Source organism: Peromyscus maniculatus, chromosome 2 (assembly GCF_049852395.1).
Source record: "Peromyscus maniculatus bairdii isolate BWxNUB_F1_BW_parent chromosome 2, HU_Pman_BW_mat_3.1, whole genome shotgun sequence".
Taxonomy (NCBI): domain Eukaryota; kingdom Metazoa; phylum Chordata; class Mammalia; order Rodentia; family Cricetidae; genus Peromyscus; species Peromyscus maniculatus.
In genome coordinates this window covers 126,111,935-126,256,113 of record NC_134853.1, presented here as the reverse complement: position 1 = coordinate 126,256,113, position 144,179 = coordinate 126,111,935, and the positions used below count along the sequence as shown (strand labels likewise).

Sequence of the window (144,179 nt, the reverse complement as noted above, 5' to 3'; positions counted from 1 at the left end):
GAGGTAGGAAGGAAGGAAGGAAGGAAGGAAGGAAGGAAGGAAGGAAGGAAGGAAGGAAGGAAGGAAGGAAGGAAAGAAGGAAGGAAAGGGAAGGAAAGGAAAAGAAAGGGAAGGAAGGAAGGAAAAGGAAGGGAAAAGAAAGGGAAGGAAGGAAGGAGGGGAGGAAGGAAGGAGGGAGGGAGGGAAGGAAGGAAGGAAGGAAGGAAGGAAGGAAGGAAGGAAGGAAGGAAGGAAGGGAAGGATAAGAGGTTATTTTAGCCACAACAAAGTTGACCCTTTTTTTTTTAAATTCTGAAACTGCTCCCCAGATGCTTCCTCAAGTCACAGTGACATCCACAGGGACAAGTTTGTCATAATTCTTATGTTGCTATTTACTAGCCCACTGTGACTCAGAGGAAAACATACATTGGGCGCCACAGCAAAGTCAGGACCCAACAGCAGAAGACAGGCGTGGGGAGATGCTGGGTATGAGTCAACTCCTAGAGCGAGATCCAGCCCATGTTGTTTTCTTCCCACCAGACTCCCTGGCTTTCTATCCTTCCCAGGGCAGTCACAATGCATCCTGAACTTCGGTGGCTGATACATACAGAGCATTGAAATCCAAGGAAGCTTCTGTTCAAATCAGGAACTCTAGCTGATGTCTTTACTCTCTCAGTGCATTTTCTTGGGGAATTATCTAGACTTTCTGGCTGCATCACCTTGTTCCCCACTCATTTCAACCTGTTGTATCCTGACCCTCTTCTTACTGCCAGCTCCACTCACAGCAGTGGGTGCTGTGCCCACCACCCACGGGCTTCTGACTAGGCTTTGACTAGTCAAAAGTTGTTTTTTCCCTGACGTACAGGTATTGAGTCAAAATTGTATTTTTCCCATGAAACCCATTTCTTATATTTTACTCTATAGCTTTACAAATGGTACCATCAATTACCTATTTAAGTACTAAAGTTGGGAGATCTTTAAGAGTCCACTTTTACTCCCCATTTTTCATCCAACCAGTTTCCTAGCCTTGAGAGGGCCTCCTCTTAAATATCTCTCTTTGCCATGCCTTTATTTTCAGTACCCTTAAATGCTCAAATCAGATGCTATTTAACTCTGTTATCCCTCCCAATACAGAGTGAACTTTCTAACACACAATACGGAAAATGTTACTATCTTCCTCAGAACTCTTCAATGGTTTCCTCCCGGTTAGTAAAGGCAAACGTGTTTACCAGCTATCGGGGGCTTTACCAGTCTAGACCTTCCATATGGCTTGATGCTGGAGCCAAACCACAGTTCTTGGAGTTATTAGAATGGGTGGTGTTTCATGCCTTCCTAATACCGCAAAAGTGCTTACCCCCTGCTGAAATAGCATACTGCTCCTTATCTTCTCGTAGACTGGCTTATTATACTTTTTCTCCCCAGCTCTTTCACTTAAAACTCCCCTTAGCCCACAAGGCATAATCAATTTCTTTCTTATAATACCTTGTACATATCTAGTGTGTAGCAACTATCACATTTTTTAAACCACTTACTGTTTTTTTTCTTCAAAGTCATATAGTCTCTATATATTATTTATTCCCTTTTCTGCAAACAGTGTGTACTGCAAAGTTGATATAAAAAAAAAGTATATAATAAGCCCTAGAAACCTTGTTTTCTTTTCCTGAATTTGAATTTGTCATAAAAATTCCATGGGCCGTTTTGTCCTATCAATCATCTGGAGAGCAGTGTCCTTGGAATAACTTCTGGATAAGTGATTTTGCAAACCTTCCCCCCACAATAAACTACACACCCACTGGGTTCACAGGGAGATGACCGAGCAGAAGCAAGCAAGACGGAGGCACACAAGCTTTACCTGACAAGGACAAATGGGGATAGGACGGCAAAAGTGGGGGTGGGCACATTTGCTGCCCATTTGACCTTTCAACCAACTTTCCACACTTGCTGTGTGTGCTGTGCCTCTGGGTGCCGACATCAAAGGCTCCCAAGTTCAAAGGCTTCCTATCTGGAGGGTGGGAGGAGGCCCAGTGGGCATTACTCTTCAGACTTTTTCTGAGGTAGATCACCACAGACAGTCTGTGTCCTTCATTCAAGGTCATATGTCCTGCCAGGTGCTTTCGCCTAAGAACACCCTCTCTGGGTTTGGGAACCCACTCCCTCTCCTTAACCCCTTAATCCTGCAGACACTTCCTGTTGTTACCAGCCACAGGGAACATCGCCATCCTTTAATCCCCCGACCCAAGAACATACTGCTCCTGTGAATTGTTCTGTTTGAACCTCTCCGGCAGCCATCCAGTCTGGGGGAGCCATTCGCTTCTACCTGAGATGTTGCCTGGTAGAGCTGGTGCCCCTTGCATCTTAGAAAATTGGTTTGATTGCCTTCAAGTCTTAAAACGACTGCGGTTACAAATTTACACTCCACTGAAGATCCTAGATTTTTTGACACAATGATTCTTGGGGAGAATTATTTTGTTTTTGATGAAACTGTTAATAGGGCCTATTATCACCCTTTTCTAAAGCAAAGGACATGCTAGGATATAGTAGATTGAAATCTGGAGGTGTTAAATTTGTTGTAATAGTGAATTCCATCACTGTGGGCAACAGACAAAGATGCCATCATGACTGACAAGAGCTGTCCCTGGCTGACTTGGAAAGGCAGGGTTGCTGCAGCAGGCCAGCCAGACAGGGCAGGCTGGGTGTTCTCTTCTCAGACCACTAAGAGCATGTCCAAGTCAGTGCCCCACACCATATTAACCAAGAAAATGCACTCACCTGTAAACTAAAGTAAGGGAGAGAGCAGGGAACTATGTAAAAGGAACACAGGTCGAGAACTAAACCTATTTACTCCGGGCCCTCCACAAACCTCCTCCGATCCCAATAGGAATGAAAAATGATATCAGATGTCAGATTCAGACTCATTAGAAAACAGCCTGGAGTGGATGTAGATAGAGAAAAGTAATGATAGACATGGAAAAGAGATTTCTTAAGTAGACTTCCACATGACAGAAAAACTGTCATGACTGTGGGCTAGTATAGGGTATTTGAGAAAAGAAGATTTATCCATTAAATGGTGCTATGATCCAAGTGAACAAATTATGTTGGAGCCTTCATACATATTATTAAAGCTAGAGATGACAAAAGTTTTAAATGTATATAGCAGTTTATATAGGAAACTATGTGATAATGTTGTAAAGCTATTTCTTAAGTAAGAAATAAAAACAACATAAAAAGTGATCAAGAATATATAATGAGCTCCAAAAATTCAGCAATAACAACAAAAAAACCTATCCCAAATACAATCCAATTAAAAATGTGCAAATGATCTGAATAGACGCTTTTTCAAGAAGAAATACAACTGGCCAACAAACATGGAGACTGTTTGATATCATTATTTACCGGAGGGATGCAAATCAGACTGCTGTGAGATACCATCTTACCCCAGTTGGAATGGCTATTGCCCCAAACCAAAAGCATTGTCAAGGATGTAGAGAAAGAGGAGCTCTTCTACATTGTTGGCAGAATGTAAACTACTTTAGCCATACCTGAACCAAAGCACCTCCAAAACAAAACAAAAACAAAAACAAAAACCTAAAAAAACTAAGTCTACCATGCAATCGAACTATCTCAAGTCCTGCTAGCACATCTGTGTTCATGGTGATACTACCCACAATCACTAGGGGATGGCATATCGTAAGTGCCCACCAACAGATGAATGGCTAAAGATATAGTATTCAGGAATCAAGAGTAGTAATGTGCTCTCCTGTGTGAAAGCTAAAGAGTAAACCTAGCCACTCACAGTTAGGCCATGGGCCCTAGAGGAGGTCCTCCTGTTTCCATTTTCCCAAACCAACATAGTTTTCACTTGTCTTATAAATACTTTATCCTTATACTCACAGAGAAGTAGCACTTTCACACACACACACACACACACCCATCAGAAAAGCTTCTTTTTGTAACAGTTGAAGATTACCTCAGAGCTCTATTACTGGTCAAAATGAAGAGAATTGTGACGGGGGTGCTCCTCTCCAGTTGACACATCTATAATGCAACCCCCACACTTACGGCTCAGGAAAAATCAGGGAAGAAGGGATGGAAAGGTAGTATGGGGGAAAATGATGGAGACAAAACTCTGGAGGACTTGTACCTCTAAGCAGCAGGCATGTTCTGAGGACAGCGGGTAGCACAGGGATGCCCTGCATGGGGAGAGTGGGGCTGGTCACTGGGGATGCCCTGTGGGGGGAAGTGTGGAGCTGGCACTGGAGATGCTGTAAGGGTGGGGGCTGTGGAGCTGGACATTGAGACTGCCTTGTCTGGGGAGTGTGGGGCTGGGCACTGTGGAGGGGGGAGTGACTTGTTGGGCAGGGGGAGGCAGGGAACTCGGGGCATTGGGGATGCCCCCTGGCACTGGGGGAATCACGGGGCTTGGCGTTAGGGATGTCCTGCTTTTTCAGTGTGTTACCAGCTGCCTAGACTTCCACATTATCGTTTTTCCTTCATGGCTTAACTACATATTCTCTGTGTGTTGTAGATGCTTGGAGGTCTTGTAACTTTTTTCTTGTGGTTCTAACTGACTGTTCCCTCTAAACTGGTTCTGGGATCCACTGAATTCTCTCTTCACTGCACTCTGCTCTTGGACTGATTTCGGGAACTAAATTGTTAACGTCATCAACTTGACTTTTAAAAATCCTTTCTGTTTTCTCTCTGAGAACCATGAATTCATTTAATGTCAAGTTTATTCACTTTTATCTCCTGGAGAATGGTTCTAAAACTTAAGTTGAGGTCTGCTCATTTCGTTATCTGGGTTATCTCAGGTTGATACCTAGTGCCTTTTCAAAAATAAGGGCAGTTTCCCTGACCCTTGAATGTAAAGTTGTTGCAAATTATATCCTGGGCATCTGGATATCCTGCTGTGAGGCTGGATCTTAAGGTTCTCTGCCATCTCTCTGATGCATCGTGGTCCTGTTTTAGCAAATGATCCACTCAGGCCCCTACTGCGGACAGCATTACCGTTTCTGTGGGTGATGGCCAAGTGTGGCTCAGTTTTCAAAGCCTGGGCAGTATATCCCTTGACCTCTGCTCTACACTGGTGCATTTCAGGGGCAAGTTAAGAGACATGGGTTGATTCCGAATCAAACTTAAGGATTCCCTTTCCCAGAATTCTTCAAAGATTTTCCTCCCTCTTTGTTTCCCGTAACAACTAGAGAATCACTCCCTAAGACATCTGGCTAGAAAGTTGGGGTTCTCAGAATCTTACCCACTGACGAGAAGTGCCATGGAAATCAGCCTACCCTTTAAACAGAATACTTTGAGAAAATAAAAAAAAATAAATAAACAAATAGAGATTTCCCCTACATTTTTTAAAGACCAACAAGGTCATCTTCCCAATTCATCTGTCCAGAGAAAACAAGACATTTCTTGGAGACTTAGATACCCACACCACAACTAATGCCATTGCCACCAATTTCCCAAATGGCGTTGACCCCAAGGAAGAGCCAGGAGAGAAATGTAACAACAGAGCCCAGTGGATTTCCCATAATGCCTTGTCTTCCAGATAGCAAATATGTATGTGAGGGGATGAGAGTTGGTATCTTCCAGAGTTTTTTTTTTTTTTTTTACCTGCCTGCAGTTCTGGGATTCTCAATATTCTGTTTTAAAGACAGAGAAAAATAAAGATGGGAAAATGTGAAACCCGCTCTTGTTGTGAGTATTCGTCAGGAGTGGCCTTCTTCTGCAATTCGTCTGCTGTTAAATTCAGATGTCCTTAAGTATTTATTTTTCATATTTGGAGGGAAAGTTTTGCAACCAGTGGAAGAGCAATAAAATCTGAAGAGAGTTTCCTCCATCCTGACTAGGGCAAAGTCTGCTACTTCGAGTTTTACTGTGTTTATGTTTTCTTATGCATCTAATACTATATAACACAACAGCAGTCCACCCTCAGAGGATTTCAGCCTCCACTAGGGGAGACACATTAGATACATTAGTTGAGGCTATTTGGCTCTAACAAGAAGAAAAGAAATACAGCCAGAGATGAAAAGGTGCAAACAGTAAGAGCAAATGGGGAATTGCTTTTATTGAGACGTAGTCAAGCTGGGTTCCTAGCATTCCTATCATTTCATATTTCTTCCTGCCCTACTACCTGGATAGTAAGCTGGAGGGAAGCAGGTCCATATCTGTATTACGTCACCCGTAAGTCATCCCACACAGCCGCTGGTCAAGCTACCTTTGCTGACAGATTCCATCTGACTTGGCTGTGCTAGACTTGCCGGGGCTCCCCCACACCCGCTTGCCCATTCCTTCAGCACACACCAATCCAAGCTTCCTCTGCAAACTCTGGAATATCTCTGCCCGAGGCAATTGTTTCCCCAACCTGGGTGGCAGAGTGTAAGTGCCAGAAAATTAATTTCTGCTGGAACGAGACCTCAACCAATGAGTGACAGGTGGTTTGTAAATCCTCTAGCCCCCTGTCCCTGGGGAGAGGGCTGTTTCCTCAGCGGGGTGAGCTTTAGTTGTCTGTACTGGTCATAGGATTGAGCGCTAAAGTACAACTCATGGGCTACCTTCCACTGTTTGGCCAATGTATGTCTCTTGTGGAGTGTCATTATTCTCTAAGTCAACTGCTGTCACTGGAATCATTCTACCAAGGTCTACTTCCAGGGCAACCCAATGGGAAGAGGTGCATAGGCATCAATGAGACTTACTTAGTAGGGTTTTTTTGGCTGCCTAGATGGCTCAGTGTTTAAGAGTATTTACAGCACAATCACAAGAAGCAGAGTTCAGATCCTTGCATGCATGTCACAAACCAAGTGTCCCTTAAACGTAAGCAACTCCAGCTCCCAGGCATTCTACACCCTCTCCTAACCATGATCACATACAGCGCACATGTCCCTATTATACACCCGTGAACACCACACACACACACAAAAAAAATAAAAATAAAAATAAAAATAAAAATCTTTTAAGCAAAAAGTTTCATTACAGCTGCTTCTGAACTTCAAGCAAGGGGTTGTGATTTATCCCCCGACGGGCAAGGCAGTCTCGGGAAAGCCTTGATTTCTCTGACTCTCAGATCTCCTCATTTGGAACACGGAGTTAATAAAATCTACCTTAAATAAAGTTCAATAATATATGTGAAGATGCCTCTTAAAGAGGCTAGCACGGAGCAAACATTCATGTGTGAGCGTGTGCTAGGTGAATAAAGTGTAACAAATTGTCACTCTGGGTCATGACAGTGACTTCTCTTTGTTTTTTCCCAAGGGTTTGCATTAATCCGCCCAGTCACCATGAGGAATTGCTAATGGTGGGGAATCACTGGGGGATTTTGTTGTTCCATCTTGAGGGGCATGCTTCTAATTAGAAGAGCCTGTTTTACTTCAGCATAAACCATACATACTTCAGCAGCTGGCCCGGCTATTCCTGAGTCCCAGTGTGCGCCACAGGAAATGGACAACAAACACTTCAGAGCCAGCACATTGTCTCTTAATTTATAGAGGGTTTGCTTTTATTTGAGAATTGTCCCATGAAGTTTTCATGGCTTGGGAGAATTTTAGGTCACAAAGAACCTAGTGATCGGCAGAGATCACAGCCTGCTGTTTTGTAGGTGGTATATCAGGGCCCCCAAAACCTCTCCTCCCTGGAGGGCTTTACAGATGTGGGAGTGCCAGCTTTTAGGGGAATAAATGATAACAATAGCTAACATTTCATTGCTTTATTGTATGCATTACTCACTATTATGAGGCCATTTACTAAGTAGCCGCTGAGGGCCATAATTCTGGGAGTGCCTGCTGATCAGCGTCTTCATTTGGTTGTGGACAATGTTGACAACGGTCAAGGCTGCAACCAACCATTTAGGGTGTATGCGGGGTGGAGGGTCTCCATCCAAGATTGTTCTTTATACCAAACCTGTAGAAATTATTTCTCCATTTTTTAGACGCTGGAAGAAAATCTAGAGTGACTACTGCCTTCCCGTAGCTGCCCAGGGATGCACGGTAGAGCCAGAGCAAGGCTTCATTTGTTAAGCATAGTGTTTTCTCCTACATCTCTGCTCTTGCCACTGAAGCAGAGGACTGGCTGGTGCTTCAGAGTCTCTGGCTAGTGAGGAAGGTGACTGAAATCAGGCAGAGGGCCTGCTCTTTAGGTGTGAGGTGGAGGAGGCCTGCACTATGGATAGAGAAGGAGTTGGGCTTTTCCCTGGTGTTTCCTGGGATACCCATAGAGAAAAGCGCATGGCGCAACTACCACCCTGCTAAATTTTCATATTGAACTGAACAAATGGAGCAAGCATCCCCTTCACCCCCAAACCCACTCTGCTTCTCCCTACTGTCATTACAGAAACAACTACGATGAATTCTAGAAGCATCAGTTAATTCTGCTGACTCTGTGAGTTGTATAAATGGAATCTAAGACTTTGTGTACCTGGCTTCTTTCACTCGATGTTGTATTTGTAAGACTCCCCTGCACGGCTGTGTACACATGTATACTCACCATTGCATACCATTCCACTGTTTGGATGTGTACTTGGTCTGTCCATTGCCCTTAGACTCAGCATGCAACAGCCATTGGGTCTAATTTCACTCCTCCTATTTTTGAACTTTAAGAATGTTTTGCATATTAAATATTTTTTAAAAATCAGAAGAAGAATATCTCATGGCATATGAAAATGATATAAAATTTAAATGTCAGTGTCCATAAATAACGTTTTATTGGAGCACAGAACATTCCGTTTTGTATTATGTGTGGTTGCTATCACATCACAGTGGCAGAGAAAAGCAGTTTCCACAGAGACTACAGACACCATTTCGCTGCTTTGCACTCCTGGGCAGGGTAGAAAGAGCAGGGCTTTTGCCTTTTGGCTTGCAGAGTCTATGCAAATACCTGGTGTTTTACAGAAAATGCTGGCTGGCCTCTGCTATTGATGCACGTTTAGGAGGCTTCCAGTTGTGTGCTATGCTATTATGAGAGTGCAGCTTTGAAAGTCTAGTTCATGTCTTTGGTAAGCACGTGCAAGCAGTTATTCTGGGTGTATACTTAGGAGTGGGGTTGCTAAATAGGAAGGTGTATTCACTGCAGGAGGGACCAGCAAGTAGGCTGCACAGATTTCTTAACTCCAGCCAGCAGTGCCCACAGCCTTACCAACAAGCAGGCTTCTGTCTCTTCTATTTCATTCTCCTGTCTGGAGAATGTGCGGTGAAAATTCGAAAATGACTTTGCTGATAATTGCGTCAAGCTCTGCTAATGGCACATCAACATTAGCCTGTATAGACGAGCCCATTTTTCAGGTGTAGGAATAGTGTTCATTGAGATTAAGAAATGTTGAGCTTGGTTAGATGTCTTAGTTAGGTTACTACTGCTGTGACGAAACATCATGGCCGAAAGCAACTTTGTGGAGGAAAGGGTTTATTTGGCTTATGCTTCCACATCACAACGTTGGTTCATCAAAGAAAGTCAGGACAAGAACTCAAGCAGGGCAGGATCCTGGAGACAGGGGCTGATGCACAGTACGCTACGGAGAAGTGCTGCTTACTAGCTTGCTCATCATGGCTTGCTCAGCCTGCTTTCTCATAGCACCTAGGAGCACCTGTGTGTCCCCACCCACAACGGGCTAGGCCCTCACTAATCATCACTAATGAAGAAAATGCCCTACAGGCTTGTATGCTGATAGCCTGACCTCATGGAGGCGTTTTCTCAACAGAGGCTCCCTCCTCTCAGATGACTGTAGCTTGTGTCAAGTTCACATGAAACTAGCCAGCACACATGGCCATTACTTGGCAAAATGAAGTCTCAAATTCACATGACCGACCCCATGTTCTCTGCGTACCTCCCACTACCGCACTGAGTAGCCTCTCATGCGTCAGCTTAGTCTGTCCCTGTACCCTTGGACAATCAGTGATAGAAACATCTTTAGTCAGCATCTAAGTATTCACTAGGCAGAGGGGAACGATGGGGTATGAAAAATAAGTATGGGTGAAGGGTAGGCAAACATCCCCTCCTTCTGCTGCCTCCTGCCATGGTGGTGTGCATGTCCCCTGCCTCTCTCCAGCCCCGTGGTGTGTTGTGTTTATTGCACATTCTGACAGTGGAGCCCTGTGGTGAAAAATGACAACAGATTTCTAGTCTCAAGATCGTCTCCAGATGCTGGCCAGAAGCACCTCTGGATTCATGAGATATTTGTCTTTAGTATTTCTTGAAGATGGATGGTGGAGGAAAAATGTTCTAGGAACATTTTGGTATAAATCATAGGGAATTCCTTTCTTTGGCAATCTGGAATGCATTTCTCTATTTCTTTAAGAAGAATAATGTGTGTGTGTGTTAATAACTTGGTTGGAATGGGTCTGGGCCAAGATGAGATGATCACGGAAATAGTTATTGATGGTTTCTCATAGCCAGGCAATCTGTTGCCGCAGACCTGGAGTTTGTCATCTGAGGTAAATGACTGTTGAAAGGACACATCTGAGTCACTTGTAGAGTCCCCACCTCTCCGTTCATAGCCAACCACTACTTCCTCTGCCTGGTTATTTTATTGGCCTAATTTATAAAAGCCTTACAGGAGTTTTTAAGTTTCTCTCCTACCTCCTTACAAACATTCACATTTGTACCAGACTTATCCTGGTACTCCATTTATGATATCACCTTGATATCATAAAGAGGTTCACCATTGCCTAGAGCACCCGCTACAACCTGCTTGATTCTGTATTCTGAATGGCTACACCATGAAAACTTTATATATATATATATATACAATTATATATAATTGTAATATATATTATACAATTATAAATTATAATACAATTATAATGTATTCATCTCATATAGAGAGAGGATTACTAGCTTCTTTTATGGAAATTGTGAAAAGTTATCTGTTTCAAAAGATGAGGTAATATATCCCCCAGATCAGCACCCTGTCCCTTGAAAAGGGGTCAGATAGTAAATATTTTAGCTTTCGCAGGGTCTAAGGTCTCTGTAACAACTACTCAGCCCTCCTACTCAGCACAGTGGTGGTCTCATCCCCAATGTGAATGGCTTCTGGGGCTCAGTGCATTGGGTTTTCATCTACACCATGACTGGATTTGGTCTATGGTGCATAGTGTTCAGATGGCCACTCCACTTGCTAGACATCCTTGCTGACTTTCAGTGTAGCCAAGGTCAAAGTCATTTCTTGTTTTCTTCTTCTATCCCACTGGGTGTGTACTTTGGGCTCCTGTTTAACTGTAGGCTGGCCTCTGCTCTGAAATCTGCTACCTGGCAAATCTGAGGAGCATCAAGTCCTGGCTATAGACAGTTTTACCCAACAGTAGTAAACACTGATTGTTCTGTGTGTATTTAATGTAGTCTAGACTAAGTCATAGTGCACCTCCTATAGTAGGTATATTAAATGCAGTTTCAACTCCTGTTATTTTCAATTTAAGATGTGTTTGTTGAGATGTGACCCCATACATCAGTATGTATATTAAGAACTCATTCTCCCTTTCTGTATTTGCATTTTAACTTCCCAACAGTCTTTTGTTTTGTTTTGTTTTTTGAGATAGGGTTTCTCTGTGAAGTTTTGGTGCCTGTCCTGGATCTCGCTCTATAGACCAGGCTGGCCTCAAACTCACAGAGATCCACCTGGTTCTGCCTCCCGGGTGCTGGGATTAAAGGTGCACGCCACAGCTGCCCAGCTCCTAACAGTCTTAAAAAACAAATGTTATTAATTTCTATAGCATGAGTTTTGTCACCTTTTTCTTCTGAGGTTTATATTTTTGTATACTACATAAAATAATTTATTGAAGTTTGTGAGGTTTTCTTCTAGAAGTTTCATAGTTTTATTTTAAAATCAGGTCTATGAGCCATGCCAGTTGCTTTTGTCTGTGTATGAGATGAGAATCAACATTCACTCCTTTCCCACTTGGATGATCAGTTTCTCTGGCATTATTTTTTTTTTAAGACAAGTTTTCTCTGTATAACACCTCTGCTGTCCTGGAACTTGATCTGTAGACCAGGTTGACCTTGAACTCACAGAGACCCATCTGCCTCTGCCTCCCCAGTGCTGGTATGAAGAATGTGTGTCACTACTGCTGGACAGTACTTTTAAGACTCTGCCATCTTTATTGAATTATTGTGACACCTTGTCTTTGAAAAACTAGTTTTGAAGTTTCTAAGGCTTGTTTTTGAATTTCTTGATTGGATTATTCATTCACATACACCACACTCTCTTGACTGTTTTGTTCTAGGTAGGGCTATCTAAAGAAATAAATTCAATAAGATACACATAGAAAATTTAAAAAGGGTTCTGTTAAGGGTGTTAACTCACTTGCTATTGGTAGCTGAAAAGTCCCAGGATGGCAGGATGGTCATATGAAAGCTGGGAAGCTGCAGTGTGTCTCAAGCCCAAAGCTCAAGGCTTCAGGACTCAGAAAGCCACTTGCAGTCTGAGGACTGAGAGCCCAGGGTTACCCTTAGAGCCCCAAAGTCAAAGTACTAGGAATTTTTGAAATCTAAGGGCCTCTGCTCTCCAGAAGAGAGAGCAAGAATTCACCCTTCTACCAATTTCCTTTCCCTTCAAGGCCCCCGCAAATGATTGTATGGTACTCCTCCACCCAATTCCTGGGCAAGATCCTCTCTCACTTCTGACTCATCTCTAGTTCCCGTGGAAACACATATTTCAGATTCACTGGGCCAGCTCCGTCATTCTGATTAAATCAAAGCCAGCCAGACACAAGTCTTTCATATTAGCACTCATGGGGCAGAGGCAGGTGGATGTCGGTGAGTTTGAGATCAATGTGGTCTACATAAAGTCCAGCCCTGTAGGGGATACATAGTGAGACTAGTAAAGCCTCTTGTGTTCCCCTTAGAGCAGAGGAGGGACAGACAACCCCAGGGCCTCACTCAACATTAAGGATAGATAATGCTTTACCACCCATCTTGGTATTGCTCAATCCAGTGAAATTAATGCCCATGTCAAGGTCACCTTGTGATTTAATAGGATTGCTGCAAAGCAGGTAGTGTAATGCCTCTGACATTGTTCTTTCTATTCTATAACCTATGTTGACTATTTTAGGTCATTTGAACTTACTATGAACTTTAGAATCAGCCCATATATTGCTGGGTTTTTTTAAGGTTCATTGAAAATGTTATTGGGAAAATTCATGCACATCAAAGTCCCCCATTTGAAGTGTAAGATGCAACAATCTTTGGTATGGTGTGTTCACACCTATGCAAACCATTCTATAACACTATCATCACTTTAAAAAACAGACTTTGTACATATTACTAGTCATTTCTCATTTCTCCTGAGCTCACAACAACCATTACTCTGCTTTGTCTGTATATATGTGCTTGACTTAGCAAAAAGGGAATCATATAGCATGTGCTCTCAGGTTCGCCCATGCCGTGGCAGGCATCATACCCCATCCACTTCTGTTGCTGAATAATGTCCCATTGTCTGGATGTATCACATTTTCTTTAGATGTCCATTTATTTTATTTACTAGTGGACTCATAAGACATTTTCCCATTTTGGTTATTATGGGGGGAATGTTGCTATGAACATTTGCATATCTTGTATGGCCTTGCTGCATTTTCTACATTTAATATACTTTGCCAAGCCACGTGGCACCTCCACGTTTAACCTTTAAAGAGCTATCAAATGGTTCTTCAAAACTGTTGCTCTGCTTTGTCATCCCAATCAGCTGTGTACAACAGTCGCATTTTGTCCATCTTTTTGCAACGCACATTATTATATCAGTCATTCTTATTACAGCCAGCCTAGAAGACAGCCTTCTATTTCTGTCTGCCTGTGCAGAGAAAACCCATTGTGGTTTGGCTTTCTGGGGGGCTAGTGATAGCATATTTTCCCATCCTTATTGACCATAAGCATGTTTTCTTTGGAGAAAGGTTTATTGGAATCCTTAGTCCATTAATTGGATTATTTACCCTTCTACTACTGAGCTGTCAGAACTCTTAGGAAATTACAAAGTGAGTCCTGTAATGCCTTGCCAACCCATTCTGCAGATGTTCATTTTACTCTCTTCACACTCTCTTTTGAAACACAAATGCTTTTACTTGTTATCAACTTTCTCTGGTTTTGTTGCTGTTGTTGACACTTCCGTATTTTGTGTCGATCAAAGAAGTATTTGCCTGACTCAAGGTTGTGAGTGTCAATTACAATATTTTCTTAGTCATATAATGTTAGTCCTTACACTCAGGCCTAGAACCTTTAAAGATAATTTTTATAAATTGAGTATACATGTCCAGCTTAAGAAAATGCTGCCATCAGATTAGCCTGTAGGCATGTATGTGGGGCATTTTGTTGATTGCTGATTATGTGGGAGGGCCCGGACTACTGTGGGAAGTGTCATAGGAGGGGCAGGTGGACTTGAGATGTCAAGAACACGGGCTGAAAAAGCCAGGGGGAAGCTAGCCAGTCAACAGCGTTCCTGCATGGGTTCTGCTTCAGTTCCTCCCCTTAGGCTCCTACCTTTAGTTCCTGCCCTGTCTTCCCTCCAGGATGGACTGTAACAGTCAAGAAAATAAACCCTTTCCTGCCCTAACTGCTGTTGCTCATGGCGTTTATCAGTGAAACAAGTAAACTATGATGGGGAAGAAAAAGATTTCTCTAAGTGTTCTAGCCATGGGTACCAGGTGGTGACTGTGATGCCCTCAAAGAAAAGCTCCCAAAGCCAGAGGACTCCCTCCATTGGTTCCCTGATCCCCTCTAAAGTCTACTGCTTCTGTTTGGGCTCCAGAACTTTCATAGAGTTCATCTTTTTTGTTTTCTTCGGAGTTCTGTTCCTTGCTAAAGTGATTCACTCCTACGTGCTGCAGATAAAATACTAGCTCCATTTTTCGTATAGTATATGGTCAAGTTTAAAGTTGCAAGAAGATATTAACTGAGGCAAATAAAACTCTTTTGCAAAACATCCGAAGTCTGAAATTAAAGTTATGATTCCCAGGAGGCCATCTTATTTCACTGTCAGCATTCAATTTGCTTCTTTATTCTGTTTTGCTTGCAAAGTATTGAGAGATCATGATTTATATGAGGATAGAGTTGCAAGAGATTTTTAATAATACAATTTATCTTGGGATATCAGTCAATAAATAGAAGCTTTATTTGGAGGATTTTAAAGAGGAGGTATATAAAGAGGAATCAAATTGGCAACATGATCCCCTAATCCAAGTATCTTACAGACATTCCATGAGGAACAGACATCTGTTGTCAAAATTTGCCTGGTACATTCCACTAGAGAATCACAGCATATTCTAGGCTCCAAGATATCTTTTTAATGTAATTTAACCCCAGTGTCTCCCAATACTATTTACTACACAATCTTTATTTCAAACAACATTCAGTAGCAATTTATAGAATCGGTCATCTGTTGTTGAATATCTATGCTAGTTCTGTATCTTAGCTCTCATAAACAGAGCATCAATAAATGAAAATGTGCAAATACCTTGTTTGTAGGATATGTATATGCCCAGGGGTGGTATAATGGATAATGAAATTGTGGTACACATATACAATGGAATACTATTCAGAAAAATGAAATTGTGAAATTTGCAAGAAAATGGATGGACCTGGAAAATATAATATTAAGCCAGGTGGCCCAAACTTAGAAAAACATCTCTTGTTCTCCTTCACACCAGAATCCTAGGCTGTGATGTAGTCATTTATTCATGATGTGTGTGTGTGTGTGTGTGTGTGTGTGTGTGTGTGTGTGTGTGTGTGTGTGTGTAAACTGGGGTAAATGGGGAATAGCCTAAAAGAAAAGGAGACCAAGAGAGTGTGACATTGGGTGATGGGAAAAGAGGAGTGTAGGAAGAAGAGCCCATAAGTCATGAAACAGGACAAAATTATTTTTCCTACTTTTATCACCGTCATTGATCTTCCCACAAATGGTGGATATGTATTGAAGTAGCAAGAACCATTTTTTACATTGCAAAAGAATACACCACATGTTCTTCCTTTGAGGAAGTGATTTCAATACCCAGGCTTGCTTTTGGATTCCATCAACTGTTAGTGCAATAGGAATTGGACGTGATGAGTCACTGGATACATTTGTTGCATTGATTCATTTAGAAATAGTGTTTCTCAGTTGTGCTTAAAATTTTATCAAATCGTTCTATCATTGTGGAATCTAGTATGGAAATTGTATTGTTGTACATAAAATGAAATATGGTTTTTAAAAAACAAAATAACAGGCTGTTATGGGCGGTGGTGCCGCATGCCTTTAATCCCAGCACTTGGGAGGCAGAGGCAGGTGGATCTCTGTAAGTTCGAGGCCAACCTTGCCTACAGAGTGAGTTCCAGGAAAAGTGCAAAGCTACACAGAGAAACCCTGTCTCGAAAAACAAAACAAAACAACAACAAAAAATAACAAACAATTTATAGAATCAGTATTCCAAGTTTGAGCTAAACAAAAACAAACAGATGGCCAGTCCTGGGAGAAAGGGGAATGGGTGGCATCAGGCAGGCTGCACTAGGTGGCGGGGATGAGGCATGACTGGACATTAACACACATAACTTGATTTAGTCTTTACAACAACCCAATTTGGAAGATTTTACTTTCACATCTAGATAAGAAAACTGGGACACAAGAAGGTATTCTAAAAGCATATGAAAAACGTCTTTCTTCCCCAGGGCTGGCAGTGTCCTCGCTGAACCAAAGCCTGTTGTTGCTTCAGCTCCCCCGGGCATGCAGGAGGACTTGGATGGATGGTGCTAAGCAGGGGTCAGGAGTCCAAGGATACTTGGCAGAGTAGCCAGGAAAGGCAACCAGCCCTGTTTTGGAGAAAAACCACAGTATTGGCCAAGAGAATGGTCTGAGCTATAGAGATAAAAGAGTGGAAAGAAAGAGAGAAGTCTACCAGTGCATGAGTATCTGAGGAGGAAAACAATTAGAGAGACTTAGGTCAAAGGTGGGAGAAACAGTCACACAAAACGAGAGGCGTCTCACAAGATTAAGGTCTTCTATAGTGATATGTATAACTGTTTCAGTGGTTAATAAAAGAGATAAGGAACTTGCAAATGAGTTTAAAAATGCTAGTAGATGTGCGAGAGGGAATAAAGTGACAAGTAAGAGACGTTATTTTCCTGATGAAACGGGTTATTAGTCAACCCTTGAACTCAAGATAGGAATCACCTAGCCATGGGGAAAAGGAGGGAAACACTTATATACTTAGTAATAACTTGTCCATTACCTGACATGTGGAACAATAGAAGAAGGTGATATAAAAAATTATAGTAAAGGAGCCAGGGAGATGGTTCAGGGTGCAAAGGCACGTGCTGTAGAAGGGTGAATTTGATCCCCAGAATCCACATAAAGATGACAGGAGAGAGCTAGATCCATAACACTGTTCTCTGGTTTACACACATACAGCACACATCAACACACACACAGCATACATCAACACACACACACAAAACACATCAACCCCCCCACACACAGCACACACCAACACACACACAGCACACACCAACATGCACACAGCACACACACAGCACACACCAACACACACACAGCACACACACACAGCACACACCAACACACATACAGCATACATCAACACACACAGCACACACCAACACACAGCACACATCAACACATACACAACACACACACACACACAGCACACATTCCCACCCCACCCTCATACGCATTATATGAACATACATACACATATATGATAAACATTTATTTTTAAAAAAAATCTGAGAAAAGAATTTATAAATTTTAAGTATTTTCAAGTATCTACTTTGTAGAAATTATCAAAGAAATGTCATTGGTACTTGTATATTTTAAAGTATAATGATTAATTTTGCTTTCCTAATCCAAGTAATATTTTTTCATACTTCTATTTCATATTCAGTTCTTTAAGGTGTGTGTGTGTGTGTGTGTGTGTGTGTGTGTGTGTGTGTGTGTGTGTGTTGTATTAGAATATATGGAGTGGAAAAGAATCACACATTTTATGTACTGCTGTATGTGACTTCCTGGCTCCAGAGTATTTTCCATTCTATAATTATCTATGTGAAACAAGTGACAATTTATTGCAATATAATTCTTTAAAAATGGAAACTTGGTTTTTCCAACATTCTCCAACCTGTAATAAAACCCTGCCCAGGCTGGACTTCTATCCCCGTGGCCCACTCTATGCTCATGGGTCTTTCTAAGCTTCCTGGGGAGGATGGTATCCTTATATCCACCCATAAAAAGAACCCATTTTGCATTATGAAAATGACCAAGTTGAAACAAAATTAGACCAAATGTAATACAGTCATAGTGAAATCTGTGATGAGTTTGTATTTCTTTTCTTCTCTTTTTTTTTTTTTTTTTTGTTTTGGAGGCAGGGGGAGGGTGTTGGTTTTGGTTTTGAGACACAGTTTCTATAGCCACAAGTTTTCCTGTGTCCCATACAGCGCACAGCCACTTATAAAAAAAATCACTCAGAGGCTTAATATTAATTACAAACTGGTCTATAGCTCAGACTTCTTTCTTGCTAACTCTTTCATCTTAAATTAACCCACTTCTGTTAATCTATGTCTTGCCACGTGGCCAGTGGCTTACTGGTACTTTCACATCTTGCTTCTTGGGCAACGGACTGGCATCTGCTCTGACTCTACCCTCTTTTTCCTGTATCTCTCTTGGATTTCCTGCCTAGCTCTTATCCTGCCTTGCCATAGGCCAAAACAGCTTCTTTATTAACCAATAGTAGCAATACATATTCACAGTGTACAGAAAGACCATCCCACAACAAGTTTTTCTGTGTAACAGTCCTGGCTGTTCTGGAATTCACTTTGTAGATCAGGTTGGTCATAGATTCACATGCCTCTGCCTCCCTCCTGAGTGCTGGGATTAAAAGTATGTGCCACCATTCCTGGCTAATATTTATTTTAAAAATGATTTTGTATTTCTTTTTTGCAATCTGTTTCTGCTATATAAATGTTTCATACTATTGTAATCAGGTATTATAAATAAATATTCAGAGCTTAAAAATATTATATTTTGGGGGACTTGAAAAATTGCTCAGTAGTTATGACCATTTGTTGCTCTTCCAGAGGACTGGATTCAATTCCCAGCACCCACAAAGACTCACGACCTTCTGGAACTCCGGTTCCGGGAGATCTGAGGATTTCTTCTGACCTCCATGAGCACCAGTCAAACATGTGGTGTGGTGTACAGACATGCATGCAGGAAAAACACTCATACACCTTAAGTAAAAATAAAATATCTAAAAAATTACATTTTCAGATTATTATGTTATTCCAGGATAGTATTAGGTAGCTTAGGATTTTGAAGAGTATAAAAAGAAAGCATAATGACATGAAATCCGTCCAGAATTCATTTTGGTATTTCTTAGAGTATTTTTTAAAACTTTTTATTGATTCTTTGTGAATTTCACACCATGCACCCCAATCTAACTCATCTCCCTGTCCCTCCATCTCTGCCCTCTGCCCTTGCAACCTCCCCCATAAAAGAAAGCAAAAAAAAAAAAAACCCAAATATTTTAAAAATTAAAATTGGAAAAACAAAACAGAATCATCCAGCTGTGGAAGCTGTGGTGTGTCATGGTGGTCACACAGTCTACCCTTTTGCCCAAACAGCAAATGTTCCCTGCAATGAGTCATTGGTCTGGGTTAAGACCTCTGGCTTCTGTGGCACCACTACACTACCGGAACATTTTTAATTCTTAAAAGTTTATTTTATGTTGTACAAATTTTATAAATATAATAAATTAAGAGATACAAGAAAGGCCCAGAATGTATGATTGTTTAAAAAGGGACTTGGGGACTGGTTTCAAATCTAAGCTACTGTGACGGTTTTCATTACAGAAAAGTACTTTAAAATGGTCCCAATGGAACTAAGATGCTTATGTTTATATACATCAACACTAAACCATTTCATCGTCCTTGTTTATATGCGAGAGGGACTTTTCTTTCCTCTAGTAATTTGTGTATCTCAAGGTGTATCTAACATGCAATAATTTGTTGGATAGGCAGGAAATGCAGAGATGCTGGTTCTAGGTGACATGGGGACTCCCCTTGTGGCTGAGTGTTGGTAAAGCATGTTATATGGGGGAAAAACATTGTTAATACTATGGAATTACAACAGCAATAGCAGTATGGTCATGTTCGCTGCCTCTGTGGTGTTTGCCGTTTGCCAGGCACTCTGTTAATTACATCCACCATGTAGACTCACCCATGCATTTGATGTATGCAGGGGTGAGTGTCAATTGACAGGGATACAATAACAAGAGAAGAAACCCACCTGAGAAGGATGTTGATTTGCTTTCCCGCCACTTAATGAAAGGCAGACTTCACCAAATGATTACACTAACAACTGAATAGTTACACACCAAAGACTTCAGAAGCATATCCCACTGTCTTGGAATGCCAATAGCTGATAAACTTTCTTACACGTAAGGATGTATGGGTTGTTCCCTGAGGAATCAGACTTACTAGGTCTTCACATTGACAAGCAAACACTGCCAAGGAGAGAACATGGTTGGAAAAAAGCATTATGTACACGCAGTGATTATAAATCAAGTGAAGAGGTACTTTTGCCTTTATCATGGATGCAATGTGAGTTCACAGAGCTGCTCTCAAACATGTAGGGAGTGAGTACAGAGCCACATGCTTCAAGCTTGCCACACAGCATGTGGGCAAGTCCGGAAAAGACTGAGTATGTGCAGCAAGCCTGAGCTGGGCCGACAGCAGCAGAGATTGAGGGCACTATGTGCTCTCAGGGGAGTCCAGGGCATAAACGGGGGGAGTTGGGATCTGTGCTGGGTCAGATCCTGGAGGTGTGGCAAGCAGGTACAGAAGTCCAGCCCCACTTCTGGGCTTTTGGATTATATCTCTCCCTTTTTGTTTAATCAAAGATGAAAGTCTCCTTGATCTGAATTTGACATGGAGTTCTTATCATTTACCTCCAAAGGCGAGAGAGAGAGAGAAAGAGAGAGAGGGGGGCGGAGAGAGGGAGAGGGAGAGGGAGAGGGAGAGGGAGAGGGAGAGAGAGAGAGAGAGAGAGAGAGAGAGAGAGAGAGAGAGAGAGAGAGAGAGAGAGAGGTTTTCCACATCTTTCACTTACTGTGAGGGCATTAAGCTCCTCTGGTGCAGATGGGCAAGTAGTTAATTCAGGGTAAAAAAAAAAAAATATTGGCCAAGTGGCCCTGAAAGCAGAAGATAGAAGGGGATGTTTGAGGGCACTAACGGGAGCATCATAGATACAATGGACTGTCTAGGGCAAACTAGATAAGGAGAGAAGGAAAATAAACAAATAGACACAATGACTGAGAGGGATCCCATTAGTCCACTGGAAGGAAGTTTCAGTGAAGTCAAAGAATGTTTGCACAGTTGTTTAGTTAACACCAGTAACAAAACTGAAGGGTCACGTGGTGATGGTAAGAGCATGGGGTGACCGAACGATTGTTTTGGAGTTAAGGATATGTGATAGGATCACGTGATGCAGAATAAGACTGATAGAATGGGTAGTTGAAATGGAGTGTAGGATAAAGGTGTGGCTCTAAATGAGAGGTCTTGTCTAGTACCGACTGTTTCCTCCAGGGGAATTAGCAGAAATGGGATGTTGAAAGGTTCCCCAATTCAGTCTGAGATTGTCAGTGAGACTCAAGGCAGGAGATGCTGGTGCCAGGATCAGGGTTGGGGTGAGGATGTTGCAAGCAGGCACGGTGAGAAGAGAGGGTTTTCAAGGTGGTAAGGACAGTAGGAAATGGAGCAGAAATGGAGCATGAGGCTCAGCCAACTCCACTCCGGTACTGAGCTTCACCATTGAGAATAAAGGGCCCCTGCTTGAAAGGGCTACCCAGGAACTAAAAGGGAGAAAGGGATAGCCAGGTCTCCATGAAGGGAAGGAGTGAGCCAGGCATCTGAGACTAAGTTGCATCAGAGGATGCTGCCTGTGGGGTGCAATTCCTCGGGACAGAAGGTGGGCCTTGGTTGAGGGGGCCAAGAATGTACTGAGTACTGCCAGTGCTGAGACATGAGTGCAGGTGGGTGCTGGCTCCTGCTACTGGTATTTTTGTTAATGGTGTTGCTATCATCAATGAAGATCCCTTCCTGCAAGTGTGAAACTCAGAAAGTTTTGAAGCGCTGTGCAAGGGTTATTCTGTTTTGTTCTTTTGCTTGTAACTCTATGGAATATCCATTTGGCAGCAAAGCCCACTCTGTTTACGAGGCAACCTTTTTACTTTATACATACCACTTACTGTGGCAAGTCCAACATTTGCTTCAGAAAAATAAAGAATTTGTTTCATTATGGAGTTTTCCCTAGGCCCTGTTTGTGGTATTTTATAATGCAGTATTGTAATCCCAAAGTATCTGAACTCTGGAGCACATGTGGTCCTAAGGGTTTGCAGATGCCCGTGATAATTGTCAGCTTGCTGTGGAGTTTCCCTGATGATAGTGGGGTTGGTTCTATTGTTCCTCTTCACATATTACAAATAAAAATTATCACAAATGGTATTATCTTTGTTCTATCAAAACTAACATTTAGAACTGTAATATGTGTATATTTGACTCGGTTCTGCTCACGCTGGGCACCGGTGAGGGAGTTTATTAGCCACAAGACCTTTTTCTTTCAGGTGCTGGTGAGGTTGCCTTACGACCACTCCTGCAGATCACTCCCAGCTCTCAAACCACACAATTTAAGAAAGTTGAAATGTGGCCTCTTCTTCCTCCTAGGCTGTGGTTCTGGAACCACAGACACAGAACTGGGAGACTGTGAACTCGTAGGAGACACAGTCTTGAGGCTCCTCTGACTCTCTGCATTCTGGGAGGAGGCAGTGTCCTGCCAGCAGTCAGCCATTTGGCTCCTTCCCTGCCACCACTGTAGGAGTCTCAAAGACAAGTAGAGGAGACAGTCTCCTGGGGCTCTAAGCTGGTGTGTTTCCAGATTTCTGGTCCAAAGTTTGGTGATCTTGACATTGAACTCCTGCGACTTTGTGCCTTTTTCTATATCTCCTTGATTATTCTGTCACGAGATAGCAAGGGAAGGTGGGTCTGTGGCTAGGCAGATGTAGTTTTAAAGCAATAACCATGTCCCACATCTTCTGGTACATTCCTTCTCCCAAGAGGCTTAGCACAGTGTCTGGTTTAGAATATCCTGAGTTGGTGCTCATCAATTATTTGTCAAGGATCAGACTTTTCTGAAAGAGCCCTAAGCCCTGCTTGCAATTTTCTTCAGCCTATACATTCATGAATTCATGTAAAAGTGAAACTGAAAACAAAACAAAGCAAACCAACCACTAACCAGAATTTTCCCAGGACAGCTTTCATTCTGCAGAAATGTGAATGCTTGTGTGTCTGAAGAAGGGGATCATGGGAGACAAAGAGCTTATTGACAGACAGAAGTTGAAATGGGAGGGCAGATGGTTGAGTGTTGACCCTGGAGTCCACCCAACAGCTCAGTTCCATCAAGCGTTGTGACCATAATAGACAGATTATCTGAACTTTGAATTGTTTGAACTTGGCTTCCTTCGTAACAATATGGCAGCAAGAGCGTTACCTTTCTTGTTGGGTTTAGGATTACACTGAGCTAATGTACATAAAGCCCCAAGCTAGCACCAGGCCTAGCACATTGTAAGCCTTCTATATGAATTGACTTCACCATTCCCATTACACTGTAATACTGATTTATCACTTACAGTACTTTTATGCATTTAGAGAAGTGTTTTAAATTTTCCTAAGCCATAGGTTACTAATCTATGAAGTAAGAATAATAACAATCACTTTTAAGGAGGTTCTCTCCCTGTTGCCAATGACTTCAAGCATACTTTCATGGCAGTGTTGTAACTTCCCATGGCCATTTCATTTCTAGTCATATTTGGCTCTTGACTGTACAAAGGCAAGAGTGTGGCCCTAAGTGAGAGGAGGTTGGGGAGAGGTGAGGCAGCTTATCACCAGAGTAGCCCTAGCTAGTCCAGATCTTCTTATGTAAGCCAGGCTGTCCTTAAACTTGTGATCTTTCTGCATCAGTCACCCTCCAGAGTACTAGGATTACAGTCATGTGTGCCACCATGCCTGGCCCTGAATCTTTCTACCCTTAGCCAAAGTTTCTGACATGGAGGGGAGTGATAAAAATATCTGTCTCATAGGACGATGTTAAAGATTAAATCCTGTAACTCAACCCAATGGCCACCCATGTTAGGTGCCAGGTCACTTTTGCCCTTACTTGTGTATGTCTGAAGGAATTGGAGTTGCCAGTCTCTTAGGTCCTTCCCAGATGGGAATGTCTAAGATTCTGTGGGCATGGAAGGTAAACATTCAGTGATGGATCACATTCCCACTCCAACTTGGAAATACCCACAGCCCTCGAGGTTCAGATGTGTTCAGCAATCCCTTTGCTCTTGTTCCTGGCTTCATAGTGACAGTGCTCTGTATGTACTCAGAGGTTAAATACCGTATCTGCTCAACCAAATATGCTGCCGTCACATATTAATTATGTGACTCACATAAAACAGGATAGAGTTTCTCTGCAATTAAAGATATGGCATCTGCAGAGTATAAGGACTTTTTTTCATGCTCTGCATGCAGCAAGGCATCTGTTATATTGCCATGCTGGCCATTCTGTATCCCTCCTGCTCATATTAAGCCCCCTATTTTAAGAGCCTCGAGAGACCTGCACACCACTCCAGATCCCTCCTTCTAGTTCTCAGAGTTAAAAAGAGTTTTGCCTTTCAACCAAACAATGTTTGCATTTGCCTTTTAGAAGTGAAAAAAGTTCCTCTTTAAAAATTATGGTGAAAGTTCATTGGTTCTTCTTTTTTCTAACTCTAAGATGATGGGAGGTCTATGAAAGAAAGGAGAACGTTTCACCAATTCCCCTTGAGTTTTCCAGTGGTGCTGGAGATTAAGCCTAAGACATAGGCAAAGCATTTTTAATAGCTAACATTCTAGCTATATATTTAAATGATTTTCTCTGTTAGTGACAAGATGGCTTTTTTCGTGTCCTTTAAACACACACACACACACACACACACACACACACACACACATACACACACACACACACACACACACACACACACACACATGATGGATGAGTACCACACTGACACAGGTTCCAAATCTGGCCTTGACATCCCACAATCCCCTCTGCTTCCTTGGCATCCCACAATCCCCTCTGCTTCCTTGACATCCCACAATCCCCTATGCTTCCTTGGCATCCCACAATCCCCTATGCTTCCTTGACATCCAACGATGTGTTTACCAATCAAGTGCTCTCACAAAGTGGTACACTGTGGAGATATGATTAATAGACTTTATTTTTCCAAAATTTAGTATAAATCATGATCTCTAAAAAATATCTGCCAAAGAAAAAGTGAAAGGTCTGTTTCTTAACAAGAGTTTTCACAAATAGCATTTTAATGAACACATTAGTTCTTAAACACCACGGTACAACCCTCTCAGTGGAGATGAAGGGACAAAACACCGAGAGCTAAGCAATGGCATCACAGTCCTACAGCCAGCCAGAAGTAGCGAAGCAGGTTCTTCCCAGTTGAGCCATATCAAATTGAAAGCATAGCTGGGCCTTAAGATATTGGTAAGTATCTTAGCCTACATTTCCGGGAGGGATACAGAAATTCCCCCTGCACAAGTGACAGTGCACAGAGACTCTGAGAAGCCAAAAGATCTGCAGAGTCCTGATTCAAATAGCCTCAATGTCCCGAGACATAATGAACAGAGCAATAAGAACACAGTCATGGATTCCTGCAGTGACATCTGAATGATTCACTAAACAGGAGGAGGAACAAGTTGCACCCAAGTGACCAGCACTGCAAAGACAAGCCAGCCCACTAAACCACAGGGACAGCTGACTGTCCTTTCCCAGGCTCCAGTGGGAAGCAGGGGCCACCTGTTTACTGAGAGTGCAGCCATCATTTCATCATCCGAGAGAAGGAGGGGAGCAGCAGCCTGAAGGACTGAATGTCATGAGAAAGGGAACAAATCACTCAAAAGAGCAGAAACGAACAGCAGCATTTCCACCGCTGAGATAAACTTCTCCTTCCCTCTCTCACCTCCAACAAGAAGCATGAGGTTTGTAAGCAAGATTATGGAAAAAGTCAGCTGCATTTATCCCATCAGAGTCACCCTGCTGAAAGTGAGCATCTTCTAAAGCTCATCTAGAACTTGAACTTAATTAAGTTCTGGTTCCTGTACATTGGAAAAGCAGAAAGGCAGTTATTACTTATATCTGTATATTTGTTTATGGCCAAGTATCACCTACCCATTCAAATAATACCTCTTTCTAAAATTGATGCCTCTCTCTCTCTCTCTCTCTCTCTCTCTCTCTCTCTCTCTCTCTCTCTCTCTCTCTCACACACACACACACACACACACACACACACACACATACACACAGAGAGTGTGTGTGTGTGTGTGTGTGTGTGTGTGTGTGTGTGTATCATATGTTCCTCATGAACCCCTGTGTGTGTGGTTGTGCATGCCTATGCATGGGCATGTACAGGGGCCAGAGGAGAACCTAGGGTGTCCTGCTCTGGCACTCTCTCTTTATGCCCCTGAGACAACACTGACTGACTCTCAAGCCCCAGCCATCCCCCTGATTCTGCCCACTGCAGGGCTGGCATCACAGGCATGCTCAGCCTGATTGGGCTTTTTCCATGGGTGCTGGGGATTTGAACTTAGTTCTCCATGCTTGCACAGCTGTGCTCTTACCAACTGAGCCATCCCTCCATCCCTTCAAAAAATAATTTTTATTGCCTATTGTAGGTGAGGGAAAAGAGCAGTGAATGTTGTGTATAAGGTGAAGTTGAAAAGTTTGATAGCTGGTCCATCTTTAATTAGCATCTGAACTATAGAACCAGGATTGAGCTTGGATTACATCTTATTCCAAGCTCATACCTTTCCCATCTCACCATACTAGCTAGATATAAGTTTTAAAACTATAACATTCTACACTTATCGATGGACTACACTCATTTTTAAAGACCAGATATACCACTTTTCCCGTTAAACCCTTCTTTGGTCTTCATTAAGGAAGAGATGGCTCAATGGGAAAAGACACTTGCCTCACAGCCTTATAACCTACATTCAGTTCCTGGAACCCAGGTCAAGAAGGAGTTGAAGCAACTCCACACAGTTGTCCTCTGACCTCTACCCATGCACCATGGAACATGACTACCACCACCACCAGCCTCCCACCGCCACCGCCACAGACACACCCATGCTGACACAATCACACACTATAACAATTAACTAATTAACAAAAAGAAGTCTGGTGCCTAAGCGTTTATGTCAACTGGCTAGTCATGAGGCTGACATTGTTTCAAGTAAACCATACCCAGTTCTAAGAAATTAAGCACCACAGCAGTGGTTCTAGGGATGGCCCCAGAATTATAACATCCAATAAACCTGGGCATCTGCCACATCAGACCCAGCAATACGTGCTTTAATAAGCTCCTTAGATTGACAGAACTGACAATATAGTTTAAGGGTGAGGGGATGATGTTAATTCTCCCGAATGTCAACAGAACCTCAGAGACCTTAACACAGAAGACTTGGAGATACTGCTGGGATGCCAAATTGCTGCTTACAAAGATACCTATTTGTCAGTTACAAGCAGCTCAACAAGATGATTCCATAGATGAGAGAATGAACTCTAGAAAAGTGATACAGACAAGCTCACAAAACAAAATAGCACTAGAAATAAAGCTGTAGATTTATAGAATCCACAAGCACCACGATGGCCGGCCTGGAGCAGTGTTTCCTGTTGAACTAGAAAGTGGGGGAGCGGAAGGAGTTAATAACTTTTATAGGCCGTGATGTGGGATCTGGTTTAGGAACCAGCACACAACCAGGAGTTGAGGTGGAATCTGACACCCAGGTTGGGACCAGGATAGGCCAGCACACAGCAAGGGAAGGAAGGGGGAAATCTGAGAGGGAACTGGAAGGGCATCTCTCCCCCTTGCCCTGTTTGGGAGGCCTCCATCTCCCCTGACCCTACCTCTGCTATGCCATTTGGATGAATTAGTTCACTCTGTGCCTGCTTCCTGGACCCTCCTCTCCCCACAGCTGCTGGATATGATCTCCATCCATCTTCACCCAGGCCAAGAGCCCTAGAGGGCTCAGTAGGAGATCCAGCCCACAGCAGTAATGAAAAGCAGGACTTCCAGGAGCCTGCTGCTGCTGAGAGAGCCAGGGAACCTGATCACTAATCACTGGGAAATTACCAGGTGTGACTGGGCAGGTAAGTAATGTTTTGCTTGTGGGTAGGGAACCTCCATGACCCCAAATCTCTCAACACTCCTAGGGAGCCACTGTTGTCATGGTTTTTTGTTTGTTTGTTTGTTTGTTTGTTTGTCAAACCAAGTCTACCTAGAACATCACTTTCTAGATAACACTAGAATGTCTCTGCTGATGGTAATATAACTGAGTTTCTTTCACCTTTGGTCCTGATGCTAGTAAGTTTATCCCAGTTGGAATTTCTATTGCTTCACCAACCCGTTAAGATTCTCACTATCGAGATGTCTCCATCAAATCCCCCCCCCACTCCCCCCCCCCTGAGTTCAGGGAACCCTGGGGAAGAAGAGACTGAAGGAGTCATGGAGATGGAGGAGATGGAGGACCCAGAACAAAGTCCTCTAAAACAACTGAGCAAAGCTCATATAAACTCACAGAGACTGAGCAGCAATCATGGGGCCTACAGGGGGCTGTTCCAGGTTCTCTGCATATACACTATAGCCTTCAGTTTAATACTTCTTTGGGACTCCTGAATCTGTAAACAAGCAGGTCTGCAATTCTTTTATCTTTTCTTGGGGCTCTTTTATTTTTCTGTTGGCTTGGCTTGTCCAACTTTGATATGATGGTTTTGTTTTATCTTATTGTATTTTATTTTGTTACATTTTGTTGTTATCTCTTTGAAGCCTGTTCTTTTCTAATGAGAGACAGAAAGGAGTAGATTCCAATGGGAGAGGAGGTGGAGAGGAAATGGTAGGAGTAGAAGGAGGGGAAACTCTATTCAGATTACATTGTACAAGAAAAAACTCTGTTTAATGAAGGGGGAAATATTCTAAGTATCCTCAAGCTACCATTGTCTTGAGTAAATGAAGATAATAGTTGAGATAATTCCTGTACTATCTCCATCGTAGGCTGTGGTAATGTGTGTGGTAACACACACACACACACACACACACACACACACACACACACACACACACACTGTGTCCTATTTATTCTTACTCCAAATTCCCTTGGACATCGTCTATAGCTCCAATGTAATAATACATTTTATGGCTAGAGCATGGAGCTTATTGTCCCACCCAGGTACTTTAAATTCGAATAGACAGTTCCCTGACCCCAACCGCCTATCAGCTCAGTTTTCTTCTCATATCTACCACACACATTTTCTCATCTAATCAAGACCCGCAAGCTCCTTGATCTCTCCCCACCACACCCTCCGCTTCGCTTCCTTCATTATCCACTGAACTATGTGGTCCATCACTTGAGGCATTTGTTGCCAGTGCCCTCTTCCTTCAAGCTCTGTGTTCTCTCTTTCTACCTCACCTTGGATCACGCAACTCTCTCATGTCTTTTTCTTCGCTGGGCACTGCTGAAAGGAACGCCACCATTGCTTGGATTGTTGCCATTACGAATGCATGATCTCCAAGCTCATTGGAACCCATAGTCAGAGCAATGCTCAGGTCATCTTCGTCATTTCTCCTCCCTCTTTTCTCAGCACACAAACTTGGCTGAAGCTGCAAAGAGGAGAGCAATGCTGTCAGATAAGTGCCTGAAAACTCTGCTTGCAAAATCACACACTTTAACCTTGATATGAGCACCAGGTCTTCCCTCCTGAAATCTTGGACCAGGCCAGTAGACTCCTACTCCTGTTCAAGGCAAATCCCTTTGAACTTTCCCATTCACTTATCATCTAACTCCTCTGGAAGGTCCATTTTCCCTAAGCGTTTCATCTCTGCCAGGTTATGGGGGGAAGGGCAAGCCCCCCTCACATCTTCCACCAGCATCTCTTCTCTGTTTCCTCTTTCCTCCTATTGAATTCTCAGGAATATTATAATCATTGTCTTCACTTTGATTCCTAGCTGATCAGTATCTAACTGTGCCCATTGTGCTATTGAGCCCGCCTTGATTATATACCATTCTTGACTACTTTGCGCATCTCACTGATGCTCCAAATTCATCTTCTAGTAACTTTCTTACTATTATGTGAAATGTGTGTTTGCTTCCTCCCAGCTCATGCTGACATCACTAGATAGCTCCCACACTGGAGTATTTTTGACTATTCTTTGTCCTTCATGCTAGCCCTCCAATACTGTCCACCTCTCTTCTCTCCATCTCCTCCATCCTGCCTATGTTCAGCCTCCATGATGCCTTAATTTCCGGGTTGGTTAACCTGTCTTGAATATTAGACCCCTCATACATCTATCAGATCAGAGTAAGCTGTCTAAACCAGAATCTTCATTTATTAAGCCCTTGCTGGATGCCAGTAACATGCTAAATTCTTCACATTTGTTGTGTTGCTTGAGCCTCGCAACAACCCTGGGAAGGAAATACTGATTTAACATATTTAGGAGGAAGACAAATGCTTAGAAATATCATGTTATTCACCTAATACCACAAAAGGACTAAGTGTGCTAATCCACAATAAAGGCTTAGGCTGTGTGCTCTGCCCATCCTCTCAGATGGTTCTCTGGATTTAAGGCTTTGAATGTCTTGGCATGCCAGCTTGCCTGATACTCACCTCACAGCACAGCTTCTTGCCTCCTCCCCAAGAGGCCTTTCCCTCCTCACCTTTTCATACTTGAAGAAACTCCTGGCCTTTCTTCTATGACCCTTTTGGACTCTGTGGAGACTTCCTTCAGAGTACTAGGACAAACTCATCTTATTTGGCAATTGCTTTATCATGCATTTGTTTGTGAATTTCTTGAGATCATCTTGTTTTCGGAACCAAATACTGTAAGATGTCTTTCTGTACACTGTGAATATGTGTTGTTCTGATTGGTTGATAAATAAAATGCTGATTGGCCAGTAGCCAGACAGGAAGTATAGGCGGGGCAAGCAGATGAGGAGAATTCTGGGAGGAGGAAGGGCTGAGTCAGGAGTCACTAGCCAGACACAGAGGAGGCCAGATGTCAAGGCAAAACTGAGAAAAGGTACCAAGCCATGTAGCTAAACATAGAATTATGGGTTAATTTAAGTGTAAGACAGTATTAAGCCTGAGCTAATGGCCAAGCAGTTATAATTAATATAAGCTTCTGAGTGATTATTTTATAAGTGACTGTGAGACTGTGGACCAGGCAGGACCAGAGAAATCACCTGACTTCAACCAAACACTATTCTTATGTCACATAGGACATGAGTTGGTGAACTACAGCTCATGGATTAATGTTTTGTAAATAAAGTTTTATTGAGATAGTGCTTCTCCTGTTCATTTGTATGTCATTTACAGCCAGTTTTGCACTACAATGGCAAATTTGTACAGCTTACAATTCCACAATATTTAGCATCTTGCCTTTTTATAGAAAATGTTTGTTGACCCCTGGTATAGCAAATGCTAAGCTAATGTTGAGTAAATGAGCAATTTTCTGCAGGACTGTCTAGATAAAACTATGAATGGAGGAATCATTATTAAGTATAAAACCTTTTCCCAGTAGGAAATAAGAATTTTTAAAATCACATTTATTTGTACAGTGAGCAATCATCAAGCTGTTAACTCTTTGAAGCCAAGTTTTCTCATGTTTAAATAGATGCAATAACTCGCACTAGTAAAGTACAGATGAATCTGAAAGCCAACGAGTAACAGATGTGATAGAATGTATTTAAGGACGGGCTTTGGAACGGCACCCAAAGTTCAAAGCCCCCCTCTGCATCTTCCGTTTATTGACTATGTAGCGTTGTAAAGAACACTTGACCTCTCAGCTCATGATTACCTTCCAGGTGTAAGTTAGGCACAGCACATCAGCCATAAAGACTGTTGGAGTGATCAGAGATAATATTTTAAAAATTAGATCGTGTAGGTTGGAATCTCAGTACAGAAGCTTACTGACTATGTGCTCTTAGGCAAGTTATTAACTTCAGTACATTATTTTTAAAATTTGCAAAATTGGGATAATTCCAAACTCACATACTTCTTGTAGGCACTAAATGAAATAACACATAAGAGTGTTTAACACCAACTGTGATATAGAGATAATATTTGTGATTGGTTGAAGGTTTGCAATTTTTCCAACTGGTATATAGAAACTCTAATCCAGTATAGACGTGTTTGGAGGTGGGGGAACCCAAGGAAGTAATTAATGTCAAATAAGCTCTTGAAGATGGACCCCTAATCAGAGAAGAGATTCCAGAGAAAACCTTCCTCCCCTCCCTTCCTCCTCTCCTTCCTCCCTCCCTTTCTACTTCCTACCTCTGGACCTATTCCATACCTCCTTTGGAGGTATATACTAGGAAAAGGGCCTATGATGATATAGCCAGGAGATGCCATCTGCAGCCTGTGGGAAGAGACTCACCTTACTGCAACATGATCTCAGATTTCACAATTTACAGTTGTGAGATGGTAAACTGCTTTTGTTTAAACCAGTGTGTGTGTGTGTGTGTGTGTGTGTGTGTGTGTGTGTGTAGTGTTTTGTTTTGTTCTGGCAGCCCAAATGGACTAATGTAACACTCAAAGAATGTTACACTCTGTCATGGCCACCATGACACTTTGTCATGACATCATCACTGTTGTCACTACTGTCACCAATGGGTCATCATTGTTATGACTGGTGAAGTAAATTTCTTGACATTAGAGACATATTACTTTTATTTATTTTATTACAATTGGTAATATATTTAGACATTATCTGGACAACTTAAGCCAAAAAAATTTTCCAAGTTTTAGGCAGTCAGCTGTAGAGTTTAGATAGCTATGATCTTATATTAATCAGAGTTGCCAGAGGTAAATAAAATAAGTGGTATTTTGGACCCTAACCCTGCACTTTCTTCCAAAACAATAACCAAAGGACTGTGGAGATAAATCTATCTTCCTGACTAGCTCATGTGGATGTGAGGACTTGAATTCCATTATTTAAATCTCAGGCTAATTAAGGGTTCAAATGCCAACACTGAGTCTCAAAGCTGACATGGAAGCTGATCTCACAAGACCCAGACTTGAAAACAAACAGCCAGTGACTAAGCTCATGACACTGACCAAGGTCTTTCACTTGCTCTGCCTGATCCCTCAGGAGCCATTGGGAATTGTGGTAATGAGGTCCCGGTGATGATACATCAGAAAACGGATGGACAGACTTCTACAAGGTTGTGAGCCAGTGAAAGGCAGGCTGACACTGAGGCATCAAGGATGGAGGCAGCTCACACCAACAGCGATCCAGGACCTTCCAAGTTCATGGGGCTGGTAGTTGTTCCTGGGGAGCTCTATCTGGAACCTGACAGACAGGACTTCTGGAAGAACTGTGCTCAGTAGAGGGAGTTCAATCAGCTCATAGCCCAGGAGCATGGAAAGCAAAAAAAGAAATGCCTAGGCCCCATTCCCCCTTCTCCTTTGACTATCTAATGGTGTCTGCATCCACATTAGCTAAACAATTGTAAACCCAGAAAGCACAGTTGTCAGTTGCTGACTTAGAGTTCCCTCTCTTGCAGCACAGAGCTGGGCGCAAATGGCAGAAGAAAGGCAAGTAAGTAGACATCCACTATCAACAGTCATAATAAGTAGACAACCACTATCAATGGTCATAATAAGTAGACATCCACGATCAATGGTCATAATAAGTAGACATCCACGATCAATGGTCATAATAAGTAGACATCCACGATCAATGGTCATAAGTAGACATCTACTATCAGTGGTCATAATAAGTAGACATCCACTATCAACAATCATAATAGACATCCACTAACAACGGTCATAATAAGAAGATATCCACTATCAATTGTCATAATAAGTAGACATCCACTGACAACAATCATAATAAGTGGGCATTCACTATCAATGGTCACTTCTCCATTTACTACCCGCTCAGAGTGGTGATGGGCGTTATCACATAGTTACCATTGCAAGTGTTCTGGGCATGATCCAAGACTTTTCTCCTTTAGCTCTTGTTATCTTTTCAACCTGTAAGATGGAAACGTCCATCCTCTGTTTTGTCAAAATAATAATAATAAAGCTCAGCAAGGTGAAATTTGAACCAACCAACTCACTTTTAAATGTTATCTCTACAGCCCAGGCCACCCCTCTCCACCCATGAACACATAGCTCAAAGGTCACTCTTACATTATACATCCATCTTTTTGCATCCTGCTCTCCCCTCCAATTTGAGCCTATACACAAACAACTTTATGTAGGGCTCTTTGATGAGCTTCAATTATTTTATTTACCCCTGCCACATTCAGCAAATGTTGAATTCATTTTTTATGAAGCAGTCCCAGTGACTAGAGCTAGCCTGTCTGTTTGGATAAGGGGCGTGGAGGCTGCCCTGGCCACATCACAACATCTAGATAAGGGAGACAGGATACCACATAACCTTCTGACATTCGCTCCAGCACAGCAGCGGAGTGGGGGAATGGAGCATGTGGGTGTGCCTGGTTAATCGGGCAGAGCAGACTAAACAAGCCCACACATTCTGACCGTTTCCTTCCTTTGGCTTTTTAATGAAAGTCCTTTCTCCCAGAGAGTGAAAACAGTCATTTGTTCTTTCATTTAGCGTGCACTGAGTACCCACCCTAAGATGGGCCTTCCACTGGTCCAGGGGTGAGGAGACAAATATAGCACAGTTCCTCAAGGAGTTCAGGGCTGATGGGCAAGACAGAGACATAGACAGTAGGAAGACAAGGTGATGGACACAGTTCCACACCAACTCTGAATAAGAGACATGGAAGAGCCTCTCGGAGAAGTCCTCGCTGGCTCTGGCTTTTACAGGAGAAACAAGAATTTAGCAAAAGGATAAGACACTAGTATGTTGTTGACCATCTTTCATGACTCTAATCTTACCTTTCCTAGAACTTTGTACTCTTCATTATAAATTAGTACTTCAGTCTCACGTCAAAACTAGAACCAGAGTTCAGTGAATCGGTGCATGCCCAAGTCCACGAAGGTGGTGAAGGCCAGACTTGAAGAGTGGAGGCAGGGCTATTTGAATAGTAGAAGCACACTACCACAGGACGAACATGTGAGAGCCATGCTGGAAGATGACATGGGCTCAGGTCATTGAAAGGCTGGGCATGTGCTGCCCATTTAGATGGTTTCCCTTGTCATTTCTGGGAAGCTAAAATCAGACTCCTGCTTCAGAAACGGGATTCTGGCAGAAGTGAGGAGAAAAATGGGAAGCAGATGGAAGGCAAGGAGATGAACCAAGAGGCGGTTGCCTTCATCGAGGCAAGAGGCACTAGAGAAAGGAATGAAGAGGTTATTTAACAGTCAGAGATTGCAAAATCTGAGTGAGCTGGGGCAGCATTCTGGGATGGCTCCCTGGATAAAGGACCGTTTCATTCAAGTGCACACTGAGATTATCTGAACTTTGCAGCTGGAAAGTTGAAATCCAGGGGAATGAAGAAGGTCAGAAAGAGTGTCAACCCTACAGCTGTTCCCACCCTTGACCCAGAGGGAGGTGGAGGTCCTCTGTTCTCTTCCTGACAACTTCTCTCAGTTCAATGAACACATGACTAGACGCCCATCCTGTAGTACAGCCATGACTGCTTTCCAGCAAGTCATTGTGGAATATCTCCCAGTGCATGGACAAGATCCAGCCATGTGGAAAGGCTGATGGTGGAGGAAGCCCCTAACAATGAGCAAATGTTCAGGGAAAACCCCCCGTGCTTCCCCGAAGGAGCTCAGGCAAAGCAAGCCTTCCCTGAGCGCATGCTTCACTGAGCAGCCTGACTGAGCAGAGAGATGATGAAAAGCAGGATGCGGCAGCCTGCAATGCCAGAGATGAGCTTTAAAGGGGAAACCCAAGTGCAGCCACTATAATAAGGCCTACCTTCCTCTGTGTGCCAGTCGGTAAGAAGAATTTCCTGTGGCCTTTCAAATTATCTTCTCCACGAGATGGAATGAAGAAAAAGACAACTCATTTTGTGGAAGGTGGAGATACTGGCAACAGGAAGGACCAGATAAATAGACAGATGAACTAAGGTGTTGCCCATGGTATTTTTGTAATCTGGTCAGTTAATAAACAGTCACAGCTTGGCAAACTGAAAAAAAAAAAAAAGAAGAAGAAGAAGAACAAAGGGATGCTGTGCAGAGATGCCCCCTAACTGGACACCTGTGGCTTGTTAAAGGTCTCATTCTGTGTTAATAACCACAGCAGCTCCCACATCCTGCACAGGCTCCTGCTGACCTCCTGTGGCCACCCGTCTGGCATCCCAGGAGGCTCTGCTCTTTAGCTTGCATTTCCTCCCAGTCAGCTTGTTGACTCTGCACCTCAGCAGACAGAGAGGGTTGATCTTGTCTTTAGACCCATTTATTTGGGGGAAAGCCAGCAACAGGGAGGGCAGGTAGGACAGGCCACAGGGCCCAAGGCTGCAGTGCCCTCAGCTGGCACAACCTCTATCCCTGGGACCTTCCTCAGTCTTCAGGCAAGCATGGCTTAAAGGCAATGTCACAGCCCTGACCCTTAGCATGTATGGACCTGACTGACAATAGTCACTATCCCAAGCACCTTATACTTCTCACAAGAAGAACAAAGTCTGTACTTGGTGGTCAAGCAAGCAGAAAGTGATCAAAAAAGAACAGAATACTCAGTAAGAAAATGGTAGGAACCGAAAGGAGCCCAGGAGTTTGAAGGCAGGTGATAAATGGGGTAGTGAGCGACCCTCAGACTCCAGGTGCAAAGGCCCTGTAACAGCATTACATGTGTATGGGTGCCAGTTTATTCAGAACCAAACAAGGAAACAAGACTTCCTTTCTGGTGGTCTCCCTTGGAGTTGGTATCTAGAACTTCCCATGAATATTAGCCTACTACATCACCCCTTGAAAATGTCCCAGCCGGTCCTACCTCCATGTCTTGGGTCATTACTTTTTTCTGCTTGACATGACCTCTGACCTTTTCCTTAACTCTCAGCTGTAGCTAATGTTCCAGCTCATTACACATCTCCTTTCCCACAAACTTGGAGTCTGAGTTTGAGGTGCCCAGAAAACAAAAGACTGAGTCAGGGACTTGGATACTGGTTGTTTGGTTGAAACCAATCCCAGGAAACAGAAGTGAGAGAGTGTGATGAGTTAAGGGAGGAAAAGAAAGCTGATGTAAGGTGCATCAGACGGACTGCCATGCAGGAATCTCCTGAGATGTGAGATGCGCAGCGCATACCTCTTGGAATTATCTACCAGACAGATGAAGACCAGGCATTAATCTACAGACTTCTATCACCCCTGGTCCTTGCCCCACTCCCTGATGAAGACTGCCCTGGGGCCCTGTCTTAGCTTAGCCTGGACTTCTAAGCTTAAGACAGGATAAAAGTCCTATAAGAGGAAATACAACGAAATGTGTTCCCCAAAGCAGAGACTCGATCCTGGGAGAATGAAGCCAAGTGAATGTATGTTAGCAGATAAGTCACCACTCTAGTCCCTGCCAGGGCTTACCCATCCTGAGACACTGAGGGAGACTGTGTAGACAGGAGCCTCAGAGCTGTTCCTCAAGGAAAACAAGTGCCAGAAAGTCTGACACACTGATTCCATCAGTCATCCTTGGAGTTTGAAGTCTGGCCCTAGATTTGAGGTTGGGAGTTTCGTTCTCTGGTCCTTCCAACATCCCCAACATACAGCACACAATAAGAATAGGGTTTAACTGGTGGGAAAAGCCAAAGGACATGGAATTACATCTACCGGTTTTCATAAATTGTAGGTGACTAAGTATGGCCCCCCTAGACTCGTGCATTTGAATGCTTGACCCATAGGGAGTGGCCCTATTGGTAGGTATGGCCTTGTTGGAGGAAGTATGTTACTGTGGAGGTGGGATTTGAGGTCTCATATGCTCAAGATACACCCAATGTGGTACTTCTTACCATGACAATAATGGACTAAACCTCTGAAACTATAAGCCAGCCCCAATTAAATGTTTTCCTTTATTAGAGTTGCTATGGTCATGGTGTCTCATCACAGCAATAGAAACCCTAACTAAGACAGCAATCAAGGCTGAATAAGCAAAAGGAGCATGGATACAACACTACCCCAGAGTGTGCTTGCCTTCTAGGAACTAGACTAACAAGAAGCTGGGAAAATGGCGGGGGGGACGACCTCTGGCTAACACAGGTAACTCGGAGCTGTCCATCAGAGCTGTGGTTAAAGTTAGAGCTGAATGGTGGTGGGGGTGGGTAGATGTCAAATGGAAGACATGGGGTGTGTCCAACACCAGTGCTCACTCTGCCAGGCCCACTGACCTCTCCTTTCTCTGAGTGCTTTCTTCTTAGAGATCTCTAGATGCAGAGGCTGCCCTGCGCGTGTGTAGAAGAGCTGTACTTGAAAGCAGACTGCAAACTCTCATGGGCAGGCAGTTCTGAAGCTTTGATTTTCAGCACAAATCTTTGTATCTAGCTCTCTCTCTCTCTCTCTCTCTCTGTGTGTGTGTGTGTGTGTGTGTGTGTGTGTGTGTGTGTGTGTGTGTTAGTTTTAGAAAAAATAGAAGCATTCTTGCATGATCTTCTTCCCTTACTCATCTATAAGGTCATCTCCACCCCCCATCTATCAATCATTTATGTATTTTTGTATCTATTTGGCCATATGTATATCCATCCGTCTCAGATCTTAAATCTCCTATGTATATCTCAGAAATCACAAGAATGCCATCTCTCCTTTCTCTAAGTTAATCCCTTCAGTTTGAGATGCAACTGCCTCCCCTAGTCTCTCGGGAATCTCCCGTCATCAGTATCCTTTTCTGTCAAGGTATCTGCATACCAGATATTTGGGTCAGCTAGTATTCTGCAACTTGGGCCATTCTTCTCCATTTTTGCTGTTTGGAGCCACCGTACACCTAGCAGGAGCCTTGGGATACAGTGCAGCATCTGGGGTGAGCATTCAGTTCTAGCTTAAGCAGGGCAGCCAATGGGCCTGCCTCCAGTCTGACTTGGCAAGGGACGCCATTTTTGCATGATCAATTGTGTAACATTAGCCTGGGAAATGGGACATCTGCTCTTTCCTTCTCCTCAGTCGTGACAGGATGAGGACAAACAGGAGGGGGTTGCCAGCCTGGAATGAGGTGTAGAAATGCCCTAGTCATGCATGCTTCCTCTGCAGCTTCTCCCTCCAATTCCAAGGGCTGTTGTTTCCCTGGGCCTTCAGAAAACAAATTGTTTCTTGTCAAAACAGTTTGGATTATTTCACAATAAGGAACATTTTTTTGTGGCCTCCATAAACTCTCATAAATAAAGTGGCTTAAAGAGGTGGAACTGGACTGGGCTGTACAGTGATTTTTCTACCACTTTTTCTACCTCACCAAATGTTTTCAAGGACAATGTTGGATATTAATAAACAGCCAGACATTGTTTTAAAACAATTTATTCAAGCACGCCACTTGAATTTTTTTGCCCTACTCTATTTCTTCTCCCAATAAAATTCCTAGTCTCCTTCTTGCCACATGCTAATGAGTTTGAAATGAGTCCTTAATTATGAATGTATATGTGTAAAATATATCATGTCAGATCACAGGTGTGTGCACATCTTTGTAGAAATTACCTGGTATTACAAAGTTCATTCTGTATTTTACTTTTGTTAACAAAACTGAGATTTTGGTGTAGTAGAAAGGGGTATTATTTGCTTGGTTTAATCATGTTTTTTTTTTTCATTTAAAATAATTACATATATATGGCTGCATATACAATAGCATATTTCTAATAGTCTATCCCTCTCTTCTCTAGAGAAATCATCTAAACTAGACTTAAATAAATCACTTTCACCTTTATTGCTTTATTTCTGCACATTTATTGTCTCTTGCTTGTCTTTATGTAAAGTATTCACACATGATACATACCTTGGTGGTTTGTTCCTTTAACTCAACATTACTGGTTTTGTTCAGATTTGCCTATGTGAATGGTGAGGCTATGGTTGAGTTGTCGCCATTGTTGGAGGGTGTGTTGCTGTAGACTAGTCTGTAATTAACGGGTGGACATTTGCATCTGTTGCTGTTATTGGCATTCCAAGCTGCTCTATGATGAACACTGTGGCCCCGCTTCCACGAGTCACAGGGCAGGAGATCATCTAAGGAAGCACTGAAGACTCTGAGTGGCTGAGTCATATATACTTCTGTTCTAAGCAATGCCAAACCAAGGCTGATGTGTTCATTCATACTCTCCCAGTGGCTCTGAGAACTTCTTTGCCACATCCTTGGTAACACTAACACTGCCAAAGTTTTTATTGTTGTTAATCTGGTAGCCGTGAGAAAGCATTCTTTGAGATTTCAGTGTCCAGAAATTAACTCAACTGCCAAAAGCCTGAGTCACCTTTTCATACAGACATTCATATCTTTTCTCTTTGAAAATTTTTGTTTGCATTTTTTATCATTTACCCACCAAGATTTGGCCTCTTAACATTCCCTCATGGAAGGGGTTGGGTGGGGTAGAATCGTTGGCTCCTCATTGGCAATTCTGGTCACTCTTGTCCTCCTGTGTACACCCCACAGTTGCAGGTTTGAACTCAAGAGGTATAGGAGGACCAGAAGCTGAAGGTCATCCTCAGTTCATATATACATTACATAGTAAGATAAAGCCAGTTCATGTATACATAAGTCATTAAAATAAAGCCAGGCATAGGAGGTTCATATCTATTCTCCAAGCACTCTAGAGGTTGGAGTAAGAGGGTTCTCTGAGTTAGAAGCCAGATTAGGCTATATCGTGAGTTCCAGGCTAGGCTGGGCTAGAATAAGACCCTCTCTGTGTCTCTCTCTGTATCCTTCCCTGCCCCCCCATAAATCAAATGGTAAAATGTCATCTAATGGCACTACTTATGTTATTTATCTTCTCTGAAACTTAGTTTGTGAAATAGTGTATCTTAGAGGATTCATGACAAATGTATGTGGTGAATGTGTGAGAGCCTAAAAAATATTTCACATGACTGGCCCTTGGTAAGTGTTGATTGGTTCATCCACTGGTGTATAGTCTAGGTTCTCTGTTCCAAGGTTGTTAGATTTTTACAAGTTAGTTCATTGAACGTTCAGTTTGTAATAGTTACATCCTGGACATTTTGTTGAATGTTTTATTGTTTGCCATGGCCCTATAAAGTACACGATATTAACACTGTACAAATAAAGTAATTTGAGGCTCAGAAGAATTAATGATTAGCCTTTGGGTACACAGCTGCTAACTGGCTGTATTTGCGTTCCATGTTCTCTTTTCTGGGAAGTGGTTTATGGGAAGATTGGTATCCTTGGTGTCCAGGGAATGGCATGAGCCCAGTGGGAAATCAGTTATATCTATGGGCATGCGGTGTGTATCAGGGGCTGCGGCAGCAGGAAGAAGGTGCAGGCGAGTTTCATGTTTCATTTTAATGACACGACATGATTTGCTCTGGTCTGCATCCCCTACTTCCCCAAACCTGACTCAGAATTTCGTAAAAGCAGCCCCTCACCTCTGAAACTGTCTGATCCAACAGCCCTCCTGGTTTACATCCTTAAAAAGATGCCCACAATTTAATCAACCACATTGCTCCTCTCAGAGGAATTCCACATCAAGAGGAACATTGCCCCAGCCAGGTAACGGGACCCCAGTGATTATCTTCCTGTCAGAACCTTGAGTCACCTAGGATACATGTGCCAACAGAATTTAAAGCTCTGTTTATTTGCTTCTCCAGACAGAGGTAGAAAAGGGATCTCCCACAGCCAGTCAGCTGCCCAGACAGCCATGCTACTCAGTAACCACTTGCTAAAGCTAACAGTCTCTTGGCATGTGGTTCCCACCAGATGAATTACAGCACTGCGTACACTGGGTTCATTCAAAGCACTGGTGTTAGATCAGGAGGGACACCTCCCATACTACAGTGGGCAGGGAACAGAATCCAAAGCCGGGGTATACGGGTGTAAATCCCTTAACTGTGCATCACACTGGAGGCAATTATATTGTTGGGTCTCCACCTACAAAAGGAAGACTTAAAACAGTGCCTATTCTTCCTACACTTTAGCGTTTAGTGAGAAATTAGCAACATATGATAATTCTCCCTCAACCCAAATATAAAACTGTATGTGAAAGAGAAGAAAATGAAATGGAGACATTCCCTGGTAAGTCAGGGATTTTGAATAATCCTTTCCTTTGAAATACATAACGTAGGACTGAGAGTACAGCTCCGTGGTAGAGCAATATGCTTAGCAGACAGGAGGCTCTAGGTTCACTCGGACATTTTCTTTACTTGTACACAAATGAATACTATGAGGCGAGTACACAAGGCTTGCAGCAGCCCTTAAGGAAGGAAGGAAAAAGAAGAAAGGAAGGAGAGAATGTAAAAAGCATTAGTCTACACTATCCAGGCCTATGGAAGATCCTGCTGGTCACTAACAGTTCTTTTCCCACACAAATATCCACCTGGATCTAAGGAATCTCTTTCAATATAATATTCCAAGAAGTCATCAATAATTATTTCTTTAAAATTTTTAATATTGTTGAAAAACAGTGGATTCAAGATTATACTCTGTGTTAAATTCCTATTAAAAAAATAATAAAGTCTCAGTTCTCTTTTGCAGTTATGCTTAGGATCCCAAACAAGAGCTACTCACTCTGCAGCTGGCTCAGCAGTCCCTTTGACAACTTAGCCTGGAATTACTGTTCAGATTCATTCAGCTAGAGCCCTGGCTATAACGACAAGAGGGTTCCATTCACAGGTCTGACGGCTGGTATTGCTTATCAGCGGGGTGCCTCAGTTCTCCACATGGTCTGGCATCTTGTAGAAGACAACACTAACTTTCCTTCAATGGCACCACAGGGCAGCATTTCACGTGGGCAAGGACTTGGAAGGCTGACCTTCAGAAGTCACAGTGCTCTGCTTGCACCATTTGTATTGGTAAGAATGAGTCCCTGAGAGTCCCTGGTTTGAGAGCATACAAAAATATTCCATATCTGGATGGGAGGAACAACAATGGCTCATGGTAAATGGGTGTGCACATGGGTATGGAAGCAGCTTGTGACCATGAAATGATCTATTAGTGCCTCTCTTCTTACTATGGTTTACTGATATTCCTTCAATATGTGAAGGGCATCTGTTCCAAACTCACATATGCAAACTCACACCCCAAGAGTTTCAGTAACCATTGATATATAACAGAATATTCTAAACCCTAGCTACCTGAGACAGTGGTAAACATTTCTTATCTCACACAGTTCTATGAGTCACAATTCAGGGAAGTCAGTTCGATGTCTTTGTCTTAGAGTCTCTGGTGATGTTAGACAGAATATTGAAAGTGTGGTCAGTCTGCAGATTTGAATGGCTTTGGGAGATCTACATTGAAAATGGCTTGATCATATGGCTGTGTACAAAGGCTATGGTCCTGATTTCACATACCTCCCCATGAAGCTCTGTAAGGGTTCTTCTGGTGTAGATGCTGCATTTCCCCAGAATAAGGGATACACAAAGCAAAGAAACACGTGAAGCTTCTCTTTGTGATTTTAACCCAAAGACATACATGGCTATTTTCTAATATCTCATGGATTACCCAGGCCAGATAAATGGTTGAAAGGGACTATCACAGGTCCTGGGGAACTCATTTGGTGGCTGGTACCACAGAAATTATAATACCAGGCTCAAAGTCCAGAAGTGAATGGACTGCTTTGGGTCTATATGAACATGAAGTGAGGTTTTTTCAGGAGAGAAACTCTTGAACAGCAACTTTTAAGATCCATTCAAGATTCAGATAGAGAAAGCTCATCTACAAGACACTATCCCACTCATAGTGGAAAAACAGGGAGCACAGGTCACAAATTGAGGGCAACATTGAAATCCAAATGATCACTCGTCAGAATCCCAACCCCAAGGGTGAGAAATACTCCTTGGTTGTAGGCCAGTTCTTTTCCTCAAGAGAGGCCTCTGTATTCTCTGAGCTCTTCACTCAGCCCTCTGAGCTCCTTGTCCAGCTTTCTAAAAGCCCCTTCAGTTTCCAAAGGAAGTGACTCCTGAGGTGTGTGAGAAGATTCCTCCAAAAGCAGTGCTTCCTCAGGAAATAATGCCGAGAACTGACAAACGGGACTATGGGAAACTCAAAAGCTGTTGTGCGGCAAAGGAAGCAATCAGCAGTCAACCTAACAGAATGGGAAAAAGTTCTTGGCCAACTTACATGCCAGACAGGGAGTTATTAATATCTAGGCTATATAAAGAGCTGCAAAAATTAAACTCCAAAAATACAAATCATCTTACAACTAATGAACTAAATAGATAGTTCTCAGAAATGCAACAATAAATACATTCTTGAAAAAGTATTCATCATCCTTGACCACCAGAGAAATGCAATTAAAAGTCTAGCTCTCCCCTGTCAGAATGGCTGTCACAAGGAAACAAATGACAACAAGCACTGGTGAGGATGTGGCAAAAGAGGAACTCATTCTTTGTAGTGGGGATGCAAAGCTGTGTGGCCACTGTAGACCTCAGGATGGAGATTCATCAAAACACTGAAAACAGAGCTATCATATGAACCTGCCATACTACTCTCGGGTATATGCTTGAAGGACTCTACATAGACCACAGATGCACCTGTACATCTGGGTTTGTTACTGAACTATTCCCATGATCAGAAAATAAAACCAACTGAAATATTAGTCAAAAGATGAATGGATAATGAAAATGTGATACATAATTACAATGGAATTTTATGCAGCTAAAAAGAAAAATAAAATCACAACATTTGCAGGAAAATGATTGGCATTAGAAAATCACTGTATTAAGTGAAATAAGCCAGGCTTAGAAAAACAAATGCTTCATCTTTTCTCTCATTGTGTAGAACCTAGATTTAAACTCTCTCTCTCTCTCTCTCTCTCTATATATATATATATATATATATATATATATATATATATGTGTGTGTGTGTGTGTGTGTGTGTGTGTGTGTGTGTGTATGTGTGTGTATGTATGTACTTGTACATATGTATATTCATAGATGTGTAGATATGTATATATATATATGTGTGTGTGTGTATTTATATATGTGTGTTTTAAGTCATGATCTAAGAGAGGGGATCATGAGAGAGGAAGAGAAGATCTTAAGAGAGGCAGAAAATAAAGTAATGGCATTCATGTGATTGGAAAAGAGAATTGAGGAATAACTGGGGAAGGACTGGATCCAGATGGAAGTGGAAGAAGGACATGGGAAGGACAGCAGGAAGGGACAAATGACATTCATGCATGAAGATGTCATGATGAAACTCATTGCATTTTCTCACAGTTCTATGTGGATGGTTCTTTTGGTGGATTTTGGCAGGCTCATTCATACACATGCATTCTGCCAGGAAACTGACTGACTGGAAGGTCTCAGATATCCTTACTTGCATATCTAGCATTGGGCACCGGCTGTCAGCTAAGAACAAGTTAATTTTTCTCAATTTCAGGAAATTGTGCCTCCAAGAGATATTTGGCAATGTGTAAATAGTTTTGATTTTCACAGCTTTGTGGAGGTTATTGCATCCAATAATTAGAGGTCAGAGATGTTTATGAGCATGCCATAATATACAAACCAGTCTCCCTCAGCAGTAAGATACCTAGCCTAAAATGTTGAAGGTGCTGAGAAGCCCATGGACAAGTAAGTTTACATGAAATATCTTCTTTAGTCTTCACAATGATCATAGCAGATGGATGATACCCTCATTATCTATAAGACAGAGAGTGCCACTATGAGGCTGTAAGTAGTCAACAAGATTAAATACAGGTAAAGGGAGGAGTTGGGCCTAAATTATGTGCACACCTATATGATCTTTTAAATATCACAATGGAGCTATATATTCCACTTAGAATGTTCACCTTCTGACTACCTTAATTGTCATCATAGAACCTTCATCCAGTAACTGACGGAAGGGGGGGGAGTGTTGGGTCAAGACTATGATTGGGAAACTCATGGAGACAGCTGACCCAAGATTATGGGAGCTCACTGACTCTAGACTGACAGCTAAGGAGCCTGCATGGAACTGAGCTAGACCCTCTGCATGTGAATGACAATTGTGTAGCTTGGTCTGTGTGTGGGGCCTCTAGCATTGGGACCAGGACCAGTCTCTGGCACATGAGCTGGCCTTTTGGAATCCCTCTATGGTGGGATGCCTTGCTCAGCCTTGATGCGCGCGGGGGGGGGGGGGGGGGGGGAGATTGGTACTTCCTCAACTTGATATGCCATGCTTCATTGATTCCCATGGGAGACCTTATGCTTTCTGAGGAATGGATGGGGGGCTGGTAAGCAAGGAGTGGGGGAAGGAACAGGAGGAGTGGAGGGAGGGGAAACTGTGGTTGGTATGCAAAATAAATAAAAAATAATTTAAAAAAGAAGAATGTTCACCTTCATAAAGTATCTGATTTTCTAAAAACTAAGATCATACCCAGGCAATAGTCTAAAGTTTCCACCATTTGTTTCCTTAGAAAAATTCCCAAGAAACAAAGCCCAGTGCAAGAATTCAGTGAAGATGCTTTATGGTGGAGGTACAACCCTGTGGTTGCAAAGCTGAGCAGCAGAGAAAGTGATGCCGAGGAGAATGGGAAGCAGTGCAAGGTGAGTTGCTCCAGCAGGAACATCTGCCCAGATGGGGGAGCATTTCCAAATGGGCTGCTGCTGTGGACGATGCTCGTTGAGTCAGACTGCTGGAAGGAGGAGGGAGGAAAAAACAGACTGTGCACTGCACTGTGCAGCGCTTACCTCCCTGGGGTTCACCTGCTCACCCTCCAGGGCTCTATCACCTGGCTCCTGTAGCAGGGACTTTGGAAGCCGTACATCAGCTACAACTTGGTCTTCATAGCCTAAGAGTACTGTGGCCTTGGCAGGGGAGTCAAGAAATGGCCAAACAGTGAGCTTCTCAGCCTTCTGCAGCCACCCAGCTATGGCAGCTCTGAATTGATTGATTTGACATAGTTAACAGTTTTCCTCATGATTAATTGTCCTTCACAGAAATAATTTCTTGGATAAGGGGTAAATACTAAAAACTAAAGCCCCTTATAATGAGAAGGCTGAAGGTCAGAGAAGAGACTGAAGCCAAGGTATAGTGTCACACACCTAAAATCCCAACCCTGGGAGGCTGGAGAATGACAGGAAGTATTAGGCTACATAGCGAGTTCAAGGCAAGCCTGGGGGGGTGGGGGGTGGGAAGGCATGATGCTCACCTGTTCTGCCTCAAGACACTGGTGCGGATATTAGAGGAAAACAAACCTTTCTTCACTCCTGAGTCATCTGTTCTCCAGAATCGTTGGCTCCAGACTGTTCCAATCTCACTCGTGGAGATATTCCATGTCATCTCAAGACTCGATTGCCCAAACCCTCGTTAAAATAGCGCTTCAAGTGGAGTTCCAGGAAACGAACATGATGATTCAGATGCAAGTGTGTATCAGTGAGAACAGGACTGGCCTGGGCCCCGTCAGGTCACTGCACTCCTAATAAGCTAGCGAGGGACCACATTTGCTAGTTGGCAGGCCCAGAACACCATTGCCTCATACTGTCCATTAAAGCTCTTCAGAGTGTTTCACAAGCTCTAACAAAGGCCTTTCTCCCCATTCTATCCTCCCCTTGATTGCTTGGACGCAACCCACCCACTTAACTATTCAATGTGCTCTGAGATGACACAATTCTAAGTGTTTACTGCGCGCATTGCTGGGTATGCCATGTGCATACTGCTGATTGTGGAACACGGATAGTGAATGCTGCTAGATAGAGGGCTCAGGTGGCGAGGTGATGTAAGCAAACGACTAATGGGCAGGTACGAGGATCCAAGTCTGGGAGGCAGGAACTCTGGTGCCCTGGGAATTCAGAAGGCAGCTTTGCTTAGCTTGACCTAACCGCTGCCATGCAAAAATGAAACCTGGGGTTGATAGGTCTTCTGGCTGGAAAAACAAAGTTAGAAGACTGTGTATTTTCTGGATATACTCCATCTTTTAAATGTTGGCCCCCAATTCACAAAATTCTAACATATACTATTGGCCAAGAAAAAAAAAAAAAAACAACAAAAAACCAAAAAACAGGACATTTGCAGTTTGGGTCCAGCCCACGACGGGTTTCAAGTTTGCAAGCTCCCCTGTGGGGACAGAGGACTTGCTCAGCACTGGTTTTAATTGAGACAAAAATGTAAAATGGCTTGTGTTATCTTGGATTTAAAATCATAACATTTATTTTCAGTACTCCCCTGTTAATCACGGGCTTGAGCCTTTTAAAGCCAAAAGAATCTTCAGAGTTACACTGTTTAGTTTTTTTGTTTTACAGAGAGGGAATGCATGGTTCAGAAATAAGAAGTCACTTGAATTTTAAATAAATTTCTGAAAGAACAAATTTTAAAACTCAGATTTCTAGAAATGGACGAAGCTGCCCTGGCCGGCTAGTGCAGGGTTTCTCAATGCAAGCTCTGTTGCTGTTTTCGAAACACTGTTGCTGTTTCCCCTGATTAGTGGGTATGCATTTGTTATTTTTCTCATCACTGTGACCAAACACTCAACAGGAAACCACTTGAGAGAGGAAAGGTTTATTGGGCTCACAGTCTCAAGGATTGCAATCCATCACGGTCGGAGTACATGGAGGCAAATGGGTCCATGGCGGCAGCAGCAGGCATCTGGGTCTCCTCATTGCCTTGTATTTCAGCAGGAAAAGATGCAGAGGAGAGGCAAGGTTTGGAGCTTAGCCGGCTGTGTTTTTCCCCCTTTTTGTAGTCTAACATGCTACCCCCAAGTTGTGGGGTGCTGCTGCCCACATGAAGGGGGCATTTCCTCTGCTTAGTTAACCCTCTCGCGAAAGGCTCTGACAGACACATCCTAAGGTGGGTCTCACTAGTACCCAGTCAAACTTAAGCACATCGTGGTGGCTGTTGTACACACTGTGGGATGTTCAGCCACATCTCTGCTTTCTGCACCCTAGATGCCTATCCTTGGCCCTGCAGTCACGAGTGCCAATAAAGGACAAAATCACCGTTGCTCTTGGAAACCAATGGTGACCACTGGCTTTATGCAGTCCCTTCATGTGATAGATGAGGAAAACTAGACTCAGAAAATTGAAGATTTTTCCCCCCAAGATCACTGAAGAACAGAATTATTGGCATGGGTAAGGCCATGACTCAAGTCTCTTAATTCTTAGTGCAGTGTTCTCTTTACCAAACCTGCATGTCTTTCTTCTCATTATTGATTTTATTAATATTCATCATTATTGTGTGTATGTATGATGTGTGTGTGTGTGTATGTTAGTGCAGGTGTAGGCTTGCAATTGGACATCAGAGAACAACATTGCAGGAGTTGGTTCTCAGCTTCTTCCATGCAACTTCTAGGAATCAAATCCAGCCATTATTAGGCTTGAATGGCAAACACTTTTACCCACTGAACCATGTCCCCAGTCCTCAAGCCTGAAGGTCTTAACCATGAGTCTTTAAATAACCAAGCTGTCTAAAACTGCATGATTCATATGAAGTGACTCCATGGCCAACAAGAGACTCAGAACCTAAGATTAGGGATCGGCTCTCAGCTCTTCTACTTACTAATTCTGTACTATGGACCAAGTGAACCTTCCAAGTCTTTATCACTTTACTTGAAAATTAGATTGTAAAAACTATACAGTGCTTACCACATGATAGTAAATTCCTATGCTGTTACCATTCTTGCTACTATAATTAATGGTACCTGGGATCAGTAAGCTATATCTCAAATAATTATCTGGACTGTTTGTTTTTAAATCATATAAGCAGAAAATAACACTACTGTTGTGACACATGAATATCTTTTACAATTCAAAGATCGGTGTCTGTAAATAAAGTTTTATTGGAGCACAGGCATCAACATATAGAATCTATGGCTGCTTCATGCTCTAACAGAATTAAATGGTTTGCTATAGACATTAGATGGTGTTTGAAGATTGATACACTATCTGATCCTTGTGGGGAAAGACCACTAATCCCTTAACTAGACTTTTGGTCTCTATGAGGAAAATTAGTTAAAATTTGCACAGTGCCCTCTGGTGTGCAGGAGGTAATATAGCAAATGAATTCTTTAATTGTTTCTGATGCCACTTGATATTTCCCAGGGTCTGTATACACTGAGGCTTTTCAAAAGACATAGGCTCCTGAGTCATCCAAGGGACATGAAAAACCTTTACTTTTTATAGACATCCTTTTTAAAATAAATCTCATTGTAAAATTGGTTCTTAGAGGTGTTCTTTCAAAATCTGGAATATTTATCAAAAAGAAAGGAAATAGCTTGCTCAGTGTTAAGCCAACTGCATATTTTAAGTGTTCCATGATTTGGACAGGACAATAAAGAGGGATATCCTGGAAAGGGAAAAAGAGATAAGAACTAGCTGCCAAGATTAAAATTTAAGGGATGTTGTCATGGCACTCTTTTTTAATACCTTGAGCATCTTGGCTATAATTTAATCTTACTGTTGGCCAAAAGTTTAAATGCCCTGATACCTGTTTACAACCTTAACTCTCCCAAGAGTTAGATGTAGGCTAACTTCCTACAAGTAATTTTCAATTCAATGGAATCCAAGTAGTGGTTGTCAAACACATGCCCTGGGCATCAGAACTACAAGGATAAACACTGCCTTTGCTGTCAAATATTTCTTAGCAGCTCTGGTTCAGTCACTGAAGCTCTTGAGTAAACTTCTTTGAATATAAAAGTCAAGCATTAGATTAAATATCGCATCCAGTTCAAGGAAGATTAACTGAGGGTCTTTGTCCTTACTCTATTCTCGTGAAATCCAAGTCACCCATATACATTAGCAGACAACCAAGAACAGAGCAGGGCTCTGCTGTTGTGATCATTCTCTGCCCTTTGAAGAAGCTCATGAGATAAATGTCAGAAGGAAACCCCTCTCCCCAAGTTTTCCTGAACGAGGAAGAACAGACTTTACAAGAGAGGCAACAATGGAGGGAATTGAAAATGATGAACTCATTGGTGACGAGGTAGGCTGGGGTCGGCATAAAGTCAGACTAAAATACACTAGGAGCTACAGAGGAAGACTGAGCCCAATAGATCCAGTACTTTCCCCAGTGGAGTCCTGATTCAAAACCCAGTCCCAAAGGGATGGACAATTCCCAGCAACATATTGACTCATATCAATAAATCTGATGGGCAAGAATGAGGTAGGAACGTCTTTTACATAGTGCCAAACATAAACTGAAAAGATTCATTCAGAAGGAGGTGGCAGAAATGAGGACCATAGCTCCCTAAGGAAATGGGCTGATGAGTGCTCAGATAGAGCTAGGCCAGCAACCAGCTGCTCTATTTTAGGAATTTACTCTCAGTCGGTAGGACTTATTATACTCTGATTATTCTCAGTTCTCACGCATTTATGGCAGAGAGACTTTGTGTGTCTTGTCAGTTCTGAGGGACTGGGAGCTTAGGCAGCAGAGGTACAGCAGAGGCAGTCACAGAGATGGGGAGGATGAGGAGGCCATGTAAGGGAAAGGGTGTAGGTCAGCAGTGGAGTACCTGTAGTCCTCCAGCAATCCCACTCGCCCCTTTCCTGTCCTCCAAGTTGCCGTGTGTCTGTAGTGACAGTGAGAGCCCCAGCACCTCTCATAAGGAACTGGGCAACAGAAGCAGGATTCACACCCACTGTTTAATGCTGTTTATGTTAAACTGAATGAAATCCCAAACTGTCCGCCCCACTGTAGGAGGAACAGGACAAGGTAGGCCTGACTTCCTCAGGAAGGATCCCTCAATATTCAGACCCCTGAGAAAGCAAATTTGTGGATGCCTCTGCCCCATGCAGTAACTGCCTCTTCTGCATGTCCCGCTGCAGAACTGTAGATTCCAAGGGCCCCTCCGTAAAGGCCTGTCCCACTGCAGCTGATTTAAAGCACACCTGGCCATGGCTAGAGGACCCTCCAGCCCACCGCTCAGGACACTCTGGTTTCACTAAGTTTCCTGGCCTGCTGTGCCAAAGCTTCCCCTTCTCCCCACCCTCCCACACCTAGCCTCCAACCCACCCCTAGCTGCAGTGTGCTTGGGGGAAATTCAATCCATATGTTTCCTCTTGTTTCTTCAGAATGCATCCAGCCATTGTTTAAAGAGGGAGGCAACAGCCAAGAAGAGCCATGGGAGGCCTCTCTTGGCCTTCCAGTCCTTCATTAGGGAGCAGGGAAAAGAGGACTCTGCCAAGAGCAAACCTGAAACATTCCTTTGGGTTCAGTTCAAGGCCTGCACATCACGTTCACACACAAACATGACCCCAAGACTGTGGATGGGAGGCATTCACTGTTCAGAGACTCTCACGGAGGAGGAGGTGGTAAAATACCATCACCATGGTCTAGCTTGGTAATGTCCTCAGGAAAGCAGTTTCTACGATGCTGTTCTCCATAGCTACCTGTGCCCACTCTGACAGTAGAAAAGATCACAAATATCAACACACACTAATGGAGAATCAATGATTTCAGCTCTGTCTCATTTATAGGAGACAGTGTAGGCTCAGAGAGGGCAAGGGCCCTGCCAAGGTCAACAAGATGACCAGGGTTTCATGTGGAAACCAGGACTTCTGATTTTACATCCATGGCTTTGACCCCTGCGTTTTGCAACCAGACCTTACACAGATGATAAGTGCCTGGTGCTGTAGATGAATGGTCTTGTTAAATAAGAAACACAGAGCCAATGCAGAGATGAAAGCCCAAGGGGTCAGAGCTAAAATCCTTATCCTTCACTGCTGCTGTTGTCCTCTTCAGCCAAGAGACCTACTTCCTGTCTGTTTGTCTTTTTTATAGATGTTCTATTCTGCCTTCTCATTGGTTGTAAACCCAACCTCATGAACTCCTTGTCACTTGCCTGTCTGTACAGACCTCCAGGTCTTCTATGATTGGTATTGAGATTAAAGGCGTGTGTCTCCATGCTGGCTGTATCCTTGAAGACACCTAGCTCTGCTTCCCAAGAGATCCACCTAGCTCTGCCTCCCAAGAGCTGGGATTAAAGGTGTGCACCACCACCGCCCAGTTTCTGCTATGGCTTGCAATTAGTTCTAACTCCCAGGCAACTTTATTTATTAACATGGTGCAGACTTTCTCTGGCTTGTTCTAGGCCAATCCTGTGAAGAGTCTTCTTTACCTATGCTTCTAATAACATCTTGGCAGTTGAAAACTCGAGATCTAATGACTGAAAGACAACTAGGAAATCTTGAGTGTTATATATCACTCCAGTGTTTCAAAAAGCAGTGGTAAGAATCATACTAATGGCTGCCCTTTCAGAGGACCCAAGTTCAATTCCCATCACCCACATTGTAGCTTACAACTGTCTGTAATCCAGTTACAGTTGATCCAATGTTCTCACAGACATAGATGCACTAATCAATGTTCATAACAATAAGTTACTTTTTAAAAAATCATAGTGAAAATTAAATTTATGTTATATTATTTCATTAAGTAAAAATTTTCTAGAAAGCAAGGTTCTTGCAAGCCTTTTTAAATTATATGTTTTTAACACAAATTTCATTGACACCTTATGTATCATGTGTTCTCTGCAATGCTAGGAATTTTATGAAGACCAACAAGATCCATGTATTAGTTACTTCTCCATCGCTCTGAGAAAACACCATGGCCAAGGCAAATTTGAGGAAGAAATAGCTTCCTTTGGCTCATGTTTCCAGAAGGACAAAAATCATCATGGTGGCTACAACAGAAAGCCAAGAGCTCACATCTTCAAATGGGAAGCATGAAGCAAAGAGAAAAAAAATGGAAATGACTTCACATTCCGAAAGCCTGCCCCTGGTGACATATTCTTCTATCAAGTCCATATCTCCTAAACCTTCCCAAATAGTACCACCAACTGGGGACCAAGTGTTCACATACACAAATCTGTGGGGGCCATTTTCATTCAAACCATTATAGTCCACCATCACCTACCTTTGGGCAGTACTTCCCAAAGACCCTCTCAGCCTTAACCCACCGTGACTTTAAGAAAAACCTTCCAGCAGCACGAAGGCTACTCTTGAGAAAGAGTGTAACAACAGGGTGGTTGAGGCTGTGAAGTAGGTAGGAGATGGAAGTGTGGAGAAAGATAAAGGCTGAAGTCATAGCTCAATAAGCCCTCCTGGCTCTACTGGCTATGGAGCATGGCAACTTCAGAGTCAAGCTCTGTAAACCCAAGCCCCGAATTCCACACTGCTAGGGGACATTGTTTCACTTTTGACAGTTAACTATCCTAAGCCCGCTACCTATAAAATGAGGATACGCATACGCACTTCCAAGGGTCAACTTCCAAGATCACAACAGGCTTGAAGCGTCTCACACACATTGACTAACGAGCAGAAAATTCCATCTCCTACCCATGAGACGAAACCTACAAAGGCAGGTTGTTGGGCTGATTTCAGCTCATCTGTTTTGACACCAGAGGCTGTTTTTCTCCCGAGAACAGTATGTGGAAATCAAAATCACAAAAGCATGAAGTCCACAGGCTTGGCACCATTGAATAGTGCAAAGGGAAAACGCCTCATCTCAGCCAACGAGCCTGGCTCCATTCTGTTTACATGTGCCTTGCCTTGGGTACAAGCAAAGCAAACACAGGTATCAAGACATCATGGAGGTGCTGGACATCGGTCCGTTAGTGTGCTCCTCTGTGTGTACAGCTGCAGTCGATTATACAAACCCGGAATTGTTTTGTTCTTTTGTTCCCGGAGAAAGAAGAACGGATGATGGGTTTTCCTCTTTCATCTTTCAGTATTTTTTGTTTTATTTTTATTTCTCATCATAATATTTAGATAGTATTTGTAGAAGGGAAAGCAATCATAATAAAGTGGTAATCAAACAAAGAGTTCTAAGGCACAGTCACCGAAATGTCCACCTCAGAAGTGCTTCATGCAGGCAGCAGAAGACAGAGGGCATGGGAAAGTGTGCTTACAAGAAGAGGGGCATGAGCTGTGCCAGGCAGCACCTCTTCCCAGACTCTCCATATGTAAGGTATGGTATAATAAAGCACTCCAAGAAACAGACGTCCTGGACACTTCCCAGGGCTAGACCATGCTAAGATTGCAAGGTGACTGAAAGCCAAGAGCAAAACCCCAGATCATTGCTGGGTAAGGTGGCATAAGCCTATAATCCCAGCACCCAGGGACTGATGCAGGAGGATCACGGGCTCAAGTACCTAATGAGACCCTGCCTTAAAAAATAACAAAGAAAAAAATCTCAGTTAACGAAGATAAATATGATGTCAATGCAATATTTTAAAATAAAAATTGATTTAAAAACCTCATGGTGCACAAAGTATCAAAAGTAAAGCATACCACTGGGAGTTTATATGTATAACTGGCTGTGTCCAGAAAATACATTTTCCTGTAGTCACTCACCAGCTCTGGCTCTTACATTCTTTGCACCCCTTCTTAGACAATGATCTCCAAGACTTGTGAGGAGATGTGTGATATCTATATTCATTTTGAGCTGAGCACTCCACAGTCCCTTTTTCTCTGCTCCTTGACCATTTGTGGGTCTCTGTGTTAAGCACCATCTACTGCAAAAAGATGCTTCTTTGAAGAGGGTTGAGAGATGCCTTAACTCATAGTCATTAGGATGACTTTGATAGTATGTCAATTTAGCAGAACAATAGCAGCAGGTTTTCTACCAGGGTTTGTTGTCCAACTAGAGGTCCTTGGCTTCAGTAATGGTGCCAGGCATGGGTTTTATCTTGTGGAGCAGGCCTTACATTTAATCAGAAAGTGGTTGGTTACTCCCAGACTTTCATGCCACTACTGCACTAGTAGACATGCCTTGCCAAGTTTGCCGTTGTTGTAGGTCTTTCACAACTGTGAAAGACTGATGATTACTTTTCTCCTGTGGTATTATGCATAGCGCCTTCTAGCACTATGAAGTCTATGCACCATGGATGAAACTTTCCGATCAGTACCAGCTTGCTTTCTCCATATTCTATCACTAAAGTTTATGATGTCTTTGGCAATGGGGTCTTAATCATCAAGTTCTGGGAGATAATCAAGGCACCGGCAATAGTCTGTAACATTTGGGAGTCCATGGGGCCATGCTGGCCAACAACTCCAAAAAAAGGTATCCCACTATAGGCACTTGGTTTTTCACTTGTAGGCCTACAGTATCTAGTAGAGACTTCATTGCTCTGTTATAGGATAACTTCATTTAAGCTCTTTTATGTATGTTAATCTATATGTTTTAGGAAGCTTCTCCAATAATGAGTTTCCTTTTTTGAAAAGTCTTCAGTGTTAGCCTTCCTCATATTCCCTGCTCAACCCTGCCCTCCCAGATCCCATGCCAATCTAACCCTTTCTGTTCTATTATTCACATTTAACCTTCATGCCACTATATGCCCAAGACCTGTACAAGCTCAAGGCAGACAAAATCCCAGCATGGAGGTAGGAGGCAGACATGAAGTGCCACCACAGCTGAAGAGTAATTGATGGATGAAGTGGTAATTGGTGGATGCTTGGAAAGGGAGAGTCAGTCTTCTTTAAGAATGTGAGCTCTGATAGGTTGACCATGCTCCTGTGAAAGGCCATATACCCAGGAGTGTATGGGAACTATACATGATGGGTTTATTTATTTATTTACTTTTAGGAAAAAACAAAGTCAGGTGGGTAGGGAAGGGGGTTTTCATATGAGATGAGTTGAGAGAGGGGGTTAAATACAATCAAAGTCCACTGAAATCCTCACTGCGTGCTACACCAGCAACTGGGCTGGCAAGACATGTCCACTAGTGAAATCGTGACAAGGATGTCGTGGGAATAACCATTGGATTGGATTGAAAGCCCACTAGACAAGATAAAATCCATATCTGGCATCATTCTCTATCCAAGAGCTTATGGTTAGAGAGATAATAAACCCTAGGAGAGGACCTACTACCATTACTCTGCTAAATAGACATAGTATTAAACAATTCCTGACGACTAATTATTACACCCATAGATTAAGGTATCTCAGACAGAAGCTTCTGTGTGCAGATGATGATCCACACAGAGAAGAAGACCTGGCCAAGATGCAGAGACTAAGAGACTGCAGAATGTCCAGCCCTAAAGGAAAAGTATATATCACACACACCCCTCCTCCAGAGGCTCAGAGATCCTCACAGAAAAATGGGACAGAAAGAGTGTGAAGAGGCAGTGGGTGACCATAAGGAAACAGTGTCCTCTGGAAACAACAGGGCAACTGGACATATGAACTCAGAGCAGTCGTGACACCAGACTTGAGACCTGTGCTGGCCCAATCAAGCAAGACCAAATCCCAGCATGAAGAGACGAACTGGGCACAAAGTTTCACCCCTAGCCAAGGAGCTGTTAGCAATTTTTAGCTGCTATGACAATAAGGATCAAGTTTTTGCTAAGAGTGCATACCCTGAATAAGTTGACCATAATCCAGTGGAAAGCCACATACTGAAGAATATTTGAGCATCACAAATTGGCCTGATGAGGGGTTAGGTGTGAATGGGGTGAATCTAGAATGAGTTAGGGAAGAGAATGTGAAAACAATGGAAATGTTGTATGAAATTCTCAAAGAACTAATAAAAATAGCAAGACTGACATGTTTGTCAGAAAAATATGCACTAAGATCGCATAACACTTTAGGAAAGTCAATATCACTGGGAAAGGTAATAATGATACTTTAGTCATAAAAGCAAGTCTAGCACCGAATCTAGAAAACAACAGATGGAGTAAATAGCAAGGGAAAAAAGGGGAATTAAAAGCTGTATGGAACAAAAAATTGAAAATAACTGTACCTATTTCAAATATGTTCTTTAAAGAATATGACTGATTACCTTTTGAAATAAAATCCCTGGCTTTGAAATTTGGGACTAAGATTGAGAGTCACAAAATATTCATTTCCTTTGACTGGATCTCTTGGTCTAATCAGAGCAATAGCCCACTTATGAGGTCATAGCCAAATGTGCCACTAAATACGCCAAAGATTATACTTACAGGAATTTGTTATAAGTAAAGCCAAAATGTGGGAAAGAGTCGATTGTAATGGAGAAAAATCTTAAATAAGTCTCAAAGGAATACTATCCAGTAATTTAAAACAACGATTATGATGCCCAGGCAATTAAAATGATTAATGGGCTATTTAAGGTGCAAAATAGGAAGCGGTTTATGCACCACACCCAAGACTATATGGGCAGCAATAATCAGAGTCTGTGGCCACATTGAATACATTCACAAAGAAAAAGTAGACAGTAATGTTGTAGTAGAAATTGTCCAATAAAAGAATGCTTTAATTAGCTAAAATAAATAAATGAATGGATAAATAAATAAATAAGAACACAAAGTTTAGTAGGTATGGAATAGAGGATGGATCTGGGAGGAGATTGTGAGGGGCAAATATGATCAAGCTATAATGTATGAAATTCTCAAAGATTAATAAAATATAGAAAAGTATTGCAGTTCTGAAAATAAATAAATAAAATTGGAAAATATATGCACCATACTAACAATCAAACATCTATATACAAACTGCATATGAAAGCTAAAAGTAAATATATCAAAATTCCAATAATTTTAATTTCAAATGGAAATCCCCATTCCTTCCTTCCTTCTTTCCTCCTTTCTTTCTTCCTTGCTTCCTTCTTTTCCTTCCTTTTTCTCTTCCTTTCTCCCTTCCTTTTTTCTTGGTTTTAGGAATTGTGTGCCTACTGTATTTTTCAAGGTCTAGACAGGAAACATCCAGCACAGTCAAGAGTAGGGCTGGAGAAGTAAGGAATTACAGGGATGTCTCAGAAGTGTAAGTTAAGAGATGCAGCCAAGCCGGGCGGTGGTGGCTCATGCCTTTAATCCCAGCACTCGGGAGGCAGAGGCAGGCGGATCTCTGTGAGTTCGAGGCCAGCCTGGTCTACCAAGTGAGTTCCAGGAAAGGCGCAAAGCTACACAGAGAAACCCTGTCTCAAAAAACCAAAAAAAAAAAAAAAAAAAAAAAAAAAAAAAAAAAAAAAAAGAGATGCAGCCAAAGATGATTGAAGACTGGGGTCTCCATCAGCTGGAGCCATTGCTGCTTTTAAAACCAAAAGAGAGACAGGAGGGAGCAGCGCCTGGAGAAGTCACAGGACCACGGTGCTCAGAGAGGAGGATCCAAGAGGTGCCACGACAGAGCTGCAGTGAGGGGTGGGAATAGAGGAGAAGTCATCACAGAGCTGCCCATGGGAATAGAGGAGAAGTCATCACAGAGCTGCAGTGAGGGGTGGGAACAGAGAAGCCATCACAGAGCTGCAGTGAGGGGTGGGAATAGAGGAGAAGTCATCACAGAGCTGTAGTGAGGGGTGGGAATAGAGGAGAAGTCATCACAGAGCTGCAGTGAGGGGTGGGAATAGAGGAGAAGTCATCACAGAGCTGCAGTGAGGGGTGGGAATAGAGGAGAAGTCATCACAGAGCTGCAGTGAGGGGTGGGAATAGAGGAGAAGTCATCACAGAGCTGCAGTGAGGGGTGGGAACAGAGAAGTCATCACAGAGCTGCAGTGAGGGGTGGGAACAGAGAAGTCATCACAGAGCTGCAGTGAGGGGTGGGAACAGAGAAGTCATCACAGAGCTGCAGTGAGGGGTGGGAACAGAGAAGTCATCACAGAGCTGCAGTGAGGGGTGGGAACAGAGAAGTCATCACAGAGCTGCAGTGAGGGGTGGGAACAGAGGAGAAGTCATCACAGAGCTGCAGTGAGGGGTGGGAACAGAGAAGCCATCACAGAGCTGCCCATGGGAATAGAGGAGAAGCCATCACAGAGCTGCAGTGAGGGGCAGGGAAAGATGGCCCAACCTTCCTCTCCCCCACTAATCTCCTGTCAGTCACTGCCATTGGCTGAACACAGCTGCACACCATAGGATAAAAACACAGGCTCTTGAAGCCACCCTCTGGGGCACAGGGAGGGTGAGGAAAAGGAGGAAGATGGGATCTGAAAGGTGAGCATTGGTATTTTATTTCTAGCATGGAAAAAATGCATATTTAAAAAAATAAATTGATAGGAAGCTTGGTAATGCAGTGGATAGTGCATCAGTTTCCTCAAAGTTAATTGAAATCAAATCAAAACTCACTTCCTTCAGTAGTCAAATGCAGTTTGAATAAAATGCAACCATGCACTACCATTGACAGAGTGTCCTAGGTGATGCCTGTGTCCAATGCCAAGCAAGGTGCCCAGGGCACACATCTTTGAAAACATTTACTCCAGGAGCAAACAAAGACTCTAGGAAATATGTAGAAGTTGAAAGCAGGTAGATTATGCAAATCAGTATTGAGTACTTAACCATCTCAAGTACTTCACAAGTGTTAGTTCAATAAATATAAGTCCTGTAAAGTAGCTATTACCATTACACCCATTTCACAGATCTGCTAACTGGGGTCAGGGGAATAGGCAAATAGCTTGAAGCTCCATAGCTGGTGAGTGAATACTTTGAGTTTTGAGCAAACGGCTCCACTTGCAGAGCACAGGCTCTTAGTTGGTATGTCATTTGGGAGGACTACATGGCAGACAATAGAGAACTAGAATTGAGCCTAGAGAGGACTAACCCGTGACAGTGATGGGTCAGGGGTGTGTGGGGGGGGGGGGGATGAAAGAAAAAAACTAGTTAAGTTCACTCAAGGCCAAGGAAGTAGTATTCAGGAAAGGCCCTGAGAGACACTTTAAAGGACATTCTCATAGAAAGGCGGCTGGAACTCAGTCAGAGGTGTGTTGAATGGATCATGACTGGAACCATGAAACAGGACAAGTTGTAGTGAACTATCTCATAGTCGTTAGGTAACACATGACGAAAATCCACACCCCCGCCCCTCTCTCTGTGTGTGGTGTGTTTATTTAGCATCATTTCTTTCAAGTAAATGTGCTGTTTGACAAGTGCTCTAAGTGCTCTAAGCTTCCTGCCCCCTGGGATCACTAGGACACCTCGAATCCAGGACAGGGTGCTAAGTGTGGTTACCTACACTGAGCTCTGCTGCCAGCTTTGGCCTGGGCCTGTGGTTGAAATTCCTAAGCTTGCCTGGCTATTTCATCATGTTCCTTGACAGGCGGCTGAGAGACTCTGTTCCCAGCTCAACCAAGTCACCCCACTCTCTATGTGCCTCAGTTTCCTTTGATAGTAAATTAGGCTGCAACAGCCTGTAGAACAGCTCTTGCTAAAGCAAGGGGACAAGTTCTCACCTGGGGTAGCAGATCTGAGAGTGTAGAATGGACCACTATGGATTCACGGACAAAAGGGATATTTCAGGTTCTCATAAATGGGGTAATTAGTACCTTGTACATGTTGTTGGGTTAGGAAAAGCTGAGAAAGAAAATTTAAAACTGGTAGAAATATGAATGATCTACTCATAGAAAAACATACACATATACCCACACATAACCAGAAAGAGAAACACATATAACCACACATGCCCCCAGCCTCCTACATACACATTCATTTCCTCTACTAAAAAACAGACTAAATAAAAATATGTACTGATGTTGTGAAGGTATTTAAATAATTTAGTTTTTGCCTAGTTGCTTCTTATTTAAACTTTTACAAATGTTTAGCAAATGCCTTCTCTACTCCCAGGTCTCAGCACTTGTATCTATAATAGTAAAAATGCCAGAGTGAAGTATTTCTTCCCAAGTAAGTCTTTATTCCAGTGAAAGAAACATTAAAGTAAACCAAGAGACCAATCAATCAATCAATACAAATTCTGATAGATGCTATAAAGAAAATGAAGAGGCTCCTCTGAAAAGGCTCTTGGGCCTGTGGGAAATCCCATGAATGTGATGTAAATGTCATGTTTGAGCTGACATCCAAACACTGAACAGGAGCTGGCTGGGTAAAGAAAGATAGGACTTTCCTATTAGAGTAGACATCAGAAGCAGGAATGCACTTGACAAAGACGATGCCCATGTAACTGAAGAGCAAGGATCAAGGACACCAGTGAGGATGGAGAGCTAGCCAGTCACATAGTACCACAAGGGGATCTGAGGGTCTCAGCCTTACTTCAGCTGCATTGGGATTTACAGAAGAGCTCCAGGGAGGGCCCTTGAGAGCACAAACAATGAGCCAGTTGGGAGACACTCGTGTGCAATGACTTCTGCATCTACAATGATCTCGATGGCTGTGGTAAGTCAGAGTAGCAGGTTATATTTAAGGGTGAAAAACAAAGGATTTGGTGACTCACAGGTGTGAAGGGTATGAAAAAGCCGAGGACAAGTGTCCAGAGCTTGTCGGGGGTGGGGGGGGGGCAAAAAAAGCTGTTTTTGTTTTTGTTTATTTTATCACTTTTTTTGAGATTATAATTACTTCATTTCTCTGTTTCTTTTTCTCCCTCCAAATTCTCCCACATACCCCTTCTTGCTCTCTTTCAAATTCATGGCTGCTTTTTTTCATTAGTTGTTGTATGTATATGCATGTACACATACATGCCTAAACACATAAATACAACCTGCTTGGTCTTTGCAATGCTGTTTGTGTGGGAAGGTCTGTTTATTGTGATGGGGAGCTTGCTTTGAGGAGCTCACCACCTGACATGCAGGGAAAACCTTGGCACTGCAAAGTTTTGTACGCAGTGCAAGTGCTTGAGTTTCTCACTTGAGGAATGCACAGAGGACGAGCAGAGCAGGAAGAAAGGGGCCTATCAGTCTGCAGAGCTGAAGCTGGCGCCTGAAAGACAAAGAACAAGTTGGGACCCCTGTGAACCGCAGTAACGACGGCAAGTATGCCCACTGATGCAAAACCGGCCAAACGTTATGGGAATAACCAGTGGTTTTCTGAGTTACGGCTCACTTTATAGGAGGAGATGCATGCTTGGTACTGTAAATCTGACCCCAAACCCATGTTTGGGGAGCTTTCAGGCCCCAGGGGTAAGTCTACTATAGCTATTTTGCTAAATGGACACACCACCAACTGCCTTCTAAATTCATACTCTGTACCAATAGCTTGGTATATATAACTCTTGAACATCAGAGAAGTGGCTTTGTGCAGCGGATGACAGTTAATGGAACATCTCCCAACTGGCCCAAGTATTTAGAATAAGAGCCTGTGGAGTGCTCAGCTGCAAATGACATGGCTACAGAGCTCCCGCCCTCCTCCAAATCTCGGGGACTATGGCAGAAAACGGGGGGGGGGGGGGGGGAGGAGCTGGCGATAGGGGAGAGGCAGAGTGAAACAGCGTCTTCTGGATAGGATGCATGAACTCACAGCAGAGGTGGTGGCTTGCACAAAGGAAAGCCCATCCATGTGAGCCCCCACCCTTAACTGAGGAGCTATGGACACGGGAGTGGCTTCTAGGGGAGGAAGAGTCAACTTTCTTATGGATGTGGCTCCTGGAAGGTCAACCACACTCCCGTGGATGAGTCTAGTACACAGCAGTATATGGGCAGCACAAAGTGGAGTTGACAGGTTACTAAACGCAGAAAATAAAGAGGACAGAAAGTTGGAGGGTAAGTGTGGAGATGGGAGTGGCTCTGGGAGGAGTTACAGGGGGGAATTGGGGGTGAACACGACAGTTAATATAGGGAGTGAAAAACACCCAGAACTCAAGATAAATCTCAAAATTACATTATATCATTTTTAGAATTCTTAAATAATTAACAAAAATATTTGCTTTTAATAAATAATGAAAAGGAAAAGAAATGGGAGGGAGGCCTTTTAGGAAGAGGGTCAGCATTTAAGACGGGAAGGTTTTTCGTTTGTTTTGTTTTTTAATTTTTGATTTTGGTTTTTTGAGACAGGGTTTCTCTGTCTAGCTTTGTGCCTTTCTTCGATCTCAGTCTGTAGACCAGGCTGGCCTCGAACTCACAAAGATCTGCCTGCCTCTGCCTCCCGAGTGCTGGGAATAAAGGTGTGTGCCACACCACCCAAGACGGGAAGGTTCATGTGAAAGTAACTACAACTAGGCCTTAGAGCTCACTGATGCTGCTTACACTGTTGGCACCAGCCAGTCCACAGCCAGGACCGTATGGACACTTATCACTCCTCGTTGGCTAAAGGAGAACGAATTGACTGCAGCTACCCTCCTTCTTCCTTGTGCACCTGAGATGTGTATGAAACAACTAATACTTGTTCCTGCAGTTTACCTAAAAGAAATCATTTGTATGGCTAGCTGTCTTTTGTCTTTTAAATGTCTTCATTGTATTCCTATGAGTTTGGAAGTAACGCTGGCTTGGAAATTTCCATTCTGCACTTGTCTCTGCACCTCCCCCTGCTGCTAGCACAAGGAGGTGCTCAAGGAAAGGTCACTAAACTGTAAGAATCAGCAGCGCATCCGTGGCAGGACGCACAGATAAATAAAGCAAAGTTTTTGCCGTCGAGAGAGTCACAGGCATAAATCCAAAGGAATAAAAATATATGCATACATCCTTGTATGTTGTGTGATAAATGTGTCCAAATATATATATATATATTGTCCCTCCCTCCCATTCAAAAGTTAACAGACTGCAACCAAAGCCACATGTTTTCCAATCTATAAGCATCGGCTGGCTTGAAATCTCCAAAGCAGAAACCCGAGGGCACAAAAGCAGATTCAAGCACAGTCTGCGGAGGTCCTTGAAGTGACCCATAAATACTCACCGAGCCTTTCCCCGGCCCTGCACCTAGTCATAAATCCCCATTTCTTTTCAAGAACTTCTACATTTGATCAACGGTGCAGGGTGATGTTTAAACCAGGCCATTTGGAATATTCGATTTTCATGCATAGTTTTAAGATTTTAATTTCCACTCTGCAAACTGGCTCAGATTTTCCCTGTCCTGAAATAAATCAGGATTTCTAAGACATGAAAGCGGGCTCCAAGCACAGAAGGGCTTTCTGAGTGTTCAGCCTGCCTGCAGTGCTCAGGCAAGTCATACTTACAAACGACTTACCTCTCACCTCATCCCAGCCCCGGGGAAAGGCCTGGAAAACTGGCAGCTAATGTGGTGAGAGAAAAATGCCCAGCACTCAAGATCAATCTGTCAAAAAGAGGCTGGAACCGCTCCTCAAGGGAGAGGGGAAATAAACCCAAAGATGCTATGAAACGTTTGCTCAACCAATCTGAAATTAATTGGTCCCCCACTCAGCCTCCCCTCCTTTAAGCCTTCCCAGTGGCCATGTGCTCCAAGTGGGTAGCCAGCTCTCAGCAGCAGAACGGATGGTTTGTATACGATACCGACAGTACGTCACAACACGGAGCGTGTTCGAGCAGTCTTTGGATTCCTTTAGCAGACTGATTGCCTGCTTTAGAAAGGTAAAGCAGAGCAGAGACCTGTAGCTGGCAGCAGAGAGGAACTGAGTTCTCCACTCTGTTGTGCTCAAGCTACGGGACTTTAGGGTAGTTAGCCATCTCAACCAATCTGAAATTTATGTTTTTTATCTGATAAAAGGGGGTGGGGAAACGTCTTCTCACTGGGATTCCATGGTAATGTGAGTGAATTCACTTTGGGAACTGGACTAACTGAACACAAACACAGGCAGGAAACTATCACCATAAAGGACTCAATAAGAACTCCTTGAATCCTATAAATAATAAATAAATAAATCTGAAAGAAAGAAAGAAAGAAAGAAAGAAAGAAAGAAAGAAAGAAAGAAAGAAAAGAAAAGAAAGAACCTCCCTGAATCCAATTGATGTAGAGACATCCTCTCAGTTTCTCATCAGAGTCTTCAGATGACTTCCTAGATGGAATCCTAACAGCTTCCATTCATTATGTAAAGACCGATTCTAACACTGTAGGCAAGGCTCTAGTGTGCCAGGGACTTGCCTCCCACTACTAAGTGTATTTATCATCAGATCCTCTCTCGTTCTATTTCTGAATGTAATTATAAATTTTAATTAAATATTACATAATCCAATAATTTTGTTGTAGTTGTGTATTTTAATTAAAAATATAATACAATAAAATTTACATTTGTATTATACACAAATATACATATACACAGAAATACAGTTGATAGAACTATAGCTATGTGATACTTTTGGTCAAATTGATGTGAGTAAGGTCACTGTAAAACATTGAAAGAAATTTTTATAATAGTTTAGAAGATTTCTCCCTTTGGCTGTTTCTCCAAATGTCTTTTCTGTCTTGCTTCATTCTAAAGAAATTAAAAAATTAAACAGCTTTATGAGCACAAATGTTTAAGAGACACATTTGGCATTTGGTTTTCAAATAGGAAAGCAACCGTACAATATGACAAAATATGGATAAACCTGGAAGGCACTGTGCTAAGTGATAGAAGCCAGACTGAAGGAAGAAAACGGTATGATGCCAGTTGTACGAGGAATAGAATAGCCTTTAACAACCCCCAGAGAGTGGCACCGTGGCTGCAAAAATGGACCATGGGGAACTGATATTTGATTAGCGGGAAGTCTCAACACACAAGACGAAAGGGTTCTAGAGATCTCCTGTGTATCACCATTGTCCTGGTTGGGTTTTGTTAACTTGACATAAATCTAGACATATCTGGGAAGAGGAAATCTTCACTGAGAAAATGCCTCCATAAGATTGGCCTGTAGGCAAGTCTGTGGAGCACTGTGTTGATTAATAATTGATATGGGAAAGCCAGCCACTGAGGACAGTGCAATCCCTGGGCAAGTGGTTCTGAGTGGTATAGACGGCAGGTTGAGAAAGTCATTGGGAGCAACGAAGTAAGCAGCCCTCCTCCATGGCTTCTACTCCTGTTCCGACCTCCAGGTCCCCGACTTGAGTTCCTTCCCACCCAACTTCCCTCAGTGATTGAGTGTGAACTGAGAGCTGTAAGCTGAAATAAACTTTCCTTGTCAAGTTGCTCTTGGCCATGATGTTTTATCACAGCAATAGAAAAGTAACTAAGACAACTATTCCTAACATTAACAACATTGGATTATGCATTAAAATTGTTGTTGAGGGTGTATCTTGAGTTAAGTATTCTTACTATAGTAAATAAAGTTAAAAAAAAAAAAAAAGACAAGCAGAAGTGGAAAAAAGCCAACTAGGAAATCTAATCAGTTGATCTCCGGACACAACCAAGACCTTAGCCCTACACAGAAAGATTGTTACCCAGTTCCACATCACCATCACTTCCTCCTGACAAAATTTAATCACTCACGATGCCATTCCTAGGTAGCTTGCCTGTACTTGTTGGCTGATGTTTGTATACCTGGTCAGTTGCTAATACCCAGGAATCCCGAAGGCAAATCCTATTCGTTGCCTATCCATAGCTGTTAAGAAACCCACAATTTAGTTGAACACTGACAAAATGGGAAGCATGGATAGCTCAGGTACTGGCATATGATGTGACTCCCAACTGTCCTCCAAGAGCAGTACAACCAGAGCAGGGAGAGCTGAAGGATTTCTTCCAAGTAGCTTATCTTGGTACCACTGATGTAAAACTCTTCATTCGCTGTCCATCAAAAGCAAATGGCCTTCAGAGGTTAGTACCACGTAGGCTCTTCATTGGCTGAACAATATCAAGAAAGTGACACATAAGCAGGATGTTGGAGGTAGGATTAAATAAGAGAAAAATCCAGGGGACACAAGGAAGTGGAGGAAGAATACGTCTGGGATCCTTTCATTCTCACAAATACTTCTTGAGTATCTTCTGAGACATCTTAACCCCTCTGCTTGTGGACAGATAATAATAGTAGTGATCAATTATAATAACCCAAAATACAGAGTCACTGTGCCAGGTGCTGTCTAAAATGTGTTAGCCATAGCAACTTATTTTCCACAACATACTGATGAGATGGGCATTTATAACCATCTTCCGCTTACAGATGGCAAAGCTGAGATCAGGAGGAGTGAGGGGACTTTCTCAAGATTTCACAACTGGTGGGTACTAACATGGAACTGGAACCTAGGCCAGTCTTAATTAGCAGTTTAGACTAAGCCAAGACAGCCCACCCACACTCATTAGCAAGCTCAATGCTTGGCATTAAGTGACTCAAACATAAGGTATCTCGGTGTTTACAGTCTTCTGGGAAAGACAGACATATGCACCAATACTACAGACCAGTAGACAAGTGGCGTCTTAGAGATAAATGAAATCTAAGCATAGGTGGCATGGACCAATCAGGACACGTGGGTCTCACAAAGGAGGTGCTTCATTCTGGAATGATGAATATGAGTTTTCCAGGCAGGGGAGAGAAAAGAAGAAACAAAACCCTCCTTAGGAAATACCAAGTTGCCATGTTGCCCTGGATGGCTGGGGATCTGGAAAGGTGGGAGAAGATGGAAGAAGATGAACTGTAGGAGCAGAGTGAGTAAACTATGAAAGTTTCAGGCTAAGCAGTGAAGAGGAATAGAAAGCTAATGTTTCTTGTGATGACTGTCCCAGAAAAGGTATGCATTGAAGGAATACAAATCATGGGAGAAAATGAGAAGATCTTGCTAGGATATATAAAAGTGTCACTCCGGCAACATGGTGGACTTTAGGTGGCAAAGTGGGCAGACAAATTGAAAAGATGCACCTAAGAAACTTTCAGGATAACCCTGATGAACAAGAATGAGGATGGAAACCCAGAAGGTAGAAGATAAATATTAAAAAGAAATTCCAGAATGCCAAGATTAACATGTTGTGGGGACTCACCTTAGCAAAGAGAACAACATGTAACCACACATTAATCATTCAGAAGATAATGCAGTGGGATCACCCCTCCAAAGCCAATTCATCTTGGCTCGGCTGAATAAATCATACTCAATTGAGAGGAAAGTTGCTATTTTTATGCCTTATATTTATATCCATGTGCTACGCCTTGCCATGAAGGATTTGAGGCGTCTGGAAAATCACCAAATGACATGCAGCATCTGATGACAAGGGGCTTACCAAAGGAACTCTTGCAGCCATAAATCAGCCGCTCCTGTCAAGGAGACAGGTTCAAGTCGAAGATAGCAAGAAACATCCTTTATGGCTAGCTCCAGGCTCCAAGTTGCTCTCCTGCCCTTTATCTGCAGAAACAAAGGTTCAGAACGCACCCATCTTGCTGGGCTGCCAGCTTGAGCCTTTCTGTGGGAAAATGAAGAGATATTGAAACTGGCAATGAGTTTCAACTAGAGACCAAACACCTTTTCCTGGAAACGCCTAGAATTATGTAAGGCTTGTAAATAAGTCAAGATTTCCAAAGAGACAACATTTTAATCTTAAAATAGATGAAGCCCCAGGAAGGTGAAGCTCTGAAGACCTTTGTGGTGTGTTTGGACACGATGTTTGTTTTTTGTTGTTTTTGTTTTTTATGGCCTTAATCTCATTCAACTCATCTTAACTACAGATGAAGCTGGAAATGAATGGTCTCCATTTTACACACAAAAGAACTGAAACTCAGAGGTGAATGTCACTTCCTGAAGGTTATTCTACTCCTCAATTCAAGAAAAGCCTTTGTTAGAAGAATAGGAAGATCTCACATTTATAGTAGCTGGAGTATGCTGCATCTACATTGAATTCTGATACCATCCTTTGGAGATATAGCAATGCTTAAGTGTTCAGAACATTAAAAGTTCTTATAAATCGATTTTAAAAAGTAGACTAATAAAAATATAAGCAAAATTTCAAGTGTTCCTTCTAAAAACAGAAGAATTTGACAATATATCCTTGTCATGAGAAAGAAAGGTCATGTTAACCCATGCTGATTTTTTAAAAGGTAGATGTTTTAAGTTGCAAAAAAAAAAGTTCTGCATTTGTTCATGCATAAATTAATTTCCATGTTGGTAACTCTATATGTATCTACATACACTGAACATTAAAAATTGAAAATATCTTGAAACACTGGATATTTGTGTCTCTATAGACTTATAGATTTATTTAAAAACACACAAACATATAATACCCCACAATAATAATTCAAGTGTTCAAGCTGGGATGTGCTCCTAGGTACTGAGTTTTATATGACCTCAACAATGCTTCTACTTCTAATGCTCTAGAACTGGTTTCTACCCAATGGGTCATTGTGGGCTATTGTTCAGGTACTCACAGGGTGAATCAGTATGGACAATTATCGTGACAATTGAAGTGATGATCTCAAATGTATCATTGTCATTTATTTTTAAATTTTTGGTTGGCTTGTTTGTTTTTGCCTTTATTTTTTTCTTTGTTGAGGCAGAGTCTCATTGTTTAGCTCAGGTGGGCTTGGAACTCAAGGCAAAGGTTCTGCTTTAGCTGGCTTCTCAAGTTCTAAGTGTGTATGTATTGCCATATGTGGCTTATATTCCATTTGAAATATTTTTTAAATAGAAATTAAGTTTGACTTTTGTGTACATTTAAAGATGTCTCATTATTTTCTCTTCATCTTATTTCTATTTTAATTTTTTTATTTTTTTTTCATTAAGGAATTTTTTATTCATTTTACATACCAACCACAGATCCCCCTCTCTTCCCTCCACAGCTGTTCTTCTAAAGTACATGAGTTCCCACTAGCTTGGTTTGGTTATCTCTGTAGGTTTCTCCATCATGATCTTGATGCCCCTTGCTCATAGAATTCCTCTTCTCTCTCTTCAACTGGACTTCTGGAGGTCAACCTGGTGCTTGGCTGCGGATCTCTGAATCTGCTTCTAGCAGTTACTGGAGGAAGGCTCTATGATGATAGGGTATTCACTGATTTGATTACTTGAGTAAGCTGTTCAGGCACCCTCTCCACTATTGCTAGTAGTCTAAGCTGGGGTCATCCTTGTGGATTCCTGGGAACTTCCCTAGCACCTGGTTTCTCCCTATCCCTATGATGTCTTCATTTATCATAGTATCTCTTTCATTGGTCTCCCACTCCATTCCTGTTCCAGCTCAACTATCTCATTCCCTTATGTTCTCATCCCCCATCCCCTACCCTCCATTGCCCCCTCTCATCCCCATTTTTCTCATGGAGATCTCATCTATTTCCCCTTCCCAGGGCACTCCATGAGTCCCTCTTGAGGGTCCTCCTTAGTAGCTAGCTTCTCTGGAGCTGTGGATTGTAGTCTGGTTATCCTTTGCTTTACATCTAGTATCCATCTATGAGGGAGTACATACCATATGTTGTCCTACTAATTCTGGGTTACCTCACTCAGGATGCTATTTTCTAGTTCCATCCATTTGCCTGCAAATTTCATGATATCATTTTTTTTTTACTGATGAATAGCACTCCATTGTGTATATGTAACACATTTTCTTTATTCATTCTTCAATTCAGGGGCATCTAGGTTGTTTCCAGGTTCTGGCTATTACAAATGATGGTGCTATGAACAGGGCTGAGTATGTGCCCTTGTGGTATGATTGAGCATTCCTTGGGTATGTGTCCAAGAATGGTATAGCTGGGTCTTGTGGAAGAGTGATTTCCAATTTTCTGAGAAACTGCCATACTGATTTCCTAAGTGGCTGTACAAGTTTGCACTCCCACCAACAGTGGAGGAATGTTCCCCTTGCTCCTCATCCTCTCCAACATAAGCTGTTATCAGTGTTTTTGATCTTAGCCATTCTGGCAAGTGTAAGATGGTATCTCAGAGTCATTTTGATTTGCAATTTCCCTGATGACTAAGAATGTTAAGATGACTAAGAGCAACTCCTTAAAAGTCTTTCAGCCATTTGAGATTCTTCTGTTGAGAATTTTCTGTTTAGCTCTGTAGCCCATTTTTTAATTGGATTATTTGGTATTTTGATATCTAGTTTCTTGAATTCCTTATGTATTTTGGAGATCAGCCCCAGATTTGGAGTTGGTGAAGATCTTTTCCCATTCTGTAGGCTGTCATTTTGTCTTATTTACTGTGTACTTTGCCTTACAGAAGCTTCTCAGTTTCAGGAGGTCCCATTTATTAATTGTTGCTCTCAGTGTCTGTGCTACTGGTATTATATTTAGGAAGTAGTCTCTGGTGTCAATGCATTCAAGACTACTTCCTACTTTCTCTTCTGTCAGGTTCAGTGTAGTTGGATTTATATTGAGGTCTTTGATCCACTTGGACTTGAGTTTTGTGCATGGTGATAGATATGGATCTATTTACAATCTTCTACATGTTGACATCCAGTTATGCCAGCACCATATGTTGAAGATGCTTTCTTTTTTCCATTGTACATTTTTGGCTTCTTTGTCAAAAATCCGGTGTTCATAGGTGTGTGGATTAATGTCAGGGTCTTCAATTTGATTCCATTGGTCCATATGTCAGTTTTTATGCCAATATCAAGCCATTTTTATTACTATAGTTCTATAGTACAGCTTGAGGTCAGGGATGGTAGTGCCTCCAGAGGTTGCCTTATTATACAGGATTGTTTTAGCTATCCTGGGTTTTTTGTTTTTCCATATGATGTTGAGTATTGTTCTTTTCAGGTCTGTGGAGAATTGTGTTGGGATTTTGATAGGGATTGCATTGAATCTGTAGATTGCTTTTGGTAAGATTGGCATTTCTACTATGTTAATCCTACCTATCCATGAGCATGGGAGATCCTTCCATTTTCTGATATCTTCTTCAGTTTCTTTCTTCAGAGACTTAAAGTTCTTGTCATACAGGTCTTTCACTTGCTTAGTTAGAGTTACTCCAAGGTATTTTACATTATTTGTGGCTATTGTAAAGGGTGATGTTTCTCTGATTTTTTTTCTTGGCCCATTTATCATGTATATATAAGAGGGCAACTGATTTTTTTTTTAGTTAATCATATATCCTGACACATTACTGAAATTGTTTATCAGCTGTAGGAGTTCCCTGGTAGAATTTTTGGGGTAATTAATGTATACTATCATATCGTCTACAAATAATGAAAGTTTGACTTTTTCTCTTCCAATTTGTATCCCCTTGATCTCCTTTTTTTGTCTTATCACTCTAGCTAGGACTTTGAGTACTATACTGAATAGAGATGGTGAGAGTGGACAGCCTTGTCTTGTTCCTGATTTTAGTGGAATGGCTTTGAGTTTTTCTCCATTTAATTTTATGTTAACTGTTGGCTTCCTGTGAATTTCCTTTATTATGTTTGGGTATGTTCCTTGTATTCCTGATCTCTCTAGGAAGATCATGAGGAGGTTTTGAATTTTGTCAATGGCTTTTTCAGCATCTAATGAGACAATCATGTGGGTTTTTTTTCTTTCAGTTTATTTATATGGTATATTATATTGACAGATTTTCATATGTTGAACCATCTTTGCTTCTCTGGAATGAAACCTACTTGGTCATGGTGGATAATTTTTTGATGTGTTCTTGTATTCAGCTTGCCAGTATTTTATTGAGTATTCTTGCATCAATGTTCATGAGGGAGACTGGTCTGTAATTTTGTTTCTTTATTGCATCTTTGTGTGGTTTGAGTATCAGGGAAACTGTAGCCTCATAAAAAGAGTTTGATAATGTTCCTTCCATTTCTATTGTTTGGAACAATTTGAAGAGTATTGGTATTAGCTCTTCTTTCAAATTCTGGTGGAATTCTACACTGAAATTATCTGGTCCTGGGCTTTTTTTGATCGGGAGACTTTCAATGACTATTTCTATTTCCTTAGGGGGTTATAGGTCTATTTAAATTGTTTATCTGGTCTTGGTTTAATTTTTATATGTTACCTATCCAGAAATTGTCCATTTCTTTTAGATTTTCCAATTTTGTGGAGTACAGGTTTTTGAAGTATGACTGGATGATTCTTTGGATTTCCACATTGTCTGTTGTTATGTCTCCCTTGTCATTTCTGATTTTGTTAATTTGCATGTTCTTTCTCTGCCTTTTAGTTTGGATAAGGGCTTGTCAATCTTGTTGATTTTTCTCAAAGAACCAACTCTTTGTTTCATTGGTTCTTTGTATTGTTCTCTTTTATTGATTTCAGCCCTCAATTTGATGATTTCTTGGCATCTATTCCTCCTGGGTGAGTTTTGCTTCTTTTTGTTCTAGAGCTTTCAGGTGTGCTGTTAAGTCACTAGTCTGAGATTTCTCCAACTTCTTTATGTGGGCATTTAGTGCTATGATCTTTCCTCTTAGCACTGTTTTCATAGTGTCCCATAAGTTTAGGTATGTTGTACATTCATTTTCACTGAATTCTAGGAAGTCTTTAATTTTCTGGTTGATTCAGTTGATTCATTGTTGATTCAGTTGAGCATTATTCAGCTTCCATGAGACTGTATGCTTTCTGTAATTTTTGTTGTTGTTGAAATCTAACTTTAAGCCACAGTGGTCTGATAAAATACAGGAGGTTATTCCAATTGCTTTGTGACCAAGTATGTGGTCAATTTTAGAGACGGTTCCAAGGGGTCCTGAGAAGAAGGTATATTTTTTTGTGTTAGAGTGGAATGTTCTCTAGATATCTAGTAAGTCTATTTGAGTCATAACTTCTGTTAGATTCCTTATTTCTCTGTTAAGTTTCTGTCTGGCAGATCTGTCCAGTGGTGAGAGTGTGGTGCTGAAGTCTCCCACTACTAGTGTGTGGAGTTTGATGTGTAATTTAAGCTTTAGTAATGTTTCTTTTACATATGTGAGTGCCCTTGTATTTGGGGCATAAATGTTCAGAATTGATACTTTATCTTGGTGGATTTTTTTCCTGTGATGAGTATGTAATGTCCTTCCTGATCTCTTTTGATTGATTTTAGTTTGAAGTCTATTTTGTTAGATAGTAAGATAGCTACACCAGCTTGCTTCTTAAGTCAATTTGATTGGAAAGTATTTTCCCAGCCTTTTACTCTGAGTTAGTGTCTGACTTTGAAGTTGAGGTGTGTTTCTTGAATGCAGCAGAAGGATGGATCCTGTTTTCATATCCATTCTATTAGCCTGTGTCTTTTTATAGGTGAATTGAATCCATTGATATTGAGGGATATTAATGACCAATGATTGTTGACTCCTGTTATCTTTTGATAGTAGTGTGTATGTATTTCCCTTCTTTGGGATTTGCTGCTGTGGGGTTATTGCCTATTTTTGTAGGTGCATCTAACTTCCTTAGGTTGGAGTTTTCCTTCTAGTGCTTTCTGTAGGGATGGATTTGTGGATAGATATTGTTTAAATTTGGTTTTGTCTTGTTCACTCTGTCTATAGTGATTGAAAGTTTTGCTGGATATAGTAGTCTGGGCTGGCACCTGTTCTCTCTCTCTCTCTCTCTCTCTCTCTCTCTCTCTCTCTCTCTCTCTCTCTCTCTTCTTTTAGAACTTTCCTTATTTTTTATTAAGAAAAAATTTTATCCATTTAACATACCAAAGATCTCCCTCTTCCCTCCTCCTGCCCCTTCAGCCTCCCCCTCCCAACCCATCCCCCATTCTCTCCTACAAGAAGGTAAGGCCTGCCATGGAGAGGTACATTTAGTAGAGGCAAGTCCAAGCCCTTCCTCCTGCCTCAAGGCTGTGCAAGGTGTCCCATCATAGACATGGGCTCCAAAAAGCCAGCGCATGCACCAGGGAGGGATTCTGATCCTACTACCAGGGGTCCCCTCAAGCAGATCATGCTACACAACTGTCTCACTATGCAGAGGGCCTAGTCCAGTCCCATTCAGGCTCGTATCTGTGGTCTCTTAGTGTCTACATTACATCTGTCCAGGTCCTTCTGGCTTTCAGAGTCTCCTTTGAGAAGTCGGGTGTTATTCTGATGGGTCTGCCTTTATAGGTCATTTCACCTTTTTCCTTTGCTGCTCTTAATATTTTTTCTTTATTCTGTATGTTTAGTAGTTTAATTATTATGTGGTGAGGGGACTTTCTTGGGAGATCTAGTCTATTTGGTGTCCTATAAGCTTCTTGTATCTTCATAGGTATTTCCTTCTTTAAGTTGGGAAAGTTTTCTTCTATGATTCTGTTGAATATAGTTTCTGTGCCTTTGAATTGTTATTCTTCTCCTTCTTCTATTCCTACTATTCTTAGGTTTGGCCTTTTCATCTTACCCCAGATTTCCTGGACATTTTGTGTTATGACTTTTTTGGTTTTAGTGTTTCCTTGACTAATGAATCTATTTCCTGTTTTCTTTGACTGTCAAATCTATTTCCTCTATTGTATCATCCATGTCAGAGATGCTCTCTTCCATGTCTTGTATTCTGTTAGTTATGTCTGCATCTGATGCAGTTCCTGTTCATTTACTCCGATTGTCTATTTCCAGCATTCCCTCAGTTTGTGTCTTCTTTATTGCCTCTATTTCAATTTTCAGGTCTTGAATTGTTTCCTTCACCTGTCTAATTGCTTTTTCTTGGCTTTCTTTAAAAGATTTATTTATTTTTTCCATTTTTTTGTCTTTTCCTCAATTTCTTTAAGGGAATTTTTTATTTCCTCCTTAAAGGCCTCTACATCTTCATAAAGATCACTAATTTTTTTTCTTTTTTTTTTTTTTTTTTTTGGTTTTTCGAGACAGGGTTTCTCTGTGTAGCTTTGTGCCTTTCCTAGAACTCACTTGGTAGCCTAGACTGGCCTTGAACTCACAAAGATCCACCTGGCTCTGCCTGCCAAGTGCTGGAATTAAAGGCGTGGGCCACCACCACCGGGCTTAAGGTCACTAATTTTTAAGGTCACTTTCTTCTGCTTCTTCTATATTGTGATGTTCAGGTCTTGCTGTTGTAGAACCGCTAGGTTCTGGTGGTTCCATATTGCTCTTTATGTTGTTATATGTATTTTCACATCAGTGTCCCATCTCTTCCTCCAATAGGTATAAGAGGTGCCTGTGTTTGAGCAAGCTGCTCTTGGTCCAATCTGTGCTTGCTATGTCTGTGTCTCAGGACGCCACTCTTGTTCCTATAGTAGCTCTTAGTATAATTGGAGCTGGGGGATTCTACATTTCAGGAAGCTGCTCTTGGTCCAATCTAAGCTGAGGTCGCAGGGGAGTGGGTCTTGTGGATTGCACGGTCTGATTGGGGGTTTTGGTGGGGAAGCCTGCCCACAGGAGTCTTCCCTGCTGGCTGGCAACTGGGGCAGCAATGGGTCCTCTTCATCTTTTTTTCTAATGAGAATTTATTAGTCATTCACATACAAACATATATAAATATATATTCACATGCATAGATACACGTATATATGATGTATCCTTTCTCTCATTCCTTTTAAGATTTTCTTCTTTTGTGAAATTTAGCAACTTGGTTATGACGGGACCCTGTATTGTTGTCTTTGCATTTATTTGTTGAGATCCTCTGGATGAGGAGGGGATTGGCAAGTGTTTTCTGCCACCACCACACCTCTGGGTAGCTAATCACATAGAGATTGACTGTGTTCTGTTTTCTCAAGGTTACTGAGGTGGGGAGTTTCTTGGGCCTTTCTTCTGTATGTGCATCATCGGATGGCTTCAAGCTCTTAGTCTTTTGTGGTATAGAGTCTGTCGATGAATATTTCATTGTAGACCCTCCCCTTTTCATCTCTAGAGCTTCCATTTTCTTCTCTTTGTGTCTTTGATTCCTTGGCTCATGTTGCTTGTGTCGCTGTGTCCATCCTTTAACTAGAGTGCTTTCAGCATCCTTGTATTCACACTCATCACTGCTGTGCCTTCTGGCTTTATTTCCACTGCCTTTTTATTTTATTTTCAAGTTATGGGTGGCATTGCTCTGTTTCATTGGTAACCTATATAGCATTATAGACACTGTTTTTGAATATGTGGATTTTGTTGTTTTCCTTTAAAAAGCATGGCACATTATTTTGTCAGGAACTTCATCTGTGAATCATTCTGATGCTTTCAAGACTTGAAATGGCAGAAGATTTCTTCAGCCTCTGCAGAATGCCCTGGGTCTTTAGTGAGGTCTCTGCAGTCTGGATGCTCAGAATTACTAGTCCCTGTTGGCTCTAGAAACGGTTTGGTCTACACGTCCTTGGTGAGATCTTCACCAGATCCTTTTTGTTTTCTGGCTTCAGAGTCCTATTCTAGACACGCTGAAGGCCTTGATGGGACGCTGCATCTTTCTGGGCCACTCTTCTCTGCTCTGTGATTCTACCGCAGTTCCTGCCGCTCCGGCTCCCAAACTGCCATCTGTTCCTGTCACCTGGGAAGGTGCCAAGCTGTCTTTAGTCTCCCTCCCTGTGTGCTGTGTCCAGAAATTGTCTCCATACTGCAGGCTGAGTTTGTGGGAGGGCTGCCCTCTAGTTTTAGCTTTCCTCACAGTGCAAGGAATCGAAACAAAGGTGTCATCTACATTACTCAGTTTTCCTTGTCAATGAAGTGAGCAGTTCTATTATCTGTTCCCTGTTCCAGACACTTTTAACATTTCAACAAAAGTCCACTAAGCAAATCCACACATTTGTTTACACATTAGTTTGACAAACAGCTCTGAAATGTGTTATAAGTTTCTGGCATCGTGCCTCAAGGAAAAACAGAGTGGTGGCTGGGAAATATCCGAGATCTGGACCTCATCGACTCTGCCCCATTCACTCACTTGGAGAAAATTCTTTAACCTCTCTCGTCTCAGTTCCCTTACGGTTAGACCAGAATAATAAAATGCCTCCCATATAAGATTATTGTTAGGATTAAATATATTGTCTGTAAAACAACCAGCCAATCCATGGCTTATGGTCTGAGCCTGATTGATTGCAATTATTATTTTTATCAAAGGCGCCTCTGGAAGAAATTGAAGTGACAATAAATCACTGGGTCTGGATGAACCACTTCCATTGGTGGCTAGTAATAACCCTGGGCCTCGCAGTAACAGGATAAACTGGGTGACATCCAAGAGAAAGAATGAACAATGAAAACTGAGAGTTTAAAGAAATAAACTTTTCTCCCCTGGTTAAGTAAGGGAGTATCTCGTAATGTGTAACCTGAGATTTCAGAATAAGTAATGCAGGCATGCTCCAGCATCGAAAGGCAGACTGGCTGCTACCGGAGCAGTTGGATTCCTTAGGGACAGAAGATGGAGCTCAAGAAACCATGGGATTGGTCTCTGAGGGAAGCCACTGTGGCACAGAGGATGGGGAGTAAGCTGTTCCTCTCACCTCGATAAATCAGGCAGAGACTCCCAGCTAGAGCTTGAGAGTCTGTTCCATACAGAGCAAAGATTCTTCCGATCTGTGCCAGCCATACAAATGAAAGTCCGAGTCAATTAAACTTAGTAGCAGGTGACTTTGGTGATCTGAGTGTCTGCTTAACTTCCCAGAAATACTCTGGGAAGAGCATTGAACAACGGAGAACAAATGCTAACTCATAAGTAACCAGTGATGTTAATGCCTGGGGACTGAGATGGTGGATGATGTTGCCATGGTCAAGCTTTGCATCCATCCATTCCCCAAACCCACCCAAATTCAGATTTGGTGCTTTCCACGCCAACACCACTTTGCAAAATAATTCTGACAGTAATGTGTTTAAGTCAATTAACATGATGCCAAAATTCTTATTTTTAGATTTATTCCTGACATAAAATTCATGTGCCTTGAACTTAGTCAGTGTTAATGTCTTTTTCTTTGAACCACAGCAGCAAATAAAATACTACACATAACATAAAATAAATACCAAATCCAGTAATAAGGTCTTCAGTAGATGTTCAAAAAATATTTAAGCATAAATTTTTGAATGAATTAATGAACAGCAAAAAAGATCTACCTTTCTGACACCACAAGAAAAAATACTCTGAAAAGTGACTGTGCTGGTAAAGATTTTAGGAACTGGAGTCACCTGGGAAGACTAACTCTCAATTGGGGAGTTGTCTCCATCTATGGGCATGTCTGTGGGACATTGTCTTGGTCGATAATTGAGATGGGGATGTCAAGCTTCTGTGTCTGTTACCATCCATAGTCAGGTGGGCCAGGACAGACTGTACAAGAAAGGTAGCTGAGCAAGCAAGGGCAATCAAGCCAGTGAGCAGCATTCCTCCATGGTTTCTGCTTCCAGCTCCTGCCCTCAGTTCCAGCCCCAGCTTCCTTCAGTGATGTAAAGTGACCTGTAAGCCAAATAAACCTTTTTGTCCTCAAGTTAGTTTGGTCAGCATTTTATCGCAGCAAGAGGGAAGTAAATTAGGAAAGTGGCTTTTTCATTTGAAGCTGATGGCTGACCAATCAGGACAGCAATGCTTAGTAGAATCAGGCCACCTTTTGGTATAAATATTCTTCCTCCCTTCAGTTTTTTTGAGACAGAGTCTTATATATAACTCATGACAGTCCTCCTGCATCAACCTTACCCTGAGTGCTGGGATTATAGACATGAGCCATTGTGCCTGGCTTGTACGAGGCTTTTAAGTAAAGCACCTTTGTCTCCACCCTCCTGTTCAGTTTAGCCATAGAGAATACAAGTAGTCACGGTTACTTTGAGAAAAATTCTCATAGGCACCAGCACTGGGAAACAACCAGGGTTATTTGTGGTATGAGAACTTAATGCAATTTGGGAAATTTTATATAATATTCTCATTTTGGTTGGTTTCTACTTTATTACATTACGATTCTTCAAAATGAATGACTATGCACACAAACAGATTCAGGCAAAGAAAAGAAGTTTTTAAATATTACCGTCTAAAGGAAACTTTTTGTGTGAATGTTTTCCAGAAAAATCAGTTTTTTTAATGGCATCCCTAGGAGTGTTTCTTAAAATATGTTGAGAGTGACCAAATGCCACTCTACATTGATTTCCATGTGGGTAATTTAAGAACAATTATAGATGACATCCTAGGAATGACAGAGATAATTACATTAGTGTAAGAACTACAAAACAGGGGCAAAGCATTCTGAATTTGTGTGTGTTGTGCTCAGCTCATGGTGTTCATCATGGCAGGATGGCCCTTTGACAGCAAGGCTTTTGTTACACTGGGAGCAGATGTCTTATTCCCATGGCCATCTCTAAGACCTAAGTTTGTGCTTTGACCTCCAGGGCTTTAGGGTTGAGTTTACCAGGGCAAAGGGAATAAAGAAAGGACAGACATAGATACACATATGGAAAAGCTGGGATCAGGTAGCCTATGCCTTCCAGTGGACACACCAGCAGCCCAGAAACTCCACACGTTTATTATATTACCACTGAGCAAGGAGGTGGGTCTACTGTACACATGTGAATGAGGGGGAAGGAGGCAGGTTAGCTAATTTCAGCAAGTCTCAGGTTGCAGTCATCCAGGAGGAGTTATGGTTGAGAATTTTAGCACACACTGGTTTTAGCTAGGGATCAATCACTCATAACATCTATACTTCAGATAGAGGAAGGCTTTGCCATTCCTCTGAGTGTGACCCAGGGAAGGCTTTGCCATTCTCATTGGTCTAAGGCACTGGAGTCTTTGACATGATGTAACCATGTCAACAGCACATGTTCACTCAGGACTTCATCTGCTCCCCACAAGTTTGTATAGATGGTACTTGAAGTGACGTGGGATCACATAGAGACACCTTCCAACATGCGTGCCTATTGTGTCCTGTGAACCTAGGAACAGTATCTTTCTCCTTTCACTGACCCCATAAGATAGGCTACACGCTAGCTTCTGTATCCCATCCCTTCTGTAGTTAACTCCATTCATACACAAAGCGAGTAGCCGCACCATATTACCTGTGTCCTAATTATGTGATGAATGCTTAAATCCATTTCATTGAACACTTACCTCTTTTGCTATAATCTAAACTTTGAAAATTGACACTTTCCAAACTATACAAAACAGGAGTTTTTCAAGGCTAAATTTACACTTAGCAAAATGCACAATTGGTGTATAATGTATTGAGCTTTGACAACAGTGTGCATCGGTGTTGTTGAATTTCCCATCAACATAGGCGGAGTTCCTCCACTGTCCACAAAGTTCTCTCCTCCCATTTATCAGGCCCTACATGAGCAATGGCTATTCTAAAGATTGTTTTTGGTCATAAATGAGTTTTGTCTACTTTAGAACCTCATACAAATTGAAGCACATAGAGAATATTATTTTTATCCAGCTTTATTTGAGCTTGGCAGGGTGTTGGTGAGACTCATCCCTGAAATTCATTCATTACTAAGCAGCATTGAAATCTTTAAATAGACTACAATGTGTCTCTCCATTCACTTGTTGCTGGTCAAAAACCATTGTTTGCAGAGATTCTTGTGCAAGGATTTTTGTGGGCAATTGCTTTCATTTCTCTTAGGAACATATTTAAAAATAAATGTACCCGGTCACAGGCTGAGTGCTTTGAATTTTGTAAACAGCCAAACTTCTCCACAATGGTTTACTGGATGCAAGATTTCTCCTTCCAGAACTAAAACATGAACTCCCTCATTTGCTGAAAACATTGTCAATAAACAACTAACTAAATTCCTCCCAAAGATGTGTCTCAGGTGCAAAGAGTCATTTGGCTCCCAGGAATGGTTCAAAAATGTCAGACAAGTGAGGGCCATGAACACAAAATGCAGAAGGCATAGCTCTGGGCTTTGAATGAATGCATCTTCTTTTTATCTGCTGCCAACATACATTCACAGATGATTTAAAAACTCCCTCTACTGACCCCGAGAGCTGGGCATACTATCAGATGAACGCCACAATTTTTAATGTTAGCTATCAACAATAACTTTTCAATCTGTAGAGTAGTATGCAAATCACCAAGCAATTTCCTTTCCATTGTCCTTTTTACTTTGTAGGAAGTTTAGCCAATCAAAAAGGACTCTAAAGGTAATGAGATTAGTTTGTAATATGAAAAGACATTGCCAAAAACAAAGCTGGAATTTACGTTCAAGTCCTTATTCATCCAAAGTACCAACTTAGGCACAGGATGCTACAGGATCCTTCAGCACAATACGGTTTGTTGAAAAGAGTCAGTGAATGGAAAATGCAGGACCCGTGATGGCGTGAATGTTCCTTTTGCCAAAACAGTGATGGAGCACATGGGCTCTGCATTAGCCAAACAACCCTGGAAGCTGGGAATTCTCAAGCATATGAACATTTCTTCTCTCATCATATGCAATTTGTTTCCTTACTTGGCACCAAATCATTCATCAGTAGGTCCAGGGTTGACTCCTGGTCCTTTAATAATAGAGTAAGTCATTTTAGGGGAATCATGTGACTTCTCTGAAGTTCACTTTCTCCATCTGCAAAACTGGTTTTCAGAATTTCTGATTTCAGAGGAGGGGAAGGGAAAGAGAGGGGCGGGGGAGAACTACTGTGTTATTTTTCACTGTCAATGTATCGTTTCATGAAACGCAGAACAAAAGACATTCCTTCAAAATAAATACACTCAGCTAACTTGATGAATGAAATTCATCATGACCAAACCTAAGCCAGAGCCTGGCCTTGGGGAACTACAGTCCTGGGTGATCCCCGAGGTTTTTAATTTATGAAGTTATGAGCCTCTTTGAAGGCAACACAAGACGTTTTGTGAGAAGGATCTCTTGGTGGTAGCAGTTTACAACGTTTCTGGTTTTCGGGGGGAATTTCATTAAGTTCATGGCTTGGCACCGGGAGCAGAGCATCACAGGAGAGGCCTGACCTAAGGAGAGCTGCAGATGAAAGACTGCTTGATTACCAGCTGGTTCTGTGAGAGCAGGGTCCACACCCAGCAGTGGCCGCGGTTGTAAAATCCCCGCAAACACCACCCTACCCTCCAGCACTGCAAGGCCAGCAAGGCCCACTCTGTGTGCAGCAGGCAGCCCAGAAAAGGCCCCCTGCCCGTGCAGAGGCGACAGCTAGCAGCTTTCAGGCCCTATTGGACAGCAAAATATTTCAACTTCATGCTTTACATTGATTTGGGTTTAGTCTCCCATTTTTAAAAAACCATTGCAGGATATGTAAGGTGCTTCATAATATGCAAGCAATAATCTCTCTAAGTTTTAAATTATATTTCATTTGTAAATTAAAATATAATTATCCTATTTCCCTTCCTTCTTCTCCCTCCAACTCCTCTCATGTCCCCTGCTCCCTCCCAAATTCATGGCTTCTTTTTCTTTAATTATTACTGTTTTCTATAGCTATCTATATAGGAATAAATATACAAATGCACACACTGAGTCCATTTAGTATTGCTTATGTGGTTTTAGAGCTGACAACTTGGTGTTAGATAACAAATTGAGGACTAATGCCTAGGAGAGCCTGATCCTCCCTCTCTTGGTAGTCATTAGCTGCTTATAACTCTGAACCTAGAGGTAAGGCCCTGTGAGATTTCCCCCATCCACATTGGGATGGGAACTAGTGTTGGAACTGCCCACGTCTGGGCAGCCATAATGTTGAGATTTCATGGGTATAGGTTCCTTGTCATATCTAAAAGCCACAATCTTGTAGGAAACCACCTGCTCCTCTGGCTCTTACAATTTTTCCACCCTTTCTTTCATAATACCCCTGGTAATTCCTAACTGCATTCTAAATGCTTATCAGTATATCCACAGGTAAGTGTAGCTCTCCCCATCTCGTCAACAGGCTTCTTTTTACAGCAGAGACCAGTAGAGAAAGACACATCTGGTCAAAAACGCAGAGAACAACAGACTGTGGGGTGTCCACCCTCAACTGATCCATCTACAACAACAACAAAATGTTCTTATATTCAGTCTTCTTATTCCAAAATAGAGGCGCTGCAGCATAGACCAGGGAACAATTGGTACAAGACAACATAACTCAGCTCTGGTCAAATCTGATTATCTACCTGGGTTAGTCACGGGCGACTAAAGTCTTTGTGGGTAGACATCAGACTTGCATCCTCATTTAATCCCAGCACTTAGGATATGGATGACTGTATTTCTGAGTCAAAGAATATCAATCAATTGACAAACAACCAAAACACTGGAATAACCCTTTTGTTATGAGTAGCTGTCATGAGCTTCCTAAATGCTTCTGGAACTGCAAAGCATTCTACAGACACTGGTGAACAATACATCTTCATAGTTTTCCTTATTCAATACATATGCATTAAACAACTACCCCAGGAAGTACAAGGTTTTTGATAATATCATGGAGGGCTGATACAACATACACCAACCATACCCATGTGTGATTGGCAAGCACAGCACACGGAAAAACAAATCCTACCTCACAAAGCTCTTACACATTCCCACTTGCCCCTCCCATGTCTTTTTCCACCTTGCTTCCCACACTAGTAAACTGGGAAATGCAAGCATTAGCCTATGGGGACCGGGCTGAGATTTCCTGTTACTCACTCCAGATTTCCATGGCAGTCAGATAAACATGGAAATAATAGGAAGGTACGGGAGCTTTCCCATCATGATCCTGTTCCTAGTAAACCAAGCATGTCTTCTACAGAGAATGTTTTCAAGTATGGGCTTCCAGGAAAATTACAGAATTTCAGTTTCATCTTCAGTTAGTAATAGTTCTAACCCCAAATCTCAAACTAAGAGTTCTCAGTCTTGAACCCACTCACCAAAGGAATCTTATAAACCTCTAATGCAATATCCTGACTTCACGTAAGATCCACTAAAATTGAATATCTTGGTTTCACTTTCAAATTGCTTTTCCAAAAAGAGTGGGTTAGAAGCAGATATGTAGTGTTGCTATGTAGGGAGAAAAGAAAAGAGGGACTTGTTGAGGGGGGGAGAGTAAAGAAAGGGTTCATTTAGAAGGTGAAATATTTAATACCATGTTTACATCTTAATGGGAAGAAAGGAGTGTAAATGGAGGCTTTTTTCTGTCCTGCCCTGTCCTGTGGCCGTTTGTAAATAATCATTCAGAGGCTTGATATTAATTACTTAAAAATGCTTGGCCTATTGTTCAGGCATATTACTAACTAGCTCTTACAACTTACATTAATCCATTTCTATTTAATCTATATTTTGCCACATGGCCACGGTGTTACCGATCTACTGGCATCTTGCTCCTTGGGTAGCTGGATGGTGTCTCCTCGACTCTGCCCTTCTTTTTCCCTGTTTTCAGTTTGACTTCCCTGCCTAGCTATATTCTGCCTTGCCATAGGCCAAAGCAGCGTTATTCATCAACCAATAAAAGCAACACATACTCACAGCATACAGAAGGACATCCCACGTCAAAGGAGGAGACATATCAGTTATGGAAGAGAGGACAGAGATGCTGAGGTGAGTCTTCATGCAGGGTTAGGGTAAGGATCCAGCATTAAGGGGACAGGGGCAGCATGGACAAAATGGCAGGTGCCATCTGTACTAAAGGAAGAAAGGCAGAGCATGGTGGCTTAGATGCTGTAGGAAGAGTGTGTTCTGAGGCAACGCTTCCAACAAAATGAGAAAGAAGTTCTTGAAGACACAACTACAGGGAAGACAAGCATCTGGGTGGCTGTATTTAAAAATGAAAAAAAAATGTAATGAAAATAAAACTATCTATAGACAGAAATTCTGTAAATCATGAAAAGTACTATCAGTAACTTTATGTTAATAAATTTTAAAATGTAAATAAATTCTGGTATTAGATAAAATATTACTTAACACTGATCTGGAAAAACTGAAATTCCTTTAATGTGATCAAATACAAACCACTAAAAATTTATTGTGATAAAAAATAAATATATTTAAAAATAAGTTGTATCTGTTTTACTGGGCATAGTTATCATTTTTTTTTTCAAAATTTAGATACATATTTCACAGGATTCTTCACAGGCTATGAAAATTAGAAGAAATTCCAACTCACTTTTGAAGTCTAAAGACTAAAGAGGAACTCTCAAGAAAAACAAATTTTAGTCACTCTCCATTATGAAAAAGACTTAAAAATCATAAATAAAGAGACTGTTAGCAACTAAAATTCAATAACACATTAGAATAGTGTAATAACTAAGTTTGGGATAAGATACATGCACATATATAATATACTTATATATGTTTAAATATATATATAGGTTGACTTTATTTCCCAACTTTAAAAAATAAGACATTATTAAGACTGTGATAAAAACAAAAAATAAAGCAAATATAATTTTCCAGTGGGAATCATTGTAATAAAGCCCTTTAGGTACTAGGCAAAGTAAATTCCTAATCTTATTCTCATCAACTTTTCAACAAAGGAAGCCGACATCGCAGGAAGACAGGAAAAATAATGACGGTTGGGGGGGGTCACAAATGACACACTTTCCTACACAGAAAATATGAAAGAATGTTCACATACACTCACAAGACTATTATGAGCATCCAACAAGTGTCCTAAGTACTAAATCACACTATGGATGATGTCATTCCTGACTTCTAGCCCAAACAATCAGAAAATACACTTTACGAATACTACTGCATAGTAATAGGTAATATAATTACCTAGAAATAAACCAGCAGGATAGAGCTGATATCCTTTGGAGAAAAGTTACTAAGATTTATTGGAGTTTCCTCATAAGACTAAAATGAATTAAAAAATTTCACACTTGTTGTTGAGAAAATTCTAAATACAAATTGTAACCTTCACTTTAATCTACACTCATTCATAAACCCCATTACTATAAAAATGTAAGCAATAAGTCCCAAACCTAACAAGCTAGTTATAAAATGCACATAAAAGAATAAGGGGCCTAGAGTAACCAAAATGAAAGATAAAAGAAAAAAATTAGTGAGGTACAATTCGCTGCATCATCAAAATTGGACACTCTCTTCATAAGTTATTAGGGTAAAGTTTTCTTAGTTAAGACACAGTAATAGACTTTGCAGACGCTGCTGTTCCCTGCCGCCACCTGCTGCAGCCATGGTCAACCCATTAGTGTTCTACATCATGGCCGATGGTGAGCCCTTGGGTCTTCTTCGAGTTATTTGCACACAAAGTTCCAAAGACAGTAGAAAACTTCTGCACTCTGAACACTGGAGAGAAAGGATTTGGATATAAGGGTTCCCTCCTTTCACAGAATTATTCCAGGATTCATGTGCCAGGGTGGTGACTTCACACACCATCATGGCACTGGATCCATCTACGGAGAAAAATTTGAGGATGAGAACTTCCTCCTGAAGCATACAGGTCCTGGCATCTTGTCCATGGCAAATGCCGGAACAAACACAAATGGTTCCCAGTTTTTTTATCTGCACTGCCAAGACTGAGTGACTGGATGGCAAACATGTGGTCTTTGGGAAGGTGAAAGAAGGCGCGAACATGCGGAAGGCGGGGAGCATTTTGGATCCAGGAATGGCAAGACCAGCAAGAAGATCACCATTTCTGACTGTGAACAACTCTTAATTCTTTTGACTTGCGGGCTTCCTACCCACCAGACCATTGCTTCTGTAGCTCAGGAGGGCACCCCCACCCCATCTGCTCGCCATACCCTATAATCTCTGCTCCCACTGAAATTCTCTGAGTTCCATATTCTCTCATTCCCCTCCAAGTCTAGCTCAACTGTAGAGTTAAGTTTATGATTATGAATAAAAACTAAATAAGAACTGTTTAAAAAAAGACATAATAATAAGATTAAAACATTCTAGGCTGGAGTGCAGCTCAGTAGTATATATCTCCTGGCACTACAAGATCTGGGTTCAATACACAGCACCTATAAAAAATTAAATAACTCTATACAGTATAAATGAATAACCATAATTACTTATATTAAGGACATTTCACTGTCTTTAAGTAAAAAATGTCTGTCTGACAAAATGTATCAGTAAATAAGACTTCAAACTACAGGCCAGAAAAATATAATCATAATCAGTATGGGTAAGCATTATTATCCAGAGCTTATAAAGGTCTCTTACGGATGTATACATGAAAGATAATTTAACAGAAAAACAGGATATGATATGAATTTTTGGTTCATGGGTACAACTGACATGTTAATGAGAAGACACTAAAATATTATTTTCCAGATTTCAGACTGATAAACATAAATTTAAGTCACAAACATTTAAATTCTAAAAATGAGATAGCAATTTGCAATTAATGTGAGCCAACATTAATAAATCTAGTAACAGCTAAGGTGGGAGAGGATACAGGAAAAAGACATACTGATCCTTATAAGTAGGCTCACTAGTTGGTCCTAATGCCTTGGAGAGTGGTAGTACAAGGTCAAGATGAAGAAGATTCATTTGTTCCTACAACCCACTTACTTCTAGGTATCTGTCATGTGAAAATAAAACCAACAATAACAATGAACTATGTTCCATGTGCCTGAAGAACCAAATGTCCAGAACCTTCTGGGATTGTCAAAAATCAGAAATCCAAATCTTTCTCAGCAGTGGTGAAAAAAGGTTGAACTGAGCTGCATTCACATACAAAGCACATGACTGACAGCATCGGTTCTGGGTCGAACTGTATCTTCTCGGAATTCATATGCTGACATCTTAAGCCCAGATGCTTTAGAATTTGTGTCGATCTTGGACAAAGCATCTTCTCCATCCATCCCACCCCACCCTGGATGCTGCAGATGGAACCCAAGGCCTTGTGCATGAGCACTCCACTACTGAGATACCTGGGGAGGACATTTCCAAAGAGGCAATCAAGTCACAAGGCCAACAGAGGGTTGGGGGGCTGATTGGTTTTGATGGGTTTTCTTATGGGAAGAGGGAATCTGAACACACAAAGAGATACCAAGAACGTCCACACAGAGAACAAGTGAGGAAGGCAGGTAATTAATCCTTTTTGTCTTAAATACACACTGTGAAGGGATCTTTTATCGTATTTTTTTTCCAGCTAGAACATTGAACAGGCAGTTTCCTCTAGCAGATGTTGTTTGTCTTTCAAAAGTCTAGGTCTCTTAAAAGTCATGTTGCCAAATTGGCTACACAAAGAAAGACTAGAGTTGGTAATTAGGAAAAGATGCCTCGTGTGCGTGTGCGTGTGCGTGTGCGTGTGCGTGTGCGTGTGCGTGTGTGTGTGTGTGTGTGTGTGTCTTAGTCTCACTCTATCTCTCCCACTGGCATGGAACTCTGTGGCATCCAGGCTAACCTAGAATACTCAATAATAGTCCTGCCTCCATATCATAGATGCTCTTTAAAAAGGAGAAGTGAGACAGGGCAGTTGCTAAATAGAGCTGGCACTAGAGTAGTCTCAGCAGGCACCTCTGTCCTTTCTAAGAGAAGGTGTGCACCATCTCCCCCATTCAGATTATACAGATACATAGAGAAAATAGTCTCTCCATATGGACAGAAAAAACAATTGACGCTGAAGTAGGTTGCTCTGCAGTGCAGTTATGATTAAGACCAGAATCAGTGCCTAATTTGAAGGGAAAGCATTAATATGGGATTTATCAGCTAGAAGACTCTACAGATGCAAGCAAGCACACACAGGCACACAGGCACACAGGCACACACGCGTGCACGCACACACACACACACAAAGTCACAAGTCTTCAGAAACCAGGAGTGGTCCTGGAATTTGCTATGTATACAGGTCTGTGTCCATTTCTGGAGCCCTATTCAAAAATCTCATAAGCAATTTGCTCTTTTAAAAGGCAGGCATTCAAGATCTCAGTGTGGGGGACACTTCTCCCTGGGTCTCTTTCATCATCTGAACTGAGAGTGGACATCTTTTGTTTTGGTCTCTTTCCAAGAATGGTAATAAAATAAACAGCCTCAGAAGATACAATCTCCTCCCAGAGCACAGAACAGAACTTTGCTCTCAATAATACATGAAAAAGTTCAAGATTGCTCAGCTGTGAAGTGAATCTCCATTCCAAACTGGATGCTGAGCATCACCCATGGGCTTCTGAAGGCCAGAGGACCAAAGATAAGACATCCTGCTGTTCACTGAACAATAAGCCATAAAGTCTTCTCTCTCTGCTAGGAGTCTTGTGACTTCTGTCAGCCTCCATGAAACTGTGACAGAGCCTTATTAGCTTGCAAGTAGAGCAAAGTCTTAGATCCTTCACATTTCTTAAATGTATTGGCTAATGAATGAATATATCAAGTACAGATTTAGCAAATATGTGTTGATTATTTATGGAGGCATTGTACTGACTTGCCATTTAACATCTAGTCTCTTATTTAATCCTTATGATGGATCTATGAAATACCAAGACATAGTTACATTAGTTGGTATTCCTGCAACAGCTCTTCATTACAAATTGCAATTATAATCCCTATATGATAACATGGAAGTGAGGACTCTCATGGAGCCCACCTATAGACAATGAGCTACAAGCAACTGCAGAATGCTGAGAGTGAAAATAGTCTTCCCCAGGGAGGAGCCCCCAAACTGGTTACCCAATACCCAGTGATCAGCCCTGACAACAGGTTGCATTTATAAAGTTAGGCAAGTGTGCATGTGTGTGCATGTGCACGTGCATGTGTGAGTATGTGCATGCATGTGTGTGTGTGTGTGTGTGTGTGTGTGTGTGTGTGTGTGTGTGTAAAATAATAATAAAGAAAAATTGGCCACGATTTTGAGAGGGAGCAATTGAAGGGATCAGAGAGAGAAAAGGGAAGCAGGGGGAATAATGTAGCTATAGTTTATTTAATTTTTTATTAATAAAAAATAAGGAAACAGCCCAGCTTGCCCCACATAACAAAACTCATGTGGAGCTAGGGTATCAACCTGAGTTGGACAGTAAAAGGTGACACAGATTTTCACTGAAAAAGCTGCTCTCGGTGGTGGAGGAGGCAGCTCAGTGGTAGAGTGTTCGTCAGTGTGAGGGAGGCCCTGGGTTGGGTGGTCAGCAGGGCAAAAGAAATACATCACTAAAGGTGAGGAAGGGGAGTCCTTTCGAACATTGACTCTCTCTTTTTTTTTTTTTTTTTTTTTTTGGTTTTTCGAGACAGGGTTTCTCTGTGTAGCTTTGCGCCTTTCCTGGAACTCACTCTGTAGCCCAGGCTGGCCTCGAACTCACAGAGATCTGCCTGCCTCTGCCTCCTGAGTGCTGGGATTAAAGGCGTGCACCACCACCACCACCACCCAGCCAGTTAAGATTGACCAAAATGTGCTAAAATCAGTAGACAAAAACTTGAAGAGAGAAAAAAAACTGTATAATTTTGGAATTATCTTCCCCAAGACACATTCAACGGCCAGAATCAAAATAATAATAATAATAATAATAATAATAATAACAACAAAAATAATAGATAATAACAATAATAATGATAAGTAATAATAGTAACCTAAAAGAAAGCCAGGAGTCAAATGAACCCAATGACAAAAATGCAAGACAGATCAAAGCATCACCTCCTCCATGTGTAACTCCGTAGTCACAAAGCCTTTTTAAAAAGTCCTTGCCCCTCTTTGCTGACAGACCCCGGCCATCATGGGTCACCTCACAGCTGTAGCGTCCCCATGTGGCTGAAGCTGATTTCTGACAATATGAAGGAACAAATTTACAAACTGGCTGAGAAAGGCCTGACTCCCTCCCAAATAGGTGTGATCCTGAGGGACTCACATGGTGTGGCACAGGTCTGTTTAGTGACTGGTAATAAAATCCTGAGAACCCTTAATTCCAAAGGCCTTGCCCCAATCTCCTTGAGAATCTCTACCATTTGATTAAGAAAGCGGTCGATATCCAAAAGCATACCCAAGTCAATTAACCATGTTAACAGTGGGAGCAGAATGGGGGGAATTGAAGGAATTCTTTGTATTTTTATTTTAACTTCCTCTATGTCTAAAATACGTTCAAAACGAAGCATTTAAAACTAAGTGGCCATGCTGATTAAATTAGACAGTATTTATATGAGTGCAGCAGCTCTGAATTCAGTGCTCTGAATTCAGACCCCAGCTGTGTAACTGATTAATTATGTAATCTGGGGCAAGCCGTATTCACCACGCTGTGCCTCTGTCTCCTCATTTTTGCAGAGTGTCATCGTAATGCCTACTTTAGGAGGTGGATGTAAGGAATAAACAAGGAACCCTTGAGAGAGGTAACGCAGAGCTTGGCATATGATGACTACCCCATCACGTCTCTCTTTTACTATTTATGCACAGTACTTTTCCCACGCCGGGCAGCCTTTGGGTTTTACTTGTCAAAAGATGGCTGAATGAAAGATGTCAATCACCTGTGGAGACTGGAAAATGAAAGAATATAGGGGCAAAGGGACACCCTCATGTTGTGCACTCAGAGCGCACCATCTCAAGTGCTGAGGAGAGCTAAAGTACAACAGGGAATGGAGTCACTCGAGATGGGATGGGATGGATCACAGGCTTCCTGTCCATGATGTGCATCCATGTTTCTGATGAGGTTGTGGCGACTGGCCCAATGTTTCTAAATTAATCTTCCTTCCTTCCTTCCTTCCTTCCTTCCTTCCTTCCTTCCTTCCTTCCTTCCTTCCTTCTTTCCTTCCTTTCTTTTGTCTCAAGAAAATCAAGTATCTTGCCTCTTTATAAGATAATTCATGATTTCTAAATGTCAGTTCCATAGGTGGAAACCGGCCTGAGCCAACAGTACCAAAGCCAGACTCGACATGTGAGTGAGTGAGCAAGACACAGTTGATGGTCCCCACTTGAAGTGGTCCCCTTCTTAGCAGGTATGATGGGGGAAGTAGCAAGCATGTGGGGGTTTGAGGTCAAGACACCTGCCACAGTTCCACTGATTTAATTAACATAATCCCCCCCCACACACACACACATGCTTACACACGATCACAATGCAAGTATACACATCACATACATCTGGGAAACTCAGAAATAAAATTAAATGTAAGTTTTAAACTGGAAGTCTCAGAACCATTTATTAAGGCCAAGTCTATTAGAAACAAATACAGATTAAATTCATGCTGTATCTTCCCCTCTTATCCAGTTCCCTGTGCCTCCAGGCCATTTTCTGAGGAACTACTCCAGTCAAGTGTTCTGGGAAAGTGCTTAGAAGATGCAGACAGGTATCTCTGGTGTCCGGACCTCCTCAGCCTTAAGCTCATCTCTATACCCTCTCTCCCCTTTCTGTATAATGTTGGTATCTGGTAGACTCCTAATAAATGATACACAGAATCCACCTCCTCCTGCAAAGGAATTTGAGGCTCACAATACCACGAGTACTTCAGCTGAGGAGGAAAAAAGATGAGAAGTAGAGCCAGATACCACATGGGGCTGAAACCAGCTCGCAGACCCTGCCAGTTGGTTTTGATTGCTTACCCAGGAAAAACCAAACAAAGAAAGGGGTGGAATTTATTTCAGCAAACAGCTCCTTTCAAAGAAAAAGAACTCAGTTACAATCTGCACACAGTTGCAAACAACCACTTAGTTAAAGAAAACAACATGTTCAAATAGGGTTTGCTGGAGCAGGCATTTGGTGTCTGCATGTGTGCTTGTGTGCGCACGGGGGTGTGTCTATGTGTGTTCCGAAAGGAAGGCAGGGTAAACATACTTGCATACATCATCGCATTGCCTATGAACACTTAATAGCTCAGGAGTGTAAAGTAAACGGTTTCTACACACTTAAGTACTGGGGATTTCATGGTGTATTCTGTCAAATACTCCTCAATCAGCAGATGATGGGCACACGTGCCAAAGAGGCCCAGTTACTCCCTGTTCCCTGGGTCCCCTATTCCTTTCTTCCCTGTTCTCTCCCCACAGTGCACTGCTTCTTAAAACACAGACGCATTAAGAAAGGTCGAAGGGGTCAGAACTCTGCATAGTGAATTCCAGCAACAGTAAAGTGAACTTGGGACATTTGGGCATAGGGAAAGTCAAACAGGAGTAAAAATATTGGTCAGAGGAAGGCAATAATGTCTAAAGCAGTAACACTGCACGCATTCTCAAACGCACAGAGAGTCTAAGGTTGCTGGGAGATCTTAGAAACTCTAAGGATATTGCTGATAGCTAACAAGCCTCCATTGAAGCTCTCTCTTCCACCCTTTCCTGTCTTCCACTTAATCTCACTTCCTGCAACTTCCTGCCACAAAGATGGCACCATCAGATGGCACCACAAGGATGGTACCCTAAGTCAGTCATACAGTTCAAAAGCAGAGATGTTGGGGTTCCAGTCCAGATCATTGAATTCCAATGCCTTAAGTTTTTCAGCCACACCAAAGGACAGGCCCAGTAGGAAACCAAGCATGTATTATGATGCAAAAAAAAAAAAAGAGTATATAAACCTAGAGTGGTAGCTCACATCTTTTAATCCAAGTGCCTGAGAGGCAGAGGCAGGTACATCTCTGACTTTGAGGCCAACCTGTTCTATATAATGAGTTCCAGGCTAACCAGATCTACATAGTGAAAACTCTTCTCAAAAAAGAAAGAAAAAAGAAAGAGAGAAAGAAAGAGAGAGAGAAAAAAGAAAGAAAAAAAGGAAGGAAGGAAGGAAGGAAGGAAGGAAGGAAGGAAGGAAGGAAGGAAGAAAGAAAGAAAGAAAGAAAGAAAGAAAGAAAGGAAGAAAGAAAGAAACCAGGTTATATAAAACATTCAAAGAAAAAAATGCTCGCCCTATGTTTCCTGTGTGCCCAGAGTAAGTCAAAGAGCTGAGAATGAAAACACAAGCCCCTGCCTAGGCATCCACAGTGAGATCAGTGGCAAGCGTGGGAGGCAAGATAAAAAGGCTGTGGCCTGGGAGCTCATGGGAGACCATTGCATTCAAGAGGTCCTAGACAGGTTCATGAAACTGATGGCATGTGAGGTGACCCTGGAAGGGTTCTCCATAGGGGACAAGGAGGAAAACACTGTTGTAGAGACAAATGGAGGACTGGAAAGCAACACAGGGCGTGGAAGAAAAAGCATTTGCTGAAACACAGCAAGGTTGTGAAGTGTGACTTGAGAGGGAAAGAAAGATGGATCTAGAAACCTGGAGGACCTTGAACTTGAAGCTGAGAGATTTGAGCTCTGTGTTGTTGGTTATGAGGGTGGGGTGGAGTAGGTTAAAAAAGACACAGGACAATGTACATAATCCTAACAACAGGGAAGTCAGCAAATGGGGAACACGAGATAAAAGGGGGCAGCCTTTTAGAGTCTGGCCTGTGTACACCAGCCATTAGCCTTGGGTAACCCTGAGCATCTCTGAGTCCCAGTATCCTTAGTCATAAATGGACATAAAAACAGCAGTCTGTCTCACACGGTTGTTGTGTTAGAGCAGAATGTACCTTTGAATGAGCCTCCAAGGGGCAGGTCCTGATTTACATAACGTTTGGTTTCTCTATGGCTTGACATAATGGATGACAAGGTCATGTCTCCTTTAAAGCTGGTACATGGCTGAAGTCACAAGGAACATGTGATAGGGAAGGAAGGACACTAGTTTAGTGACAGGTAGGCTAGGCCTCTCGTTCTGATTCTCTTAGCCAACAGAAGAGGCTCACTGACTGACATTAGGCTAGATGTGAGCCCTCTGGAATCCCAGGTCCTCTCAGCACATCACCGTTAATCATCAGCAAATAGCTGTGCCTTGGTCCTCCTCAGGAGTTGAACTGTCTGTATTTCCAGAATCGCATGTAACTACAACAGGCCTCACTCTTTTCAATAGGAAAGTGGGGACGAGAATGTTCACTGGATGGGTTAGCCCATTCTAAAGGTGTAACAACAGATGGGATAATTTGGAGTAATATTTTCCAAACATAAAGGAGCACTAAAATGAGCCCAGACAAGTTCAAATGATTCTACTGAAATCTTGAATTCCGGGGGCTAAAAAGAGTTAAGATTTGAAGTGGCCACATGAGCTCTAAGGAGGAATAACAGTGAAATTTTCAGCCCCTGGCCCCTCAACAGTGAAAAGCGCTTTACCTTTATGGACCAGTTCATTGCTACCCTGTGAAAACAGCTACGGCTGTAAAATAAGGCCAATTAAATCTACACAATTCTGCTTCCTGCCCCTTCAATTTCACCTCTTTCTCTTTCTTCCCCATGAAATTAATAGCCTCTCCTGCTTTCTTTCCTCATGGCACAGTTTTTACATTTGTGAATATCATAAAATGTACAATATACACTGGGAAAAAAATCACCTCATCCTGTGCGTACACTGGCATTTGCATGCGAGCACGCATGTGGCACACCAGCACACCTCTGCCTCCCTACCTACATGCTTACGAAATAGCTGCTAAGGGAGCATGGTTGATGATGGCACTGAGCAACTTTGATGACCTAACAAGGCATGGCATGCCTTCTTTCCACGTGCTGTGGCATAGATGCCCAGGCTTGACCAAGAGTCAGTAATGAGTAGATGATACCCAGGACCCAGATGCCCTTGAAATATAAGCAACCATAGAGCACGATGAGGTCTATCAGGGCTCCTGGCTGGGGGCATCCATTGTGTTTCTTCTCCTGTCACCAGGAGCTGGAAATCTCCCATAGATGCTTACTGCCCTCAAAATAGTATGTTTCTGTTTATTTTTTTACTCCTGTTTCTTTGGGACAATGAGAATACCCAAGCTGTTTGAAAGAAGAGAGAACCTGAGGTGAAGCTACCAGAGTTGAAATGTTTCTTGTGCTTCTATGAGCTGTGACACCTTGTGTGTGTGTCATTATGGGTCACGATGCCACGGTTTGGGGCTCAGTAGAAATACTTTGGAAATAAGGAGCTCCTGCCACTGCATGCTTCAGGGAGGAACACAGATGAGCTGCTGTCATTCTTAAGGGTGATGAGTGAGTGCCAGAGGACAGAGAGCCTGTCCCCTGACTCTGCCACCAGCCAGTAACCCTCACATCGGGTTTTCACCTTTTGAGGGCTCGATCTCATCACACCTTTATTCACAAAGTGTCAGTTGTGCCTTAGTCAAATAGAAGGGCAGATACTACCTTTGAATGCATATTTATGGTTATACAAATGATATAATTTCATCATTGTACTGAAGGAACTTCCCTTATGTCCACTGTTAGTCTATATTGTTGACCAAGACAGTAATTTTGTATTCTCTAGGCTGTGAATATTAAGTATTTCTAATTTCCACTTCCCTGCTTTAGAAGAGACACACATGGCAAACTACTACAATCCTTTGTAGGACAGAGCACTAAAATAGTATATGACAAACAAAAAATTAGAGCAGAAGGAAAATGTTAAAAAAATTTTCCAGGATTAATATGTACTTGTGTTCACCCAAGTCACCCTGGCTGCCATTTTCTGCTCACTCATCTCAATGTGAGGGTTGAAAGAAGGATATAACTGCCCTTGGGAGATTAGATGCCACTACTCTGGGAAGGTTTCAGAAACCCAAACACTGTCAAGAACAACAGCAGCAGTTTTCCTGATGGCTGGCTTTGAAATGGAAGGAAGAAGTTGAAACCAAAAGTCTAATGCTGGGGCTGAAAAGATGGCTCGCTAGGTAAGTGCACTTGCTATTCTTATCGAGGACCAAAGTTTGGTTCCCAGCGCCTACAACAGGTAGCTTGCCACAGCCTGTAACCCCGACTCCGAGGGATTAGATACCTTCTTCCTCTGGCACCTGTGGTTCTGAATACCACATGCACACATATACACAAATATAAATAATGCTTTAAAGTCTAATTGCATGGGGATGAGTGGAAAGGAAAGAACAAACAGATCACACCCAGATGGCCAAGGTCAAGGAACTTAGCTTTGCAGACACACCAGCCACTGCAGTCAATGTTTTATGGCCGCTGTTAGAAGGTCGGCCCCGCCCATGGCTGGACCTGAGGAGGTATTATCTCCTCTGCATGTCACTAGAAAATTAAGCCCAAGTCCTTCTGACTGAATTTTTATCACCTCCCTTTTCCCACCATGAGGATCGCCTTTGCACTCCTTCTGAACTCTCCTGAGTGTTAAGAATGCTCCTGCTGAGAACATTCACCCAAGAAATACCAGCTAGCTACCTTTTTGCACAGAGTGAAAACTATGGTGATCCTCACTGCCTCAGGAGCTAGGTGCAAGAATGCTACCTTGGATGGGAAGGGACAAAGGTAGCAGAGGTGTGAACCAGATTTAGGTGACTTTCCAGCCCCTTAGAGTTCTCTCCCAATCTGGGTTCTTTGCTTCCTCTCCCTTTTTTCTTCTTGAATTTGCCTCCACAAAGCATGTCTGCTTGGTGAGGGGCTAAGACCTCATAGGTAGGTTCTCTCATCTCTTGAGCTCTTTTTCTTTCCTTTCTCTCCTCTGCTGCATCAGAACTTGAGATTCTGCTCTATCCCAGGGTGCCTCCAAAACAGAGGTGGGGGGTAGGTACCAAAAGGGCAGCCCAGTCATCCTTTCCCTTCCCATGAAACTCCTGGTCTATAGCCAGCCCCCGGGGGCACGTAAAACACAAAGCAGCTGTAACAAAGGTGTTCTCTGTCTGGGGTGAAGGGAGAGGATTGCTAGTGGTACCCAGGAGGAACTGTTCTCCTTAGATGCGGGTACGACATGGGACAACTCTAGCAATTAATGAAAACCAGACCTTGGTTATAAAGATAGCCACTGAAACGGAGGCTATATAGCGATAGAGAAGAATTTTCCACACAGATGGGAATGTTCTTTCTGCTCTGTTCAGAACTGCATCCATTGGGACTTCGTGTAGTAGAGCAGGTAGACTGTGGCTAAGACAACTGCATGTTTCATTTGATTTAGTTTGAACTAAACAAGCTTTAAATTGCCACTCGTGGGTGAGACGGAGAAAATTTAAACTTTTCCTTGATGAGTGACCTTATCTGTCATTTCATCTCTCTGACCCTGCAGTCACCCATCTGAAAGTAGCCACAGCCCTGCCACCTTGCATCTTGATTGGACTGGCAAAGGAAGAGAGGCTGGCACTAAGTTGATGAATGCCAGTTCCAAACTCTGCACCCCATAAGAACCCAAGCGCCGAATCTGAAAATTAGAATGATGTCATAGTCTAAAAGAGATGCATCTTAAAAGTCCACGACTGGTTATTTCACTGGAATCAATTCCCTATGATGACTGCCATGGTCACTCAGCCTTCACTGTTTGCCAAGCGTGTCCTGGAAGCAAACAAGGGCTGACAGGATCGTACCCTCAGCTTCCCTACCTGTCCCTCACTGCAGTTCAGACCTGAGAAGAAAGAAAAAAGTAGACGGGACAACCAGCAATCATCTCTCTATGCCAGACTGAAGAAACATCCTGCTACCATGCCTTCCCCACCATGGTGGACTGCACCCTCAAACTACTAGCCAAATACTTTATCACTCCAATCGCTTTTGCTAGTGCTTTGTCATAGCAGCAAGAAGGCTCCCTAGTGCATCCTGTAAGCATCTCAAGTTAAATGAATTCAGAAGCAAGTAGTCCCCTCTCACACACTGTTCCCCTTCAATGCTCTCTACCTCACAGAAGAGCAATGCCATCTACCCATGGAACCAGGAAACAGCGAGAACTAGAAGCACCAAGTTCAGCCATTGTGAGCCACCCCCCAGCTTCCTACTGAGCCCTCCCCATAAAGCCTTGGGGTTGGGATATCTTCTTATCACTTACCTCTCACTCACTGACCTTGCCAATAATTCAGACTGTATCTTCCATGGGCTTGGTGTTGTTAATTCAAGAACCTTTGAGAAGAGTTATTGTTCCTTAGACTGTGATGCCAGCAGAGGACAAGGGACATATTCTATCTATAATATATTGCTACTGTTCAGAGTTCTGACAAAATGGCACTCGTTTGCATCTTTTCTGTTTCCACTGCTGCATGGTCACATAAGCTGTGACTAACCACATTTCTTCTTCTTCACTGGACTGCAAGCCATGGCTTCATCTTTGCTGTCACACCTTACTCACATCCTGACACACAAGAGCTGTCAGGAGACTGTGAATGAATGAAAAATGATGCCATAAATTAATGAATGAAGAACAAAGAGAGAGAGGAAGCAATGTAGTTCTTTCCACCAGGCAGCCCTTCTAGCAGAAGTCTAAGCAAATTTGTAACCCAGACAGGACTCAAAAGGACACTTGAGGAACAGGCTAATGTCCCATAAGAAATTCTCACCAACAATCAACAACCAGCTTGAGTTCCATAATTACCATCCTCTCTTCATCGTTCTCACGTCCCAACTTACCCATTATTTCGATAACGACTTCAAATGCCAAGTTTTGCTATTCAGGGCACTATGGAAATGTGTTTTCCTCATCAGTTCTAATGAAATAGTTTCCACTGTCTGTTTCCCTTGCAGATAGCGATCACTGCCCGGGCGCAATAAAAAGAAAGTCCAAACTTTGACCGATTTAGAATCTAAAACACGTCCTTGGAAAGCAACACCCTTGGGGATTCTATCACCACCATTCTGGACTTGGCCTGGCTGTTGCTGTTGAATAAGAGGTATTTGGAATGATCCGTTTCTGTGCTGACTTCCTGATTCTGCCCTCTGAGTCTTCCCAGAAGGCCAAAAGAAAAAGGCTTTGAAGAATGGCACTCCCTTAAGACCTCCAGTGGAGTGTTCCCAGGGTCTAGCAATAGGATTGAAATGACCCTATTTTCTTTCACTACCTTCCTGTGGCTATCGCCTTTCATCTCTGATTACATTGTTGCCTGGGCACTGGACTGTCTCAGGTTGGCTGATGGCATCTTCAGGTCAAGACTGGTCCCACCACCACACAAGATAAATGACCTTGGACAGCTGTTTTACCTATTGCCTTCAGTATCCCATTTATGAAGCAATTGTACTAACCTGTGCTTCAGAGTATATGGTGAGATTAAGTTACGTAATATACCAGATGCCCCATGGGAACAGGTTCTAGGCCCATGGGAGGAGTGTGTATCATGCAACCTTCTCAGTATTTGATTTCTCTGAGCTGTTGTGTCTCTACAACCATGTTAGCATAGAGTTCATAGCTGGGATGGCCTTGAGAGATTGCCAAATGAAATTCCCATTTCAGATGCTTGTGCCCATGCCCACACCAACACACTATCCAAAGAAACACACCACACAAAGAAACACACAACACAAAGAAAAAAACACACACAAGCCACATTTATTTGTGTATTATGTACACAAACCACATGTATAAGCCACACATATTATATGGATAGCATACTATACACACATCATATACACCAGAAACACAGACCACACTACATAATATGCAAAATACTACATGCATACCATATACACAGATAGTACACACACACAATTCAATTCAACACACATATGTACATCTCCGGAGGGGTGGGATTTGGCCATCTGCCAATTAAAATTCCAAGGGTGACCTGTTCCCACTGCCCTTTGTTGTGATCTGGCCTTCCAAAAGAGGAAACAGCTCCTGTGCTCAGTCCAAAGGGGTTGGGAGGAAATGCTTCAGGAAACATAAAGAAAGGGGATGTGCTGTTCTTCTAAAGCTTTGATCTTTGCTGAGACCCTATTTTCAATCATGGCTGAGAGGAATCAGCAATGACATACCTGGGTTGTTCACCCAGGATCGGGCACCACTTGGCACGCACTTGCAGGATGAATTCTGGCCATACAGCAGACCTCTGTGCCTGCAGTCTAGGGCAATGGAGCAGTTGCCCTTACCAACCTCTGCCACCACTTCAGTTTTGCTCACTATCTATAGAGAGCATCTGTGCTTCAAGCTGCCACCAACCAGGCACAGATGGACCAAGTCATCTCGTGTCTACCTTGCTGTACTTTACTAACAAAGGTCTCAAATAATCACTGCCAAGCCTCCATGGATCTGCCTTCCATTCACCTATAAATATGGCTAATACCTGTGGAGTTAAGGTTTGACACCTCCCAGAAGCCTACTGTCAATCAAGGGTCCATGTGATGCTTGGTGCTCTCAGCTCCAAACCAATTCAGTAACAGTTTTGGTACTCAAAATGCGGAGATTTATACAGAGACCAAACCAGCTGTTCCCTGCCAGCCTATGTTTGGTCGTTTCATTTACAGGATTCAACTTCATAAATCCCTTACAGACCCATGTATCATCAGGGTAGGGCACAGCCACCCCAGTCCCAGAGATGTGAGGAGGTGATGGGTTCTATGAAGTCAGGCATGTAGAATTTCAATGACTTCATTAAAAGGAAGGCTGTCTCCTTTGCCATGACTGAGTTGTGCAGCTAATAATTAAAATATAGATCTTAATGCTTTAGATACTATAAAGGAAACATGTATCTTAATAGCAGGACTAGGACTCCAGAGTCCAAATCAGGATGAGTCTTTGACAGGACCGCTCTAATTGAGTCAGCATGCTCTAGCCCCTTGTTCCACTTGATGCTGGGTCAGCAAGCCTCTGAGCAGCTTTCTCTCTCTAGTTCATGCACTTAGCAGATAAGTGTGTACAAGTTCACCGTGTCATTAGTCATTCATAGAGACCTGAAAGATTATCGTTTTTGTTTCCTAAATATGGAAGTTATGGATCACATAAGTATCTCATTAAATACCTCACAGCCTGTAGTGGCAGATGGCAGAGGCAGAGTGGGGAGACTGCTCCATGCTCAGGACACCACACTGGCCTGCCTCCAGCCATCCCACATGTGTCTGCACCTTGATAATGGTAGACTTCTGGTGGATAGTTTGAGGCTTTCTGTTAAACATGACAGAAAAGAACAGGGAGGTCCCTCGTAGGTGTAAGACTGACTTCAGAACTTTCCACATGTTGATACTGGCTGGTCTCTGACTTCAGTTCATCTTAAGTTTCAGATGTTTCTCAAGGTAGCCGTTCCTTACACCCTTGACTTAGGGTCCCATGTTACTACAGCATCTTGTTCTTTTTACTTAGTAATACAATACTCAAAATAAGTTCCCTAACTGTTCTTTCTATGGCTGAGTTCTGAGTCTCCTGAAGATAGGGAGGATGGTCAGTTAATACAGCTTCTAGCATTGGAATGAAAGATGGCTCTGCTTCTTAGGAAAGTCTCTTCAGATATAGAGTATCAGGCCATCAGTCAGAAAGAAACCTCCAGAGTTAGCCAGAAGGACAGGCAAAAACACACCCACCAAAGAGATCAACAGTCGTCAGTCCAATTCTCTTACTCAGCTGAGCGATCCACGATTGGGCGTCAGATACAGACCAGAAGACAGGAAGAGAGGGCCTGGAGCTTTGTTCCCTCATGATGAGTCACATGCTCTGGGGCATCTGGGCAAGGAGGCCAGGAGGACAAAGTTCCCAGCTCTCTTCAGCTTTAATTAGAAAAGGTGACTCTAAAATTGAGAAACGCTGCACTTCTTCCACATCAGGAAGATGGAGAAGGTGTTGAGAGGTGCTAAGGGCTGTGAATGGATTCTATGACAGGACATGGCAGGGGAATATGAAGAAGGACATGCTCTGTTACATGCAGAAAAGCCACAGGATAATCAGGAAGGCCAACGAAATGCTAACAGGCAAAAATGAAGTGAGGAAAATATAAATTAAAATGTGACATTTGAACAGAAAAAAACAAAATTGAAATAGACTATGGGGGAAGGGCAGAGGGGAAGAGCAATGAAAGAGATACCTTGATAGAGGGAGCCATTATGGGGTTAGGGAGAAACCTGGTGCTAGGGAAATTCCCAGGAATCCACAAGGATGACCCTAGTTAAGACTCCTAGCAATAGTGGAGAGGGTGCCTGAACTGGCCTACCCTGGTAATCAGATTGGTGACTATCCTTAATTTTCATCACAGAACCTTTATCCAGTGGCGGGGGAGGTGGGGGGAATTGGTAGGAAGAGGTGGGGGCAATGTGGTTGATATGTAAAACAAAATAAATAAAAAATAGTCTATGAAGTTTCATTTTGTAGCATTCACTAGTTGATAGATCATGACTGTTGTGGTACCCTTTTGGCATGCTTTCTAGTTATTAGCTACTTTTACAACTTTGACCTCCTTTGAGTCTCATAAAAAAGCATGTTAGATGGATTAGGAAACAAATTCAGAGTCACCTGCCTAGTCATGCATCTTGGAGCAGCTGGCCTGGACCTGAAGCTCATGTCTCTTGATCAGCAGCTCTAAGCTCCCCACAGAGCATCAGGCCATTACAGACCAGTGTTTGACTATGGAACGACCTCACCTCCATTTCTCCTGCACCAAATTGTCTTGGATCTTGTTTATATACTCATTCAACAAACATTCTTAGTTTTACATTTTCCAGAAGAGTGATTTAGCATTCCCATTAGCACCAGGAGTCTGATAACAGTATCAGCAGCTGGTGCGCACAAGTGACACTGTGTGTCACAGCTGGCTCCATCACCACAAGGCAGATGTACTTGTCAGCTTTACCATTTGTCCTGATTACTAAAGAAATTCCACAGCCATTGGAAAAAATACCCCAATAGGAAATACTAAAAAGGATACGCTCCCCTACACTTTACTACAGGATACATCTTTATCATAATAGAATAAAATATGGTCCTTGTTGATTGACAGGCATGGAGCAAGATACCCTTATTATACAGCATCTCATTTCATGTTGAGGATAACCCAATCAGATGCTGTTACTATCTCTACTCTATAGCTGAGGAAACTGAATCTTCCAGAAAGAAACTCTTCCAAGTTCATGGAACTAGTAACCTGGAGAGGAATGATTCTGGTCAGAGCCTGACGCACCTACCCACACCCTCTCTGCACCACAGATCTCTTTCCAATGCATGTCGTAATCCTGATTCTTCAAGATGATTTGTCTCCTGTTCTCCAATTCTACCTTGGGTCTACTACGATAGTGAAATGGCCAATCTGAAATCATTTTAGAAAGTCAAGGTCATGGGCAAGTTTCAGTGGATTCTTTCTTGCATGTTTACTGAGTCAGAAGTCCTCAGGAAGCATGTGGCCAAAGTCAGGAAACTTGAGTCTTGAGTTAGCCTCTTGCTCTTGGGTGCACTGCTTACCCACCTAGGCTCCTGGGCAAGCACCCCTCTTTTCTGTCTGTTTCCTCATCTTCTGAGCATTGGGTAATCTCTGAGGGCCTTCCAGCTCTGTCCCGCACTCTCTCTCTCTCATGACATCCTGGAATGTGGATGGACTTATTTCATAAGGTCAGTTGGTAAAATAATAATAATAAAGTATTCAAAGTACTGCTCAGAAAAATGGCATTTTGGGGGGAAAGGCCAGAGTGTGTCCTTTCTAGTGGTAATAATAGCAGATGATCATAAACACTGTAGCTGAAAACAACAGAAACTCCTCTGGAGGCAAGACATTAGAATCAAGGTGTCAGCAGGGCTCTGCTGCTCCAGACACTCAGGAGAACTGCTCCTTGTCTCTTTCAGTCTCCGGGGGAATAATGACATTCTGCGACTATTTGTGAGAGTCCCAATCAGCTTCAGGTGTCTGGTGGCCTTATTGCTTCCTCCTTCTCTTCTGTGCTAACCATCCCTTTGTTGCTTTATTTCTTTTTATTGTATATGGTATGTGTGTGTACAAATGCATATGTGTATGTGTGTATGGTGTGTGTGTGTGTGTGTGTGTGTGTGTGTGTGTGTGTGTGTGTGTTCATCTGTGCATGTGTAGGCTTACCCTGCATGAATACATGGAGTCCAGAGGAAGATGTCAGTTTCCTTCCTTGAGAGCTGTCTGCCTTGTACAGCTCTGGGAACCTAAATCCCACCATCCCAATGAGGCCAGTGAGCCCCTGGAATCCCCGCATCTTAACCTCCCAATGATAGAGTTTTGGGCATACACAGCCATGCCCACCTCTAACGTGGGTGCTGGGGATTCAAACTCAGGTTCTCAGGCTTACACAGCAAACACTCTTCCACTGAGCCATCTTCTCAATCCTTCTGCTGCTCTTTATGAGGATATTTGAAATTATATTTAGGGCTCACACGATAACTCATGACATCTCCATCACAATCTACCTCACATAATCACATTTCCAATGGCCATTGACCAAATACAGTAGCATTTAGAGCAGCAGTTCTCAACCTGAGGGTTTCGAACTCTTTGGAGGTTGAACGACCCTTTCACAGGGTCACCTAGGATCATTGGAAATATCAAGTATTTACATTACGATTCATAGCAATAGTAAAATTACAGTTATGAAGTAACAACAAATATAATTTTGTGGTTGGAGTCACCACAACACGAAGAACTGTATTAAAGGGTCACAGCATTAAGAAGGGTGAGAACCACTGATTCAGAGGCTCTGAGGATGAGGTATCAGTGTCTTTGAAGATTTATTCAGCCTATTAAGGAGCACCACTCTACTTGCTTTGAGATGATGTTCAAAGTACTCTTTCAAGGACATCACCATGCACATTGAAAGCCACACCCCTGCACTCCAGATCAAAACCATCAACCCACGATAGATGCACCAACAGATGATCCATTTTATGACACTATTGGTCATAAAATCAAGCTCACTAGGGCCAGAATTCTTCCCTGACCCACCCAATTTCCTGAAATACTTTTTATTATTAATTTGAAGGAAATGAGAGATACTTTGTTGCCATCACATTGTGAATGCACTCTTTACACTCTTTACACTAGCTTGGACTGTCTCATCTTATTGCTCTCGTTTCAAAAATCTGCTGTTGATATATGTCCTTAAAAATCAAAGAATAGGGAATAGTATACAGCCCAAGGACAGCAATCTTTAGGCTTACTACACCATTCCCCAGCTTTTTGTAGAGAGTGCTTGCTTAGCATTCTTGAAGGCCTCAACCCTACAGCCAGCACTGAAAGAGACACGCGCACAGATTTCCACCTTCTAAGAAATCCCTCAGGAACCCCACAGGTAGGAAGACATCATTCTATGTGCCAGCTGCAGTCCTATGATTGCTCTGCCTTGCACAGATGCTGAGGTGAGCCCCTCCCAGCCACTTAATCTTTCTTTCAATTTAAAATAATCTTGGAAAGTGTTTTAACTCTACTTCTGAACTGTGAGCTCTGAAATGGGAGGAAACTGTCACGAAGGACATAATGGCTGATTTATGGAGGCACGTGTTCCCTCCAGCCCCCAGCAACATTCCTGTGAATCATGGGAATTATTCATATTTCACAGATAAAAAAAAATGCTTAGTGAAGTATAGCAACTTGTCCCAAAGCTGTACAGTCAGGACTTTCACCTTTTCTAAACCTAAAGCCCATGCTTTTTTCCCAAATCACATAGCCTAACTCATCTCTAGCCTGTAGATCAGCATCTAGAATGTGGGAAACTGGTGAAGTCGATGGATTAAAGTGGGGGTGGGGGTATTGGAAGTGTAAGAAAGAAACAGACTTCCACCCTGCATGTGCTGCATCCCTCCTGAACAGCTGGAAAGCACAATGGTCAGGTGTGACAGGGGACAACAGACGCTGACTGAGGAAATGGTGGCACCCAAATCAAATGGCAAAGCACCACAGCACCCAAAACAATGTCCCTAGAGAAGGTTGCCTTTGATCCCCACAGAACATCCCAGAAGTGGGAAGTGTAAGAAGCAGGAAGTGTAAATTTGATAAGAGAAAGACAAGCTAAATTGTTCGTTGACTAAGTGGTACAGCTAGGGTGAGAGCCAAATCAGAAGACTTGGTCTATCCCTTTACCCATCATGGAGTGCCACTCTCCACCCCATGGACTTTCCTGTAGGCTGAAAATCCCTTACCTATAGCCTGCTCATGGGCTTTGAAGCCAGCCATGACAGCCATGAAGCCATGACAGAGGGACTAAGAAACTGACTTCATTTGTTATGTTTACCATCCTTTTCGGGGAAGAGACAAAAGTAGGAACCCCAAGAAAATAATATGGGCTCTCTAAGAGGATGAAAACTAAATGGTTGTCATCACAGCTTTTGGGGGAATACTTAAGGATTTTTTTTCCAATGGCATCTATAAGTAAACTCCTCTGTGTGTGTGTGTGTGTGTGTGTGTGTGTGTGTGTGTTTGACTAATACCCACGACATAAGAGAACATTATTCAGTACATGTATGATATTCTTGAAAGGCTTAAATGCTAGATCTGATGAACTGTCCTCTTATCCTCTTGCTGTGGAACAGTAAGACAATCATCCTATATGATGGTTTTAAAGATGAAGGTGGGTACCATAAAAATGTCTTCCATAGATCCAAGACAATATCATTACTCAATTTATTCAACTGATACATGTGCAGGCTTGTTCTTGGAAGCATAAATGACTCTCTTGCATGTGCTCAGCAACTCTAGAAAGTCTCAAGTCATAAGTTAATTAAATGCATCTGGAAAGTTCATGTATGGTACAAGCTTTGTGGGGGCAAGGATATTTCTCTTAGTAATACACAATTCCCTATGTAAATTATACTATCTAGTATAGACTACATCATGGTCTATAAATTATTGAGATGACTAAGAATCAGCAATACATCAAAGTAAGACTACAATAGTAGGTAATTATGATCTTTACTTCCAGGTATAGAAAGAAACGGTGAAAGAATCTTTTACAATATCTTTGGCTCGAATTGTGGAACACATAAGAATGATGTTATCTACTCCCAGAAAATCAAGCTTAAAAATTCTATGTACCAAATTTACAATGCTCACATTACCTTGTGTTTTATCACATACATGATGGCCGAGCTTTGTTTTGCCTATTGATTCTCTTGTGTCAGTCTCATGCTCTCTGAGAAATTCCCTCTTGGAGTCTCATAGTATGTCCTCCAGGGTGGCTTATCCTATTCCTAGGATCCCAGATTGATCATGTGACCCAGACCAACCCAATGAGAGTTCAACAACTCCCTCACTACATGATGGGTCCAGAGATGAGCACTTGGCAGGTAGTCCCAAGACCATGGCAGGGGCAGATTTATCTTTCAGTTAAAATGGCTAAACTGTTCAGATGCTTTCTTGGAGATGCCATGGGCCATCTGGCTATCACAAATGCTCTCTGGAAAAGCAGCCAGAGACGTGAGAGGTGCAGAATCTTAAATATAGTTTTATAGCCATGATATTAAGCTGAGCCACACTATGAAGCAAGCTAATGCATCTCCCCTTCATTTCCATAAGCCAGTTTTAATGGGTTTCTCTTTCTAATAACAAAGACTCATGTCCAAAAGAAAAACCACATGAAAGACACCATAAATTTAAGGAAAAATGATAGAAGAAAATTATTAAAATGGAGAAATTCTATCTTTAATTTGTGTTGCTTTGTGATGTCATAGGATTACCTTCATGTTTCACAGGCAACAAACCATATTACCTGAGAGTAAAGCCAGTGTTCTATGAGCACTCATGAGTGCCCTGGTGGGGCACTGCTGGACTCTGACCTGGATATGCCCCAAGCAACCAATTGACCCTGAAGGGCTGAATTACTTAGCAACACCCTTCTAGCAGGCCAGTGGGTTTCCCTTCAAAGAACGAAACTTCTCTCCTTGGGTCTGGCATAAAGCACAGTGTGACTTGGAGTGCTTTTATTGAAAGTGGATTAAAGGTCAAAGGTGCATTTCCCTTACTCTCATATTTGTGCCAAGGGCAGAAGTGGTTTCTTGTTGTTTTAGTTAGAGTGTCTATTGCTATGACAAAACACTAGAACCATGACAACTCTTATGAAGGAAAACATTTAATTGGGCCTAGCTTATAGTTTCAGAGGTTTAGTCCATTATCATCATGGTGGGTGGCATGCAGGCAGACATGGTGCTGGAGAAGAAGCTGAGTTTCCATCCTAACTTCCCTCAATGATGGACTGTGACCTAGGAAAATGAAATAAACCCTTTCTTCGCCAGTTGCTTCTTCTTATGGCATTTGTCACAGCAACAGAATGAAATTAGAACAGAATTACTCCATTATCTGTCTCTGAAGGACTGCTTTACCATGCTGGAGTCTCCTCGAAGTACCCACAGGAGTTAAGCCAATGTGAGATGTAGCAAAGGCAACCGTGTATATGATGCACAGTAATTACCAACTCTCTGAGCCTCATTTTGCTCTGTTAAAACCAGAGCATCAGCATCTTACTCAAAGACAACGTGAGAACTGGGAAAATGGATGCTGAAGTGCCTTAATAAGGCCCTGTGCATTGCGTGGACACAGCAAACATGGGTTTCTTCCTCTCTCGTCCCGGCTCCTTGCCATTGAGCAATGATAGAGTGTGGAGCAGGGTGGAATGAGGCGGACACACCATTAAGTCAGACAGTTCAGATGCCTGCCTTAGACCTGCCACTTATCATCTGTAAGACCTTAAAGACAGTTTTTCTCTGACTCTGGACAATTTTAAGTTCATAGCACAAACTACACTGGGATATTCAGAAAAAAAAAAATGTCTGTGTCGTTTTTAGTTCTATATTCACTGCTGATATATCTGGGCAACGTAATTGATTTTAAATGAATCAGTTTCTCAAAAAGCATTTTCTGTGGTTTGTTGCTGCTGCTACAGCAGGCCCTTTCCTTCTTGCTACCTGGTAGTGAGAGCTGAACTTATTAAAGCAACCTACTAGAAAGGATCACACACACACACACACACACACACACACACACACACACACACACACACACACACGACACACATCACTACCACCACCAGTCCAGAAGAGACAAAGAAACCAGATATAAGCTGTAAGGGAAAAATCTGAACTCTTCTACCAAGGCAGAAACATCAGAATGCTATCAGGTCCTTTATCAGAAATCCTCTCAGCCATGAAAGCATGGAACAAAAATTTTTTGAGCTCAAAAAGTAAGCGCCAGGTGAAATTGCTATATCTAGCAGCACTATCTTTCAAAATTAGGGCCTATGAAGATAAGCACAAACTGAGGCATCTCATGACCACCAAGACTGAACTGCAAAAGACACTTAAAGGAATCCTATGCACAGAGGAGCAGGAAAGATAGTCCCAATAATAAAACACAACAAAGAATAAAGGTCACAGGGCTGGAGCGATGGCTCAGCAGTTGAAAGTGTTTGCTGCTCTCCCTGAAGTCCTGTGCTCAGTTCCCAGTCATACACAGAGAGAGTTAGCAGTCATCTGTAACTCCAGAGGGTCAAATGTTCTCTATTGGCTTCTGTGGAATCCCACAAGCACATGATCTGCATGCACAGAGGCATACATATGTACAAATTAATTTAAAAATAATAAAATAAATCTTTTAAAAAATAATAAGGCTAGCACATGACTTTAATCACAACATTAGGAAAGTAGAGGCAGAATTCTGTGAGTTCAAGGCCATCCTGGTCTACATAGCAGGTTCCAGGTCAGCCCCCTAGGGATACATAGTAAGAGTGTACAAAAGAAGAAAGAAAGTTTAGGAAAAAAGAACTAGGAAAGAATTTATCGTGTCAAACACAGTAAATCAACAAACAGCAGATATTAACAAGGGTGAAAAACAAAATCAATCAAACAAATAAACAAACAATGATCCAACCAACCAGCAAAACAACCAACAAAGCTATAGGAATTAGTTAACATTGTTCAGTAATAACCTTAAATATGAATGGTCTCAACTCACCAATAGATGTTACTGGCAGAAAGTATTAAAAATTAGATCAGACCTTCTGCTATCTCTATGTAACACACCTTTCTGGTAAGGACACCCATAGACAGAGATTCAAAGGATGAAAATCAAGTGAATAGAAATTGAAAAGATGGTATAGCTATTCTGATATTCGATAAAGTATATTTCAAGCCAAAACTGATCAGGAGAGATTACAAATGCCACAGCATTAATAAAAGGAGTCATTTATCAAGATGGTATATCTCTTGTAAATGTATATGCACCAAATGCTGAGATGACCAATGTAGCTGGAGTTTTCTCCAGTCCTGCCTGGCCCACAGTCAGGTCAAATCTCTCTCACCCACCAGTCCCACAGCCACTTTGACCCAACCAAGTAAACACATAGAGACTTATATTGTTTAAACGGTTTGGCCTAATGGCTCAGGCTTCTAGCTATCCAGTTCTTACATCTTTAATTAATCCATTTCTATAAATCTATACCTTGCCACGTGGCTCGTGGCTTACCGGCATCTTCACATGCTGCTTGTCATGGTGGCGGCTGGCAGTGTCTCTCCCCACCTTCCTGTTCTCTCAGTTCTCCTCTCTGTTATCCCGCCTATACTTCCTGCCTGGCCACTGGCCAGTGTTTTATTTATTGACCAATCAGAGTATTTGACATACAGACCATCCCACAGCAGGCCAATTTTACAAAATGAACAATAATGGACTGAAGAGGTTGAACAGTTCTTAATAAAATAATAGTGGATGGTTTCAGCACCCCATTTTCATCTCTAGGTATGCCATGCAAACTAACTTAATGAAGAACCTGAGTTAAACTGTACCTTAGAGCAAACAGAACTAACTGATATCTACAAATATTCCATCCAACAGAAATAGAATATACACTCTCCTCAGCAGCCCATATAATCTTCCCTAAAGAGAGCACACTCTACGCCATGAATAAAGTCTTACCAAATCTAAAGGAACCAAAGGAATCAAAATAATCCTGGATAGAAATCAACAGCAAAAGGACAAAAGGGACTATATGAACAAATGGAAACTGAGTGGCACACACTTTGGTGACTAATGTGTCACTACAGAAGTCCAAGAGGAGAAGGTAAAGGTCCTGGAATCAAATAAAAGTGAAAGCCTAACTTACCAAAGTGCATGGGATATCGCTAACGAAGCTCCAAGAGGAAAGTATTATAGCTGTGAGTGTCCACATTTAAAAAACCAGAAAGATCTCAAGTAAGCAAACAAGGGCAATCCAAACCAAAAAACAGATGGCAAGAAATAATAAAGCTCAGGGCAGAAATTAATGGAACAGAGACTACAAGAATAGACTTGGTTGAACAAAGAAAGAGTTAGTCCTTTGGGGGAAAAAACAGATTAACAAACAACTAGCCAAACTGATCAAAAGAAAGAGAAAAGGACCCCAAATAATAAAATTGTAGATGAAAATTGGGGTGTTACCACAGTTTCTAATGAAATACAAAGAAATATTAATGAGTACTTTGAAACTTACATTTTAAAAATTGGAAAAAAATCTAGAATAAATGAATAAATTCCTACATAAATATGACCTACCAAATTAAATCAAGAAGCTACAAATAATTTAAACAAGTCCATCTTGATCAATAAGATTGAAGTAGTAATAAAGATTCCTAACCAAAAAAAGATAAGGATCAAGTGGGCCCATTGCATAATTCCAGCAAAGCTTTAAATAAAAGCTAATACCAATTGCTCTTCAAAATGTTTCATAAAATAAAAAGATAAAGAATAGCACCAAATGCATTCTACAAAGCCAGTATTAACCTGATGCCAAAACCAGATACACAAGAAAGAAAGAAAGAAAGAAAGAAAGAAAGAAAGAAAGAAAGAAAGAGAGAGAGAGAGAGAGAGAGAGAGAGAGAGAGAGAGAGAGAGAGAGAGAGAGAAGCAAGCTACATACCAGTTTTTTCCTTGAATATAGATTCAAAAGTTCTCCACAAAATTCTTGCAAAAAGAATTGGAGAACACATCAGAAGAGCATATACCTAACTAAGTTGACATTCTTCCAGAGATACATAGTAGAGCCCATATGCTCTAAATAGCTCAAATAATCTTCAGCAGAAAGAGAAATGCTGGAAGAGCAATCCAATCCCAAATTATATTACAGAATCATACTAACAAAAACAGCATGGTGCTATCTCAAAAACAGACATATAGACCAATGTAATAGGACAGAGGACCCAGAAATAAACTCATAGTCACAGTCACCTAATTTTCCAACAAAGCCGTTTGTAGTGGATCATTTGAATGAGAAATGTGCCCCACAGGCTTGTGTGTTTAAACACTTGTCTCCAGTGGATGGCACTGTTTGGGAAAGTTATAGGGAGGTGCAGCCTTGCTTAAGGAAGTACTTCAGGAGGTGTGGGTTTTGAGAGTTTCTAGGCCCTCCTTCCATTTGAACAAGTGTTTGTAGTTAAGATGTTTTCATCAGCTTAGAGGCAGCACCTGAATCTACTGACATTTAACTATCTTCTGCTGCCCCATGGCCTGCAGTCAGAGTCCCACCACTCAGGCAGTGACCTGGTGGGACTTCTTGTCCAGCTGGCATCAACTTGGTTGCTGCTGCCAAATGTAGTTTTTAACTATATCTCTATTGTTCTATTTACCAATAAAGACTCAAGAGTCAGAAGTTGGGGGGAAAATCTGCTACCTCAGAGAGGCTGAGAAGCAACCATGTGACCTTCCTTTTTGGCCAGAGACCCAGCAAGATGGCAACTCTCCACTCTTCTCAACCAAAATGAACCACGAAACTCAAGTCCCTCCCTACTCCTTCCTGTGCATCTCTCTATCCATCTCCCTGGCTCCTCCGTACTCTCTATGGCTAACTCCTGTCAACTAGTTGCTGGCTTCACCCCTTGATCCAAAGTTGATTTTATTAACAGTCTCAGGGGTTCACAGTTCAAACAAGCATCCCACAACATTAAGATGCATCTCTCAGCTTCCTGTTCCAGGTGTCAATTGTTATGCCTGCCTCACCATGATAGACTCTTATCCCTCTGGGACCATAAGCCCTAAGTAAACTCTTCCTTTTATAAAGTGCCTTGGTCATGGTGTTTATTGCAAGTAACAAGAAAGTAACTAGTACACTATTAAAAACATACATTGGAGGAAAGACAGACCTTAGAAAATTGTGAGAAAATATATAGAAAAATGAAACTACATCTCTATCTCTCACCACAGAAATCAAATATAAATGAATCAAAAACCTTAATGTAATATTCTAAATGTAAACTGCTGCAAAAAACAAACAAACAAAAAACCCATAGGTAAAACACTTGAAGATGCGGGAAAAGGCAAAGATTTTCTGAACATGACTTCAAAAGCAGGGGAAAGAGTCCTAATAATTGGTAAAGTTACAAGAAATTAAGAAGCTTCTAAACAACAAAGGAGACAATTGCCAAAGTGAAGACACAGACTACAGAATGAGAAAAAAGTCTCCAACAACTACACCTCAGACAAGGGGTTAATGCCCAGGGTATACAATTAACTACGAAAACCAAGAACCAGAGAAAATCAAACCATCCAATCAGTGTGTGAGGTAATGACCTGAATAGATAGTTCTCAGAAGAAGAAATAAAATGGCCAAAAAACAAACAAAACCAAAAATTTTAAAAAGTGCTCAACATCCTTAGCCAGGAGGAAGGCTCAAATTAAAACTACTTTCAGATTCCATCTCATCTAAGTCTTCGGAATATCATAAAAAAATAGTAACAAATGCTGATAAGGATGCAGGGAGAATGGAATCGTACTCGCTGCTGTAGGAAAAGGAATCTGGTGCAGCCACTGCAGAGATCAATAGAGAGCAGTGATTCTCAACCGTTCCAATGCTGTGACCCTCTAATACAGTTCTTCATGTTGTGGTGAGCCCCAACCATAACATTATTTCATTGCTACTTCATAGCTGTAATTTCGCTACTGTTATGAATTGTAATGTAATTATCTGATATGCAACCTCAAAAGGGTTGCAACCCACACACTGAGAACCACTGATAAAGATTCCCACCCCCCAAGAATCTGAAACTGTTACTGCAACATAACCTAGCTGCACTATCTTGGAGAATACACCCCAGAGAACTCTAACGCAACATGCCAGAAACACTCACACATCCATGTTTATAGCTGTACCACTCATCACTGACATGACACTGAACCAGCCTCAATGTCCATCCATAAAAAAAAATAGAGCAAGGAGATGTGATGTGAATGAAATTTTGTACAATTATAAAGAAAAGTGGAATAATCACATTTGTAGGAAAATGGATGCAAGCTGAAAGTGTTGTGTTAAAAGAAATAAGTCAGACTTTGAAGTGCAAATACCATGCCTTTTCACATATGTGAAACCTAAACTACACACACACACACACACACACACACACACACACACACACACACACACAAAGAGGTAAAGTGCCTTTTTTCCAGCCCTGAAAACTGCAGAGTAAGACTTTTAGATTATGTACAACTTTATACACATATGTAACATGTAACATATACATATGGAATTTGAATACATACACACACCTATGTATGTGCATATATAAGACACTAATTTGTTTTCAAAGCATTTGAATTTATTGATTCAGTTATATTTTTAATATAGTAAACTAGACAAAATGATAGTTGTGCTCATCAAACGGTGTCTATAGGTTCCCTTATGATGTAATGAGAGTCACCATCTTCATACACATGTGCCATTAGAATGCTGTCTTTTGCTCCTCCACCATCACCCTACCCAGTGCTCTCCCGACCTGGTTCTCTTCCTCCCCTGCTTAGTCTGTGCTTGCCTAGTGCCTTATTACCTATCTATTTGCGACCTCCTTAACATTTCTACCATTCCTCATGGTTTCTTCTGTAGTTTCATGACCTAAAAGCACACATATGAAGACACACACACACACACACACACACACACACACACACACACACATGCAATATAAATGTTGCTTTAAAGGTTTTCAAATACTGGAAAAAGATTGATCTTCATGGCCTTGAATTTCACAATAGATACTTGGATATGAAACTGAAGGCAGGTGCAATGAAACTGTAAAATGGATTAGACACCATTAAATTTTAAAACTTATCCATAGCCAAGAACATTAGACAAGAAAGTGAAAAGTCAACCTTGAGAAAATTATTTGCAAAAGACAAAATCTCATATATGCTTGGCATCCACAATATCTCAGCTCATGTTAAAAAGGGGAAATAAATACCAAGACATGTCATCAAAGACGGTCATGTGAATGTCCATGAAACACATAAGAAAATGATCAGCGGGGTTGGGGATTTAGTTCAGTGGTTGAGCACTTGCCTAGCAAGTGCAAGGGGTTCAGTCCTCAGCTCTAGAAAAAAAAAAAAAAAAGAATTAGATCTAGCCGGGCGGTGGTGGTGCACGCCTTTAATCCCAGCACTCGGGAGGCAGAGCCAGGGGGATCTCTGTGAGTTCGAGGCCAGCCTGGGCTACCAAGTGAGCTCCAGGAAAGGCGCAAAGCTATGCAGAGAAACCCTGTCTTGAAAAAAAAACAAAAAAAAAAAGAAAGAAAGAAAATGATCAACATCATGAGTCACTAGGGAAAATACCCAAACCACACTGAAGTAACCACTTCACACCCACTGGGAAGAATATAATAATTTTATTTTGAAAATGAAGAAAAGAACAAGTATTGGTCAGGATGTGGAATTGGAATTCTTATGCACTGTTATTAGGAGTGTAAGGTGGTTTGCCACTACAGAAAATAGTTTGGCAGTTACCCAAAAAGTTGAACAGAAAATTACCATCACAACCCCACTATTCTATACTTTAGATACTACCCAGAAGAATTGGGTGCAGGTATGCACACATGTACAGACTCTTATCTCTATAACAGCCCCAAAGGGGAAGCACTCCAAATATCCTCCAACAGATAAAAGGATAAGCAAAGTATATATTTACAAAGTGTGTGTGTATGTATATGTAAATATACTTTTATATATATATATATGTCATTCCTCTGCCATAAATAGAAATGAAGTACTGATACCTGTCCCAACTGAACAAACCTTAAAATATTATGTGATGAAGTCAGACAAAAAATGTTTCCTATTGTATGGCTCTGTGCAGATGAAATATCTAGATAAATAAATCCACAGAGAACAAGTGGAGATCCATTGTTACTAAGGCTAGGGGAAAGAGGTGAGGGTGCTTAATGGTCAAACATTTTACTTGCAGTGATGGAAACGGTTTGCAGGCTGCAGTTAAGTAATGATAAGGCTAAGGGAAGAGGAGAAGGTACTTAATAGGTCAAACATTTTATTTGCAGTGATGGACACTGTTTGCAGGCTCCAGTTAAGTAACATTGTATATCAAATGCCACTGTAGATCCATAGCAGAATGGTTAGCTTTGTTATGTGGCATTCACCCAAATGCATTATTTTCAAGTAGATATCTATCACTTTAATGAAATTCAAAGCAGGGCCATCAAAGACTCATCCTCTGTCTACATTTCTTTTTAAACATATAGTAGGAGGCTGGAGAGATGGCTCAGTGATCAAGAATGCTTGTTACTCTTCCAGAGGACCTGTGTTCTGTAGCTGAAGTATTCCTGTGTCCTGCCTGGCCCACAGTCAGGACAAATCTCTCTTACCCACAATCTCTCAGACCCAAGTAAACACACAGAGGTTTATATTATTTATGAACTGTATGGCCATTAGCTCAAGCTTAATAATGATTAGCTCTTATGTTTAAATTAACCCATAATTCTTATCTATGTTTAGCCATGTGACTTGGTACCTTTTTTCAGTTCTGCCTTCACATCTTGCTTCCACTATGTATGACTGGTGACCCTAACTCAGCTTTCCTCTTCCCAGAATTCTCCTTATCTGCTTATCATGCCTATACTTCCTGCCTGGCTACTGGCCGATCAGCATTTTATTTATCAACCAACCAGAGCAACACATTCACAACATACAGAGCAACATCATCAATCATTTCCCCTTTTTCTTTCTACTTAAAAAAAAAGGTTTTTTTAAAAAAGTATTTATTTATTTATTTTGTATACAGAAGAGGGTGCCAGATCTCATTATAGATGATTGTGAGCCACCATGTGATTGCTGGTAATTGAACTCAGGACCTCTGGAAGAGCAGTCAGTGCTCTTAACTTCTGAGCCATCTCTCCAGCCAAAAATTTTAAATACATCTTTTTTTTGGTAGCTTTGTGCCTTTCCTGGAGCTTGCTCTGTAGACCAGGCTGGCCACAAACTCACAAAGATCCACCTGGCTCTGCCTCCCAAGTGCTGGGATTAAAGGCATGTGCCACTACTGCCCTAAAACAAAGGTTTTAACTTCAACATAGTAAAATTACATATAACAAAACAGTTATCAAACAAGGAGTACAGTTATAATATCTAGTCTATTTGTATTTGGCAAAATTAAAAAAAATATTATATCTATCCTATATTTGTGAGTCTAAAGTTTCATATCTAATTTATCTTTTATCATTACCAAGGAAAATAGTAACTATCTAGTCTTCAACTACATCAAGGACCTCAGAAGAATATAATATTACATAATTAAACCGGCAGAGCATTGTAAGCAACTTCCAAAAATCTAGAATGACAGAGACAGCTTCCTGCCTGGACAGTCATCCAAACTTCTTCTGCAATGTTGGGGTATCCATTCTTCAGCCTACAGGCCTAGAGTCTTTCAGTCGCTTCTCTCTGTGTTCTGTAGAATGTCTGGCAGTTTCCTCCTCGAAGCAGGAACCTAAAAGACCATTTTGCCTTGCAAAGTTCAGTGGTCACCTTCCTATGGGTCCTGTATGTCCAGTCAATACAACATTTTGTCAAACAGTCCAAGCAAGAACAGTTTCTTGTCCAAATGGCAATTTTTGCCAAGAAGAAGATATACTCCATATGGAGTGTCTTCGATGCCCATCTTTCTCTCTGAGTAAATTGTCAGGAGCAGACATGTCTCACTGTCCAGAAAATCTAAGTTTTTAAGCCATTTTAAATGCCATATTCTGTAGGTCTCTGAAGTGTTTGAAGATTACCTACCTAACTGAATTATATCTATGTATACCTAGAAAACATAACATGACTATAAATTTGATTATCACAGAAGACTAATTATTAATCTGTATTTCTTAATTATCCTTTACAATTTAAATGACCTGTACAAACATAATACCTTAAACAAGAGTAGAAATAGTCACACAGTATAACAAAATTAACTTTAAGTTTGTATCAATAAGGTAAAATTCATAGCAATGTAAAACATTTTAAACAAGTTGTTGCTCTTTGAAAGTAGGTTCATTAATCTACACTTTTATCCTATCATATCTATATTCTACATTTCTATACCATATCCCTTTTAGAAAGAGATTGACTATGACCAATAACAATTTGCAACCAACAATCTAAACTATGACAAATATCCATAATCCATTTTGAAGGAAGGTGGGCATCATTTTCTAGGCTACTTCCTACTAATAACGGGCACTAGTAATCTTATGGGGACACAAAGAAAATTTTAAGATTCTGGTCAAGTCCTGACTGCAGTAGTCTGTGAGGCTGTATTCTCTGAGCCAGTTGTCTTGAAGATGATTTTTGGATGCTGGATTATCTGGGCTATGGTATCATCAGAGACCTTTCAGGGGGTCTTGGCTGGTCAAACCTGATGTATCTTAATCTGGAACAAACCCTTAGCTTCTTGCTTCCTGTGGAAACAAAAGCAGGGCCTCCTTTCCAAAGCAACATAACCTTAGATCCAAATTTTGAAGTCAAGATACCTTTAAAATATACATATTGGCTTAACTGAGAAGCCTTTACAATCTAATGTCTTTCTGCAGTTAAAAATTCCAAAGACAACATAATTCAGACTCTCTGTGTAATATCCATCTTTACATGGCTTATTTTTTATATTACCTTTACTATCTCTTTAAAGACTTTATTTTTTAAAACTATTTTTCATTTAACTATCTATATTCATTTTCTTCTCTCTTCTAAGCCTACATACGTTTTTACACACACTGTAAACCATTTAAAGTCTTGCTCCATCTGAATCTGCCTTATTGTGAATCTATTGCTTTAAACTGCAGCATTACTAGGATTGAAACTGCAGCTTTGGCTGCTGGCTCCACCCACCTCAGCTCTCTAACATGGTGGAACTACATTTACCACCAGCTTTGGGGGAACCATGCTCACTGCTGGACTCTAGGAGGCAGTGGGTCAATTCTTCCATTCAGCAGCATGTAGCCCAGAAACCTCTTTTTTTTTTCTTTTTTGTACTAGCAAAAGCTATATCCACCACGCAGCATACTATGCAGCATGGAGATACCTCTGTGTGCCATGGCAGGAATCTGCAGCCATGCCCTAAGTCAAGCCTGCATGTTGCGTCGTCTTGCTACCCACGAGACATGAAGCAGGAAAGTTCTCTGTTAGTAATATAGGTTAGGTAGAAAGTGAATTAGGTACAATTTGGACTTACCAAAATAAAATAGATAATGGAATATTTTCTCTGAGTTTGTCAAATGCAAATGAACTAGACATTGTTAATGTATTTATTGCTTGTATATATTGTATATAGTTATTGTACTTATTGTATATAGTTTTTTCTTATATTAGTTATAACTTTTCATTATTTTTTTATTTTTATTAGGAAAAAAGGGGGAAATGTGGTGATATTTTATTTGTATGTTAATAAATAAAGTTTGCTTAGAGATCAAAGGTCATAGCCAGCCATAAACAGAAGTCAGGCGGTGGTAGCACATGCCCTTACAAGGCAGGCAGGGTCTCTATATGTTCAAGGACACAGCCAAGCATGGTGACACATGCCTTTAATCCTGGTACCAACCATAGAGACCTGGAGGTCTGTATAGACAGGCATTGATGAGAAAGTGAGGTGGCTGGATTAAGAGCCAATGAGGAGGCAGAACAGCACAGCAATAAAGGCACAGGTTAGACAAGAAGAAGCTGGTTCTCTTGGGAAGCGACAGCAGCGTGGTGAGCTAAGGTTAGTTTGGTGGCTTTCACTATCACTCTGATCTTTACAGCTTTCACCCCTGTATTTGGCTCTGTGTTTCTTATTTAATAAGACTGTTTAGAAATTTGTCAGCAGTGTTCAGTTCCCAGCACCCATGTTGAGTGGCTCATAACTGCCTGTAACTCCAGCTCCAAGAGATTCAACACCTTCTTCTGGGCTCCACAGGTATCTGCACTCATGTGCATGTATACATGAAAACACATAAATAAAAATAAAATAAATATTTTAAAATTTATCTATTAGTAATCTTGTGCATCTTCAAATAGGCTAGTAATTATGTTAATCAATTAATAACCAATTAATTTTTCTTGGAAAATGTATTATTGTAAGAGACACAGAGATGAAGCCACAGAAATGTTTGAACAACATAGTAAATTCATTGCCAATGACATCACCATTTTATATAAAACTATGAGTGAGTGAAATAAAAAAATTAAAACTATCCATAAAATTGCCAAGATAGCATGTAATACTATGACATAATGGCAAACTTTTTCCAAAGTATGTTACTTGTTACTCTGTTTTGTTTATTCTTGTCTCTGCCTCTACTGAAGAATATTTCCTCTTCAAATTAAAACTAGCTAAACTCTATTTAAAGAACATAAGCAACATTTATTTCAACATTGAGGCTAAGTCAGCTGAAAAAATAAAGTTGAAAACACTTGTAATAAATTTTTCTATTGCAAAATCATAATGTGATTAAAATTTTGACTTTGTTTATATTTATAGGATAGTATCTTTCTTAGGATATCTTTTCAGGTTTCAAAGTGTATACCAAGACATTATTTTACTGGAAAGAATGCTATATGACAAGTTGCAAAATTTGGCCTGGTTGAGTGTATCTTAGTGAGACTTTGACCTATTAAACAAAAAACACAAGGTATCAAATTCAGGAAAATGTCACATGAGGAATTGGTGGCAGAGGTGAGGGATGCCTGAGAAGCCACAGGGCAGACCATGAGGCACTCCAGAAGGCAGCAACAGAAGGAAGTACATCCTTGTCCAGGAACTAGGGTCACTGGCCTGAAAACAGGATGAGCTATCCCTAGAGGCCACAGAAGTGATAGGCTTCAGGCTAGATCATTACCCAATACACAAGGAAAAGATCTGGCTTCTCCCTTCTCCCCAGCCTCCAGTCTCCCACCTAGCTAGATGCTAGGTAGTTGCTATAGAAACAGAGGACCAGACTTCAAACCCCCAGCCTCCTGCAACATGAAGGCAAGCAGGAAAGAGGGAAGAGGGCAAAGGAAGGCAGGAAGGCCAAGGCCCTGCACAGAGGACACAGCTGGTTATCATGGGATGGGTACAGTATCACAGGAATGACACACACAATGATTTCTATTACTCACTGTCCTCAGGGATCTATCTACTTTGAGCAACAAGTCATGTAATAATCTTTAGTATATAATTAATTTACTTGTGACTATTTCCACAGGTAATAAACAACAGCACCTTATAAAGCATTTCATGTTTTCTTGAGGTGAAGAAATTAAATCTCGGAAAGAGGCCATGAACTTGAAACTGCATGCTCCTCAATGCACCTCTCTCCATCAAAGCCCATCACACCATCATGGAGTTCTACCTAGTTTTCTAATAGTTTCTCAAATTCATCAATTTTCCCCCACTGAATATCCTAATCTGAGGCTAATTAATCTCCCACTGGGCTACTATACTGGCTACAAATCATATATTTGTGACCATCCATAATTCTCCAATCCATTTTTTTTTTTTTTACGTAGGAAGAGTGGTTGCCTTTCCAAATACAGATATTCTGGTACTGGCTTATTAAAACTGCCTACAATTTTCCCTGTTACTCTCAAGTTAATGACCAGATGGAATGTAAGAGTTCCAGCAGACCAAACAAATAGCTTACAGAATGGGAGAAAATCTTTCCCAGCTGGACTGCAGACAGGGTTAATATACAGAATTTACAGAGAACTGCAAAAATTAAACACTCAGGATGAGAACTGCCAGTCAACAAAAATGAACAGACAGTTCTCAAAAGAAGAAACACAGGCAGCCAATAACTACTGTAAAAAGTGGTCAGCATGTCTGGTCACTGGAGAAATGCAAATTAAAACTACTTTACATACCACCTCACCCCAATCAGAAATGCCTGTTATCAAGATGTCTGATAACAGATCAGAGGATGTGGAGAGAGAGGAACTCTTACTCATTGCTGGGGGGGGGGAGGGAGTGCAAATTATAGAGATATTTAGAGGTTCCTCAGAAATTAAAAATAGAGCTACCATCTGACCCAGCTATTTTACTTCCGGAAATATACCCATACAACTCCATACCCTACCATAGACAGATTTGCACATTCATGTTTTACTATGGCGAGACAATCCAACCAAACTAACTGTCCATCAACAGATGAATAGATACAAAAATGAAATATTATTGAGTTATAAAAAATGCAATAATGAAAATTTCAGGGGGAAAAATGGATAAATTTGGGGAATATAATGATACTAACCAAGGTGCCCAAAATCAGAAAAGCAAAAAAGCGCATGTTCTAGGATATTCTTCTCCTACCCTATAATATGTACAATAAATGAGTGTGAGGACAGTAGAAAATTTGGAAAGGAGAACAAGAGAGGTGAGGAGGAAGGAAGGAGGAGATTTGGACAAAAGGTTATGAAAAAAGGTTACAAAGCTAATTTTTGTCTAGTTTTAATTCTGTCCTATTTTTTTCCTTTTTCTATGGTAGATAAGCGAATTCAACTTCCTATGTGCTGGAGTAGAAAGAACCATTAAAAAAATTATGTGATTGCCAGTGAAAGGGTAAAATCCTAACTGAAGCTCCATTGCCTCAGAATGGCCATTCCAACTGCATAGAATTTCACAGAGGTGTGTAGAGCTTGGGACTGGGTAAGTGACTTCTTTAAATCAGTTATGCGGTCTTCTCATTTGTGACTTAGAATAAAATGAGCTTATGAAAAAAAATCAAGACTCATAAAGTTAAGCAATGTCAGACGTGTCTGCTAAATATTCAGAAAAAGCTCACACTAGTGTCTTCCTTGCCTTCAAGGTCATGATTTCTCCTTACTCAATGTTGAGAACATTATCACAGCAAATTCTCACAACACCATACAGAGTACATATTACTATTCCCATTTTTCAAAATGAGAGAAACATGTTTGAGCTCAATGCAGAGATCCCAGCTCTGGATGGATATAGTCAAGATTCAAATCGAGTCTTACGGTATTTCAAGGACAAGCCTCGGATGATTCAATCCCCTGTATGACACAGGGACAATAATGCACACTTTGGGAGGATTCAGAGAGGTCAGGCGTTTGCAGCAGCTGGCACAGTGTCTGTTCTCAGTGAGTAGGAGCTAGCTGCTGCTTTCATCATCACCATCCAAGCCTCTTGTACAGGTCCAGACCACTACTCACTACATAATAAGTGCTCTAAATGATAGCTATTAATTTCACAGTTAAGTATCAGAAATGGTTTCTGCACTTTTATCTGCTTGTTCATAAAGTCACAAGATGCCCTTGTCCTATCTACAGGCAAGATTTCCTTGGTAACAGACCCTTCTGGGTCCACCTAGACGCAACCTGCTCTCTCCTGTCCTGAACTCTCATAGTCCTTGGAATGTTGCCTCTCTCCCACCAACACCTCCCCCGGGCTCAGGGCAGAATAATATCCCGTCCTTCCTCTGAGGGATGTAAAGCAGCTTAAATAATTAGATATATGGTAAGGTGCTTTGAAAAGAGAGCACAAAACACCATAAGCACCAAGAGAGAATTAATTCATGAAATCACTGGTGGGCTCAACAATTACATGTGTCGTATTTACTCAGCTGTGAGAATGGTATGGAACGTTGAAGTTTGGAGTGTGGTCCAAATCTCTCAAGACCACGGATTTCCTGCAACTCTAGATCAGCTGTGTTCTCTAAGGCGAGGACTGTAAAGCTCCAATCTCTTAGACACCGTGTCAGGAACACTTGCATTTTATTAATTCTTTTTTATGCCTCTCTGCTCTCAGACCTCACCTGCATTGTACCCTTTCTTTGGGACACAAATGGTGGAATAAAGAGCACACACGACTTCCATTAGCTGAGCTCTGCTGAACTTCTGATTCTGTCACTTCCCAACTGGTTATTTAACTGCCTTTCCCCTTAAGAGAACGATGATGCTAATAATTTAGGTTGCGGCACTGAACTAATGAGATAATACTGCTCATGCATTTCTCCACAGGAAGCTTATTGGGTATCTTATTCCATGCCAGGTTACATTATTCAATAGAAATTTTAAAGATTCCCTGGTCAGAAGTGACAAGGAAACTCACAAGTGCTATTAAATGACCTGACCTTTCCACTCCAATTGTGCTCTACAGACGCAGCAGCAGCAGCAGCTAGGAGCTTGCTAAAGATGCAGAACCGCAGACCTACTAAATGCAAACCCACATTTCCACAAGACCCTGGGGTATTCTGCCCATTTATATTGAGTGACTGAGGCTTGAAGCAGTCCTAGGGAAAATATGGGTGCTTCCAGAGCATGCAAACATTATCTAGATGGGTGGGGTTGGTGGGCAGTGATGGGCAGCTGGTGTTGTCATATATTAGTCATTCGTCAAAGGGAAGAAATTTACACAAATGCAAAGAGATGAACTCACATGGCACCTTCAAAACACCCAAAGCAACTCAGCATTTCAGCAGTGGGTAGTCAGCTGCCCCTGCTGTTCAAACCCAGCTCCTAAGCATGACCTGGGACCTATTCACATTGGTCCCTACAGAACCATCAACGGGTCTTACACTTAGGTTTTAACTTCAACTGCTTCTGTCTGTCATATGAATTTCTGATGTACTTCCTAGCAAGGAATTCCAAACGGACTTAGTCAGACTTACTCTCTAATCCGTGGTCCCTTTCACAAAGAGGTGGAAAGAGAAAAAGACGTCCTTTGAGATTAGCTTTTCCTGCATAATGTATAAAATAGTATCAGAACTGTCGTGCTCATGTAAAATTCTGTCCTTTAGAGCATTGTATCAATTGGATTTAACTCACTTTACTCTCTTGGTTCCTTATTGATGCACACTTGGCTCTTTTCTATGCATTTTTCCAGAGCTGTTTTGTATTCGTTGAACGTTGTCCAATTGTCCAACCTCCCCAGGTATGGTATGGCTCCTGAAGCCTCTGGACATGTCTACCTTTCCACCACCACTTATCCCTCTATTCCTAGCCTGCAGGTGGAAATAGCTTCCCTTCTCAGAGAACGTCCCTGTTCTGTTTTTGATACTCTGTCCTCTGCCTGGAGTTCATTTATCCTCAGGAGAACCCTCGCTCCTCAGTGCAAACACTTGCCATGGCTACCATCTATCTCAGACCTACCAATGTTCAGCATCTCTCACTCACTGCCACCTGACCATTGAGAACACTCTCTCATACACCTAACTCCTTGTCTCAAACTCTGTTTTCTAGGGAACTCAATCTGTGACACAATTTATAAATCGTCTTCACGGTGACAATCTCATTTTGGCTTTAAACTGTCTGGGATTATCTATATCAGTCATACCCAACCCTCCTCTTCATTAGTAATTCATTATTAAATCATTTTAACAATTCATTCAGTGACTATGTATTGAACAACAACTATATCCCAGGCTCCAGGCTATCAGGCTACTCTCTGACTTTCAGGTAAGGTCTGGGATTTGATCCTTACCTTTCCAACTCACATGCTCTTAAACTTCTTTGACCTTTCCAGTCCTTATATCCAGCCTGTGCTGCAAGTCAGAGAACCCATGGGGAGTTCTCTTGACCATGGACAACCTCTGCTTGCACACTCCTATAAAGAGGAGATCACTTCTCACAAGGATGTTATTTAGAATATACTTTATCCTCTGTGTGTGTGTGGGGGGGGGGGGGTAGCCAGGCGTTGACATCAAATGTCTTCCTCTGTCACTTTCAACCTCACTTTTTGAGACAGGCTCTCCAACTGAACCTGGAGATCATTGATTTGGCAAGGCGGCCTTGGCCAAAAAGCCCTAAGAATCCTGCTGTCTCCACACACACACACACACACACACACACACACACACACACACACACACCCCTGGGATTATAGCTTTGTAAGTGAGTGCCCAGGATCTGAACTCAGGCCTTCCTACTTGCACAGCAAGTGCTACTAACTGGACTGGGGCAGGCCAGCTCCCACTTTTTAAAGGGGTTCCTATGAGGAGGAGAGAGGAATAAGGAATTTGTAGATAGAAAGATATTGGAGATGAGACAGACAGAAACACAAGATAGCCTCAGGAGGACTCGAAATAAAAATCCACCAGCCCCTTCTGTCTCTTCAAAAGAACTTTTTATAACAATGCCAAGGGGTGGGGCAAAAGACCTCCCCTTGCTAGATCAAAGCACACCACACAGCCAAGTGCAGACCCTTCCAAACACCTGGTAACCACACATGTGGTCAAGTCATCCTCTTATGCAGCCCTGCTGGTTACAGCGAGCTCAGATCTCCTTAGGAAACCTCTGTGGGCCCCTACACTGGGCCATCTCCTACTTTACAATGTCGAGCAGAATATTTCCTGTGTCTACTCCCCAGCACTCTGCTTCTACAACTCTGTTCTTTTTCAGAATGTCACCTCCCACTTCCACATGACATTTGTAGAATTGCCACATGCAGTAATGGGTGAAACTCAGGGATCATCTCCTACAACTTCTCCATTTAAGAAATAATTTCAGTGATTTGTCAATGACAAGCTCACATCAATGAGAACGGCCTGCAATGGAAACCTCCCAGATGCTAGGCCTGTACTCTTTCTATAAAAGCCTGTGGCCCTGATTGATGTGTCCACTCCACCGACGAGGCACTTCTGCACATCTCTGCCCATGTGCATTTCTATCATGCCTGTTGTTTTAACTGGCAGTTCCTTCTATGCCAAGATTCTAGACAAAGAAAGAGTAAGAACCTTAGTATGCCTCATTAGATCCTCAGTTGTTCCTGTCTAGTTACTAAATTACTAAATTATTTTGGTAGTTTCTATTTTTGTAATGCCTGTTTTCATGGAAGGTGAACAGACTACTCAACTAGTTCACATTCCACATATCCTCTGTGTCAGACATGATAAGGTATTGGGAGTGGAGTGAGGTGTCATGAAATTGGTCTCTGTTCTAGGGAAGCTCCCAGAAATCCATTTGAAAAGACAAAATAAATAGCCAGGGGTTAGACATGTGGACTCGGTGTCAGGTGTCCTGCGAGAGAATTGCACCTCTCCCACATATTAATTGTCAACTCTGGACAAGCTATTAGCTTCAACCTTTATTTCATTATTGGTAAAATGAGGATATATGATATGGTATTAGTGTCAGTGAATTGTAGTGATGATTAATGGCTCAATGAGTTATAGCTACTACCATAATTATTAATCATGTTGTTAATTTAGCAAATGGTCATTGTGTTTGCCCCCAAGAGGTACTCTATTATATGTTGATGGCATAGATATGAACCCTCCAGGATCCAAATACAGAAGGACAGTCCAGCTGTGAAAGGGGTGATGAACACAGTCTCCAAATGCCAACACCATTAGGGTCTGCAACAGCTGGAAGGAGTTTCTTGGCCAAGTCTTTCTATAAGGCAGCTCAGATCTGTAGACTAAGCCAGTTAAATAATCTCCAAGAAACAATGTCTACCTCAGTATACTCTCTGATCCTGGTTCCCCACAGATGTTGATTTCCAGTAAGCATGTCACATCCCAAACTCGATTTCCGCATCTGCCACCAGAGAACCCAGCCTCTGATAGTTTCACAGCCAAGTCTGAATTTTCCCTCTATTCTCTGGGTTCATGTAGTATGCTTCTCTGGTTGCTTTTTCTATGAAATGAAATAGTTACCAGTCTGTGCCTCTTAGAACTATGGTGACAGTCCAAGGAGCTAATTCATGTTCAGCCCTTAGAAGAATGCAAGCATTTGGAAGTGGCAACTGTTAGCATTACCACACCCTGAGCTACATGGGGAGCACAAAGAAGGATCAGGTGTGGCTCTGGTAAACACCAGGACAGATGTTAGCCAATGACAAAGACAAGTGTTTGTGGAGAGAGTTGTTATCTAAAGATTTATGATGCAGCTGCAAAATCTGTCTGATGCTGGGACAGTATGGAAAGAACCACTCGGGTACTGCTTCACAATGTAGGTGGTACACGTGAGAACGCTACGAGGCTGATTCAAGTCAGGCCATGTGACAGCTAATCTTGGTTGTCCACTTGACTACATCTGGAACCAACTAGAGCCCAAGCAGCTGGGCATGCCTGTGAGGGATGTTCTCAATTGGGTCATTTTAGGTGGGAAGCCACACCCTAAGTCTGGGCCACACCTTCTGGTGGCAGCCCACAGAAAAGGACAAGGAAAAAAGAAGCTTTTGCTTTTTGCTGCTTGCCCTCACTCTCCCTGGCAAGGTCATCTATCCTGTTGCCGAGACATTCTTTTGCTGGTATTAGCAGCCCCTTCTTAAAGAGTCCAGTACAGACTGAAGACCAGCTGAGACATGAGCCCCATGGACTGAACAACAACTGGGCTCTTGGCCTTTCCTTTGATAGACAGTCACTGTTGGACTAGCTGGACCACAGCCTGTAAGCCAACCTAATAAATCATACGTGCACACATATGCCACCATGTCCAACCTTCCTCATTTTCTACCCTGGCCAATGGCACTGTAACAGTAGTTCACAGTGCCGTCCTGGAAGTGCATCAAGGAGTCTTTCATTCAGCTTTTATGTTCACTGAAAGCAGTACTCTGACAGCCCAACAGCTGGTCCCACTCCATGGTCAGGTAAAGCTCTCCCAAGCTTGCCTCACACTAAGCAAAACAGGACTGTGCTAAGCCAATCGGATTTCCAATTTTCACACAGGAAATTCAAGAATCATTTTGCCTGAACTAATTACAAGGGTTTCTATGCATCTTGAAAATTACAGGAATTTTTCCCATTCACACATTTTTACCAACTGGGACAGCTAAAAACTGAATGTATTACAGTATTGGACCTGAGAGACTTTTCCCATAAATTTCATTTATAATACAAGGAAAAAGGCAAAGTTTGATACTTGTGCTTATAATCCACGCAAAGACAGCAGAATGACTACCACCCACTTGACTTATGTATTTTAATAAAACAGGCAATGTGCGCATATTCTTTTAACATTCACAGGATATCGTGGGAACTGTAAATTAGGCTAACCATTAACTTCCGTAGGATTGAAACTGTCGCATAAAAACAAATGACATATTCAACTTTGGAGGGTTATTTTGGTTTAAAAAAATTGAATGGGGAACAAAAAGGAGGAAGGGAGAAAATGTGCTTTTTCTAACTTGTGACAACTTCCATGAAATAGGGAAATTATGTTAAATTACTTATAAGCATAAAATGTGTGCATATTGATTTTTCTCATTGACTTGGTTAAATTTAGAAACAGCATTTATTCAAGGAAAAATGCAAAACATCCTAATTTAATTTGCTTTTAATTTTTAAAATATTAAGCCATAAGCTACTTAACTTTAAACATCTTTGAGGTACTAAGTAAGCTAAAATTTGCAAAAACAAGTATAGTGTTTATTGAATAATATTTCAAACATGAAAATGTTAAAAATGTGTTCTTTCTATCACATGACAACTTTTATAAACTAGGGAAATTATTATCCCCAATTTGCATGTGAGAAATAGTGAAAATCCCATAGACTACAGAATATAACAGATAAGCACTATTCAATAAATCATGGTTAAATGAACAAAAAGTACCCCTATGTGGTAGCCATATTTAATGTAAAATGTTCAAGCTTTCACCCAAAGACCCAGTTTCAAATTGTAGGACTGTCACCCTGGTCTGTGTGACCTTTGAGCATGTTTTAGTTTTATATCTCCAACTATTTGACCATAAGATGCTTGACAGAGTAGAACCAGCATGCTAGCATTACCTCAGTTCTGGGAAACCCAGTGTCCCTGTGCACGTGAGGCAGACTAAAGGTCTGTACAGCTGTATCCTGTCTTTGCTTCTTCCATTACATCCAAGCACTAACTGAAATTCCCTTTCTGTAAGGTTCTACTGCGATGATATGGGATCGGAGCCCTACAAAACACTGTTTCAGAAACATGACCTCAATAGGAACAACCCACATGTGGAGAGAGCTTTTAATCCACCCAAACTCTTGTCTACAACATAATTTATAAAACTCTGTCACATGATCATATGTATTGTAGGACTTAGGGAGGGTAAGAGTGTGCTGAAGTCAACCAGTGAGGTGGCGGTGAGCGGGAGACCTGGATCCCATTTCATCTGCCCAGCCACTGGACATTTCTGTTTCCAGTCTAGGCTACAGTAGAATTTTCCTGGAACTTCCTGAACCACTTGTTCACTTACAAATGTTCACCACACACATTTTTTTTTTTTTTTTTTTTGTGGTCAAATAAACTAAGAGACAAAGGCTTAAGAGGTCTGGTCTCTCCCTTCCAGAAGTTCACATTCTAGTGTGAAGTAAGGCATTAAAATGTCAAATAGAACCTGCTGTTGCTGTTCTCAGAGAGGTAGGTTTAACAAAGTAAGAAAATCTGGAGCTAATGAACGGCTCTCAGAAGAGAGGTTCTGGAAGAAAAGGAGGCATCTACCATGTGTGAGGTCTTGGGAGGAGCAGAGAGGACACCTGGGCCCTGGCCAAGGCTACAGACAGCCATAGAGATGAGAGCAGAATGTGAAGCCAAGAGAAATTTCCAGTATGGCACACAGTGGTGAGAGGGAGGTCTGTGGGGCTCGTGGGGCTTGAGATCTGTTGGCCCCCTCCCACCTCATTTATCCATTGGTTCATTACTCATTCACTTCATAAGCATCAGTTAGCATTTACTGAGGGATCTGTATTGTGGAATATAGCAACGGGTCCTTTCTAAGAACCCTGCCCCACACCTCTGCTCCTCCCTTCTTCAGAGAGAGAATCAGAGTCATTTTTCACTGTTAGCTCAATGAGAACAGTAGACAGCAGTAACTGTTCTGAGTGTAAGAACGTCTCTACATGTTAGAGTCTCTGTGGCCTGATAAAACTGTCCATTAGCTTTTAAAATCACCTACCCCTGGCTCCAGGCCGTTCTCACAGTTTAGAACTCCCCCACAGCTGCCCGCTCCTTTCTAGGCCCTTCGCAAAGCAGTAATTGCCTTCCAATTGGTTTCTGTTTTCTTGCTCATGACTGTGGAAGCATCCCAACACCATCTACCGCACCAGCTGGGTGCCACAGTTTCCCAGCTCCTCCTCAGAACTACAGAAAATCTCTCCCCAGCTCAGGCACAATGTTTTTCCTGGGCAGCCTGCCTTTGACATGTAAAGAAATGCCTAGCTTGAGACGAAAGGTCTTCACTTTTCTCCTATGAATTTGCTCTGGAGAAGAACACCAGCAAAGCACCAAGCCTGGAAATCAGAGGCTCGATTGGCTCTTTGCCCTTCCATGGCGAATGCTCTATTTACTATGTCAATGCGTAGAGACTCTACCCCTCGGGGTGGACAGCATGGGAAATGCACTTGATATCTATCATGTGACCAAATAAGCATTCTAGCTCTTCTCTTGACTTCAGCCTTGTTGTGTCAGCTTTCTGACAGGTTTCAAGGTCTTGAATCATCAAAGGCAACCAAGGACAAAATTCCCCTTAAAAGAAAGCTTAATGATTGGCCTCTCTGACTGTCTCCTCACCCTAGTTAGCCATTAATGTTCCTGAAAGCTGATGTTATACTTCTTGGTGGATCAAGTTGCAAATGGTGTTTACCTGTGGAAAATCACACATTTAACTCCCATTTCATTAATGAATTCAGATTTTGTAGGGGTGGTTGTTCATTGGAAAGGTTCATTGCTCACAAATAGCCATGTGTCCGAGGCTGCTAACTTAAGTTCTTTGACTCTCAGTCTCCCCAATGTAATAATTATGTATGTCATGGAAATATTGTGAAGAATAAATGGAACACATGTACATATATACGGTGCATCCCCCCCCCCAATGTTATTTCCCTAGTAATTAAAAATGCCTACCATCAGTTAGAGAGTGTTCAGGAGAAACAAAGGGGCAAAAAAGGGAAGAAAACAAACATAAAAACTAAAATAAAGAAACATTCATTATGAATTTTATTACTTCAACTACTGTAAACTGTGTAGGAATCTGAACTGCAAAGCTACTCATTAAACTGTCTGCTCTTTCCTGTTTAAACAAGGCCCCTCTTGGGTCGCAGTAGCCTGTGCCTTCGCGGGTCTGCATCCAGGAAGGAAGACGTTACTACGGTAACCGAGGAGGCCTTCTCTGGAGGGTCTCTAGGAGAGGCCACGATCTGGTGCAAGTGACAAACTCCAGCTCCCTTGATAATGAACAGAAAGGTAGCAGCCACGATGGCCCTGCTTGAGCAGAATGAGTGCATTCAGGCGTGAAATCCCTTTCAATCGCTCGTTTGTTCTTCTCGGTGGAGAATTCACTTTGTGCTGCTCTTGAAAAATGGCTCATGGAGGCTCAATGGTGTGTAAATAATAAATGTTCCAGAAGGAAAGATATCGTGTGTGTGTGTGTGTGTGTGTGTGTGTGTGTGTGTGTGAGAGAGAGAGAGAGAGAGAGAGAGAGAGAGAGAGAGAGAGAGAGAGAGAGAGAGAGAGAGAATGCTTTGGGAAGAGAGGAGTTGTCGGCATCCTGCTATATGGCCTGAAGTTAGAGAATAGCTCAGTAACTTCTTTTTACCACCTGGGAAGTGGAATGTGAGGGAAAAACTGGAGGGAAGATTTGTCAAAGTTATAGAGGAAGGTGTTTGGTACCAAAGCGTAACCTATGCTGTTGGTGGACAAGGTTTGAACTGTGTGACTGTGGTGCTTGCAAAAGAGTATGGCAAGTGTTCCCAGGAATGGCTGGAAGGAGAAATTGGTGGGGAGAGAGAGAGAGAGAGAGAGAGAGAGAGAGAGAGAGAGAGAGAGAGAGAGAGAGAGAAACCAAGAGTCTGTAAGAGGAGATGGAACCTAAGCCAACAATCGAGAGTGAGAAAATATTGCTGTTTCTTTAAAAAAAAATGTGCTATGCTGAATATCTTCCTGCATTATCCACTACATCTTCACAACCAACTTCCTAGGTGGGTGTTGGTATTAGTCACTGAAGGGTAGGTGGAAAAACAGGCTTAGAGAGGTTATTTTTCCATGCAGCTACTAGATGGTCAGGTCAGGATTCAAACCCATGTCCATTTGACTCCTAAGCTAAGGTTTTCATGGACAACTAGTATGCTGCCTTCCACTGATAAGCATGTGAAGACTGGGAGACAATGTTCAGGGTTTGTTGCTGGAGAGCTTCTCTCCAGGTTCCCCAAGCCCCACAGTCCCACAATCCACATATAAAATAATCACTCAGACACTTATATCACTTATAAACTGTATGGCCGTGGCAGGCTTTTTGCTAACTGTTCTTTTATCTTAAATTAACCCATTTTTATAAATCTATACCTTGCCACATGTCTGGTGGCTTACCAGAGTCTCTACATGCTGTTTGTCCTGGAAGTGGCTGCAGTGTCCCCCTCAGCCTTCCGCTTCCCAGAATTCTCCTCTCTCCTTGTCCCACCTACTTCCTGCCTGGCAACCTACTCCCTGCCTGGTCACTGGCCATCAGTGTTTTATTTATATATAGAGCAATATCCACAGCACTTCCCCTTTTCTTCTTTTTTTAAAAAGGAAGGTTTTAACTTTAAAATGGTAAAATTACATATAACAAAACAATTACCGAGCAAGAATTATAGTTACAATATTAAAGAAGATGTCCTATCTATCTTATATTTGTGAGTTTAAGGTTTTATGTCTAACTTATCTTTTATCATAACTGAGGAAATTACAACTATCTAGTTTTCAACCACATCAAAGACCTGAGAAGGAACATAATGGTACCTGAGAAATGGTAGATGGATGCAAGCAACTTTCGGGAATCTTGCAAAAGTAGAACAAGACAGCTGGCAGCCTGGACAGTCACCTAATGTTTCTCAGCATTGTTGGTGCATTCAAATTGACTACAGGCCTAGAGTATCTGACAGACCATTTTCAGAAGCAGGATTTCTGAAAGACCATCTTACCCTGTCTTGGCAGAGTACAGTGGTCGCTTTCCTTGTGTCCCACTTGTCCAGAAAGGACAGCATTGCATTTGTACTGTCAGCCATCAAGGCAAGGGCAGTTCTTTGCCCAGTAGGCCATTTTGTGCCAAAAAAACAAACTTCCAAATGGAAATGTCTTAGAAGCCCAACATTTTCTCGGGATCAAATTAGTGCAGCCAGGAGCAATTGTGTCCCATGTCAACAGAATTCTAAGTTATTTAAATGCCATATTCTCTAGGTCTATGAAGTGTTTGAAGATTACCTATCTATCTGAAATATATCTATGTATACCTAGAAGACTTAACTAACATGGCTACAAATATGATTATCATAGATGACTAATTATTAATCTATTTTTAATTATCCATTACAATTTTAAATGAGTTACATAAGCATAATATCTCAAACAATAATAGAAATATATATATATATATACAGTATAACAAAATTAACTTCAAGCCCGTATCAATAAACCAAAATTTATACCAATGTAAAACATTTTAAACATAAACTAAAATCTATACCAATGTAAAACATTTTAAATAAGTTGTTCTTTAAAAGTAGGTTCATTAATCTACCCTTTTATCTTATCATCTCCATATTCTCCTATATATCTATATCATATCCCCTTTTCTTTTTTAGAAAGAGATCACATTTATAATCAACCTGTTTTAAATAAAAATATTGGTTTTTCTCTGTCCCACACCAGAGGGCTCTTCTGATTTGGGACAGAAGAATCTCTTAACCATTTTTTTTTTAAGCAATATGTCTGGGTTTAGAGGGGGAGTGAGCCAATTCCACCTCCAAAGCCAGCTTGATATATTTGGGAATTTGGGCGTAGCATCTCTTACTACTTCCTGCTGGAGGGGGGCGCTGTATCTTATGGGGATGCAAAGAAAATTTTTAGGCCTATGGGGTAGTCCTTGAGGCTGTATTGTGGGAGCCAGTCGCCTTGAAATGTTCTGGATGTTGGATCATCTGGGCCATGGTGTCATCGGAGACCTTTCAGGGGGTCTTGGCTGGTGAAACCTGATGTATCTTAATCTGGAACAAATCCACAGCCTCTGGCTTTCTGTGGAAACAAAAGCAGAATCTCTTTTCCAAAGCAACATATCCTTAAATCCAAATTTTGAAGTGAAGGTATCTTTAAAATACACATTTTGGCATAACTCAACAGCTTTTGTAATCAAATGTTTTTCTTCAGTTACGAATATCAAAGAGAACATAATCCAGATTCTCTGTGTGGTAGCCATCTTTACGTGGCTTATGTTTTATATTACCTCGAGCCTATTGATTTAAACTGTACCATTCTAAGACTGAAACAGCGCTGTGGCTGCTGGCTCCGCCCACTTCAGCTTCCCAACATGGCAGTGGTACGTTTTCCACCAGCTTTGGGAGCCATCAATTCTCAGAAATAGTGGGTCTATGGTTCTTATCCAAGCAGCGTGTAGCCCAGAAACCTTTTTTTTTTTTTTTTAATACTAGCAAAGACTAAATCTATCACACAGCGTAATGTGCCGCTGGCAGACGCCTCATTCCCGCCATACTGCCGGTCAAACGCACACGCCAGGAACCCGCCAGTGTTCAAACCCGTGTTTTGCGGCGTCTAGCTGCCCATATGAGACAAGAAGCAGGAACCTGGTTTTGGCTCTGTTTAGAATTGGTTATTAAATATTCTCAGGTTTAAGGTGGAAACTCGAGCCGTTGGGCGCCATTTGTTGCTGGAGAGCTTCTCTCCAGGTTCCCCAAGCTCCGCAGTCCCACAATCCACATATAAAATAATCACTCAGACACTTATATCACTTATAAACTGTATGGCCGTGGCAGGCTTTTTGCTAACTGTTCTTTTATCTTAAATTAACCCATTTTTATAAATCTATACCTTGCCACGTGTCTGGTGGCTTACCAGAGTCTCTACATGCTGTTTGTCCTGGACGTGGCTGCAGTGTCCCTCCTCAGCCTTCTGCTTCCCAGAATTCTCCTCTCTCCTTGTCCCACCTACTTCCTGCCTGGCAACCTACTCCCTGCCTGGTCACTGGCCATCAGTGTTTTATTTATATATAGAGCAATATCCACAGCAGGGGTTGGTACCTTGGTGAGGGAATAGAATGACATATTCTGTGCTGTCTCCATCTGACTCCTGTCTACTCCTAGTGAGCCTACTAGTCTTCCCCAGCCTTATCCATGACCAAAGAAGCTTTGTCGTTGCTTCTGGATGCTAAGGACTTGGCTCTGACTGGGGTGGGCCAATATGAGATTTTCCCAGTGATCAAACCCCACATAACCTCTCGAAACCTGGAGCAGTAAGTTCTACATGAGCTAGTCTCTTACAGCTCACTTTTACAGCCTATAAGTTTCTGTGCTCCATAATCATTCTAATCATTCAGAATGTTTCTCATTTTGAACATGCAGAGCATGAAGAATTTCTGTCTCAGTCATTTTCCATGAGGACACACTGACCTTGGATGTATAGAGCCAAAGTGGCTCCAGTTTAGTAAACACTCTTTCATAGAAAACCTATATTTGAAGGTGATGGAATAATTACCTGCCCATAAGGAGATCAGAGTGGTGGGAGCCAAACAGAATGAAGAATGGAGGTCATCCAGAGGCCACGGCCAAATACCTCACATGTGAGTAGGAACACTCTAGACTTAATAGCAACATCAAACGATTGCTAATTGTTATGTGATATTTGTACACTGTGTGAAGATATGTTGCTGTGATTGGTGTCATAAAAGGCTAAATGGCCAATAGTTAGGTAGGAGAGATGGGGAGATTTCCATGGAGAGAAAGGAAGAGGAGGAGGAGGAATCCAGATGCAGAGGAGATGCCAGGAAAGATGGAGATCCTGGGAACAGGAGGTACAAGATGGAAGAGAGGTAAAGCCACATGGTGGAATAAAGATTTTAAAATGTGAGTTAATTTGTTATAAGAACTAGTGGGACAAGCCTAAGCTAAGGCTGAGCTGTCATAATTAATAAGTCTTTGCATTATTTGTGGGCCAGTGGTCCAATAAGAAACTACTACTACATATGGCACCTAACATAGGGGCTGAAATATACAAGCATAGGGCCTGAGAATGCTAAGAAAAGTTCTGGACAAGGAGCCAGATGTGCATTCCGAATCCTGCAGTCCCTCAGGTGGGCCAGTGCTTGGCAGCATACAGAGGCACACAGCAGCTGCCGCCTGCAGGCTGCAGCCAGCATGTGCTGAACCAGGCTGATGCGGCAGCTGACATGGCAGTTTAAAATTTGTCTCATGGGCGTCAGAGAATGCTACAGGTGCTTAGTAAAACCAGGTCCAGACACAGAAAACCTCTAAAAAGGTACAGTATGTTTTAAAATGTATTTAGGTGCTAAAGAAAGGAAAGAAAATAGGTATAGACAGTCATAGAAAAAAATTAGTTTAAAAATAAAAACTGTTTCAGAAAGAATAAGGTAATGTAAAAAGAATAAGTCATGTAAAGATGGGAAATACACAGTGTCTGGATCCTGTATGGTGCTTTGTTGACTTTGAACTATTTAAACGCTATTGCACAAAAAAAAACAGTATCTGCTGAGAGACATTGGATTATGGAAACTGCTAAATTAAACCAACCTATATATTTTAAGAATGTTTTCACTTCAGAGTGGAAGTCAAAAAATATGTTGTTCTGGGTAGTGGTGGTGCACATCTTTAATCCCAGCACTCAGGAGGCAGTGGCAAGTGGATCTCTGTGAGTTCAAGGCCAGCCTGGTCTACAGATTGAGTTCCAGGACAGCCAGAGCTACACAGAGAAACCCTTTCTTGAAAAACAAAACAAAACAAAAAATGTTGCATTGGGAGAGAGGATATGCCTTTGTTTCCACAGGAAACTAAAAGTTATGGCTCTCTTCAAAATTAGTAAAGACAAAATTTGGGGGAGACCTCCTGAAAAATCTTGACTACAGACATGAAGAAACCAAGAAAGACTACAGGACAGGTGACATGTATGCTGTCCCTCTACTCTGGAAAAAGCTCTGAGACTGGATGAGACATGATAAATCTTGTTGACTACAGAGTCCTTGTGACTTATTATTACATGCCATACTTTCATACGGCATGGATAGAGATTTATATTACAGTTTGGTCATGTAGTCCGAATAAACTTATAAAGTTGACAGATGCTCTTTTCCTGCTCAAACATAAAACAAAAAATCATCTTTAACTGACTTGTGCATACTGCAACTCCATACTTGTGTTAATGCAGATATATGTTACCTTTAAAATTTTATGTGTTTTGGGGAGGGGGGAGGAGACCAGACACCAATAAAGACAAGTAGCCCAGATGATCCAGACTCTCAGAATTCCTCTGGTGCAGTTTTCTCAAAGTTATACATCCAGAACAACTTTAAAGCTGCTAGCTAAGATGGTCCAGCCTCACAGAATATGCAGCCAAGACTTCAGATAAGTTCTATACTTTCCCATCACACAGAAACTAAACAAGCCAACAAACAAAAAACAATACAGCTAACTCTCCCAGGACTTGACCAGTATCCCAGTTTTCTCAAGGTCCCCTAAAGATGCCACCACCCATAGACAACAGGAAGCAGTCTAGAGAACATGGTGCCCATATTCCCAAGAGGTAGGGTAGGTGGATTTTGGTCATTCAGTGGGTTATGAGTGTTTGTCATCTAGGAGGACTGGTTGTAAGTTGTTACTAGTCATGATCAGAAAAAAAAAACTAAACAAAGAGATTAGATTCAGGGATCTTGTTCTGAAGAGAAAAAGGGAGATATGGAAATAATAGGATAAAAGGATAGATTATTGAATCAGCTTTAAACTAAAAAGCAGCTATATATTTGTATTAATTTTTGTACACAAACTTTTTTGATTTTGGATTTTTTATACAAATTTAAGATTATTTTTGTTATTCTGTATATAAGATTCTACTCTTGTTTAAGGTATTGTACCTATACAGCTCATTTAACAATTTAGTGTAAATTTCTAATTCTTGAAAGCTATTATTATAAACTATTTAAGATAATTAAGAAAGACAGGTTAGCAGTCAACTATAACAATCAAACTGATAGTCATGTTAGGTATGTTTTCAAGGTCAAAAAGACATTTATTTTAGATAGATGATAGATGGTCTTCAAACACTTCAGAGATCTACAGAATATGGCATTTAAGATGTTTTAATAACGTAAGGTTTTTCATGATGGTGACATACTGCTCCTGGCAGTACCAATCTACTCCAAAAAAGAATGATGGGCACCAAAGAACCCCATATAGAGTTTACTCTCATTGTGACAAAGTTAGCCACTGGGCAAGAAACTGCCCTTGCCTTGACTGCTGACAGTATGCTGTCTAAATTGGACAAGTGGAACATAAAAGAAGGTGACTGTCAAACTGCCAACTTTGGAGGACAGTCCTCCAAAATTCCTGCTTCACAGAAAAGTCTGTCAGGTATTCCAGGCCTGTAGGCTGAAGATGGATGCCCGACTATGCCAGAGGGACCTTGGGTGACTGTCTAGGCAGCCAGCTGTTTCTTACATTTCTATAGTTTTGGAAGTTGTTTGTTCTGCACTTCCTGTTTACTCAGGTAATATTATATACTTCTTGGATCTCTGATGGGGATTGAAGACTAGATAGTATACAGTTTTCCTTGTTACCAAATTCAGAAAAAAAAAGACTTACATAAGAGATATAAAGTTTATAAGATTAAGAAACATAAAAACTTAAATTGTTTACCTAAGAAGATGTTTTAAGGTCCAAAAAGATATTTTTAGGATGGCAATACAATTTATGATAGAAAGCAGATTAGGAATAAAACTATGGACTCACTAAGATAAGCTAGGTAATAAGGTACCTTTCTTTGAATTTGCCAAAGACATACGGACTAAATATTGTGAATGTAATTCTTACTTGCTAATTGTTCTTACTGTATATAGTTTTACTATGTTAGAGTTAAAAACTTTCTCTTTTTTTAGGCAAAAAGGGGCAAGTGCTGTGGGATATTTGTACACTGTGTGAAGACGTACTGCTGTGATTGGTATAATAAAAGGCTAAACAGCCAATAGCTAGGCGGGAGGTATAGGCTGGATTTCAGGGGGAGAGAAAGGAAGAAGAGGAAGAATCCAGGTGCAGAGGAGACACCAGGAGAGAAGGAGAGGAAACAGGAGGTGAAAGATGGAAGAGAGATAAACACATGGTAGAACACAGTTAAAAATGTGGGTTAATTTAAGTTATAAGAGCTGGTGGGACAAGCCTAAGCTAAGGCCAAGCTTTCATAATTAACAATAAGTCTCCATGTCATTATTTGCATGCTGGTGGTCTAACAAGAAAGTATTACTATAGCTCATGGAACAGGAAGGTTGGTAAAAGTTCCTTTTATGTTGCAGGTTGTGTGTATTCAGGAGCATAGAGACTCATATGTTCTGTAAGTCAGCCAATGGCTATGTTCAGTTAGTAACTATATGCCAGGTACTGATGCTAAAGAGGAGAAAGGAGAGTGCTCTGAGGGATCCATTAGTAGACATTAGTGAATGAAGTGGGTACAGGGAGATGATGCTGTCATGGAAGTTAGAGAAGGGGTCCCAGAAGAAGTGGGAACTTGAACAAGTCAAATAGGAAAGATTGGGTAATAGGTGTGGGGCGGGGAATAGTCTAGGGAGATAGTGATGACATAACAAGAAAATTGAATTAAAGCAGGAAGGTAACACCAGAGTGTAGTTTCACCACGTGTTCCAGTAAGACACTGCCTGAGACACCAATGACAAGGTTAGAAAGACAGGGGAGCAGGGTGGTAGGAGACACTTCCTGGAAGATGTGTTTAAGCTGAGTACTGCATGATTCACAAGGATGCTGTAGATGAAAAATGACCTGAGAATGTGTGCAGGAGAAACAGAACATAAAGAGATGCGGAGAGAAGGAAGAACCTGACTGACTCCTTAGCAGATCAGCAAGCATCCATGTGGTATAGAGACTAGAGAGGAAAGCAAGGGTGGAAATGAGGTGTGGATGAGGAAGGGGGTGGAATCCATGACAACTAGTAATACTGCTGTGGTCAATATTCTGGTGCCAAGTCCAAACATGGGGATGTCAGCATTAGAGATATGGCCTAACATGGAAACCAGAGACCATTCTATAGAGAAGGAAACTGGAGGCCTTGACAGGGAAGGAAGGTGACAGGGTCATGCATGTGGTGGGCAGTGAGTAAGCATTCACACTGTTCTTCCTGGCTTCTGAAATAATTTTGTGCCCCAATATCCAAGGGCTCTCTTGTCACACCAGACCGAGGTGGTGATCAAGACTGACCGACAACAATTGAAAATGGTGGTACCATACCTAGAGTCCCAGGACTTGGAAGGCAGAGGCAGGTGGATCTCTGAGTCCAAGACTAGGTTGGTCTATAATGAGTTCCAGGCCAGAGACGACTACATAGAGAGACCCTGCCTCAAAATGAAAAACTAACATTGACAGGCAATAATGCATCCAATGTACTTGTGCTCTCTGGTGTAAATGACAAGAGGTGGGCTGCAAATGTGTTGGTCAGAATGGACCAGTGTAACTGGGGAAAGGCTCCCCTGTACTCAAGCATGAGAAACAGGAGCCTACCTGGGCTTGCGTTAGCATCAGAACTGACTAAGCCCTTTTTCTGACCCTCAGCCAATGCCCTTCATTCTTCCTTCCTCCAGAAGGAAGTTCCCGGTGGGATTTGTTACCTGTGGTTCTGGAACCTCACATCTCACAGCCTCCACTTTGCCAACGCATCCACACAATCCATTGGTTATAAGCAAGGGCACAGGCATTTCTACTTGGGTTCTTCTCCCATCCCTGCGTGTTAAGGGCTCATTTCCCCAAACCCTGCGAATCAGATATCCCCTTCAGAGGGCATCTGCTAATGGCAGTGGTTGCCACTGATAGGAGGCTGCAACAGGTTCTGTGTGGGGGAGGATCTTCAGTACCTTATGTCACTGTCACATGTGTGGGAGGTAAGGGTTATCCTCAGAATAGAAATGGGAAAATGAGGGCCAGAAAAGCCAACCAGTTTCTCCACAGTTAGGCTGCCTGTGAATAGTACAATCCTGGACCCAGATTTCCAGCCATGTGCATTACCATTCACCCAGCGCACCACCTACTCTCTCCCACTTAGGACTGGCTTGTATAAACACCAAAGTCATGTCACATGTAATCCAGATGTCCCAGGAGCTTCTGCCACTGTCCTTATGTATGGCTCAAATTCCTCTGGCCTCTACTTAATTCTGTGTCAAATGGAGAAAGTCATTCCTACCTTGTCTATGTTTATGGTGGTGAGAGCAAGAAGAGCCAGAATCCTTGGGGGTGGAGGGAGGCAGGACAAGCAAAGGTGTGCTACCTGGATCAATTTCTCATGGGCCTAAAACACCATCACTTTGAAACGTCCATCTAAATCACTATCTGTCCTTTGAAATGGGAATATGTTTGTGAAGAGCCAATTAGCAGACAGAGCCAAATTTAGGCTTTCTCTATTTTGTTTAGAACCCTAGATTGACAGAATTTAACCTAGGGACCAAGAAAA

The 144,179-nt window shown here is 41.8% G+C and overlaps 1 pseudogene; it reads left to right on the top strand.

Annotated features, from left to right (window-relative positions):
- The first annotated feature begins 87,229 nt into the window (after window positions 1-87,229).
- Window positions 87,230-87,804, top strand: LOC102921356 (peptidyl-prolyl cis-trans isomerase A pseudogene; annotated as a pseudogene).
- Window positions 87,805-144,179: the final 56,375 nt, after the last annotated feature.